General features: G+C 35.4%; 6 protein-coding genes, 1 long non-coding RNA gene and 1 other non-coding gene across 8 annotated transcripts in view; 4 read left to right on the top strand and 4 right to left on the bottom strand.

Annotated features, from left to right (window-relative positions):
• Positions 1-13,674: 13,674 nt before the first annotated feature.
• Positions 13,675-13,746, bottom strand: Trnae-cuc (transfer RNA glutamic acid (anticodon CUC)). Its single transcript has one exon. It is a non-coding gene; the product is annotated as a tRNA-Glu (tRNA).
• A 3,707-nt stretch (positions 13,747-17,453) lies between these two features.
• LOC144443417 (SID1 transmembrane family member 1-like) lies at positions 17,454-43,115 on the top strand. Its single transcript, XM_078132887.1, has 28 exons — positions 17,454-17,569; positions 18,212-18,294; positions 18,729-18,883; positions 21,198-21,323; positions 21,966-22,048; positions 22,483-22,637; positions 24,535-24,656; positions 25,032-25,181; positions 25,600-25,645; positions 26,278-26,376; positions 27,525-27,608; positions 28,055-28,151; positions 29,771-29,833; positions 31,463-31,553; positions 32,336-32,373; positions 33,221-33,273; positions 33,777-33,911; positions 34,569-34,642; positions 35,022-35,130; positions 35,663-35,780; positions 36,465-36,601; positions 37,539-37,635; positions 38,588-38,658; positions 38,980-39,026; positions 39,400-39,505; positions 40,123-40,242; positions 40,741-40,854; positions 41,754-43,115. The coding sequence occupies exons 4-28, from the start codon at positions 21,319-21,321 to the stop codon at positions 41,814-41,816; spliced, it is 2,277 nt and encodes a 758-aa protein (XP_077989013.1). The 5' UTR covers positions 17,454-17,569; positions 18,212-18,294; positions 18,729-18,883; positions 21,198-21,318; the 3' UTR covers positions 41,817-43,115.
• A 1,092-nt stretch (positions 43,116-44,207) lies between these two features.
• LOC144443113 (SID1 transmembrane family member 1-like) lies at positions 44,208-63,179 on the top strand. Its single transcript, XM_078132485.1, has 22 exons — positions 44,208-44,429; positions 45,914-46,026; positions 46,885-46,960; positions 48,039-48,137; positions 48,731-48,814; positions 49,571-49,676; positions 50,072-50,131; positions 51,143-51,236; positions 51,748-51,794; positions 52,554-52,615; positions 52,952-53,086; positions 56,458-56,531; positions 56,950-57,073; positions 57,804-57,921; positions 58,566-58,702; positions 59,321-59,417; positions 60,244-60,317; positions 60,966-61,012; positions 61,649-61,754; positions 62,246-62,359; positions 62,637-62,750; positions 63,117-63,179. The coding sequence occupies exons 1-22, from the start codon at positions 44,208-44,210 to the stop codon at positions 63,177-63,179; spliced, it is 2,166 nt and encodes a 721-aa protein (XP_077988611.1).
• Positions 63,180-64,087: 908 nt separating this feature from the next.
• LOC144443629 (uncharacterized) lies at positions 64,088-69,973 on the bottom strand. Its single transcript, XR_013481698.1, has 2 exons — positions 69,830-69,973; positions 64,088-66,654 (listed from the first exon to the last, which is right to left on the bottom strand). It is a non-coding gene; the product is annotated as an uncharacterized LOC144443629 (long non-coding RNA).
• A 14,761-nt stretch (positions 69,974-84,734) lies between these two features.
• On the bottom strand, positions 84,735-91,342 carry LOC144443791 (adenylate kinase isoenzyme 6-like). The gene is made up of 4 exons (XM_078133337.1): positions 91,291-91,342; positions 89,073-89,224; positions 86,233-86,378; positions 84,735-85,177 (listed from the first exon to the last, which is right to left on the bottom strand). The coding sequence occupies exons 1-4, from the start codon at positions 91,340-91,342 to the stop codon at positions 84,982-84,984; spliced, it is 546 nt and encodes a 181-aa protein (XP_077989463.1). The 3' UTR covers positions 84,735-84,981.
• Positions 91,343-91,591: 249 nt separating this feature from the next.
• LOC144443473 (protein mono-ADP-ribosyltransferase PARP16-like) lies at positions 91,592-100,009 on the top strand. Its single transcript, XM_078132958.1, has 6 exons — positions 91,592-91,880; positions 92,322-92,462; positions 93,362-93,565; positions 94,517-94,682; positions 96,414-96,558; positions 98,843-100,009. Exons 1-6 carry the CDS (start codon positions 91,713-91,715, stop codon positions 98,994-98,996), a joined length of 978 nt encoding a protein of 325 aa, XP_077989084.1. The 5' UTR covers positions 91,592-91,712; the 3' UTR covers positions 98,997-100,009.
• A 1,690-nt stretch (positions 100,010-101,699) lies between these two features.
• LOC144443767 (armadillo repeat-containing protein 6-like) lies at positions 101,700-106,724 on the bottom strand. Its single transcript, XM_078133313.1, has 6 exons — positions 106,616-106,724; positions 104,853-105,686; positions 104,131-104,276; positions 103,754-103,885; positions 103,253-103,390; positions 101,700-102,415 (listed from the first exon to the last, which is right to left on the bottom strand). The coding sequence occupies exons 2-6, from the start codon at positions 105,631-105,633 to the stop codon at positions 102,200-102,202; spliced, it is 1,413 nt and encodes a 470-aa protein (XP_077989439.1). The 5' UTR covers positions 105,634-105,686; positions 106,616-106,724; the 3' UTR covers positions 101,700-102,199.
• Positions 106,725-121,942: 15,218 nt separating this feature from the next.
• LOC144443765 (glycine receptor subunit alpha-3-like) overlaps positions 121,943-122,500 on the top strand; it is a 68,810-nt gene continuing 68,252 nt past the window's right edge. The window contains exon 1 of the mRNA XM_078133311.1: positions 121,943-122,041. Within this exon, the coding sequence (XP_077989437.1) occupies positions 121,950-122,041 (92 nt within the window). The 5' untranslated portion in view covers positions 121,943-121,949. The remainder of the gene's footprint in view (positions 122,042-122,500) is intronic.

Here is a 122,500-nt window from a genome sequence, read left to right on the forward strand (position 1 = left end):
TGTTATGTTATGTTATGTTATGTTGTGTTATGTTATATTATGTTATGTTATGATGATGAATTTAATCTTTTCTAACGTATCATGTACTTTGAGTCACACAACACGTAATACATAATTGAAAAAAATGACCATTAGTCATATTATTTTTGTTTTGTTTTGTTGTCATTATTGTACGTTGCAATCAACATTGAAATTCTTCTGTTGATAATTTTAATTAATGGGCACAGCCTGTAACATTTTGGTCGATGGTTGATACTTTTCAAAACTATTCAAAACCTGACACGACGTAATTTTTGTGTCCCAAGAAACTTGATTTAAAAACACCATAGTTACCGAACCTCAAGTACGTATTTGAGCAGCTCAATCTTACTGGCGACTAAGCTTTGATTCTAAGGCCTAAAAAAATAATTGTTTAGTTCCGGTTACCCGATCCACCTAGCTTTTCACTGCTGACCCTAAACTTTTCTTACGTATTCGAAAAAAAAAATAAAATCGCAAAAACTGTGGAAGTCTCATGAGAAATAGTGGATGCGGAAACTGACATCAACTTTAAAAAAAACACACTCTAAAACTGTTCTTCCAACCTGTAATGGTTGCACATCTGATAGGAAGAAATAAACAACACATAGACCTAATGGAAAACAATGGAAAACCTGAACTAGACACTCACACATGATAAAAGGTATAATAAAATAAAATAAATCTACCTACCCCACCTATTCTAAAATTGAGTGTAACCGGAACCACACAATCTTTTTTTTTAAATTAGGCCTAAACATCATTTTCTAGTATATACTAGTATTGTCTGTGTATACATTATTTTCTAGTATGTACTAGTATTGTCTGTATACATTATCCTGGCGCTTGTCAAACATAGGGTTTCGGTTATTCTAACACTTTCTGATTTTTTTTCTCCTTTACCTTCCTCAATAAAAAATTCTTCTTTTTACAAGGAAATTTGATTCATCATCATCAGCGACTAACAGGAATTTATGGACTGCACATTCGAAAATTAACTAGAATTCTTAGTCTCTTCTTAGTTTCACCTTATGTATATACAACGTGTAAATCATTAGTGATATTCATGTCTTGACCTTTGAACTCGTCGCTGCTAACGTCATTTAACGCTATGATGAAATAATAGTGAAACATTATTTTCAGACAATTTCATGGCCGAAAACCGAAAAATAAGAGAGCGTAATAAAATTCGCATCAGGTTGTCGAAGGTGTATCTCATCAAGTGAATAACAAATGTATACAACTGGTTTCTCAAGATTCTCCTAAAAGCTTCCTTCTTGGCCCTTTTGACCTCGCATCCTCCTTAAGAAGAGTTTCTGATGGATGCGAAGTAGTAATTCCTGATATTACACTGTATAATGTTCTTGGAATCTTGCTGTTCTGAAGTCGGAGTACAGCGAGCGGTCTCATTTGGAACGTTACAGCTCGTCCAAACGAAATAGTAAAACAGTAGCGGGAATCCCTACCATGTTTGACATGGATTGACCACACAACCCTATGAGCCCGGTAATAATACTCAATAAACAGTCATAATTCAGTCCTTGATGGGACTTACTTAGGCTAATTTCACAGTCCCTGTGAAGTGATCGAGAGAAAATTAGATCACCGAAGTTGTTCCGCACACAGCGATTAATATTGTTCGCAGTGGGGAGTACTAGCACTATGTCCGCTGCTTTCAGAGCTTGAGATCGATGACTGTCTCACTGACTGTGGTAACAGATTAAAAAGCCCGTATTGCTTTTTTATGCTGAAAAGGAAGGATCGGAGGTTAAAAATCGTTTAAGGCAAATGGTATTTCCTGCCTCTGTGGTAGATCATTGCCCGGAGGAGCAGAACTTGTCGATAAAGTAAGAAAACCGATTTATTTGCGTTCTTTCCTGCCGAGGAATTCGTTTGTCCTTTACGTAGTCAAAGATCACATCCCGCTGGTTCGTGTGAAAATGATTTTGCCGAAACTTCCCCTGTCGGAAATGTAAAAATGTATTTGCCACTTTTTTTCCAAATGCGCTGAAGGCAACCTAAGTGATGCACGCTTTTATTTCAGAAGGAGGAAATAAGCATGATAAGTATCCGCAATTTATGGCGAATAAAAGGGTATCATTTGGTGATAATTCTACTTTTCGTTGTCGCCTGCTGCCCGAGGTGCTTTTTATCCATCAGACGATTTTATCCAACTTGTCCAGTAAAAACTGAAATAAATTGTATATGCACAATCTTCCAAAGGTTATAATGTAAAACAAATGTGTTGTACAATTCTCCAACAATTTTATTCAATAGTTGGAAACAGTGGCCAAAACGCCAAACAAACCATTCCAAACAGTCTTTTTAGCTGGATATGATTCAAATGATAGTAATATACATCCAAGTCAGTTTATTATCAAGTACAAAATAAATGACATAATAACTGAAGACAAAGCATAGAATATTAAGGCCTAATAAAATATATAATGTGATTCCGATTATGCTCAATTTCAGAATAGGTGGGGGAGGTAGATATATATAGATTGTTTATTTTATTTTATTATATTTTTTTCTGTGTCTAGTTCAGATTTTCCATTATTTTCCAAATGGTCTCTGTGTTGTTTATTTCTTCTCATCAGATGTACATCCATTACGGATTGGAAGAACATCTTTATTTTGTCTTTTTAAGTTGATGTCAGTTTCGGCATCCACTATTGCTCGTGAGACTTCACAATTTGTTTTGCGATTTTATAATTTTTTTATCGAATACGTCAAAAAAAGTTTAGGGTCGGCAGTGAAAAACTAGGTGGGGTCGGGTAACAGGAACCAAACAATTATTGTTTTAGGCCTAAAAGGTTTTATTGAAAACAACATGCATTCCTCTGTATTTTCAATGTGAGAGAGAGACAGAGACAGAGAGAGACTGGCGGAGAGACAGATAAATAAATAGATAGACAGACAGACAGACAGACAGAGCTAGAGGGAGGGACAGACAGACAGAGCTAGAGGGGGGACAGACAGACAGACAGACAGACAGACAGACAGACAGATAGAGCTAGAGGGAGGGACAGACAGACAGACAGACAGACAGACAGACAGACACAGAGACTGCGATAGAGAGGGATGTGGAAGTCAAACAAAGACCAACAGGGAGGGCGAGAGAGTGGATGGAAAAGGGGATGGGATAGGGTGAATTGGTGGACTAGAGTCAGTTATGTGCAAAGAAACAAGAATCGTAAATTGCGTCCACAAAGTAGGAAAGAACTGTCAGGTGAAACTCAAACTACATGTATAAGCCTATTGACGGTTAAATAAAGAGACCCAGAAACAGTTCTCGAACAGAGTTGATGCCTAAAAAATGAGATAAAACCTCAACCTTATCCGGACTCCGACATGGCCAATGTTCTTTCTTCTAAAAGTTCTAAGTTCTTATTACTGTTTTTAAGTTATTGTAATTTTGAATGATAATTGAATGTTTCAACATGATATTTTTCGGACATAAAAAAACTGGCCTACTTCTACAAAACTTGATGAATTAATGTTAACACTGATCATTGATAACAAAGACAATACTCTCATAGTATATAACGTTTTAGACCACGTATCTTCTATATTAAAAGGAAGTAGATCCGTAAATGATTGCCCTGCGAAGATCACGTGACTTTTGTCGCCAATATGACTATAGACTATAAGCTAGGCATTGATATCATATGTGGCAATGAGAAATATCAAACTATTTGTAATAATGATAACATATGGTCTGAGACCGTAATAAATGACAAACAGTGCGTACGGATAGTTGAACAGTGATAATTTAATATCTGATATTAACATCACCCGTAACCATATGCATGTGGGAACAACACCATACGGCAGAGCTTCCCGTCGACTTGCAGGAGTAAAAACCCGTTGGAAGTCATCAATTTACACCAGAGTCGGTTAAGTAAATCTGACCGGGGTCTGTTAACTGTAATCCTAATAAATCCTCGGACGTGCTCGGTGTTGATTTACACTCTGTAAAAAGCCTCGAAACCAAAATAAACTGGTTTTAAAACAAATCACAGCTTTCACGTCAACAACATTACGTTAATACCCCAACAATCACTAAGGGCTATGAGTAAAGTACACGTGCACAGTGAATCAGACATCGGTATCTACCATACATACACGTACACGTGCACAGTGAATCAGACATCGGTATCTACCATACATACACGTACACGTGCACAGTGAATCAGACATCGGTATCTACCATACATACACGTACACGTGCACAGTGAATCAGACATCGGTATCTACCATACATACACGTGCACGTGCACAGTGAATCAGACATCGGTATCTACCATACATACACGTACACGTGCACAGTGAATCAGACATCGGTATCTACCATACATACACGTACACGTGCACAATGAATCAGACATCGGTATCTACCATACATACACGTACACGTGCACAGTGAATCAGACATCGGATTCTACCATACATACACGTACACGTGCACAGTGAATCAGACATCGGTAGTTACGTACACCTAAACGGTGACTATCAGGGTGTGTTGTGGTTCATGCATTACCATTGGCATTAGACTATTGTGTGCCTCCTACGTCTCTTCAAACGGATTCGATTATTATTTTTCTTCTAGTGGTCTGAGGACATATCAGTAAAATTCGGAGCTTTAACACAAAACGGCAATAGGTAACCATGGTGACATGATTATGAAGCAACAGCGACAAATCTTACGCAACATCGCGTAACGGAATAATACATGTCTCGCAAAATATATGTGAATTATAGATTAAATGGATTATTTAAGAATATAATAACTGAATTACCTAACTATTGTCTGATAGTGGTAATACCATTAATGGTTATTGATAATAGCTACAGAGAGTCTATGTCTCGTTCTCTATAGTAGCTTATAGACCGTAGACTCCAAATCATCGTAGCCGGCCAAGATCGTCTTCAGACAAGTCACTTGCTAAATGTCGACACCTTCTTATTCTTTGTAATTGAATTAAAGTGTTGTTTATTTTGTTTGCTATTTAACTGAGATTAGATTAAGAAGCAAGTAAACATCCGAATCCGGGGGTTTGTGTACATTTCATTTGTTGCCCTTATTATCGAGGTGTCTATCACCACTCCCAGTCCCTACTTGCGAACTCGTATCCGACGATTGCCTTACGACGTAAGATATTGGATTATCAGCAGAGTTCTGTTAGGCGTCGATAAACGACATCAAATTACAAACTTCACTCGTTGGGTAAATCTTTTGTTATTCTTTTGTCTTGATCACTGACGCCATTTGGGTTTACACGTAATACTAACCTTGAGAAGAGAGAAAACTAAGCAAGAAAGTGAGGTGAATTGAGGTAGGAAGACTCTGAGAAATAAAAACATGAGAAGAAGTGGAACAGAGACAATGATAGGAAAAGTAATTTACAAATTTCGTCTCCTTAGACTAAGACTTTGTCACGACATTGCCAAAACAGCTAGATTTTTGATACCCTATTGCTATGTGTTTTCAATTTCATATTGTTTGTCATATACAAACATACACACACAGACACAAAGGCACACTGGCAGACGTAGACAGACAGACAGACAGACAGACAGACAGACAGACAGACACACAAACACACACACATATATATATACATGTATGATATATATATATATATATATATATATATATATATATATATATATATATATATATATATATATATATATATATATATATATATATATATATCCCATCTGATACTAGTGATAACACCTCTGTGTAAAGTCGAAAGCCGGCTGAAGTAAGCATTTAGAAACCTCTAGAGTTGAGGAGTGTATTGTTGGCCCCTTCTAGTTTTCATTCTTTTGTCAGTTGTATATAAACTCAAAGACATCAAAGTGATATTTACACCTTGTCGTGATAATCAAGCAAGATTTGGGAAATCAACAATTATGTCATGTAAGTTACTACTCAGTGAACTAATTCTATTTGTTTTAAACGTGAAAATGGTGGTGGTTGTATAATCAAACTGATATTGACAAGTTTAGTCGCCCCCCCCCCCAAAAATATGTGTTAATGGAGCATAGAAGTAACTCGGCTGTAACTTTACGTGGATCCTTAACATCCCAGCATGCATAACCCCCAAATGCAGTCAGCTTTTACTTATACCCATCCGTGGTAACGTGTCATCAAAACATATAAAGCTAAGGAGCTTCTTATTCATGTTGCCATGCCAAAAAATCAAATTCTTATATTTTTCACGTTCCTGTTTTTTTTTATCTTAATTTGTCCACGAGTCTTTGCATATTGGAAAATAATATGGTTAAACAGTAAATTATGGGATAGTTGCTGGCTTGTACTGAGCATGGAGGTAGACGGACTTTGATTCTACCTCCATGATTGTAGTGATGATGTATTCGCACAATCGAAGTTGGACATCGCACTATTTACTAGTTTACATTTTGTCACCAAAGTCAAATTATTATGACCTTGACTTACTTCATCACCATTTTTTCAGAAATTTATTTTCAATGCATACATGAACACTGCAGGCTTGACACTTTGGTGTTTGATAATTTTACAATGCGAATGTAATAGTTGGCCAGGTCTAGGTACACACAACTAACTAAGTCTGAACTTCAAGAAATACTTGCATTGCACGTAATAGATTTTAGTGCCTGGTATACTTGTTATGGGCTTTGGCTACACGCAATTCGACAATCAAGAGGTGTCCAAACACATCTGAATTGGACGAATTCAACACCATTAGTGGAAATCCGAAATCATAACAGCAATTGGGACTTTGCTTAATGGACTTCAAGGGCTCTCACAGATACGCCATGATAGACAGTAAAATGGATAAAAAGTCAAAGTGGTTTTGGCTACTGACGTTGTCTAACTACTCTATTTCAATTAACAACAGCGTAATTGGAGTAGAGAGAAAAAAATGTCCTCAACATCCTAAAGAACAACTCTTTGGAACCACCAATAGTGAGATCAATACATCAACTGGCATAGATACTGTAATGTTAATGCATGAAAATATTCATACGCAATCTACCCTGTAAGGATTCTCAATGGCACAACTCTCTGAAGAGAAACGTTTCATTCGCTTGTCGTCTGTCTAATACGAAGAATTGAAGCTTGCCAGGAAGTTATGATGACCTTCGACCTTTGCCAGCCACTTGTGAAGGTGTTGAAAGTAGGGTATTAGAATGAAGGAGGATATCCGTCCTATTTTAGGTAAAGACTTCGGGATTAATGTCTCCGGAAAATTTCTTCTTTTTATCTGGGGCACCCAATGACGATGCTGAGTAATTCACTTCTGTACGCTCTCACATTCCAAAAATACAGTATCCAAGTTTGAGAGAATTCCGTGATACAGAAGATAATGAGGTCTGCTGACAGCTTTTACTCAAATACTGTAAACATTACACATATTATCAAATACTGTAAACATTACACATATTATCAAATACTGTAAACATTACACATATTATCAAATACTGTAAACATTACACATATTATCAAATACTGTAAACATTACACATATTATCAAATACAGTACTGTAAACATTACACATATTATCAAATACAGTACTGTAAACATTACACATATTATCAAATACTGTAAACATTACACATATTATCAAATACAGTACTGTAAACATTACACATATTATCAAATACTGTAAACATTACACATATTATCAAATACAGTACTGTAAACATTACACATATTATCAAATACTGTAAACATTACACATATCAAATACTGTAAACATTACACATATTATCAAATACTGTAAACATTACACATATTATCAAATACTGTACTGTAAACATTACACATATCAAAATTGTCTTAACATCTTTTTAACTTAGTATGGAAAAGATACAGAAAACTAATTGAAATGTAATGGCTATAATTTATACGTTTATCTCGTGGAATGAAATTACTCAGATTCATTGCAGATGTCATCATATTTTTTTAATATATATATATATATATATATATATATATATATATATATCTGTGTGTATGTATGTATGTATGTATGTATGTATGTATGTATGTATGTATGTATGTATGTATGTATGTATGTATGTATGTATGTATGTATGTATGTGTGTGTATGTGTGTATGTATGTGTGCTCTTTAGGAGTAGAGAGGGGTGGTAAGAAAGAGAGACAGACAGTGACAGAGACAGAGAGCCAGACAGAAAGGTTGAGACAGACACACATTACAGAGACAGAGACACAAACAGACAGACAGAAGGAGGGAGACAGAGCTAGGCAGAGACAAAAACCTGCAGACAGCGTAACAAAAAAATCAGACAGTCTCAAGCAGAGGTAAAGGCGTTGAAGATCGCAAAGATTGACCTTGTAAGGAGTCAGATCAATAGTTCAATGTAGGATAAAAAAAACTAAATTCTTTTAGCTAGGCCTCAGCCCCCCCCCATCCCAGTCTTACTTAATTGGCCAACATTGATTTATTTTTCAGACAGCCTAATAAATTTCAAATCAGTATTTAGAAGTATGTAATACTATGAACAGACAAAAGGCTCTTTTACTGACACTTTAATGTATTTTTAATTAGTGCTATGCATAATACTATTTTAGAGAAAATTCTGACATTTTGGAGAAATATTTGCATTGTTTAGGGGTACAAAATAGATTCCATTAAAAAGTAAAATCGTTTTGTCGTATGAGAACTAAAATTGTTCAAAACCTCCCGACCGTAAAACTAAAAGAATTATGTTTTTTCTACATTGAACTATTGATCTCGTCCCTAAGATACAGAGACAGGGAGACGAGTACTGAGGACACCAACCTTTACAACGAGACAGAAAACAGGGACTAGGCAGTGTAGAAGAGAGACGAAAAGATCGGGGGGATGAGAGCGAAAAGGGGGAATCGATTTGCATGATGAGGGAGGAAGGGTAATTTCATGTTTTTGCATTTGTGGTGTATGTAGAGAAATACTTCATTGAGAGGCTGTTGATATGTTTACGCATCACCTTCCATGTTATACGTTTACTTTGCTTATTAATATCAAGTACAGTTTGACTATAATCAACAGTTTTCATTGGGAGAACAATGCCAAGCACTGAAACAGTACTCTGAAAAACGAGAAAATAAAAAAACGCAAGAATATTAAGGGATAAAGTACGTCACGTCGGTGTGTTTGATACGTCCAGTCACTTCAAGTCATTAAAAGAAGAACTTAACAGTAAACAAACTTGCACAAAATAGTGCCAAGTTCAATACCGTGACGATATATATTTGTTATCAAATTATGAACTTATAATAGACACGATATATGTGCAAGATATATATTAGAGAGAAACCTCAATGTCTGTTTTTTATGATTGATCGAGAGTACAATTCATCTTTACCTCATAGTTTATTTGTTTAAGTTAGTATGATATTCTGGACCGACGATGAAACTATGGAATGATATAGCCTATGAACTCCCTATGAAGCACAGATCAATTGACCAAAATTTAGTCGAGATCCGATCCTGGTTCTGGATCTGGATTTACAGAAGACATGGTATTCATAATTTCTTGAGCTATTCACGATCGAGCTCCAACCATGCAGAATTAAAAATAAATGAAGAATTATGTTTTCATCTGAGAACTGCTCAGCGTCGGCGTAGCTATTCGCCTGCTCTCGATCATTTCAATCTGTGCGCCCTCTATGTTTTAATATATATTTTCCTTTAAGTTATGCACTGAGCTACATGTGACAAGCTGGTGCATAGTTTATAATAATAGTTTTTAGTGTTGACTTGTTAACGTCAGCTGTATGCGCCAATGGTCACGACAACTTTAATTTGTTCAGTGAAATGACGTCAGGCACGAGTGTGCTGTCTGTCTGAGCAGTAATAAGCATAATGGTCAAAGGTCATCAATTACATTACCCATAATGCAACATGACCAGTATGTTTTCCCAACGTAATTCAATCTTAACTTACACTCCGATAAAACTAATTTCAGACAAATATGTTAATTTGTATATTGTTTAAATCGTCCGTTGGGCCATAACCATACGTTAACCCAAACTCTACATAAGACAAGAGTTATTGGAACCAAAATACACTAGTCATTGAGATGATATATATAGACCTGTGTTATTAGAATGCCAAACATAAAAAGAATGAAATAAAGTGAGCCACTATGGGGGGTGACGTAACATATTGAAGAACGTTAAGTTTACTAACAAGTCTTACAAGTAAAATGTTACTTACTTCCTTGCGTATGTACCCTATTGCAAATGAGATGAAAAATCACTTACCAAAGAAATAGAAAACTTGAAGGAGTATACAAGCTAGAAGAGCGCTTATTTCGCCATATCTGTATTTTCAAAATTATGCTTAGAAGCCTCTGAGTGGAAAACCGGGTCATTTCACTGATTCGAAATAGACCTACGTGCACTATCCCAGAAATAAAGGCTTAGAAATCGTCGAATCTTGCTCTGAAAGACACTTTTTGAGAGGTAAGGACACTGAGTGAGACATGATCATGAGCCGCAAGTTAAAAAGTTTTAGGAGCTACAAACTGATACTAATTGCCTAAACAACGTTGAGTCCGTCTGAACTTCTGAAGCTTCTATCATTGTTTACTTTACTCATGATATGCTTCATCCAAGTCTACAGCAGGTCCCAGATTTTCCCGTTTTGTAACACTAGTGAGGCCGTATGCTGTTTGGTTAGAAAAACAGACTTTTCTGGCATGAGAAATGTTACGCCAAACCAGCCTCATTGTTTTTTCCGTTGATTAAAAGGCTTTTGACCGCCTGTTACAATATTAATCATACAGTAGGCCCGAAACCAATAAAAATACTGCTAAAAAACTGGCGTCATGTTTGAAGGGACAAAACCTCAAGCTCTTTATGAATTAACTTTAATTGGAGGTATTCTTTAATCTTAACATGCCGAAACACGTTGTACAGTGACCATTTGTGTAGTCTCATTTATTTAATTGTATCATTGTTTGCAACAATTAAAAACGATTTAAAACTTGACAAGTGTCAATTACTGTACAATGTACATGGTTCTTATCACCTAGTGTGTCCAGTTTGTATTATACCGTTCACACATAAAAGTTTCTCAGCAAACCAGTAACACTTAAATAATGTGAACTTGAACTTGAATTTTGAAGGTGATTGACAGTACTGGTCGACGAATAAGCAGACTAGAACTATCGACAATCGATGCACTTTCTTTGTTGCAAATAATTTGCAATGACATGCATTTTTGTATAGATGGTCATTTATACCACAGGTACACGTAATGTTGCCTAGATTGAGGATTTATACCAGCGACGGATACGAACTCAACGAGTCTGTCGAATAATGTTGATACGAATGAAGCGTATTATTCTCCATACACTAGGCATGTATGCTCACTTTATGCTGACAGCATATATTGGCAATGGTAATTTTTTGTATCCATCCATCCATACAAAAAAGATGGAGTAAAAGTAGTAAACATCATTCATATATTATATGCTATGTATTCACGCATACAGTAAGGTTAGGCGTCCCTATGCGATATATTACTTATAAACACACACTCAGCCTCCAAATCGTCATTTTATTTTCAACGTTTGCAATATATAGACAAGTATAATCGTTTCACACATTTGAAACTCTATAAACACACGTATATGCAAAACACAGACTTCTACTGACGACTGAAATGTTATTTAAAAAGAGTCCAATCTTGCTGACTATAGGAAGTAACATGATGTAAATCCCAAACATGGTCAAAAGTGGCCAGAAATAAATTGAATATAAATAATTTGAAAAGCCTTAGAGGGACTCGAAAGAATTTAATTGTAGAATGCATAAAGTTTTACGTTTTGATAATCAGAAGTTGAGAGATTTCATAAACTCGTGAAGTAAAAGGTTGACTGAATTTTACAAACTTTATTTGTGATGCAATTACAGAATACAGACCTATGTTATCGATATAATGTTCGACAATTTGACTTATGTATTGATGGAATTACGATATATAGTAGATGAAAATGTGCAGAAATTTACATCCGAACATATGTATATGCTCATAAATCATGTGTGTGCACTTGTATTGTGTGTGTGTGTGTGTGCGTGCGCGCGCGTGCGTACGTGTGTGTGTATGTGTGTGTGTGTGTGTGTGTGTGTGTGTGTGTGTGTGTGTGTGTGTACGTGTGACAGGCAAGAAAGACATGTATATGTAGTAGACTCTCACTCTCGGATTGGCTTTAATGAATTTCAATAAATGTCAGCTCACGATCACGAGGCTTTGAATTCGTCAACTCTAGTCACAATGAGTCATAGGCTTATGTTTATAGTGTATTATGCATGCAATCATTTCAGTTGAGAGTACAGGATAGACGTCGACGTCCATTATTAAGGGACATTTTATCAGGTTGATCATGAACTTATAGCTACATCTACTTGATCCATTAAATTTATGTACAAATATGATAACCATAAGTCAAAGCAAGTGGACCTAGAGTTGGTCTCAGAATTTAAACTATAATCGTGTAACATGTAATTGTGCGCCAACCTGAGAGCGCCCTCTACAGCAAATATTGTGATTAGGATATATAACAGCATTATGTATTATATATATATATATATATATATATATATATATATATATATATATATATATATATATATATATATATATATATATATATATATATTGTAGCCACACTTGTTAACGTTAGTTTTGCTATCATTGTCGATAGTTGTACATTACTAGATCTTTCCATAACATTTGCCCCAGGCCAACATCTCACCGTGGCATCTCCCTCCCCCAGGCAAGTCTTACCACCCTTCTATTATCTATCATGGGTTGGTAAGTAAAATCGTTATTGAACATAGATTTCAAGTAATACACGTGTCTGTATATTGAACGATGTAATGTATAATTCAAGGGGGAAACCGGTGGGGGCGCCATACTACTGCATTTACTGCAATCTAATCTAATCTACACTTCCAAGTTACAGATCATTCAGCTGTATGTAGCGCACTACATCAAATTAATTATCAAAATCTAAATGCGCTCCACAAAAATCAGAAAATAGGACAGATTTAAAGTATGAACAACACTTCAGAGATATCTTCAGATAAAAATCCTGTTGAAAAACTGAGATGGGCAGCCGACACAGGGAAGATTTGTATGAATAGAATAGCTGGCACGTACACTTGAAGGAGATATAACCGAATCCGAATCGAAAGGATCATGATGGTACGTAGGCCTAGGAGGTTCCACTGACGTGGACTCCGAGTACGCTCTGTCACCATGGCAACCAGTATTACGACGAGATTGACAAACGTAAAAAGATTTCACCCCTTGAAATCCTACGGCGAGCAGGGCTGGTAGATACTACATGCACAATTAATAAGTCTTTCAAAAAACGAGCAGCAGAATTCTGTATAATTTGAAGTTTCCAAATGTCATCAAAGGCGGACAAAAAAGCAAACTGCCCATAATCCAGACCACTGATATATGTGATAAATGCATGAATAAGTGCTCACTATGTAGGTGCAAAATAAGGTATGGCTTGTTTGGTAATTAATTCTTTTAGGATGTTATAATTAAGTGTTATAATGTTTTAACTGTCGAATTACCAAAATGTAACGGGTCAGTGAAAAAATAACACATTATAAAGTAAAAGGATTTCCCACACCGGGAATTGAACCCGGGCCTTGGCGGTGAGAGCGCCAAATCCTAACCACTAGACCATATGGGAGATCTAGTACAACGGGTATTTTTTTGTTATTAGAAATGTTTATTATTCTTATACGAATCGTTTGTCATATAGATATACGCTATTTGCTCCCATTGTGACAGTTTGGGTTTTCCACAGAAGTATTAAAGGGTCCTAAACTTGATAGAGCATATACAAATCCATAACAACGGCACCAAAATTTAACATGTACGCATGCGTTACCGGAAGTGTTTACAAAAGTAAACGGGGTAAACGTGTAAACGTGTCATTTGAGAAGATCCAGGCTCGCCGGCTCGGCTTCGGTAGCACAAGTCGATTCTGCAGTCTTGCCGGGGAATGCATGTCTACGCTTAGACCTACTTGCAACTGCAGACGGTGCATGCGTTTCGCTCAACACCGGACAACTTTAATACTCCGTTGGCAAGCAGGACTAACCTACGCTACGCCAGACATGCAAAACGTTTCGTTGGAAATTGTATGATAAATAGTCACTCTGCAGCTCTGTTCATTGCATAGACACATTGATATTGATATGTAATCACATTTACTGTTCATATAATACCTCCGGTGTGTTTTTGGTTGTACATATTCGAAAGCATGACCAATTTGATCATCAGGCCAAACAACAGCAGCACAGGTTCTGTGGTTTGATGAAGTCACTGGCGTTCGTATAACAGCGCCCTCAAACAGTCATATCAACGTAATACTGACATTTGTTTTTTCTTTGACTTGGTTCGCGATCTCGTAGAGGAAACAAGCTATACACCATCAGACATAAACCAACACCTAAAATTAATTTCACTAATCCACAGACTTATCGGAAAAATGTTGTTTACTCTTTTGAAGTTGGGAGGGGATTTCAATATCGCCAGGAATTAATTTGTAAGTTCTCACAGAGGTAATTCTGCCAGACCACAGACAAGGAAGACTGACCTGAGCTGTACAGCTTATTCCACGGCCTGCCCTATTCGGAGATATAAGTGGACCGGGAATGTATATACATATGGAACCAATCCTTATCGTTCTCTCTTTGGTGGTGCGAGATGACAAAGTCATTGGTTTTTGTTGCCAAATGAGAGGTGTGTACTCTGCAATGTGTATTATTACTATTCATGAGCTGGTACATGAATATTAAGTTGGGAGAAATAATATTATAATAATAATAATTTATTCCCACTTACAAAAAAAAATTGATACAGAACAGAACAAAATATCCTTATGTATATACATAAACGTGTTATTCGGGAAAAGGGTGTGGAAGTAGTTGTGTTACACAACTAATCGAGTCCTCACAAAACATATGACATTTTGCCCTGTTTCAATCAAGACTATTTAACATGGTCGATGATACATGGAAATACACTGAAATTACAAAATAAATTAAACATGAGCTCTAGATCCCGAAATAACCAGACTGTAGACATTTAAAAAAGAAATTTAAATGTAAGTCACGTGTGGGTGTGATAACGTCGTTGGACTCCAATAAGATTAAATACAGCCGCGCCGTGTTGGTGCCGGGTAATTTAAAAGGTTGTTCCTCTTTCACTAAGCTTTGAAAGAGATTCAGTGTCAATGGATAGTATCTAGATTATGCATTTAGGTGTTTGTAATATAACACTTCTAGAAATATCTCACCAAATTTCAGTCTCATTGACCAAGTACTTTTTGAGATATACATTTTTGACCAAAATTCACATATTTATACCTAATTTGCATATCGCCAATGAGATCATTATATGCTTAATATTTCTTCATCTATACACCCCCAGATACATTCCATTAAATCTGCTCAGTAGTTTTAGAATTAAGATTTTTGACCAAAATGACACATTTTTAGCCCTAATTTGCCTATCACTGATGGAATCATCATGTCATGATCAAATCTTAATCTACACACCCCTAAGAATGCCCCCCCCCCATATTTCAGACCAATCTACCTTGCAGTTTTTGAGTTTAAGTTTTTTTTACCAAAAATGACATTTTTTACACAAATCACACACCTATGATGCGATCATTTTGCTTTGAACAATTTTTTAACTAGACACCAAAAGTAATGTCCCCCACCAAATACCAAGGCAATCGGTCCAGCAGTTTTTGAGTTAAAGTTTTTCACACACACACACACACACACACACACACACACACACACACACACACACACACACACACACACACACACACACACACACACACTTTTCCATGCCTAAAGTACTACTGAACCTAATAGTTCAGTTGTGCTAAAAAAAATACTTCCATTGATCTGAGTTTCTATGCCAACGTGTTTATTTATTTAACCTATTTTTCGTGGTCCCCTGCCATAAATTCTGCTTGTTACGTTCCCTAGACTTGTCAGCCACAAGGCTTCATACCGTCTCCACCTTGAAGTGTAACAGCCCAAAGAAAATGAATGATTAACTTTTCAATGACTAGCTTTTCAGAATGTAATCTGACCCTTTCAGTGGAAAATGTCAACACATACAGACTCAGTAATTTGTTTTCAGCGAAACTATCACGCTGTGTTCTCGTGATACACAACACAGTGCATGTGAAAGTAAGGTATGAACAAAGGATTCGTCATGATCTTTTTTTCTTAGAAACTAGTTTTGCAGTATCCTAAGGAGTCTCATACAGGCAATTCACTCGCAGAGGTCACTCGGGTACGAATTTTGATACACGGGATTTTTTGAACTTTTACATCGTGTATTTCTTGTTTTGTGTGGTTTTGGTCGTTTCAAGGCACAATTCCATGAAAAACGGCCGATAGAAATTACTATAGTTCACACTTGCAATAATCAATATGACCGCCAACCTCGCTAGTACACTGTACCATACATTCCGGAGAAAATAGAGCTCGATTTTAGCGCACACTCTCATGTAATCAACATCTTATTGTAAATTTACTAGCAATACCAACGACCAAGAACTTTATTTAAAAACACCCAAACAAACCCTGAATGCATGTGTTTGTGAAGTTTCAAAATTAGGATTTTTTGAATTAGGGATTTGGGCAGAAAAATACGTGTCTGTCGTTTAAACTGCACGCATGTCAATCAGGGCAAAAATGACATCGAAGTTCATGTATACTGTATCATAATTATCTGATTCGAGAGATAATACAATATCGTCACTCCACACACTCTTTTGGTATAATTGTTTGCTTTTTCTCTTTTTCAGGAATGGATAGTGTTGAAGGCTGTGATCCCACTGTTGCTAAGACTTGCTCAAAACACAAAGAAAAACACGCACCCATAATACCCCCCCCCCCCAAAAAAAGTTTAAAAAAAGAAAAACACACACCCATAATAAAGACATTCTCCACAGTAAAACAAAATATAGATGAGTGTATATTGTATGAGTAGTCATATGGATAACATTACAAGTAATAAACATTAGATTGAGGAGTCTAATATTTTACGACCCCTTATGCTATCAGATACTGTACAAAGTACATTCAAGGCCATCGAACCCCAACCCGTATGCCAGGGCCCGCACTGTGTTACATGGATATCCCAATCTAAGTAATTTTCTAACTACACATCAAATTGAAAGTACAATTTATGGACCACAGAAGGGTACACACGGCAATTTTGGCACAGATAATGAATATAAACTAAACTTTTAGTCTGAAAATCTTGTATTTTTCAAGTATTTATTTATTTATTTATTTATTTATTTATTTATTTATTTATTTATTTATCTATTTATTTATCTATTGCAGCTCTTTTGTATCAGGGACTCACTATGATTGTTAGGAGCAGTACTAAGAAACAATTAAAACACATACACGACTAAAAAGACGAGTAAAAACATATACAGGAACAAACAATAAAATAACCAAAATGAGGTAAGAACATTGATAAAACGAAAATAAAAATAAAATGTATGCTTCAAATGTTAGTTGTCAGAAAATATAACGGCTAAACTATTTGTATTAGTTTTAACTTGATCTGTTGTTTTCAATTTGCTTCAATAAGGTATTGTTTGACAAGTTGATCTATTTGTTTACTTATAGACTCATTGTGGTGTTTCGTATTATCTCCTATAAATAAACAGAGTAGTTCTTTCCCTTGTTTAAAATCTTGATATAAGTTCAACTCTTTATTGTTGAGTAATAGTTCTTCTGTTCCTTTCATTAAGATCTATCGTAGTGTAGAATGACTTTCACATGTTAGAAGAAAGTGAAAGTGTTCAAGTGTCTCATCTGTTTTTCCACAACAAGGATGATGTACAATCATCGTTCTAATTTTCTCATTTTCTCTTTTCACATGCAAGACTGAGAGAATATGATCTCGCCTTAAATTTCAATTGTGACCCTTTAAAATTAGTGAAAGATTTAAGATACACTTCTGGTTCTAAAGTTGTTTTTGCCATGTTTCCTTCCCATTTGAGCTCACCATTTTTAAATATATGTTTGATTTTATAATCTCTGAAAGAGTTTGAATTTGGTTTTTGTCAATATTAAGGTCTATTAATACATTATTTACAGTTTTCGGCCAATTCCAGGACAGTTTTGTCATATTTCTTCTTTCAGATTCTTCACTAATGGAATTGAGATGGTTAAAGACACATGTAAGTATTGGAACCCACCTTGCCAGCCAAAGTACAACACAGACACAACATAGCCATAGTCATTAGCATAGACCGTAATTTGATAACTTGCAAAGTTCCTGTTATAACGTTTATTCAATGTAAATACCGACTGCATGTGCCGATTAATACATATTTAGAAAAATTTACATATTTAAAATTTAGTCAAACACGGAAACCCTTGTACCAGAACGAGGCTCTTCAGTAAGGTATTATTGAGTCAGTTACCCTATATACCACTCAGTTATAAGACTACATATGTGTTGTAAGACACTCACGGTGCACGGTGCATGCAACTCGTAAAAGAAACACACGTTCCCACGTACGTCTATGATTTGACATGGCGAGTGATTTTGGAAATTGGCGGTTTATCACCCAGTTCGTGATATGTTTACGTCTGTCTGTCTTTTTCGTAGTCATAATTACAACAGGACGTATTCGTGAATCTGTTGCGGTGGGTGCAGTAGAAGAGAATAACATCGAAGCCGATTTTGGGAGGACATATCAAGACAGTATTTTTGAGGGAAAACAAAATGTTTACCACTTCAGTGTCTCTGCTCCTATGAATACGGTAGGAATGTTTTATTTTTAGGAATGTAGTTCAGTAGAATAGATTACCAGTAATATTAATTTTTTTTACAATACTTCTCTCGACAAGTGGCTGTGGCATCCATCAATCTGCAATGTATTATGACCTTGTTCTACTTCGCAGAAAAAAGAGTGGACGACTTAATTATTGGGAGGGTGGGAAGGGGTCTACTAACGGCCGGTGGCGATGGCGTACCTAATATAAATCATTTCATTATTGGGATGGTTATCGCTCGAGGTTTGGATGTCAACATTCATCGACATTTCACCGCTTGTTGAGTCACGTCAATAACTACTCTCTGTTGGTAAAATTTTGGAGCAGTGGGGTCTTTTATTTCTTCATCTATACACCCCCAGATACATTCCATTAAATCTGCTCAGTAGTTTTAGAATTAAGATTTTTGACCAAAATGACACATTTTTAGCCCTAATTTGCCTATCACTGATGGAATCATCATGTCATGATCAAATCTTAATCTACACACCCCTAAGAATGCCCCCCCCCCCATATTTCAGACCAATCTACCTTGCAGTTTTTGAGTTTAAGTTTTTTTTACCAAAAATGACATTTTTTACACAAATCACACACCTATGATGCGATCATTTTGCTTTGAACAATTTTTTAACTAGACACCAAAAGTAATGTCCCCCACCAAATACCAAGGCAATCGGTCCAGCAGTTTTTGAGTTAAAGTTTTTCACACACACACACACACACACACACACACACACACACACACACACACACACACACACACACACACACACACTTTTCCATGCCTAAAGTACTACTGAACCTAATAGTTCAGTTGTGCTAAAAAAAATACTTCCATTGATCTGAGTTTCTATGCCAACGTGTTTATTTATTTAACCTATTTTTCGTGGTCCCCTGCCATAAATTCTGCTTGTTACGTTCCCTAGACTTGTCAGCCACAAGGCTTCATACCGTCTCCACCTTGAAGTGTAACAGCCCAAAGAAAATGAATGATTAACTTTTCAATGACTAGCTTTTCAGAATGTAATCTGACCCTTTCAGTGGAAAATGTCAACACATACAGACTCAGTAATTTGTTTTCAGCGAAACTATCACGCTGTGTTCTCGTGATACACAACACAGTGCATGTGAAAGTAAGGTATGAACAAAGGATTCGTCATGATCTTTTTTTCTTAGAAACTAGTTTTGCAGTATCCTAAGGAGTCTCATACAGGCAATTCACTCGCAGAGGTCACTCGGGTACGAATTTTGATACACGGGATTTTTTGAACTTTTACATCGTGTATTTCTTGTTTTGTGTGGTTTTGGTCGTTTCAAGGCACAATTCCATGAAAAACGGCCGATAGAAATTACTATAGTTCACACTTGCAATAATCAATATGACCGCCAACCTCGCTAGTACACTGTACCATACATTCCGGAGAAAATAGAGCTCGATTTTAGCGCACACTCTCATGTAATCAACATCTTATTGTAAATTTACTAGCAATACCAACGACCAAGAACTTTATTTAAAAACACCCAAACAAACCCTGAATGCATGTGTTTGTGAAGTTTCAAAATTAGGATTTTTTGAATTAGGGATTTGGGCAGAAAAATACGTGTCTGTCGTTTAAACTGCACGCATGTCAATCAGGGCAAAAATGACATCGAAGTTCATGTATACTGTATCATAATTATCTGATTCGAGAGATAATACAATATCGTCACTCCACACACTCTTTTGGTATAATTGTTTGCTTTTTCTCTTTTTCAGGAATGGATAGTGTTGAAGGCTGTGATCCCACTGTTGCTAAGACTTGCTCAAAACACAAAGAAAAACACGCACCCATAATACCCCCCCCAAAAAAAAAGTTTAAAAAAAGAAAAACACACACCCATAATAAAGACATTCTCCACAGTAAAACAAAATATAGATGAGTGTATATTGTATGAGTAGTCATATGGATAACATTACAAGTAATAAACATTAGATTGAGGAGTCTAATATTTTACGACCCCTTATGCTATCAGATACTGTACAAAGTACATTCAAGGCCATCGAACCCCAACCCGTATGCCAGGGCCCGCACTGTGTTACATGGATATCCCAATCTAAGTAATTTTCTAACTACACATCAAATTGAAAGTACAATTTATGGACCACAGAAGGGTACACACGGCAATTTTGGCACAGATAATGAATATAAACTAAACTTTTAGTCTGAAAATCTTGTATTTTTCAAGTATTTATTTATTTATTTATTTATTTATTTATTTATTTATTTATTTATTTATTTATCTATTTATTTATCTATTGCAGCTCTTTTGTATCAGGGACTCACTATGATTGTTAGGAGCAGTACTAAGAAACAATTAAAACACATACACGACTAAAAAGACGAGTAAAAACATATACAGGAACAAACAATAAAATAACCAAAATGAGGTAAGAACATTGATAAAACGAAAATAAAAATAAAATGTATGCTTCAAATGTTAGTTGTCAGAAAATATAACGGCTAAACTATTTGTATTAGTTTTAACTTGATCTGTTGTTTTCAATTTGCTTCAATAAGGTATTGTTTGACAAGTTGATCTATTTGTTTACTTATAGACTCATTGTGGTGTTTCGTATTATCTCCTATAAATAAACAGAGTAGTTCTTTCCCTTGTTTAAAATCTTGATATAAGTTCAACTCTTTATTGTTGAGTAATAGTTCTTCTGTTCCTTTCATTAAGATCTATCGTAGTGTAGAATGACTTTCACATGTTAGAAGAAAGTGAAAGTGTTCAAGTGTCTCATCTGTTTTTCCACAACAAGGATGATGTACAATCATCGTTCTAATTTTCTCATTTTCTCTTTTCACATGCAAGACTGAGAGAATATGATCTCGCCTTAAATTTCAATTGTGACCCTTTAAAATTAGTGAAAGATTTAAGATACACTTCTGGTTCTAAAGTTGTTTTTGCCATGTTTCCTTCCCATTTGAGCTCACCATTTTTAAATATATGTTTGATTTTATAATCTCTGAAAGAGTTTGAATTTGGTTTTTGTCAATATTAAGGTCTATTAATACATTATTTACAGTTTTCGGCCAATTCCAGGACAGTTTTGTCATATTTCTTCTTTCAGATTCTTCACTAATGGAATTGAGATGGTTAAAGACACATGTAAGTATTGGAACCCACCTTGCCAGCCAAAGTACAACACAGACACAACATAGCCATAGTCATTAGCATAGACCGTAATTTGATAACTTGCAAAGTTCCTGTTATAACGTTTATTCAATGTAAATACCGACTGCATGTGCCGATTAATACATATTTAGAAAAATTTACATATTTAAAATTTAGTCAAACACGGAAACCCTTGTACCAGAACGAGGCTCTTCAGTAAGGTATTATTGAGTCAGTTACCCTATATACCACTCAGTTATAAGACTACATATGTGTTGTAAGACACTCACGGTGCACGGTGCATGCAACTCGTAAAAGAAACACACGTTCCCACGTACGTCTATGATTTGACATGGCGAGTGATTTTGGAAATTGGCGGTTTATCACCCAGTTCGTGATATGTTTACGTCTGTCTGTCTTTTTCGTAGTCATAATTACAACAGGACGTATTCGTGAATCTGTTGCGGTGGGTGCAGTAGAAGAGAATAACATCGAAGCCGATTTTGGGAGGACATATCAAGACAGTATTTTTGAGGGAAAACAAAATGTTTACCACTTCAGTGTCTCTGCTCCTATGAATACGGTAGGAATGTTTTATTTTTAGGAATGTAGTTCAGTAGAATAGATTACCAGTAATATTAATTTTTTTTACAATACTTCTCTCGACAAGTGGCTGTGGCATCCATCAATCTGCAATGTATTATGACCTTGTTCTACTTCGCAGAAAAAAGAGTGGACGACTTAATTATTGGGAGGGTGGGAAGGGGTCTACTAACGGCCGGTGGCGATGGCGTACCTAATATAAATCATTTCATTATTGGGATGGTTATCGCTCGAGGTTTGGATGTCAACATTCATCGACATTTCACCGCTTGTTGAGTCACGTCAATAACTACTCTCTGTTGGTAAAATTTTGGAGCAGTGGGGTCTTTTCCGTATCTACCCCTAATTGACAATTTAGTGTCCCAAAATTTGCTGCTGTAGACAATATAATAGTTTGCAATCTTAGGGCAAGGGTCCGTTTTTGTCTGGCGTATTTAGCATGGTTACCACTGAACTGGTCACTATTTTCATAGAAAGCATGTGAGCTGCACCCAGAACTCTACTACCGTGACCAGAACAAAAGCACGAATTTTAATACATCAATTGACGACACATCGTTTCCAAAATGCAAGCGCAAAATCCTTTTGCCCGGAAGTATGCTAAATCATTGATTTGAAAGGTAATGGAAATCAAAAGTAAAAGTAGTTACCGAACGCAAAGGAAATTCCACGGAACTGGGTTTTGTATCAAGACGATTTGAAAGGTAATTCTCGAAAGTAAAAGTAGTTACCTACAGCGTAGGAAATTCTACGAAATTGGTTTTTGTAGCAACCTAGGGAGTCACCACGCTCAAACTGTAATTCAAGAAGCAAAATGAAAGGAAAAGAAAGCCTTGTTGGATCACCTGACTTTATGTTTCAGTTGTTTACTTTATGTAATGCTAGACTAGAGACGGGTGCGTGTAGCCTACCTGTAGACTTGAGTACGGCTATCGCTATATTATTCCGCTATCCTAAGGGAGCCTTCAGTAATTACAAGGGGAGATGGCCGGGGGTCCCTTTTTACAAATCGGTCCTTAGGGTATATTTTAGAAAATTGGCTCTGGGGAAGGTCACATTTTACTTTGTCTAACTGTACATGTATTGTCTAACTTAGCGTTAATTTGTGATCTTGGTATCTATACATAGTTATATGCGAACCCCATGCAATATAGCCTTTAGGTGCACACGTAGTGCCTCCTCAAAAATTAATATTTTTTTGATTGTTGACACTGTACTTTGCATTATAGCGGTGGGATTAATTCCTTTAAACCATTGATTCTGGGACTAGTGTCCTTTTCCATGTCTGACACCATTTAAACCACGTTTTGAAATATTTTACTTGGGGGGGGGGGAGGGACATATTTTAGAGAATGAATTGAGGGAGGGTCACTTTTACGCAACAACCCGCTGATTTCCCACGGCCCTCCTCCTTGTAATTACTGAAGGCTCCTTAACTGACATTTTTTAATTTTCGCTCCCGGACCGTCCCCAACGAACGGAGCGAAAATTCAAAATGTCTATTAGGATAGCGGGATAGTGTAGCGATGGCCGTTCTCAAGTCTCCAGGTAGGCTAGGGTGCGTGAAGCTTTCTCTACTGATAATAAAACACCATGCATCTAGGGAATGTATACGTTTACCCGTCAAGGTGTTATACAATAGTAAGCTTATGTAGTCGTCAACTAGTCATACTCATCAGCGATGGGAATGATATCTTAGTGTACGATTTGTACTATGTGTATTATGGACTGTCTGCCTCTGCAGAGCCGATTCCAAAGTGTATGTCACTGTGTGTACTACATGTTTCCATCCAGGCTTTCCATAATATGACAGGGCATTTATTTTGTGTTCAAATTAAACCCACATAATTACGTTGATTACTCACCCTCATTTTTCAGTCATCAGCTGTTCGTATCCATGTCAACAGTAGTGATACTAAGGATAATTATCCAATACTATTTGTAGTCAGACAACAAGAAGGGATTACGTCATGGGAAATACCCAGCTATTTACTGGAAACGTAAGTATATTGTCCGTAGACGTGTATTCATCAATGTTTACATGTTGCAAATACGTGTCAATCGAAACATTATATATGACATTTTTAAAATCAAATGTACCTGTCGTGTCTTATAAATGAAATGCCAAAGTAAATCTTTTTTTTACTGTATAAATGCCTGTTTGATGACTGCAACGGTATTTACTTGTGGAAAAAAGCAGGACAGTCATGGCCCTACAAGAACAGTCATGTAGTATAGTATCAGATCAAAGCCTTCTTTTAACGATGTCAAAATGATGTTTGTATTTACAAAGTATATCCGTAAAATATAATGTGTTTTTAACTTGTTATCTACAACTTTGCATCTTTGAGGTTTATATTTGAATTCTTTGCCAGGAATAAATATGATGCAGCTGCGAGAACACTTTGTCCAAAAGACTTTGGAGACGATGGTATGAGTGATTTATACATAGAAGTTTCTTGCTCGTCATCCACGAATACAGATTATACCTTGGTTGCTAACATCATTGATGACTTCGAAATGAAGTAAGTAGGCCTGCTATATTTGTATACGTTTGGTTAACTAATAATGTTTTCTTTGGTTTCTTATCTTATCAGGGGCTGGATTACAGTGATGTCGATAGTGTTGTACCAAAGACCCTTTCGTGTAGGGTCTATGGTTGTACACGTTGATGTCTGTAGTATGTGTAACAGCTATGCAATGTATTTACCCCGTTCTCTTACACACTGCTGAGATCAATGATTTCAGAGGTTGATATTGTATGCAACCAAATAATGGAGTAATATAGTTGATTTATCTGACATCTATCTCCTGAATATAGCAATTAAATGTCTTACTTTACACTTGATAATGAGCTAGCATTATGAACTATTGGGACACGAATTTATCAATCAAGAAGTTAGGATAATGCAATTTACTAATGTGTATCATTTTTCCCTTCAGACTTTCCACAGAACAGACAATTGTGCCCGCTCCAACCAAACCCGTGGTACGTAGCTTAAATTTAGGAAATAAAAGAATAACTTTAAATACATTTTGAACACGGAATAGATTCGGAAAAATGTGTGTGTGTGTGTGTGTGCGTGTATGTGTGTGTGCGTGCGTGTGTGTGTGTGTGTGTGTGCGTGCGTGTATGTGTGTGTGTGCGCGCGCGCGCGCGTGTGTGTGTGCGCGCGCGCGTGCGTGCATGCATGCATGCCTGTCTGTCTGTCTGTCTGTCTGTCTGTATGTATGTATGTATGTACGTATGCATACGTACGTACGTGCGTATGTACGTACGTGCGTATGTATGTATGTATGTATGTATGTGTGTATGTGTGTGTGTGTGTGTGTGTGTGTGTGTGTGTGTGTGTGTACGTATGCATACGTACGTGCGTATGTATGTATGTATGTATGTATCTGATATCTGATCGTCTTACTAACTATAGCTATGGTAGCCCCACTTTGTCTTTCCTAATAAAGACGAGTTTAACAAATTGCATGTGAATATCAGGGAAAATAGCCACAACTAGCTAATGGCTAATCTTTTTGGCTATTTTCAAGCGAGTAAAGGAATCAAATTTTGTACTACCAAAACAGTAATTTAGTAATTCTTACTGTGGTATATCATTTTTTTTTCAGTACTACTACTACAACTTCACAGACGACATCCACTCTGTCCAAGTAAGAGCTAACTCAGAGGATAATATATGTGCCATCCTGTCTATCCAGAACACAAGAGTAAGAAATCTACATTTTATAATTTTGTATTTGTTTACATAGGTAATTGTACTCATCTCTATACGTTTATACACAGATTAACGTCAGATAATATACAAGTTAAAATATATTCGTTATGGTAAGAATCCTTTTCTCATGCATGCATGCATGTATGCATACATACATACATACATACATACATACATACATACATACATACATACATACATACATACATACATACATACATACATACATACATACGCACGCACGCACGCACGCACGCACGCACGCACGCACGCACGCACACACACACATACATACATACATACATACATACATACATACATACATACATACATTTATGCAGGCAGGCAGGCAGACAGATAGGCAGACAGACAGACAGACATACATACATACATACATACATACATACATACATACATACATACATACATACATACATACATACATACATACATACATACATACATACATACATACATACATACATACATACATACATACATACATACATACATACATACATACATACATACATACATACATACATACATACATACATACATTCATGCAGGCAGGCAGGCAGACAGGTAGGCAGACAGACAGACAGACAGACAGACAGACAGACAGACACAGACACAGATAGATGCCTACAGCCGCTGTTCTGAAAAAGAATATATCCTTATCCCCACCTGCCAAGAACTGCGAATCATTCTATTCTTGCACGTGATTTTACTAGCTAACAATGTTGAAGATCATTGGCATATGATACTTATCATTAACGTAATTTCAACGATTTTGAACAGACGTCAACATACTATATAGGGATACATATTAAATCACTCTGCTGCTTGTCAACTCCTACAATCCCCATTCTTACAATGACATTGCATTTCTCTACGAAAGCCAGACATTACCGTGATACCGTGTCAACACATCATTGGCGATAGCTGACCAGGAAGTTAGCAAATTAGGAGAAAAGTGTCCACAGATGTGTTTTCTCGGCATTCATCTACATTTTAACCTTTGACCTAAAGAAAGTAACTAACCACTTAAGCTTGTGGTTGAGGGTGGTTAAAAATAACAGACTCGTCTGTGCTATGAGTGTATATATATGTTGTGACATCTTTCCACTCTCTTTTCAGTGTCCTGTATTTGACTCTATTCGCAATGTTGAATTTACTGGTATTTATCAAACAATGACAACACAGACTGCAATAACTATTAAGGTGAGACTGTCAATCATTTTGATCGGTATGTTGATGTTGAGGTGACAGGCACCCCCCCCCCTCTTCTCTCTCTCTCTCTCTCTCTCTCTCTCTCTCTCTCTCTCTCTCTCTCTCTCTCTCTCTCTCTCTCTCCCTCCCTCCCTCCCTCCTCTCTCTCTCTCTCTCTCTCTCTCTCTCTCTCTCTCTCTCTCTCTCTCTCTCTCTCTCTCTCTCTCTCTCTCTCTCTCTCTCTGTGGAACATTGTTTTCATTATACTTCGGATATCGTAAATAAAAATGTGAAAGTATTATTATAATTTGCATAAGTTTGTCATTTTGTTTCCTATCAGAATAAAGCCTAATATTGAGATTTCACATATTAATATAAGACAATGTATACTGACCATAACTTACCTGTCATCTTTGATAAACTAACGATATTTCTTGATTGTATATTTTATTTGCAAGGATACGGATTTTGAAAATAAAGATTTTTATGTAGTGGTTGTCATTTACCCGGATGATAGTCCATGTCGTGATAAAGATTCTAAATCGCTACCAAACGGTAAGAACTAAGGCCTAACAGAAAAAATTGTGTGGTTCAGATAACACTCAATTTTAGAATGGGTGGGGTGGGTGGATTTTTTACCTTATTTTTTTTATGTATTTTCTTTTCGTATATGAGTCTCTAGTTCAGATAGTTATTATGTTTTCCGTTGTTTTCCATATGGTCTCTGTGTTATTGGTTTCTTCTCATCAGATGTACAGCCATTACAAATTGGAGGAACAGTTTTATATTGTCTTTTTAACTTGATGTCAGTTTCCGCATCCACTATTTCTTGCGAGACTTCACAATTTTGGCCATTTTATTATTTTTTTCTCGAATACGTAGAAAAGTTTAGATTCGGAGTGAAAAACTAGGAGGGATCGGGTAACCGGAACCAAACAATTTTTTAGGCCTTACCTTACAATCATAATATTATTAAATTTGTCGTTATTGTGACTTTTATGACGGGTTTGGTAAATGGTGTGTATCAGGGCAATTTCTGTATAATATATGCTTCGAACAAAAAAAAATGGTAGAGTTATTACCATTCGTCAGTTTGCACTATTAAAAAGTTACATTGCTGTGCCCTGACTGTAATAAATGAGTTTTATCACCCGTAGTTTGGGGAGACGTCTCCCAAAGCATTTGTTGTGACATATGTATCGCAGGTTGTGGTGGGTCTCCCGTAGTACGGGTTGGTACATATGTGCCTTAGATGGGTACATCTCCCATAGTACGGGTTGGTACATATGTGCCTTAGATGGGATACATCTCTCAAAGTATGGGTTGTACATGTGTACCGTAGGTTGGACCAGGTCTCCCATAGTATGGGTTGGTAGATATGTACCGAAGATGGAGTACATCTCCCATAGTATGGGTTGGTACATATGTACCGTAGGTTAGGGGTAGATCTTCCATAGTATGGTGTGGTACATATGTACCGTAGATTGGGGGTAGGTCTTCCATAGTATGGGTTGGTACATATGTACCGTAGATGGGGTACATCTCCCATAGTATGGGTTGGTACATATGTATCGTAGTTTTGATCCCCCTGTTTATATAGACATTTGATCCTTAAATGTTTGACCTATCTCTTTGCATGTACATACGCCATTTGACCCCTACATTTAGGCCATATAGTTTTCAGGTTGTTGGTTTAAAAAATTGAGGCCATATCAGGTCCGGGGTGTCAGGTTCAGTCGTATCTTGAAGTCGTGCTTCAGAGACCCAGCAGTGAAAGGACCAAAGAGTTGCCTGGAAGTTCTTTCATTTGATTGACAGAAATTTAAATGTAGACTTTTGATCCCTAAATTTCTGCAGAAATGTAAACTGACAAGTCGTCCTTTTAGAACCTTTATGACTAGCACAGTCAAATCTTGTGTCATTATCTTGTAATGTGTTCAAAGTAAAGTCTTGTCACACAGTATAGTATAATTGAAAGACAATTAAACAATAGTGGTCACACCTGCATGATTGACACAGTGATTGTAAATCATATTTTTGTTTGGGTATTTACCTCAGTCATTCTGATCTACCACCTACCCTTACCCTAACGATTAAACTTTGCTTGAATACAATGTATGGATGTGTTAATTGTACACTTGCTATTATTAACTCAACCTGTTGTCAATGTACAGTACCGAGTTCAAGTAAGGAAAGGATGAAGACAATGGATATTAACATAAAAAGGTCATTACCTGGTAAGTGCATCTAGTAGACTCTTACTTTGAGACATTAATATTTTTAATTCAGAAACAATTAGCGAACTGAACTACTAGTACTAGAACACTCTACCTGTACGTACGTACGTACGTACGTACGTATGCATGTATTAGAAGGGCGAGGCGACATATAGGTATCATATTTAATGCTATGACAAATTGTTTTCATACAGCCGTTAGAGATTGGCTTAGATCGTGTCACGTGGTATGATTAGTGATCCATAGTGACCTCAATTTGCATATACCAGGGCACTAGTCAGATTCCATTTTCCTTAGGGCACTATTCATGAGGCAAACTAGTCCCACCAGTAATTTGTTTTGATTATTGGAAGAGTATGTGCCCGAGAATATGATGTGTTGTAAAAGACTTATTGCCTGGCCTTATTTGGGCACTAGTAGACGTCATATTACCCCCCATGCTGTTATGGAGCAGTTATTAACCTCTCTTTAACCTCGATCATAGTTGCTGTATAACAGTAAGGCCAAAAAAAAAATATGTCTGGTTCTGGTCAGCGCGCGCGTGCCCTGAATACCCCCGCGTCGATCCTTTTTTTTCCGATAATTTTTGCTTTCCCGTTCCTTATTTACAATTCCCCGTCGATCAACACTGTATGCAAGGCTAGCGGAAAAAATTTAACTCGTGTGATGGCGCACTTCTATTTGGTAACGGGTACCCTTTTCTTCTAGTACTGTTGCATACCCATAATCCCCCGTACGATATGTGTACGTAATATGTACGATGAGCGTGGTTGATGGGAATCACGGGAAATAGTGTGTTCACTGTGCTAGGTGGTAAACCGCTCACATGTTTCGAAAATGTCAGAAGTTTGAGTACGTCGTGAGCAATCGAAATGTTGATATCAATTCAGCTGACTTTCGAGGTGTTCTTAGTTCTGGTGATCGTTTCGTTCTGCCTTCTGAATACAAAGATTTTCCTGTAGCGTAAGCAGTTAGCTCTGGATGTATGCGCTACGATGTTCGACACGTCTTTCCATCTGCGATGAGTTGGAAAGACGTGTCAAACATCGTACCGTATACAGACTGCGTAGCAGACTGATGATGGACGGTGCTCGAAAGAAAACACTGCCTCCTCTACGTCCGTTGGACAGACCTATTTCTCGTTATTTAACGTTGCAAGTTGCACTATGACATTATACAGTGGTTGCAAGGCAAGACTCATTATCTTGGATGGGATTATAACTGCAAATCGGGATTATAACTGCAAATCACTGGGCGATAAGATAAATTTGTAAATGTGACTAGTGATGCCCTGATGGATGATTGATCCGCATCGTATAAAACTTGCCATACAACAGTGCCAACTTCCAGAGTTGTATGACATCTTCCGAGAGCATGTAAAGTGTCAAAAATGTGTATTTACTAATTTGCCAAAAAAAAAAAAAATTAGGAAAAAAAAAAAAAAAACGCGCGTCGTCGCACCACTTTAGAAAGTTTACCCTGACCAGAACCAGATTTTTATTTTTTTTTGGCCTAATGGACGTCCACTAGTGCCCTCATAGCCCAGCAATAAGTGTATACAATATTTAAATAAATGTGAAAATATCGTTTAATTAATTCATTTTTGATCATTACATTTGACATTAATAGTAAACGAGTACTGGAAGCCTATAGTCACAGTTGCTGCAATCTTTACCTTTATGTACGCTATTGTTCCAATTATGCTGATACATAATTGCCGGTAGGTAGATTTCTATACACATATATTTTTAAAATTAGCCAATGCAAAAACACAACCTTTTATTTCGCCTCACTACGGACATTATTGTCTAATTTATGAATCATTAACAGTTGACAGTCGCGGTCCCAAAGCATAAAGAAAAGTAGCTAAGGTAAAAAATAGTCTCGCCATTTAAAAATAAAATAAAATTGTGTTCTTGTAGAATTTGATGTCATTGAAAGCAGTGCCAAGCAGCGACGTTCATTTTTCACATTTTTATAACCAGTGTGTTGCGGTCGTATCCAGACAAAGTTTGAAGATAATCTTTTTCTAAAATGAAAGTAATTTAACCATCTACTTGACAATGTTTGGAAATATTGGTTTGGCTGGAACTTGCCTTGAACATATTGTTTGCTACTTCTTCAACTACTGCTAGTAGTAGTACTACTACTACTACTACTACTACCACTACTGCTACTACTAGTACCACCACCACTACTACTACTACTACTACTACTACTACTACTACTACTACTACTACTACTACCACTACTACTACTACTACTAATGCTGCTACAACTACTACTACTACTAGTACCACCACCACCACCACGACCACTACCACTACTACTACTACTACTACTACTACTACTACTACTACTACTACTACTAGTACTACTACTACTACTACTACTAGTACTACTACTACTACTACTACTACTACTACTACTACTACTACTACTACTACTACTACTACTACTACAATGTTAACTTTGCATGTTGCTCTTTGTTCCAACAATGAGGTTGAGGAGGAATAGAGATTATGGGGACGGTACCGATGGTAAGTTTGACATCATTATTGTATACAATGCATTCTCAAGCTATCACGTGACGATAAGTTTGACATCGTATGTATGTATGTATGTATGTATGTATGTATGTATGTATGTATGTATGTATGTATGTATACATGTATGTATGTATGTATGTATGTATGTAACTTAACACTGAGTTTCTATATATAAATAATTTCATGAACCATACAATTCTAACCCAAATATTTCGAAGAGACTGAGCTCCTCTTCATCGGTGGGTCTCCAGTTCTGTCAAACCTTGACTTGTTTGACAGAACTGGAGACCCACCGATGAAGAGGAGCTCAGTCTCTTCGAAATATTTGGGTTAGAATTGTATGGTTCATGAAATTATTTATGTATGTATGTATGTATACATGTATGTATGTATGTATGTATGTAACATGTATGTATGTATGTATGTATGTATGTATGTATATATGTATGTATGTATGTATGTATGTATGTATGTATTTATTTATGTATATATTTATGTATGTATGTATGTATTTATGTATGTATGTATGTATGTATGTATGTATGTATGTATGTATGTATGTATGTATGTATGTATGTATGTATGTATGTATGTATGTATGTATGTATTTCTGTGTGTATTTCTGTGTGAGTTCCTTTTGTTAGTGCTATCAGTGAATTTAATTTAGCCTTATAGCAAGTCAAAGTTGTTAGTAAACATTGTCGAATTTGACAGTTCTTAGGATATATTGCCTGACCATATATAGGAGGTAGGATACAAGATATTCCACTTTGATGATAATCTTCCAAATATCGTATAAAATATCATAGTTATCATATATACATTTTCTTCGTTAAAGGTGAAGTTGACAATCGGGCAGACATTGCTGATTCTAATCCTCCTGAAGTTGAGGTAAAAGACTACATTTCTTAGCATTTGTTGAATAAGCGAAGCAAATGTTTTCTTCAAGTATTTGTCATATTTACAATCCCTGAATCATGTATAGCTACCATTACTTATTCATCTTTAGCCAAAAAAGATAAGCATCTCTGCTAGATTATTACAATATTAATGATCACGAGACATACATTCGTCATGGTGCTGCATATCAATTCTTAAAGGGTGACAAGATTTGGTGTAAAACTTGCATCATTTGTACAGTACAGGCACTTAATTTGAATATCTTTTCATCTGTTATCAGAACTGACCTTTCTGTTGGTATCTTTATATTCGAACCTGACCTTTACCTTCCTCGTCAAAATCCAACAACAACAACAACAACAACAACAACAACAACAACAACATATATTTCAGCTGTCACTTATTAAAGCATGCCTTGTTACTGTTTCTTAGTCACAATTATCCTCTAAAATGTTATTGATAATTAATTATTATCGACAATTTTGTTTCTGCAGGACAATCTCACTAAATTTGCTCAAACGCCTCGTGAGACGTTGAAAAAGAAATTTAGATTATACTACTGGAATTTACTGCCCATCGCCATCTTATATGCTCTGCCTGTCATTCAGCTGGTTTTAACGCATCAGTTGGTAAGTCTACATATAATGTTAATCTACATATTGTCACCATCACAGGTGTATACCTTCAATTCACAGCTGTACAAATTGTGTTCACAAGTGTATACATAGAAGGGCATAATGGTACGGAATGTCATACATGTAACTATCCGCAAACTAAATTATCCTGTATTTGTGTATATTCAAGGAAAATTGTCTTACTATACCGAGAAATTGGGATATAAAAGACATTTCTATTCAATTACCAGTCTATGGGCACGTCGAAAAACACATAAACATGTCTATCAAATATGTCAATCAAATATCAAATCAACTGGCAAACAATTATATTCGACATTTTTTGATAATTAATATTGCTAATTGTTAAATAATGCAAAGGATATACCCTACTTAACACAAGCTTATTGACTTGGAATACTACACCAAGCGTGTGGACAATTGCAGGATTATCATACATAATATTATGTGATTGCAAAGATGACTAAACATTCAGAGTGTTTGAATATGGATTCCGAAGGAGTGTTTGAATATGGATTCCGAAGGGAACATATTATCATTATACAATGTAAAGGTTGAACAAGCCCAGACATGCACATCACGATCATTTTCACTGAAATATACATTATATTGAAATGTCCCCAGCAATATTTGTTTTGTGTTCTTTTTTAGGAATTCAACAAAAGTGGGGAACAAGACGTGTGTTATTTCAACTTTCTTTGTGCCAATCCACTTGGTCCACTCAGGTTAAGTTTATTATATGATAAAACCCAAACCCCTACCTGACTTATCTTCAATCGAATATGTGTGTGTGTGTATGTACGTATGTATGTATATATGTGTGTGTGTGTGTGTGTGTGTGTGTCTGTCTGTCTGTGTGTGTCTGTGTGTGTGTGTGTGCGTGCGTATGTGTGTTACACTATAATCTTTAGGGGGTGGGGATAATGATTGGTGGCTGGTCAATTGATACAGATATTGAGATATGATTTATATCTATGGAGTTTTGAAAGCCGAAGGCACGATTTTTTTGTGGTACTACATGAAGCTCTAGCGACTGACGAATATTTCCTGAGCCCACTTGCTATGTAGTACATACATCAATTTTGTTCATTCTGCTGTTTTCAGCTCTTTCAATAACGTCTTCAGCAACGTTGGCTATGTTATGCTTGGTATTCTGTTCCTGATTGTCGTGGGAATAGAGGATTATCATCATCGACAAGGAGGTGTAGACAAGGTAAATAGAACAGCTATTCCAAGATGTCATACTGTACAATTAAGATAGTGATTGTTTTCGAATGATACTCTAATATAGCTATGGTGGTGCGTTGAAGGGAGTCTTCCTACTCCATGGTTACGCATACCCTTTTTATTAAAACACAGCCCGTATCAAAAGTTATTAAATGCCCCTTCTCCCTAAGACCCACATTTGCTCTGTTTACTCCTTCGTTTTTGTCCGTCAGCCTGATGCAAAGAGTCTAAATCGCATGTACGGGACATGCATTATTGTCGTAGCCATGACATGTCGAGGTACTTTCAATTCGTAACTCCATTAATGTGCACGTGAACCTGTATTTCTACTTGTGATGGCTTTCGTTCAGTTTATAAATTGACAGAAATCACTGGAAACATGTATGCCAAATCTCTATTTTACACAATTTCGAATGTGTCAAAATGTATTGAGATTTCTCGGTGTTGTCAATGAATACTTGTTTATATATAGTACTGTGGTTTAAAAATTACTATAGAATGAATATTTGTTGTTTCAGAACTATGGTGTACCAAAACATTTCGGATTGTTATATGCTATTGGAATAGCTTTAATTATGGAAGGGGTTTGCAGTGGATGTTATCATGTCTGTCCATCTTACTCTAACTTTCAATTTGGTAAGTACGCCACAAGTGATACTTTCTACAATGCGAAACTTCGAAGCAACGTTTGGTCTTGAAAATACATATGATGAAACGAAATTTTTCAAGGGGTCACGAGCAAAAAAACCACCACATGTCGAAAGGTACATGAAACGAACAGTGATACCATAGGTAAGAGAACAAATATTCCGAAGAACCAATTTTATTCAGTGCTGCTTGATGCTGTATACATATTAAGCTTACTTTAACAATTTTCTAAACAATGCATGTAAAGACAGCTCATTAAAATATTAGGCAAATTTAAATATTTAATATGTGACAAATCGATGAAATTCCGATTTTCAATGATGTTTGCGAAAGTAAGCATGATATAACTAACCATAGTGATGATTCCATAATAATACCACGATCTCTTCGAAAACACTAGTTTACTTTATGTCGACCTTCAAGGTCAAAGGTCAACTATCAAACCAAGCTTCTATCGCTTCTATCGCTATCATTTAATGAACCCGATCCTGGCGTTATAGGCGTCGTGCTGAATTTCGTTCTTGTAGCAGATGTAGTGTAAGAAAGTAGCATGGGTTTACCGGATCCTACAAGATTAGTTTCACTCTTCAAAGTATACCTCAAGTACCTTCATAAAGGTACATTGAAGCAGTTTTGAACTGTGCTTTTCATGAAAACCTGTTCCCTTTGCAGATACATCATTCATGTACACTATCTGTGGTCTTCTGATATTGAAATTGTATCAAAATAGACACCCAGACGTCCTTGCACATTCCCATGTCTCCTACCTGTGCTTGACCTTTGTCATTTGCATTGCGCTGATTGGAGTGGTGAGTATATTTTTTATCAGTCTTTGAATGCGTTTCTCCGAATAAAACTTGTTCAAATTTACACAATTATGCATGGAATGGTCTTGCTCTGACGGTACTGCGGTCGGTCGAAGAGATTTCTGTTTATTCCAAATGTATTGTACCTTAGAAACTAAATACAATATTCCATAGCTTTTGACACATGATATAATATATCGTATCTGTGAAATATTTACATAAGCCTTAGAACTTGTTGAGGGCCTTGACCTTGGTCCTACAGGTTGCTGAGGGTCAAAAAGCAAGCAATTCTCTGGTAGGGAGTTTCAAGTTTTCGACACAAACAAACAGACAGACAGACAGACAGACAGACAGACAGACAGACAGACAGACACATGCATACATACATACATACATACATACATACATACATACATACATACATACATACATACATACATACATACATACATACATACATACATACATACATACATACATACATACATACATACATACATACATACATACATACATACATACATACATACAACAATTGTGTCTCTTTGCGCGGTGGCTTTCATTTTCGAACTTGGTGATAAACAACGAATGTCTTCCATGCAGATAAGACTATCATAGGGCTAAGCTTGTGTGCACCAACTGGTACGATGTTACACAAGAATGTGTTCAGTCTTCGGCCAGATACAAGCACCCTTTATCAATTACACATGGGAGGGTATATATTTTAATTTCAATTCATTCATATAAGGTGATGTCATAGTTATAAATAAATCTGGTTTTGATTCGACGGTGGGTGATCTATATGATGAGACCTGCCTCATACAGACAAATCATGAGAATAATGCAAAGTGATGTCGAAAGATATATTGATTTATTGACACTTTTGATCTGTACTATCACGATTCATGTTAGATACTGTTTTTCATATTTGTTATTCCAGGTGACTGGTAACCTAGCTATGTGGATTTGCACGGCTGTTATATATATTATTGTTTGTGTCATTTTAAGCTTCAAGATATATTTCGTGTTCGAGATGGGTAAGTAATCAAGTCACTCTAAAGTAATGTGTTCAGTTCCTGAACACATGTTAGAACACTTAATTGTAACAGATTTTGAACGCCGTATATGTGTTCAAAAAATAAAATACTATCTAGAACGTGTTCAGATTTAGAATGCATGTGTTCAGATTTAGAACAGTTTTTATTTTTGAACGCATAACATATGTTCAAAATCTTATAAACTAGAACACTGTTGACGCATCAGAACACTGTAACAGTTTTTGAACACAAAGTAAGTGTTCAGAACAAGCAACTAGAACACATGCATTCTAGATCTGTGTTTTATGTTTGGACACACACGACGCTAAACTGAACACATGGGACGCGTCCAAAGCGTCCAAATCTTTAGAGTGATAATGATGGGTTCTTTTCGTTGCAGTGCCATAGCTATATTACAAGTGCTATGTCGTAGAATGAGTACACATCTACTACTGTTGGATGATAACAAGCTTCCCAGTGCTCTAAGTTCATTCATAGATATGACGAGTCAATACTTTACAATACTTGTCGAAATACTAGAATGATAGTTTCATTGATTTCAAAAACGGCAATTAAGCTTTCTAATAATATTTATTTACCAGAAGTCGAAAAGAAAACTAAACGTATATATCAAGGCTAAAGTAAGGAAATAAACATATTGGTAATAAACAAATCAATCAATCAATCAATCAATCAATCAATCAATTAATTAATAAAGCAAATAATATTTACAACTTCAAACATTAAATTTAAATACAGTTTTAAGAACTTGCTTAGGTTGTACAGTACATGTCCTCCAAAGAAAAGGATAATACAGCGTGATAATAGCTTGGAGTGCATGATAACTTGGGAGTTCACAAACGTAATAAATGTTGCTAACTGTGGTCGCCTGCATGCCCTAGTCAAGGCCTGCTCTATTTCAGCTTAACCATGACTTCATTTTATTTTCCAGATTGGAAACTCCCAGGAAGAGTTCTCACAGTCATACGGAATGATTTTTGCCGTCGAAGGCCGAAATATACTGTAAATATAACTCTCTTTATCAATGTCTTGGATATCCTCTAGACAATACTTTCACGTATTTAGTTCTCCTATGTGTATTGTCCACAAACAATCTAAACTTTCTTCGGGTTTGTGCATGGCATGAATTTTTACCATGTTTCTTTTCTATGTATCTTAAAATGTCCAAACTTGGGACTTATTTGCTTAGACATATATTAGAGCCAAAAGAACAAGTATGAAATGTCACCTCCTGTATAATATTTCCTAATGTTTTTCCTGCACTCTTATCATCTTAAGAAGAATGTAACCTTTGCCCTAATATTTTGATTATTTTCATAAAAGCATCGTTTCGTACTGATTATTATTGGTAACCTACTGAATTGGAGCCTGTAAGTATCTTGTAATTGTTCTCTATTCAAAAGTTTTGTGATTTTTTTAAAGTCCAAGCCATCTAACGAATGGTCATGAATTTGTAGATCATACTGGCTGTAAACTAAAACGGAAGCGGATAATGTGTGCATTGAGTTGTGTGTGTGTGTGTGTGTGTGTGTGTGTGTGTGTGTGTGTGTGTGTGTGTGTGTGCGTGTGTGTGTGTGCGTGCGTGCGTGCGTGCGTGTACATGTATATATCCGTCGTTAACATTTCAAGGGCACTGTATAAGGCCATTGTCATTCTGAGTAATCGATAAAATACAATTTTCTATCCAAAATTGAGCAGTGCCTTCCCGTTAACATCCATTTCTTCATCATATTTGAATAACAGGGCATTACTTGGACTCATAACAAGACCTAAAGACTTTGCCACCCATCTGCTAACGGTTTTCATCGCCAATTTTATTTTGTATTTAATATTCTACATCATTATGAAGGTTTGTGATAATAAGACTCGACCTTTATTCAACATCATTCTCATAGATAAGGCAAATATTTTTATTGAAAAATAAATGGTTTTGAATAAATTTAATAATTATTGACCGTGCATGTTCTTATCCAGACTTAAACAATAGTTTGGGTCGATCCTATTATATATTTTCACATTTTACACTTTTGATACGAGATGATTTCTGGTAAGAGTTAGACTTCTAAGAACATTTTGTTTCTTATGGAGAGTAACTTTTGTTTCCAAACATCGATCGTGATATATTATTGTATGTGAAACCACGATACAACTATACTAATGGCTGTTAGAGCAATCTGTGCCAGTGCATTCTCGCAAACCAAAGCTGTTATTTCTTCTGCGATACTGCGAAATTCAAATGTACCTCTTGGACGGTGCCGTAAAAGAGACTGTGATTTACGACGATGTGCCAGTGTAGTCTATTTGCTAATCATACATTCTAAAAAATGTGGTCAGTCTCAGTTTAATGTATTTTGATGGAATACTGTTCTCTCATAAAAGTTAACATTAATGAGAATTTAAACTACATTTTTAATAGTGTAGATTTTGTCTTTATATCTTTAAAGTTTACTCTTACTTTCTCTACAGACTGTAAGAAAAGAGTGGAGCTGTCCGAGAGTCTTAATATATTTACTCTTGTTAGTCTTGACTATTGGATTCTGGACACCTGCGCTGTATTTCTTCACTCGGTTTCTTGCACAGTGGGGTGTAAGTTTAATATTCAATAATTTCTTCGTTACAAGCAAATATATCTTTACAACATCGAACAGGAGAAACATCGATAAATTGCCCTTTAGAGACAGTTATGTTATTGTAAGCTCGAATTTAGTTTTGTCCAAACCTAATCTGGTATCGGTTTCAGTTTTAACCACGTTCTTCCACTCTTAGGACTTAGCATTGCTGTTGTAAGAACTGAGAATTCTGGTTTAAGTTCTCAGTTTGAGAGTTAAGTGCCCTTACATACTTACATTACATGGCAAACTGTACAATAAAATATGTTACAGCCTCTTGACATAATTATAATTTTGTTTGGCATGTCAACTTGCGATATATTTATTTAATTGTGATGAATTTACAAAGCATATTGCGACTATAGCCATCGACAACAAAACTTTACATTAAGTTTATTTAGATTTATATTTTAGATTGTCTATAGCATACCTTCAATTGTCAATAAATATGTAATTAACGGTTTTGTTCCATCAGAAAACACCAGCAGAGTCTCGTGAAGGCAATCGTGACTGTATATGGTTTGATTTCTATGATCATCATGATGTATGGCACCTCCTGTCTGCATGTGGATTATTCATCTCATTTATAGTAAGGCAGACGTTTCTACCTATTTCCAACACAACCGCGCATATTATACATTTTTTTTACTATATTGTATGAATTCAGCCCGTTATTTCCCTGTATGACATAGAACAATACAGAACAGCTCAGAGAATTTGGTTTGTTTATGTTCTACTACATTAGGGGTGGCTGCTACATTAGGCCACCGAATGGTGGCTACATTTGTCATAAAGATTAACACTTTGTCCACTGACTTGATTGAAACCTCATTTGACTGTCTACACCCATATTATTCGTGATGAACTTTCTAATGAGACCCTGATCTTTTGACCTTGACCTTCATCTTCAATGTCATACCCGGCATACCGAATGGTAGCCATATTCGTCTTTAAGAAATCAAAGTGTGGTTTTGGTCACTATCTCTATAAACTTAAATACAGACCTCATTTAAGTGTCTACACCAAAGTTATCCATGATGAGCTTTCAAATAAAACATTGACCTTTGATTTGACCTCTATGTTCAAGGTCAAATAGCCCAAAATGTTCAAAATATAAATATACACCTCTGACACGACTTGGCTGATTTCCACCAAACCTGGTACAAATGTCAGATACAGTAGTCCACATGACATTGTGCATATCACTTTATGTCGTGCCCTCGATAATGACCGAATGACGGCCGTAAATTCAGAACATTTTAGTAAATTAAAATGTGGGGAATTATGTCTAGACTTGTTATGAAGGATATGGGTCTGACATAAATACCACCCATGCCTTATTATTTCAGGTACTCCAAATGATGTCTGTGTGTGTGTTCATTATAAGCTGTTTTACCACATTCTCCATGTGTACGTGTGTTTGTGTGGGTGCTCCCTTGTGTATTTAATGTTAATATGTTTAAAACGTATTAATTTGTTATTCTGCAGACCATACTCTACATGGATGATGGCCTTGACCGCACCAAACGTCGTGAGATACACGTGTTCTGATTTGATGTTCATCTGTACCTTGTAGCCTATTATATGTACAAGAGTGTGTTCGAGATTAGAACTGTATTTACTTGATAGATATGCATTCCGTGTGTTAGTCTGTGCGAGGTCCTTAGAGTTATACACTCTGGTTTTACAAATATTATATTACCAAATACTTAATAACTGTAATCAAATGTGATATGATTTGCTAATACTAGTACATGCCGTTAATCCTAGAACACTAATAAGACATTTAACATTACTGGAGATGTGATGACACTAAACAGTATTCTTCAATATATATATTCTTCAATATATATATATATATATAACTAGTTAAAAATTCATTGTATGTTTTACAGTTAGTTTAAAACTAGTCAACGATCCACTGTATGTATTATAGTTAGTTTAAAACTAATTAACGATTCACTGTATGTTTTATAGTTAGTTTAAAACTAGTCAACGATCCACTGTATGTATTATAGTTAGTTAAAACTAGTTAACGATTAAGTGTATGTTGCTTTAAAACTAGTTAAAGATTAGTTTAAAAACCTGTTATCGATTTATTGCATGTTTTACTGTTAGTCCAAAAGCTGTTAATGATTTTTATCCTATGTAGTAATGTTACTTTAAAACTAGTTAACGATTAGTTTAAAAACTAGTTATCGATTTATTGCATGTTTTAATGTTAGTCCAAAACTAGTTAACAATTCATTATATGACAGTACACTATAGTTACTTTGCTTCTATGTTACTATGTTTCTCTGTGAACTGGTTGAATATTAGATAGAAACTCATAACGCTAAGTCACTAAATAATTGTGTGATAATGGTCCGTAGTACACGAATCGAAACGTTGCATTTGTTTCCAATTTACCATTCCAAAGTAACTGTATTGTACTGTCATGTTGATCCTTGGAACCATGGACAATATATTCTCCATGATTCATTGCTAGTTAACGATTTATTGTATGTGGTAATGTTACTTAAAAACTGGTTAACGATATTTTTGCATGTTTTATTAGTTTTAAACTAGTTAACTATTCACAATCAAGGTTATAAGTAATTAATAAGATGTTGTTACATTGGTCCATACCCAGCTGCAGTAGTGTTTTAATCTAATAAATCGCTAAATAAGATGAAATTCTCTGTTTATGTTGTCATTTGCATTTCCCACATCCCTAAATTCTGCCACCCAACTCTTATCGTCCCTACATTAAATATGGGTTGTCAGTGGCCGAGCGGTTAGCTCGAACGCCTTTTACCTCTGCAGCCTGGGTTCGAACCCGTCAGTCGGCTGGGTTTGATTAAATTTACCACGCTGTAAGTAAGAAGAGTGTCGTTCAGTTTGACTCTACCGAACAACGCAGGTTTTCCCCGGGTACTCCGGTTTCCTCCTGCATTAACACTGAACTTTCCTCCTGTTATTGGGCAATGCCTGTTGGATGGTTAATAAATAAATAAATAAAATTTCACTTTAATTTCAACCAACCAACTTGTGTAAAACTCTATGTACTTTATGAAAACGCAATCAAAACCATGCCACCTGAAACATATCGTCATCTAATGCACTTGACTTAACAAAGATATGATATATATTACTATGTTTTATCGTCTTCATTTTCTTTGCATGTGATACCTTTTCGTAGCAAATAGATACATGATAAAGCAAAACTGTTATCAAGTTAGACGATGAAATATATATGACTAAGAATCCTGTCAAGCGGAACGGTAAAATTTTAGTCAGATTGTCAATTTGTGGCGCAAGATGAGGTTTTTTCCATCATATGTGACCTGTTTTTTATTGTATTAAAAATTTAAAAGATACAAATTTACTGTTTATATCTTGATCGCATGTTATATAAAAGCCACTAAACATGCTATCCATGTACGAAGCTGTTCGTACACAATTTGTGAATGGATGGGCAGTGTTTAGTCTGCAGTTGCAAGTTGTGGGAAGGGGGAATTATTTTTGTTGGCTGTGCGTTCGTCTTTTCCGAACTCAGATAATAGAAGGGAGAAACTAAATGCTAAAAAAATTGTAAGTTAAAATTTTCCGAACTTTACCGTTACTAGTTATATGATTAACAATAGTAGGCTAAGTAGCACAACTAAATCGTTATTTGAAATAGAAATTACACAAAAATATGTTGGACCGTTCTCCCTTTCACTTCAGTTGTGACTTAAGATTATTTTCGGATCACAATCACTACAGAGGCCTGAGGGTCATTCATAGTCTCTCATAGGTAACATACATATAATTTACTTAGTTGTGACGTTACGATCTTGGTTAAATTCGGGGTCAATATACAGAATGTTTTATATCAAGGGAACAAATAGTCAATAACCTAGGGGGTTATAAATTAGAGTCATTGCAGTTTGCGTCCATCACCTAAAGCCTACACCAGAAATGGGAATTAAATGGCACACGACACACTTGGCGATATTTGTGTACGTTTTTGTCATCAGTAATGTCAGAGCTACACAACAAATACATCAAGTTGTTAGAACAGATGTCAACGTCGTTATGACTGAATATATCGAGGCTGATTTCGACACTATCTATCACGGTAGTGTTACACAGGACAAAGAAGACGTGTACTACTACCAAGCTCCAAATGGTACCAACCAGGTAGGGAGTGTGGAATTCTCTGGTCATTGTACGTGTACCACAGTGAAATATCTCAATATTATAGTTAAACGCCACATAATAATCATATAGAATCTCCATACGGGACCAAACCTTTTCACCGAAAAAAGTCATTTTATTTCCACTAATTTAAAATTATGCCATCATGCATGATCATGATAAATTCTTCTATAGACCTAAGAAACAATGGAATTCAGAATGTTACACTATTACATTGAGTACTTGGATATTTACAATGAATGAGAAGTCTGTATTCAGTAACTGATATTTTTGTGATATACCGAATGAAACGTGTTTCCGTGATGACATAGCCTTGTCACAAGATAATACAGGTATGATGTATGGAGGGGCATGCCATGACCCCTGAGTTTGATGATTTAAATACGCATTGACGACACATGGGAAGATTTCTGTTACCTTGGTATTAAATTTGCATATTTGTGAGAACCAGGGGCATAAATTCCATTGTATACACCATGTTCTGAAATTGAACCATATGTGATGAGAATTTATACACATATGTATTTACGTACAGACATGATCCATGTATAACATGTATAAAGACTATGGTATTAGTACAGATAACCAGTTAGTGCACACAATCATTTATACTGAGCAAAGTTCACTCTCCTTGGCTACCAACGCCCTGCCAGATATAAGTTGTTAAGGTCGATAACTCGGACAAGATAAAAAGGTACCGGTTAATTAAGTCAAACATTATTTATTATGTCATTGTGTTTGTGAATTTCCTGTTGCCTTGATCTCACCTGAATTTTGCAAAAACTATTCACATTTATCGTAGCGACCGCATGAGAATTACGTGTTTCTTTTTTTTTACAGGCTGTAGTATATTTAAACACAGATGTCTGTCAGTGTTGAGGGAATAACCATATAGACACTCACATATATGCATTGATTGTGTTTGACTTGTTATTTTGTTTTTATTGTATTTGCTTGAGTTGCAACAGGTACCACTCGTCTATTGAACATGTTACAGGAGGAACGCAAATCACGCCCTCCCGTGGTCGTATGGGCTCGAAAAATAAATTCTTTATCAATGAGCTGCTAACATCGAAAAGTATAGACGTCTTTACGGTTATTGGTGACGCTGCTGTCTTCAACGAATATATAACAGAAGATTATACATACCAAGTAGTCATACTGTGAAATGTGTGATTACGTCAAAACGTATATCAAGTGCTCCAACCGCAGAATGCTATGATATCGTTTATGGAATTATTAAAATGTGTTTGCTATATAAATCTATGGAATTCTGTCTATACAATTTTCTTGTTCTTTGTAGCATACAGCTTAGAATTAGAAAATGTTATTATTCGCTTATATAGCTTGCCGTTGTTCAGGAATAAAGGTTCATATATGGTTATCTAATATAAAGCAATACACACATCATTAACCAAGTGCTTTCTCTATCATTAACTTTGAAAATACATCTTTTTGTCTTTCAGACAGCCGCGGTTCGAGTCCATGTCAATAGTACTAATGCTGAAGATGATTATCCTGTATTATTCGTGGTCAGACAACAAGAAGGGGTCACATCATGGCGAGTACCAATCATTGTGTTAGAAACGTAAGTGATATATGGGACATATCCTTAAAATTATGGTTATGAGAACAATATCTATATATATTCTGCCATCTAGTGACAGCTATTGAACAAGACGAGTTCCTAGTCGACAGCTACCAGTATTACTTTCACATTTCTAGTTGTGTGATGTGTTTTATTTGTTTAAACAATTTTCAGACTATCTATATTTTTAATGATTTAACATTCAATGGTCCATACAATACATTAGTAACATACCTGAAAATACCAAGATATATTAGTCTTCCACAGTTAAAAACACATGAAATAATCCATCAACTAGTACTTCAATGCATGTTTGTACACGGAGTCTGCAGCTTTGGAAATTATCCATTGACAAGAATATTGTCAAGAATTTGTATTACTGTTTACTGTGCATTCTTTGATGTTAAAAATATAGGTAATAACACGCGTATCCATCTATACTCATAGATGCAATGTACACCTTAATATATTCCTGCCATTCATGTACACACTGCTATTCTAATTTGCCATCAATATATACAGAAAGACCATGATTTTACATAATTTACGAAATTACTGCCAAAATTACCCTTGATATTGAAATAAAAATTGCCAACAGATGATGGGGAACACAATGAGATATGTTGGCAAAAATTAACATGAATTTCACAAAAATCCAAAACCCCAAAAATCTGTCATATGCCCCTGCACTATATACATCGTATCTCAAAACCAGCCAAATTCAGAGTTATTTTATTTATGGTATGCATGAAAATGATACCCTTACAGGAACGTTATGTCTACTTTCCTATAAGCCATCATTTGTGTGATAATAAAGGCATACACGATCACATTTATTTCTTTTCCCAGTGCTACTTACAAATACAATGCGGTAGCTAGGACGCTTTGTCCGTTAGACAGAGGGACCAACGATTTATATATTGAAGTATCCACAATCTCTACTACAGCGACAGCTTACACTCTCGTTGCTAGCATCGTTGATGATTTTGAATTGCAGTAAGTATAACGTATATACTACAGATGCTAACCTTTAGTGTCTAATATAAACATCTCCAAATCTTGACAACAAAAAATGTCAAAAGGTCCGTTCTGTAGATGTTAACACTGTGATGTGATGGTAATGCGTAAATTGGTGACCAATCGTTTGTAAGTTTCTACACGGATTACCAAGTGAATTTATCAATATCAAGTTCATAAAGCTGGCAATAGTGATGATAGAGGTAATAAAGAATACTTAAACTTCCAGTGAAATGTAAAATGAGACAGGTAATGCTGAAAGTAGACTGTATTTAGAAAAGAAGCCACTACAGTGAAACAAAGTTATGTAGTCTAGCAAATTTAGACGTTCTATGTAACAATACACACAGTACATATACACACGCCCACGCACGCACGCGCGAGTGCGCATACACACATAGTCATACGCACGTACGTACGCACGCACGCACGCACACACACACACACACACACACGCACGCACGCACGCACACACACACGCACACACACACACACACATACATACATACATACATACATACATACATACATACATACATACATACATACATACATACATACATACATACATACATACATACAAATGATGAAATTACACTTTTCTCCGCAGTCTTTCAGAAAACAAGAGAATAACACCTTCTCCATCAAAACCTATGGTAGGTCTGTAAGATATCCGGAATGATGCATGTGAGGATTACAAATGACGATTCTGAGCCAATTGAATGTTAGAATCGAAATTGATGTTGACTTCCAAACTTGACTTGATTGATGAACACGTATAAACTTCTGTTTAGCTGTATTTTCTTTTAATATTTTACAGTATACACTTACTCTTACAAATGAATGTTAATATGACAAAGACATGGAATTATTAAAATTATTTGTCACTGAAGGATTAAATCGAAACTATGTTGCCATTATTATTGACTTCAACTCATTTTGGAAAATGCCAAATTAAAACGAATGTTGCATCTGTTACTTTGCAGTACTACTATTTCAATTTCACTGACGAAGTGGACAGTGTTCGAGTCAGAGCTACATCAGGAGACAATATCTGTGCCATCCTGTCAATTCAAGATACAAATGTGAGCAGTGTACATTTCCCCATTACTTCTATCTCATCATTAACATTTTGTGATACACACCTAGCTGAATATATTGTTATTGTAGCGTCCATATTACACCAGTGGTTTCTATATTACATGTATTAACATACGTCATAAGCATCACAGTTCATGTAAGTTAATCAATTTTTAAAAACATTGGGAAGTGACAATCGATCAATGTCTTTCCAGTTTATCGTAATATTTCGAGTGACTATATACAATATTAAGTGAATTGCATGGATGTTGTAAACATTGCAGACACATATTAAAATTGGTGAGTTTACAGTCAATGACAAATTTTATAAATCTCCAACGTTTCTCGTAAAAAAAAATTTATCCTACACGTCATGTATGTTACATATGAAGATAAACATTTCTCTGGGTATAATGACTCAGATACAGTTCGAAATTTCCTGTAGTTGCTAAATTTCTAAAACTTAGTTATATCGCAAACGTACATTGTAATCAGCCACAAGGACAAGTATAGTGAACATATGTTTTACACAGGCGAAAGAACTAAGAATAGATAACAGCAATTCTGTATATTGACTATTATATTTTCTTAATTTTAGTGTCCCGTGTTTGACTTGATTCAAACGGTAGAATTTAAGGATATTTATCAAACAATGACAAAACAAGCTGCTATTACTGTTAAGGTGAGCGAAAGAATCTTGTAGCGATCACAATGTGATGTATGAAGTGTGTATAACATGTTCACCCTATATCGGATTTGAGTCTTATGTCTGGTAAGTTGTCGTAGTGTTCCAGTGATAACTGTTCTTCATGTTTTAACATTGAAAACTGTCAAACTGTGGCACATCTAATATGGATCTGAATTTCAGAATGGAAACCGTCATCATTACTTGTTTAATAATAAAGTATATGCATTTATATAAATAAGTTAATAAAATGGGATTAGAAATAAACAATTCATCTATTAATTGAAATTTCTTATCATTCCCATCTTCATTGATTTGTCTAGAGATACAATGCAGCCAGACGGTGTGCTTTCTAATAGTCGAATTTTCCGGTTCCAAGATGCACTGCGCTAGAGCACGTAGCTTATGTTGTTAGATTTTGTCCTGTTTTGTCTTTATTACATTTGAAATAACATTTTCATCAGGAAATGATGGTAAAACATGTTGACCTCTTTAATTATGGGTGATTTTATAGAACAAAGACTGAACGCCATCGATGACAGAGTGGGATTTTACGGGTAAACCCAGGGTATCGTCATGTGACAACCATCCCCCTAAGTATCGCATGCAAACGCTCTGCGCGTACAGAATACATTGTATGGAGAGACGCGCAATGCATCTTGGAACCGGCAACAGGTCTATCTATGTATTGCTTGTCTGATAAATGTAGACTAATTTTAACATCGCGATTTTGTTATCTTGTTATTTTGTTAGGGTGAGGACACTAGATTTGACAAAGGTCAGTTCTATGTGGTGATAGTGGTGTATCCTGATAACAGTAGGTGTACTAACGATGAGAAATCAGCGCCAATAACAAACAGTAAGGGGAAAATATGTGTGTCGTTCTCTAGATGATATTTTGTCAAATAAGGAATTTTCATACGAAGATTTATGAATTTTAATGTCAATATATCTAAAAACACATTGATTGCCATGAGTATAAGGTAAATAACGATTTATATTAGATAATACAAGCAAACAACGATTCCCGTAGCAAGAGTTTAACAGGGCAAACAAACAAACAAACAAACAAACAAACAAACAAGTCTTTATTGCAGACGTTCACAGCCTACAGGGCTGTAAATTATCGACATCTCGTAAGATAACCATTGCCATGTCAGTTCCAGAGCAGAGAGTGTCAATATATGTCATTGAGTGTGATTTATGTTCCACGTTTATTGAATACACTTTTAACTCTGTTGTCTTTATTAACAGCATCAAGTTACACGGAAAGGACAAAGACTGTGGATATTGTCGTGGAAGCAATTTTATCAAGTGAGTTTAATAATAATAATAATAATAATAATAAATTCTTATCAGCGCATTACGCAACAGCCTCAATGCGCTTTACAAAACTGACAGAAAAAAAAAAAGCAAAAAAAAAAGCGCACAAACTTGATTTGCATAGAAATCAAAACCAAAACCAAAAACTTGACGTTCACTATTGATTACTATTAAAAGTACAGTTTAAACCTCATACGAATAATGAGATGGTGTAATTGGCAAATCATTAGATTACTCAATGGATAAAATATAACTAATGGTTTGCTTCAAAAGGTGGAAAGAAAATACTAATATTTTAAAGAGAATATTGCATAACATATTTTGTCTTTTTTGCTCAGTCATTCGCTCGCCTATTTGTCCGTCCGTCCACCCGCCCTGTCTATCTGTCTTTGTATTTATTTATTTATTTATTTATTTATTTATTTATTTATCTATTTATTTATTTATTTATCTATTTATTTATTTATCTGCCTGTCTGTCTGTATGTATGTATGTATGTATGTATGTATGTATGTATGTATGTATGTATGTATGTATGTATGTATGTATGTATGTATGTATGGCTGTATGTCTGTCTATGTGTAAGTATGTATGTATGTATGTATGTATGTATGTGTGTATGTATGTATGTGTGCATGTATGTATGTATGTATGTATGTATGTATGTATGTATGTATGTATGTATGGCTGTATGTCTGTCTATGTGTAAGTATGTATGTATGTATGTATGTATGTATGTGTGTATGTATGTATGTATGTATGTATGTATGTATGTATGTATGTATGTATGTATGTATGTATGTATGTATGTATGTATGTATGTATGTATGTATGTATGTATGTATGTATGTATGTATGTCACTCCTACGATTGCGTCTATCTAAATGATGTGATTATATATATCAAAGTTTCCATTATAACTTTTCGTTACCATTACCAGTAAGTCATTACAATTTTGAGTACCATTTTCAATCTCCTATATTTGTTTCACACTCATTACAGGAAACCAATACTGGAAGGCACTTCTCCCAGTCCTGTTATTTTTCATATCATTTTATATCGTGTTTGTTATTGTCGCTGTGGTACAAAAGTTTAGGTATGTAGTATTCATTTTGACCATGAACGTTTATTTCATATTTTTTGCAGAACTGAAATCTAATACTCTCCGAAGCCATAAAAATGTAGGCCTAATATGTCAAAACTATTATAGACGAGAAAACTCTAGTGTAGACATACAAATAGAATCATTCTTGTGATACAAATTTATAATTATTTGATCGCTCGATTAATTCAAAGATAAACTGATGATTATGCAAGTGACAATGGTCACTTCCAAAAATAAATGCTCATTTATGAAACATTATGTTGAGGATAGGTAACCGTTGATTTCTCAGAAAATTGACGTTGTCAACTTTACGCAATTAAAATTGATCCATACGTGAACTTGAAGTTGAAGTCGTTGAACTTTGACACCTGTCAGGTCCAATTGATTAATTTTATGTCAGCATAATAATGTAATACTCGTAACTCAGACTTTCACACTTTTGCGATAAAATAGAAGGGAGGTGCACCTTTAATTCGTTTTCATTCTTGGCTTCATCTTTCAGAAAAAGCGAGGCTTCCGATGTGAGTGATGGTAGTCAAAGAGAAACTGGTAATGTTAGGGAGGATCATACAATGTCGCACAATCTCAACAAACAAATATCGTTCGTTTAGGTCAAAAACCCCTCCCCCTCCCCCTAAACCGTGACGTTCACAAGTGCGACATCAAACATTTGTATATGATGTAAGCTATGATGAAAACTGTAGCAGTCACACCACTACGATCAATGTAATGTAAAACATGAGTGTAAACACATTAAAATACTACCAAAAACTCCGCACCATATCTCGCGTGCATTAGATGTAAATTTTTTATCAACTTATCAACATCTCAGTTGTAAATACAAAAGCTGTTATCATTGATGGAGTGAAAGTTTTCCGTCGAAATTTGGTTAGAAGTGCGAAAATGAAGTTAATTAATCGCATTTACGCCAGACTCCCCCCCCCCTCCTAAACGAACGAAGTTCACTTATTGAGCTTGTGTGACATTGTGCAATCGTCCCTTATAACGTCAATGACATAAAGCCTTCTCCCAATACAAACTATAAGTAAAAACACCCGTGAAAATATGAGTTGATCAGAGAACATTCGAGGAGTATTTTCTACGCACCGAGTTATCATTTGTACATATATACCACGTAGAAAGGTTGGTGCACAGTCACATTTAAACTCAGTCACATTTATTTAGGTATCTTCATGTGTTTCCGTTCAAACACACGGAATAGAGTTATGGAATTTCTTCAGATGTTAGATGATATATTCTATCACCTTTTAAAGCATTAGTATAATGTATATCACATTGTTATTTCAGATACTAATGAGAACGAGGTCACCATTGTGGAAGGTGGGTCGTCTCCGACTCTACAACATAAGGTATGAAATTAGTAACTATCCTTATATAGTACATGGTGTTGTCAATCATTTATGAATTGGATTGGTGATAATTTTATGGCACACGTGTGAACTCACTGTATATTTCATGTCATTATATATTAGGAAGGTCGGGCACTATCCTTTGTAACATAATCATAAAGGGATACCATCTCCTAGTACGCAGTCGCAGGATTTTGTTTACTCAAGTTACCTTAACACCTCAAGATGAGCAGAGTTTATCTATGTGAAGTGAAACTCTCCGTTCACTGAAATACATTAATATGTACATACTTATCTGTTTGAAGTTAACCTTTCAAGTGTATTTCGTTTTCACAGACATTCCTGGTTGACCTTACGACAAAAGATCGGGCAACGTTAACAAAGAAGTATAGATTATATTCGTGGAATTTGCTACCGATTGCCATCTTGTATTCGTTGCCTGTTATCCAATTAGTGCTAACACACCAAAATGTAAGTCTCCAGTCAACTAGACTATTTCAGTTAGGCTTATTTACATACTGCACACATCACAAATACCATTCGGAATAGGTTTATTTATCGACTAACCTTAAGTTCCTGGATAAATTGTCCGGACATGTTTAAGGAAAGTGGTGATCAGTGTAGACTTGGATCCATACTTTTGACGATACAACCATTCTGCAAAATAACTGCAGCTGTTCTTCAACTCACGTGAATCCAACTGCCTTCAGTAATGTTGGCACACACATCTGTCTTTGGATCCTTGAAGGTCGTACTGTGATTTACAGTTAATGTTTGTATCCAAAGTATCGACATCTCTCTTGTTCACTGGAACAAGGAAAAGCTTTCTTTGGTCACTATCTGTTCATACACAACCAAAGACGCCGTGTCCGGTCTACCCTTTTCCCATGGTTATATTTCCGGGGTTTTTTATTGTCTATTTCGACGATCTTCCTTTTCCACCAAGATGGTCACCGTATTGATCGTGCACAATTCCCTGCCGAAACTATACCAGTCAACAGCTGAATGTTCGCTGGTACCTCTAGTTGCATAGTCTTAAATTGAAGCAACGCCAGTAGGCCTAAGTTATTGATAAAATGTCCTACCAACTTTGAATCTTCGAACCAAACTCCTACTCGCAGTCCATTCCTACTAGTACTACGGCAAGGCCGTGCACATCTAAATACTAACCCGTCATTTGTCACTGCGGAACCATCTTTACACCATGGTCTTCTTTACCACGTACTTACTATATGTACGTTCAGAGTAAAGTAAATTCCGCCACACACACTCACCAGTGAGACACATCTCTGTTTCGAACCAGCCATTCGTGCGTGGTAATTTTTGGGGTCCTTCAAGTCCTTACTGTTTGTCAGTGATAATGTGTGGGCACACTTCACCATCCTCATAGCAATGCCCAAATGTATTCATCAGTCACTCACCTGTAAATTTCTTAATTACGCAATGCCTTCTTTTCATATTGAAATACACTTATCTTAGTCATTGTTTCATGTAGTACAGTTAGCAACAAAATAAATCTTACAATATGTCTGGCTGTTGCCATCATATCATGACTTATGGTCTAGTGGTGAAGACTATGGTGTAGGGACTGAATAGACCAGGGTTCGCATCCAGAGTAGGTTTAATTTTAAGGCCAAAAATAGTGTGATTCCGATTACTCTCAATTTTAGAATAAAGGTAGGTAGGTAGATTTTTTATTTTATTTTTGTTTCATGTGAGAGAGTCTAGTTCAGCTAGTTATGTTTTCCTTTGTTTTCCATATGGTCTTTGTGTTATTGGTTTCTTCCCATCAGATGTACATCCATTACAGATTAGAAGACTTAGAACAGTTTTATATTGTCTTATTAATTTGATGTCAGTTTCCGCGTCCACTATCTCGCCAGCCTTCACATTTTTATTATATTTTTTCTAGAATACGTAAAAAAGCTTAGGGTCGGCAGTGAAAACTAGGTGGGTCGGGTAATCGTAACCAAACAATTTTTGTATGCCTAACGTATTTCTCTCTTACAGAGGCGAGGTACAGACAGCAGTGTGTGTGTGTGTGTGTGTGTGTGTGTGTGTGTGTGTGTGTGTGTGTGTGTGTGTGTGTGTGTGTGATGAGAGAGAACAGGGAGAGAGGGTAGCTGAGCTAGAGACGTTGCATGAGTGAGCGAGCGAGTGAGTGGGTGGATAGGTTGTTTTACCTAAAACAATACCAATCCCCTTATAAATAAAATAGGAACATTAAAAACAATTGTTATCGTTTGGAAGACTGGATCCAGCGTCCTTCTGATGCACCGATGTGTGTACAAGTTCTTTTATTTAACAGGGCCCATAGGGTATATGACTCAATGAGTTGAGTTTGAGTTTAGATATAGTACAGGTGAGACGTGTTATTTCTGACTGTATACATTGCTGTGATCTACATAGAGATGTGTGTTCAAGTTCTGTTACAGGGCCTGTACATTCGGTGAGATTTCAGGATTGAATTTATGGATATAACGTGTAACTGATGATCTGTTGGTTGGTTGGTTGGTTGGTTGGTTGGTTGGTTGGTTGGTTGGTATGCATACGGGTGCGTAATTTCTGAGAATATCTCACAAACGGGTTATTATATTAGTGTGTTACGTGTTTATGCCATTATGTTAAAATCAAACATGTGGATATACTTGTGCACACATCTATGCATACAGTCTTGTACACACGAGTAATGTCATACATGTATATAAAAAAGACAGACTGTGACATGGCTGCATATACTGTACATCTATGTATCAGCAAGGTACCCAAAGCAATGTAGACAGAAATGTAGTCACACCACTGTTGCCAGGCCCGTGGCTACCTGGCAGTTTTGATACAACCCTGTGCCATCTCTGCTAACACAGATCTGTATCACAGGAATGTTACAGGGTCTGCACAAGACCTGTTACAGGGGCGAAATTGTATTGTGTTACAGTACTGTACTAGACTGTCTGAGAATCGCGACTCAGAAAACTATCGCTCTTAGATTGTTAATGCAACCGTCTTCCAGCTCCTTCCCTCCCTCCCAAACCATATATTTCACAAGGCAAATTATATTCTCACGACTTACAATTCTGAATTCAGTATATGATATGCATTTCAAAAGAGGCAGTTAATAAATATTGGTACTTTACCAATTTTGGAAACTCTGAGACTTACCAGGTTTCAGTTGATTTGACTTGAAGAAGTCTGGTATATACTGCCTTGTTGTTCCCGTAATTCTTTCTGTAGTTGACGATCAGTTCACTAGTCTCATTTCGTCTACACCTACGGACTGAGCGGAAGCGTTACTAACGATGAGGGGGGGGGGGGGCTTTGCACGGCACCCTTGCTGTGACATCGCTGGATTGGGTATACCGTCCCGTATTTGGCGACACGAAAAGTCCCCGTCACTCTGCTGATCAGGCTGTTCTCTAAGGGCTTGGAATTCCCTCCTGAGTCCTTGAAATTCTCGTAGGAATTCGTTGGCTGGTTCTTCAGAATCTGACTGCGGGGCGGTTGATCGTTGAGTCTTCTGCCAGTCTTCCCGCTAAATGGGCGCCGGTCTTTCCTCTGGTCTTAGAAGCCATGACGGACAGCATCGGCTCCAAAATATGGTGTGGTCGACTTAGGTAGATATACTAACTCTGTACTGGTTAAAGTTTCGCAAGAAAACCAACCCTAGTGGGTTAAAATTTCACGAATTAATAAGAGTTCAATTCACCCACTGTTACGCGTACTATAGGTTGAAAGTTTGAGAGTGGACCCCTTTAATAGCTTACGTAATTAATTCCTTAGAGGGCGCCCTCTTATAATGAATGCTCCTCTCAAAGGCACACATTAAACTTGATTTATCTTTGAAGGAATTCAACAAAACTGGTAATCAAGATATCTGCTACTTCAACTTTCTCTGCGCTAATCCTCTAGGTGGTCTCAGGTAGGTGTCACTATAAAACATCATAAACTCTAATAGAACAACTAAAAATAACCTAAATGAAGAGATTTCAATCATTTGATGGATTTTGTATGAAGCGATAACACAACTAGTCATATGCATGTTAATGTATTTTTACCGTGGTTCGTTACAAATACCCGTAAAGTACATGGTATTGTTCTCTACAATGCATACATAATCAACGGTAAAAGTAACAATTGATTCTTTTGCATTATGTCAATATGATTTAAAAGTCATTAAATATTTCTTTTTAACATTAACAATAAACAATAAATGAGATATCCAGCCATCTTATTGTATCTTATAATCCAAAGACCCTTTAACTTGTTACTGCAGACAGATTAGATATAGATATGAATTCCACTGTATAATATCTGGGTTCATTTTACTCTACTTGCAGTGCTTTTAATAACGTCATCAGTAATATGGGGTATGTTCTACTTGGTATTCTATTTCTGATTATTGTATGGAGAGAAGATTATCTACTTAGTCGAAAACTGAACAATAAATACTTCTACGAAGAGGTAACTACAAATGACAGTATGTATATAGATGTGTAGTTTGAGTCAGAGTATGGTATATTGGTTTAAGAACTTGTTCAGTTGATGTGCAAGCAGTGGCATGATGTTATTAGACTGCTTCAGAGACAATATTTCTTAGCTTAGTTAATACTGATAACGTAAGACGTTAAATACATACTGAGATATATGTATATCTCCATTTTGGATGACTAAATGGCAACATTATAGTATTTATGTTTGAAGTGACATTATCACCAGTCCACTGGGCTGGATGGTTACCCATCCTATTTATTTTTCACAGAATATAACTTTTTTAGGTGTACCTCATGTCACTTTACTAGATAAATTACTTATTTACGCCATATTTAGAAAATAGCTTAATGTTCTCTTCGTGTGCAAAAGTAGAGACTATATTGAGTGGACTGTCATCTAACCAGCATTTAGGTGTCAGAAGACTAATCAAATAAAGGCCTTTGTATTATATTACCACCTTAATGTTATATATACTTAGTTTGTAGACCGCTCATTGCATAGGACTCCCTATATTTGATTACATGTACCTCCCAAAATACACTGCTATGTTTAGAACTGTTGATATTAGTGATAACTTCCATGTACCTATCACAGAAGTGCTTGTTCACCATCGTTATACAATAAAATGTTTATTTTCATTATGAGAGAATACTTTTCAGATTTTACTCTAGATTAGTTCCTTTCATTATCTCTGTTTTAGGGGTTTGGTGTACCAAAACATTTTGGACTTTTTTATGCTATTGGTATAGCATTGTTAATGGAGGGCATTTTCAGTGGATGCTATCATGTCTGTCCCACCTATCCTAATTACCAATTCGGTAGGTCTACATTCTTGGCATTATGAAACTTTAGAAAAGCCACATGTCTTACCAAAATAACACAACGCATTGGAGTCAATAGACTGTAAGATACGTCGTGTCGTTCCGCCCTCACCGGCCTCCTCTCGCCTCTGGGAGGAGTTGACCGATGTGTGAGGGTGCCCCGTCAGGGCGTACCTTACAGACTATGGCGTCAATAGCAGCAATTATGAACTATACATGGTGCCTTAGATTCTCTAGCTGATGTCCTCTTCCAACGCTTGTCAAATAAAAATGGCTATTAGAAGCAGAGTAGAACACTTACTGCCCATAGGCTATGAAAGTGTAATTTGTCAGGTTGAAGTGTAATAGCATATCAAATTTCTAGTGATTTGTACCGCTACTGGCAGTATACTGTTATGGTTTGTGTACACCCGGATGAATCGTTAACTTATATGCGGAACACGTGACATTCCGTAACGCCCAAGTTATTTTTTTTATAATTTGAGAATTTGAATATGGTTAGAATGTGTAGATACCCTCAAAGTAAGTATTCTCCTGCCATTCATATGAATGCGGGAGATATATATGTCCAGCACAACTCACAATAAAATGAGGTCGGGTAGTTTCTATCACATGTTCATTTTGTTTTCTTTTTCCTCCAGATACTTCGTTTATGTACACAATATGTGGTCTTCTGTTGTTGAAAATGTATCAAACCAGACACCCGGACATCCTTGCAAATGCGCACGTTTCTTACCTTTGTTTAGCTGTCGTCATTTGCATAGCGTTGCTAGGAATGGTGAGTATGTATCTACACTTGGTTACTATGTTCCTGTCAATACTGCACTGGAACATCAAAATACTTAGTGACGTTTAACTAAATATGGCGCTGATTTTACAATGTCTTATGTAAATTTAATGTACATGGTGATTTTGTATTGACAGATTATTTTCAATTATAATAAAAATGATGTTATAATGAATTATATTTGATTAAATGTTGTTATGCTGCCTTGCGTATTTCAAGAAAGTATTGTCAATTAACCTGAGCTCTGACGGCTACATCACTATATGATGTTGATAGATTCACAGAAGCTACGATTTTGTCAGCAAGTGCTTGTACTTTCAACATTTGACCGACACCAACACACGTATGCTGCGAGGAGAAATAACTCATCTTGGCTTCAAATAATCTTAGTTACGTACGTACAACATAACATGACATTTGTGTGACTTAACAATTTTCTTTAAAATTTCATCTTTGTGTAAAACATCAAACGGTCTGCGGTAAAACCATAGACCCTCCACCCACGAGGGTCTATAGTAAAACGTACGAAGCAGTTACAGAATTTTGTACTTGAAATCGCAAATGTGTCTTTAGTATGTAAACTATAAAAGTCGGTGTTTTTATTCTCAGGTGACTGGTACTCTGTTATTCTGGATTTTGTTTGGAGTGTTATATATCTTTATTTGCTGTTTTCTAAGTTTTCAAATATACTTCATGTGGAGGATAGGTAAGCCAAACACCTTAAAAGGCTATTAAGCTTAAGGTTGGAATAGAGGAAGTATAGATTCAAATTGTCTTACTATATCTGTTGAAGTATAGGCACCACAATAAGTATACACCCTTTCTTACTATACGTTTTGTAAACTGTAATCCTGTTAATTACCTATTATATTCCTCTAAGAATTCCTTCGAACTTTTCAAGTGTAAAGATAATGGAAGGCATAAGCTTTACAATCTGTAAAGTGTTTACATAGGACAAATTAAGAATGCAACAGGGTTTAACTCTAGATTAAGCCAACGGACACTTTCGAATAGGGAACTTGCAAACCCGCCATGTTGAATGTTGCATCATGGGAAATGTGATAATAAATACTAATCAATTAGCATTGCAAACAATATTGTTACATTGTTTATAACCAGGAATGATCAATTCATGGTCACCCTGATCTTTGTGGGAGGTTAATTTTATCAGTAGCTCCAGATTTGGTATTACGATAACCACAGATAATCCCATAGTCCTTTGCGTCTGAGCATGCTCAGTTTAGATTGCAAGTTCCCTATTCAATCAGAACAACTTTGAGGAACTGTGTGGAGTTGGAGGATGTCGTGATGAACATGAATTGTAATGAGGCGTTTTTAATGACATGTTCTTCCTATAATTAATTTATGAATTTCTTTTCTTTTCGACCTCTGGCAAAATAAATAAATATTATGACAGTCTTTACTCTAAACTGACAAACACACTTCGATTCCTGTTAACGTGTTATCTCTTGTCAAATTCCCAAGAATACTCCATAACCCCGTGTTTCCCCTTTTACCTCTTTTTGTCGCAGATAGTAAGTATCACAAGAGAGTATGGTCAGTCATGAAACGTGAATGGTGGCAACATACAAAACCAAAATATACTGTAAGTCAAATAGATCAATGTTTGTTCTCTGTACTTATAGATTGAAGAAAGTGACAAATCGTTTGACCTTTCCTATGTTTACCCAATAATGTAGAGATAAAATCTTGTTTCACGCCAACCTTCATCATAGCTCTTAAGACTGATTGTGATATCTTGCCTCGAAGAAAGATTTCCGTCACATAATTACTCATATATCACAATTCCTCCCCCCCCCCCCGAAAGTTCTCAAATCCTATTTTGTATGAGGAGAAACCAACAATGGAAGCGAATTTCAAGATTAATTGCACGAAAACATTAAATCATTCATTCTTAAATATCGAAATTGGATTTAGAAAAGAGAGTTTTTTAGTGAGGAGTTCAAATTTATCTTATTTTCAAGTGATTTGCTCAAAATATATGTCTAATTCTCAATCATATTAATACGGCCTGCTATGTCAATTACACTCATACTATATGACAGCAGTGTTGATTTCTTTCACAACACAGACATATATACACACAACTGAAGCATATACTAGTATACTAATCTGATAAAAGGGCCTAAATATTTACAGATATTTACGGATACCGAGAACACTCATAACTTGAAATGAATTAAAAGTTTGTAAATTATGTGAATGATTCTGCAATATCATTAACTTCCTACAGGACCGATTTGTACTCATTATAATTGGAAATTCTATTAATTGGCTGATGTAAGTGTCTTTTATTATATTTGTTTTCTCGAAATGACTAATAACACTTTGTTCATTTTTTTACATGGTTGATCCATAACGGCAAGTAAACTTAATTAGCAACCCAACTCTAAACTACCTTCCAAGAGGTCTATATGTACGCTTTGTATACTTAGTATATGACATTTGTTTGTATTTTTGACGGGAAACCGGTGTAGTATTCGATATGAAAATGTGTCTGATATGCAAATATGCAAACGTTATCATATCATAAGACACGTATATCATTTCATAACTCGGTGTTATACATGTGGAGGCATTTTATTTCATCTTCAACAATAATGCATTGTCCAAGTATTCTCGTCTTTTTTCCCTTTCATTAAAAGGACTTCTAAACTAATGTTAACGCTACCTGTTCTTCACTAAAATGGCCTCCTGTTATACAGACTTTGAAATTGTAACTCGCAAATGTAAGAAGACGCTAAGATCAGCAATACTTGGAAAGTTTCACAGATAAACTTCATCAAGATATCGCTATTAGTTAAACACAAATGAATGTGTCTTGACATGTCATGTTAGACTAACATTGTCCACTAGATTTCTTTCATTAAAAGTTTAAATTTCCAAACTAAACCTACCTTTAAACCTTTCTGTTAGGGCAATACTTGGAATGATATTCAGACCTGAAGACTTCCCATCCTGTTTACTCGCTATTTTTATTATAAACGTTCTCCTCTACTTAACATTCTACATTGTCATGAAGGTTAGTGACACTAACGTTTAATAGTGAATTATTGATTGTATTTGCTTTTCATAAGAAACGATGGAGGTCATGTTTTAGAGATATATCTCACGTGGAAACTTTTACACTATATATTATGTCTGAATTACGTTCAATGTTTTATTACTATTATTTTCAAAATTTTATTACTGAATGCTATGAATTAATTCCCTTGTACAAAGGACCAACGCACAGGAACTAATAAAGGAATATGGTCTGAAATTTGTGCGTTTACGTGATTTAAAATAATAGTCACTTTTGCTGTACTGCTTATGGAAACACACCTAAGCACATGTAGGCACTGACAGAATTCTATTACCAAGGCCTATAGGCTGGTATAATACTGGGGGGAGGGGGTTATGGATCAAATCTCTTCTCTGGTACGTGTTTTGGTATATTACTTTCCTACTGTACTGTTTAAATAAACCTTTGAGTGCCTACTACGTTATTTGTTGTATGTTTATTTCAAATAGGTCGTTAGTGAAAGGAGAAAGCCCCGAGCAATTGTTATCATCTATGCAACACTGACTCTGTGTTTCTGGGGTCCTGCGTTGTACTTCTTTACTCGGTTTCTGGCACAATTTGGCGTAAGTTGGAATAAATGCATCCTTTGGGAATGTAATGACAAAGTAGTCTAGAGGTTATCTGTGACTTCAAATCTCAAGATATCTCAAATTTCTGTGATAATTTCAAAAGTACTAGGAACACTCTTTCAAATGGCAATGTCTTGAGTAATCTAAGCTACTTTGATTTGTATTCATGGTCCTAGAAACAAATTCTTCCCTACGTGTATCGTGACAAGTCTTGGTCATTATGACTAGATTATAGCTAGGTGATGTCATATTTATCGTTTGATTCCAACAGAAAACACCATCGGAATCTCGTGAAGGTAATCGTGATTGTATATTTCTGAATTTCTTCGATCACCATGACATCTGGCACTTCCTATCAGCATGTGGATTATTTTTTTCATTCATGGTAAGTTATTGATATTGTTGATAATATTAAGAATCGTGGTTTGTAGTATATTCGTACAGTTACTTTTGTTGACACCTTGTAACCTTTGAAGATGATAATTTGTTGAAATACAATAATGAAGAAATATTGGATTATTTTTATTGTAACTTTATAGCCCCTCCACCATACATTATACAGATTATTTATGGTGAAAACTTTCATATGTCAACACAACTTCAGGATCATTTTAAATCAAATTAATTTGAAATTAAATTCCAATCTTTAAGTAATGTTCATCATTACCTGTTTGTTTTACACAGTTTCCTTGATTATATCAGAATTTAAATTGCAAGTATCTACACTTTCTTTATCCAATTTTGTCTGTAGACCTTACTGACCTTGGATGAAGACCTTGACCGTACCAAAAGAACTGAGATACAAGTTTTCTAGAACATCGAACTGTTTACCAAGTGTACGAGTGTCTACTCGGTTGTTTATTAGTTCCTGAACTATATTACTCAAGACTGTAACTGGCGGACTATCATTAAGACTCCCGCATTGTAGTGAGTCCAGTCCCGTCGGTATCGATATCGCTCCGCTCTCAGGCTAGTTTGTTCATGTTTCAAAACATAGTTGTTGCAAATATTAGTTTACAATTTTTATTGTTTACTTTTACATTTGTTTTTGCTTTTTAAAAATGTCTTTTCCCTACAATGTGTCATGTAATAAAGTAATGATTTGAAAAGCTGTTGTTGTTGGGTTTTTAAAACAACTTTAACTGTGCATTTGACAAGCTTTACTATCATTACCTTATTAATTATTAATGAGTTAGTTCTACCGTTGGTTTAAATTACTGTTAGTGTTTCACCGTGACCGTAGTGATACTACTGACTGAAATTCTACCCACGTCAGTAAACTTATCAATACTGATGGTCCGAAGGAGGGAGGAGGGGGGGGGGGTGTTTTGCTACCGCATGAGTTGTCGTCTACAAAGTGCATATGCAAAATTTCTTGCGGATTCAGCTAAATAAGGAGGACGTCTGTCATCTCTCTCTCTCTCTCTCTCTCTCTCTCTCTCTCTCTCTCTCTCTCTCTCTCGCTCACTCTCTCTCTCTCTCGCTCTCACTCTCTCTCACACTCTCTCTCTCGCTCACTCTCTCTCGCTCTCACTCTCACTCTCACTCTCACTCTCGCTCTCTCTCTCTCTCTCTCTCTCTCTCTCTCTCTCTCTCTCTCTCTCTCTCTCTCTCTCTCTCTCTCTCTCTCTCTCTCTCTCTCTCTCTCTCTCTCTCTCTCTCTCATATCATTAAAACTGTAGCCATACAACCAATGAAAGAGATTAGGTTATTTATTCTTTACACTTGTAACAGGAATTATCGCGACTACCACAAACGTGAAATTAAAACAATTACGAATTGTGATATATGGCAAGCGTATCTGGGTGCAAATGTATTTTGTTGTTTGCGGTTTTACATCACTAAAAACTATAGGCGTGCACTTATCGCTATTGTAATAGAAGTTATCATTGCCACTCACTTCTTAGAAATAGCACCTTGTATCATTAAAATGAAGACTGTGCCAAGAAACTTCGAAAATTCATTGCAAATAAATTTTATGAACAGCCAACAAAATCTTTTAACCTTAACGTTAGTTTTGTATTCGGAACGTTGAGAATGATCTATTGTATTTTTATGTAGCAAAGTTTAATTTGATTGACAACCAGTTGTTACCACGTCAACTTTACCAAACAAAGTAAAGTTACAGTAGCAGTTACTGTTGCCACACTCAAAATATTTCGACTGTGTATTATGATCCCATTGTATTTTTATGTAGCAAAGTTTAATTTGATTGGCGACCAGTTGTTACCATGACAACTTTACCAAACAAAGTAAAGCTACAGTAGCAGTGTTGCCACACTCAAAATATTTCGACTATGTATGATGATATATTTGTCTTGTTTCTACCCAAAACATACATCATGGCCAAATAGTCAAACCTACATGTATACACTAACAAGCTTATCACATAGGCCTATATAAGCTTCTTGTGATAATGCAGTGTTCGTACCCAAAAATATGAGTATACACAAAATGTATGAAACCAGTGTTGGGACTTTTTCATTACTGATCTAACGTAAAGCCGAGGTTAAGAATTAAAGGAAATTATGTACAGTCCTTGTTTGAGAAAATAACGTTAAAGGCGCAGCCAAGTTACTATAGGGTCACAGGGCGACATGAACAAGGTAATTGGGGAAAAAAACCTACAGATGATAACTTACACCAAACATTCACAATCACATTATTACATGTCATTGAAACCTAATATCACATAACAACGACAAACTTCAAAATTCAGACCTGCATTACCGAACTTGTGGTAATAAAAATGTATATTTGAATGTGACAACTTAAACATCATGGAATACTTCACTTCAACGTGGACTTGGACATTAAACTGTGACTTGATGAATAATGCTATCACGTTGGTCGATCAATGTGAATGGCATGGCTGTACATGTCTTTATAGGTCACCTCTAATGCATATAACATTACAATATTTTGAAGATCTACAACCCAGCTACATCATGGCTGTATACAATATTTCTCAGTACATTGTTACAACTCGTGGAAAGTCTGTCATACAAACGACTTATAATACATGCTTGTAACAGCTATGTGAAAAATATTGCATGCCGTGGTTCATTCGCTGAGTTATTTCAATGAGAATGGTTATATTCTACATGTACGACTCAATTCTTTTCCCTGAATTAACTTAAAATTTAAGATAATGTTGATAAGAATGGCATTTTTTACATGTAAATTGTAGGAAAGATGAATACCTTGTTCTCTTGTGTTGAAACCATCTTAACCCTCAAGAGATACACATAGGGACACGTTTACATCAGATTCTAAATAATTGAAGCTATTTCGTGTGGATTGGATTTATTGAGTGATGGCATAAAATCTAAAATATTCAGGTACAGTGTAAGCGAGTTGATTCAGCAATTGCATTGTTTTATCTGTGAGATTAGCACTTCCGTCATCAAGTACACGAATCATTTAAACAGAAATACACTTAATACATGAAATAGTGCCATTTTCATCTACATTACTTTAACTTTTAACTTGACTAGTCTTGATCTGCGGTGGTGTAATAATCCTTACAAAATTAAGCGATTACAATACGTGATTCACTGTTGTTTACTTAAAGCACACTTACTACATTAAATGAAACGCATCTCGTATTTGAGTGTGAATTTTCTTGATTTTATAATCAATGAAAACAGAATAAAAATACTGACCGATCGAGTGACATCAAACAATATGACAAAATACAAAACACTCCCTACAATTCACGAAAAAAAAATCAAAATGATTTCAGTGAGTTAGTGTCTTGAACACACACACAAAACTTGTATAATGCTTTGGCAAAGACAAGTTCGATGAAATGGTTGAGTACTGTGAAAATCAGACACGCGTGTATTTTAGTGCCTTGTTTAGAATGCAACGACACGCTGTGTAACATATCGCCAAAATATTTCTTCGTCACCAGATTTTCTCTTGATATATCGCCCTTTTGCTGTAAATAGTCTCAGAATATGATGTTGTGATGCATCATCAGTTGTAACCTTTCCACGCAAACGAGTTCACAATACCCATATCCTTGAGCGGGCCTTCGGCGACACGTCGAGCATCCGGGGCCTTTTCTCCTGCATTTTTCGTTAATCGGTCGATCATGTCAGTGATTTCGTCATCGTTCATCTTCGGATTTGGTCGTTTGAAATCTCTTTCTCTTGGTTTCGGGACGCAATATAATCTGTCAACGGTTTGGTCAATCTCATAGTTTGTCATTTTCTGATGGCCTAAATCCATTTCTGAAGGTTTTTCAATGGTTCCCCATGGTCTCTTGGCCATTTTGTGTGAATCTGGAGCGAAAAAGACATTTTCAGTTAACAAATCGTGTTACACATATATGTTAAAAATTCGTATTACATGTGTGTGTTCATCTAAATGAAGTCTACCGCCCTCTTGCATCTCGAATACCTCACCTGACAGATGTCCAGCCATATTTTGTCATATGAAGTTTACGAGAAAATATTGCAAATCATAGTCTATAAACTGTGTATCGAGTACAGTTCTTGTTGACTTGGATGGATTCGACCATTGTACGTCGCGATGACGCTGTGTTCTGTCACTGTTCATGTTACGTCACGGAACAGAAACGCGACAATAGAGTTCCAACTACTGTTGCTATGACTACCATGCCATTACGGGAATTCTGTCGGATGTAGCTGAGGTAAAGTAAATAGAGCCAAACGCTCGTTTGACCAAACTTAAACTTATTAAAATATTCGAGGTCCGTTTTCTCACGGCATAATGTACTATGTGTGAATAACGCTAGACTGCGGAAGAAATATGAAATATTAATGACGTTATCTTTTTAAAAATTCACTGCAACCTGTCTGAGACGGTATTAAAAGCTTCGCAAAACCAGCGAACTGTCAAAATTTGTTTTACGTATCGCTGAATGGGGTGAAAAATAATACATGATTATTGATCGTAAAGCAATTACAGTGTACTCAGCTTTGTAAGTTTGTAACGTATAGCCTACGGAGAGTTCGTCACGCCATAATGTCAACAACACTTAGTGTTACAAAGAAGACGAGTTGGCGCTACAAATAAGCCTTGTTTATCACGAGGAGAATTTCTTTGTCTAGTCATACCTCAGGTTAAATAGTTATGTAAAGAAGTAAATAAAAAAAAGTATCACTTTCCGAAATGGAGACATTTTAAACGCATAAAGAGAATATGAGAATCAGATAACTACTAACTACGATGAATAAAAAGTGGGACAAACATATCAAATCGAATGACCTCGGCAGTTAACGATAGAAAGAAGGGCCTCGTGCGTTCCGTTATCCATGGTGGATTCACTCAATCGATACAAAGAAGGGCCTCGTGCGTTCCGTTATCCATGGTGGATTCACTCAATCGATACAATGATTAACGATAACAGTTTCTTTCTATTAACTCATAAAAACCTTGAAGTGGTACGTCTAATTATTAATGTATAAGAATTAATCTTTCAGAATTATCTTCTTTACTCTTGAGACTATATATATATATATATATATATATATATATATATATATATATATATATATATATATATATATATATATATGCGTGTGTATGTGTGTGAGGCAATAATATATATATCTATCTATCTATCTAACTATATATCTATATATCTATCTATCTATCTATCTATCTATCTATCTATCTATCTATCTATCTATCTATATATATATATATATATATATATATATATATATATATATATATATATATATATATATATATATATATATACATATATTATTCCACATACGTTTGATGTGTTTCATTATTACTGTGTACTATACGCCAGTTGAATACAGTGACTTCAATATTGTGGGGGCAGTATCCTAGCAACATCCTGAAAAGATTACTAATAACACACAATCTAGAATGAGTTCGGCTAATTCACGCCTAGTGAGTGATCAATTCATTCTATTACTCTAGAAGCAATTATGTGATGAATTGCTTTGGAAACACTAGTTGACGTTTAACCTCAATAATCGCATTACAGTAGAGAGAACAATTTACTACTAAATGTGTATTCAGTTCTGTTGGTATCTATGATCGGCAAATAAGAGGGGTTTTTTTTATACGGCCACATGTCTTGTGTCATTGATACATTTCATCGGATTGACTGTCGCTCAATTACACCGTGCTGATGATAAATTCAAATGGGCTCCGTCACTCCAAAATTGTGAGTAATACATACGATATATATATATATATATATATATATATATATATATATATATATATATATATATATATATATATATATATATATATATATATATATATATATATATATATATATATATCCTCGTCTGAATATCGCATTCAAGCGTGAAACTCTGAGTATCGGCTCCGTACCATAACTTGTGTATTTTGTGTAAATACAGCTCTACTTCTCAGTATTGAGCGCTTTTCCTTCAGTTTATGACTTACCACTTACACTGAATTAGTGTATATATATATATCTTATTTGATCTAGGCAGATTCTACAGACTGAGAAAGAAGAAATATTTTCAAAATTTGATGAAATTTGAAAGTAAGTATCGTAAAACGGAATTTTCATTTGCCTATGACTTTCTAGAAACCTTAGTCTGTAAGAGAGGGCGTGTCATGCCTCCTATCAATCAGTCAAGAGACGACAGGTTGAATGAAGAGACTGGTTAGGTTCTTCTCTGGTGACCTTCTCCCCATAGTCTAGTTCCTGACGACCGTATTCCGATTTTCCGATTACATATGTATGAAGATAACGTAGTGTAACATCGGAATACGGTCGTCAGGAACAAAACTATTCTCTCCATGGGTTGAACAACACGATATATTTTACAGTCTATATAATCTGCATCTCGGATATTTAAACCATTTTATCAAACTACTGCTACACGTACACCAATTTCCCTTGGGTATTGTAAAACGGATAGCGGTACTCTCGTTAATTGGTTTTTTACAGTTCATCGAATAGCAATAACTCAATAAGTCGACGTAAAACTATTGTATTTAGTTGTTCTCTTTTAAGCGAGTGATGACGGAATATTTACGTAGGTATGTCCGATCAATGGAACGTACGGATGGTGTCAGGTGTGCGATATTTCAGATTGTTTTACAGGTAGCGCTTGTCTAGCCACCGGCACCATCAAAGTTTATTTAGATCGGCAAAGTAAACATGTTTACCCATTGTCAGAGTATGTAACGTGGGTTCGATAAACACGTTAGCTCGCGTAGCCGCCATATTCCCTGTCTGATCGCGTATGATCGCCTCGAAGTCAGTGTAATCGTTTAAAAACCCACATGATAAATAATATATATTTTGTCTCCTATTCTACTGCCTTCTGTGGTATAGAATACCACCACGCATACAAAATATGTGTTAGCATGACACTGTTTCATTCTACCGTGAACAGTACTGTACAGTCGTTCACGACGCGTTGCTATGCACGTACCTATGCCATGAACAGGTAGAATTTACATTACCTTAAGATTTTCGCTGTATAGCTGTAACTACTATATTGCAAAGTCTTCCACGGGTTGATTATAGATTTGGGATACTTGGCTTCGGTGGGTTTTACCTCTCCAGTGTGCACGATTGCTGTGGTCACTTCACAGTACCTGCCTGTCACTTTGTTAGCAATGGTGTTATGGTAATAGCTATAAAAAGCGCTATGGCGTGTAATGATTATCATGCAAATTCCTCTCATTGGTGGCAGACTAATGAGCTGTAACAACTGCGCTTGCGCACTGAGGCAGCTATCACATATGTATATCAAACCTTGGTTGCTAAGGAGATGACCGACATTCACTTTTCAATGATGACGAAAATATTTAAAAGAAGATGTGAATTTATATTCCTTGCGAATAGAATATTCAGGAGAGTTGTGAAGTATTCGATTCTCAGTGAAGAAAAACTGAGCATGTGATGGACCGGGGGGGGGGGGGGGAGTGACACTATAACGTGGAGTATACCATAGGAGGGTCTATGAGTAGACCTAATTACGATCAAATTGAATTGATCCATAACAATTGCCCATAATAATCGTCAATAATAAGACAGTTAAATAGCGTTCGCACATAACCATCGAAGTTGAGTTTATACGATCTATGAAACTAGTATGACGTTGAAGTTGACAATCATTCTGATGTGAAAGTGACCAAGAACCTGTTTGAAGAGTTCAAAGTTGGGTGACAGAACACTATTAAAACACAAGCGATAAACGTTTCAGGTTGTTTTGAATTTCACTCACAGCCATTTCAAAGACTTATGTTCCTTGACAATAAAAGGCGTGTAACTCCCACTATCGAAAACCCATACTGGGCATATCCCTTTTTGTGGCGCAACACCAGAGAACATTTCCCACAAGATCGGAAAAATTAATTACTGTTACAGTGTTTCACCGTGACCGTGACATGGATATTAATAGTGACTGAAATGTTACCCACGTCACTTATTCATTCATACAGCCGATAGCCGGGTACAGACAGAAAAGTGGGTGTAAATACAAACTTATAATAAACTGAAGGTGTAAATACACACTCAGTTTATTATAAGTTTATATAAAACGTGTATCTGGATTGCCGGGAAATTGGAAAAACCAGACACATTCTTCCGGTGAATGTTAGTTCGGACCGGGGGTGTTACGGAACAAGCAAACTTTATGGTAGGGAAAGTGGGGAGGGAAGGGGGGGGGGCACGAAAAACATGGGGTGCATTGAAAATTCTGATGGCCAGAAAGGGGGAGACGAAACATTTTGGTAATGATTTGAACCAAATTAAATCTCTAGCTCTTGAGCGGTCGTTTACCGAGTACATTTTGCAAAATTTCTTGCGGTTTCGCCACATTATTATGTCGCGTATGCCTTAATCTCCACGATCCACGAAATTTCCCTCGTGTCATATACAACTTCTAAAATGTTTGTAAGTGAAAACTCGTTTTATTATGCCTTACACGCCATTGTCCAGAATCACATATATGTATCGACAAAAGAACGATGACACCAACCATATATTTACAGTGCAAAAAGAGAGAGAAACAAACTAAAGTGTATATAATATTGATTTTTTATTGACAACTGACACATTACAGAGGAGATACAAAAGCTACATAAACAGTAGTTGGACAAAGTGGTGTCAATATAAGCAGTACTGGTAACATTGCAATTAATTATCAGTGTTTGTACTCTAACATGTTACATTGTATCAGTTAGTTCTACCAATTATACACCTGTCAAGTCTATCAACGATCTACAATACATATCAGTTTAGATCTATTCTGTATTCAGATTGAATACCACTTTCTATAGATAGACATAATTTGTGAGGGTTTTTCGTTTTTGCAATGTCAATGTTAATATAGCTAGGTCTTTCAAGTATTAGACATCTACAGTAAGACATGTCATGTGTAAAAGAACTGCTTCTCCATATATACCTAAATCTCCCCCACAGGATAAAAGGGTGGTCTGGGTGTCTATGGCAGACATCTGAACTGCCGACAGATTTCAAGTAAATATACATAAAACAAAAGTAAGACTGATTTTGGCTTTAGCAGCATTTCCAATGTTTATAAGGCCCAAAGTCATTGTCATAAGCCCTGCAGCACATATCTCTCTAAAGTAAAGCAAATTTTGGACAGAAGTGACCAGCTCAAGGCTGGACTGCAGCATGCTGGGTATTAAGTAAACAATGCCAGGTATTCCATAGTTGTTTGTTAGAAGCTCCTAATATTGTTTACTTACCCATGATGCTTCATTCCAGCTTAGAGCTGGTAACTTCTGTGCAAGATTTGACAATATTTATAATTCTATCTCAGAGAGTTGCACATAACAGGGTCAGTAAAAATGTGTTTTCATTGCTTTTTCAGCTTGAGAAATGTAGCAAAGTTGTAATGAACCTCATGTTTGTTCATCTTTAAGAGTAGAGATACCCTGACAACTTTACTTGGGAGAATAACACAATTCCAGATTATTACTCCCTTATTTCCATAACAATGCAAACAGTAAAAAATGTCAAAACAAATCCTTCTACCTATAGTGGACAGTACAATGTATGCATATATATCCATATCCCATACTGAGTTATTCCATGTGGTTAGATGGATTACTTCAAATGGTTTAGAAAAACATATGAGTTCAAAGGTTACACATTTACAGTTCACTGCTACATGTCTTTGTTATGCAAATCACATAGTATCAATAATCGGTCAATCAATCAATCAATCACATTTCTGTGTGATTACATATTGAAGCACAGTGATGAGGTATTCTTCTAAGTTCAAATTGCCATAAGACTTGGTGAACCATGGGTTCCACAACAGTATAATATAATTTGACACATTTCAAGTGATCAGATCTATTAATACACAGCATAGCCAGTATAATAATTCAGTCAATATATTCCCCTTGCTGTTTTTGAAAGCTCTTATCAATACAGATGTATGGCAGATATATTATGCTGTAGCTCAGATCTGCAAGTTTTGGAACTGCTAATACATAAATATAAGGCAAACCTATACATAATAACCATGATCCATTCTTCCTAAGATCTACTGATCATGCTGTTACAGATATACAAGACACACACGATGATAGAGCTATGAACTTGAAGTCACTTCAACTTGTTTGCAGTAAGTACTTCTATCTACAATACAACAATTATCTGCAGCTACAAAATGAAGTCTTTAAAATGTGAGTATTCTTAGAAATCTATACAAACTCTATCCTAGAGAAAGTAATGTACATATAACAAGTGAATCTAATCCAGTGTAGTATTGCCACTGTTGAGACACCACATGTACTTACTTATCTATAAAGAATAAATAAAACTTAGAAAAAACCCTGCCAGTAAATACAAGGCACAAATTGTATATCAGTATCACGTAACATTTAATACAGAATTTACTTTTTATCAAATCAAGCAGCAAGTTTCTGCCTTTCCTTCTTGATTTCTATTTGATCTTTCATGCAGTGTCATTGCTTTTAGAGTTTTACTTTGAAGAAATGTGTTTTTCACATTTTTAAATTTCATGAGTTAATTGTGAATGAATGAATAGATTGAAATATCAACATTGACTCCATCACATAAAACAAGGATAAGCCTCCGTTTGTTTATTTTGTTAAATACAGATTTTACACAGCACACACAGTGTTTTACAATGTTCAGCCAGTTAAAAATGATATTTTCGACACCACATGGCCAAAATAAACCAACATGATGGTGGTGGTGGTGGTGGTGGTGGTGAAGAGAAAGGGCAAAGAGGTAAAACAGATTAGTGTTGATAAAAGTTTCTTTACTTTCCATGTCACAGTGATAGTTTGCTGTATTCTCCTTCCTTAGGTAGGATAAATCATTAAGTTAGAGAATCGGAATCACAATCCATATAATATTTGAAAAAAATAGTTGTAGGTAAACATTTCTGATAATGAAAAATTATGCTTTTTTCTTAAATGTACAACAGCAAATACAAACACACCATTTTAAACAAAGCAAGAGAAAAATTATTTTGAAAAAAAATTACATTCTTAACTGCACTAGCTTCAACTGGAGTACTATCTTTCTTCAATCAACCAACAATATATTCACTGAAAATTGTCAAAATATCAATAAATAAATATTATATATGTTACCTAGAAGTCAATTTTATCTGTAAGTACAGTAACAGGTTGAAATCTTCTTCATTTTGGAGGTGCTGATTTTAAGGTGTGGATCCAAAAAACAATATATTGTACCATAGTATGTGTACAACTACACAAATATGTTTACTCATAATTGATTCAATACTGCTCAGAGTGTATGATATTACAAGTACACCTATATTTAACGAAATAGTTTCAAAAATTATTCCAGTTGGACCTAGTGCAGCTGTAAATGTAAATTTAAATATGTATGGTTACTGGTATTACATGGAATTCTGAGATGCGATGGAATAAATTAATTTCTGAAACTTATATTCAGCAAAACACACAGTATTTCTAAACAATGTTTTGACATAATACATTCTTTCCTAGGCTTAGTATGACCACAAACTAGGAAGAAATCTGTGGTATAACTTTTTTACTGCAAACTGTTTGTTGATATTAACAATGTTGACAATCCATGCAATAAAAGGTGACACAACAAATCACATTATTTGCTTATTTATTCAGAATTTCTATTTGATATACAACAAGTAACACTGAAGTAAAGCACTTTCTCTACAAATATGTGCTATACTAGTTTATTGCATTTATATGAAGTATAAAAATATACTGTTTCAATTGGTTTATTTACAAGCCTAGCATGTGGCCTTTCTAATGTGGTCAAGTAGCAAATGAAACTGTATACTTTTACACTTTGATATAAATGATATAAACGATCGTGGTACATACCAGTACAGAAAACGCCTTACTTAGTGTTATGGGTTGTATTTCCAAGACTTCCTATATGTTTACAGATTTACTCACAGAAACGTACCATTATGTTTCAGGGAAATAACAACTTCTTGTTTTGATAAATATGCTGCATTGCGTTTCATTTTAATTTTCAAAATTTGTTGTGATCTATGTCCTAAAATATAGAGATTTGTAGAGTAACGACTTCAATTGCAAGTTGTATCTGAGACACATAAGCTCAATAAATGTGATTATAAATTTGTTGTAGAAGAGTAAATTTCCATCACTTCTATAGCCTTATGATGAAAGCTCATCTGTGCAAAGTTCAGTCTAAGTTAATGGATTTAACTTCGTATTGCACCGAAATTTAATTAGTTTACCAAAGCTTTCGCCAGATATCCACCATGGCTTCGTCAGTGTTTTCTGAAGTCAAGACACATGTGTGACTTCAGACAATTGTCCCAAATTCTCAGACGTTAGTAACGTCCCCCATCATGGTTCATGGATGGTGACTTCAGAAAACACTGATGAAGCCATTGGTGGATACCTGGCAAAAGCTTTGGTGAGCTAATTAGAATTCAGTGCAATACAAAGTTAAATCCATTCTATAGCCTTGTAGTAAATTTCCGTAATCACCACCTTAACACCTCTACAACCTTGTTCATCAATTGTAGATTGTCCTCTTTGACATAATAAATGCCTATGTTTACGTGACTAGCACATTAAACACAATGTTATCTACATTGACCCCATGACACTACAAAATCTTATTGCATTTTATGTAGTACTGCATACAGTAGAGAATACAAGGTGGCATCATTTTATTTTACAACTATAACAACATTAACCTGAGACAATGGTTTTATGGAGTAATACTTTACAACTTTCAACAGTTTTTTTTCTACCCTCAGACATTATAACACTTTACAACCAATTACAGGTATTCATAACTAAATTCTAATGAGTAAAGACCTTTTCATTAATTATGCTATAAACTCTGATACAATTCAAAGGTACACCATAGGGTATCACAGCAATCAGTAGTTTTATCCAGCTGACATTGATAGTAGAGAACCTTACACAATACATTCAATACTTCCTGAATGTGAGATTTGACTAGACATTCAATTACATGGTATGTTTATCTCACAACATGATCACTTGTAAAAGCTGAAGCAACCTGCTACTCAGCATAGTCCCTTACAAACACTGAAGCAACCTGCTACTCAGCACGATCCCTTACAAACACTGAAGCAACCTGCTACTCAGCATAGTCCCTTACAAACGCTGAAGCAACCTGCTACTCAGCATAGTCCCTTACAAACACTGAAGCAACCTGCTACTCAGCATAGTCCCTTACAAACACTGAAGCAACCTGCTACTCAGCATGGTCCCTTACAAACACTGAAGCAACCTGCTACTCAGCGTAGTCCCTTACCAACACTGAAGCAACCTGCTACTCAGCATGGTCCCTTACAAACACTGAAGCAACCTGCTACTCAGCATGGTCCCTTACAAACACTGAAGCAACATGCTACTCAGCATGGTCCCTTACAAACACTGAAGCAACCTGCTACTCAGCATGATCCCTTACAAACACTAAAGCAACCTGCTACTCAGCATAGTCCCTTACAAACACTGAAGCAACCTGCTACTCAGCATGGTCCCTTACAAACACTGAAGCAACCTGCTACTCAGCATGGTCCCTTACAAACACTGAAGCAACCTGCTACTCAGCATAGTCCCTTACCAACACTGAAGCAACCTGCTACTCAGCATGGTCCCTTACAAACACTGAAGCAACCTGCTACTCAGCATAGTCCCTTACCAACACTGAAGCAACCTGCTACTCAGCATGGTCCCTTACAAACACTGAAGCAACCTGCTACTCAGCATAGTCCCTTACAAACACTGAAGCAACCTGCTACTCAGCATGGTCCCTTACAAACACTGAAGCAACCTGCTACTCAGCATGGTCCCTTACAAACACTGAAGCAACCTGCTACTCAGCATGGTCCCTGGTATAATACAATACACACTGCACTTACTGAGCCAACCTACTGTGCTGTACTGCCTAACCTAATCCCATCCTACAGTAATCGTAATCCAATTTTATATTAAGTTTTACCAAATGAAATGTTTTAATATTCATAATTACGTATCCCAATCTAATATTTCTATGTATAATCAGGTCATAATTCGGTGGAGTTGTATTAAATATTGCTACATTCATCATGTATTGTCAATCAATTTTCATGCTACTGCACTTGTATTCATTTTTCTTCAAATTCAATGTTAAGCTGTCTTGTTTCATAATTGACAGTCACCCCTTAATAATGATGTACTATGCACAATAAGAGTATTAATTCATATTTTGAGAGTTGTGGTAAAAATACTTTTCACATAGTCACTTTCAGAGTCGACTACAGTTGTTTGTTGTAATAATTTCTGACAATAGAGTATTATATTACTATATGTTGAAGTATCTCGAATCAAGGATCAATATTATGTATAGTTGCCTACTTACAAATTCACATCACTGGACTATTTAACTAACTGACAGAGCTATTCTCAAACCCGGTCTGTACAGCAAATTTAAGACTACCACCTTATACATTTGGTAGTCTAGATACAATGTGTAGTAGTCTATTTGCTCTCAAATACAGCAAATTTAAGACTACCACCTTATACATTTGGTAGTCTACATACAATGGGTAGTGGTCTACTTCCTCTCAAATACAGCTCGAGTCTTGTCTGTACAGCAAATTTAAGAGATTATGTTATTATATGTGTATTATAGGAGATTTAGTTTATCATTGGAAAGCCTCGGAGTCCATTAGATAAATGGATGGGTTACAGATCCTTTTTAGAAAGATGCTGAACAGTTGAAACACTGTGAAATACTCATTTAATCAGTAAATTGTCTTATTACTCTGGTAATTGAGACTTCGTTTTACTAAGATAGACACAAACTAAATCTATTGTCCTTCAATGTAGTAGATTACACAAGTGGATGATACTGGTTTCTCTGTTGTACAATTCTGATCACAGACCCCACATGAAAGGTCTATGTTCAAATCAACCTGTGATCAAGATAGTGTAGACATTGGAAGTACTAAAACAGTACACTGCATGTTCTCTGTGGATGTCTCCCTACTGAGACTATAATTAAACCAATGTCAATTCAATATCTTATCACTGTAGTATCATCATGTTGTGACAATAATTTAAGTTTGTGTCTATCTCAGTATACTGAGGGCTCAGAGTCGAAATGGTAGTCTCACATACCAAAACAAATGGTTTCTCCTAACAAAAACAGAGATAATATTTGTTTACACCACAAAATAGCAGACTTGTATAAGTTTGCATAACTGATGGGACAATATACCCATTCCATTACAAGATTCCATGAATGGTCTAACCTCAGACTTTCTTGTCCAGGCATTATAATTTGTTACATCAAGACAATTTGTCACATGACCATTGCAACAGACATCAATCCTCTGAAGACCTTGTTGAGATGATATTACAATATATTACAAATTCTATTATCATTAAATATTTCGTACAATTTATAACAAAGTTTTCATATCGAAAGATCTGTTACAGTTGACTGTTCAACCTGAGAGAAATTCTGAAATTAGACTAAAGTAAGTAATGAGTCATTGAATGGAATGATTATATTTATGGAGATGATTAATTTTGCTTGTGCAATGGTCTTGCATACAACTAACAACCACATTATGATATAACACAAACTCAACTTAGCAAACAAAACTTTAGCCAAAAAATTAGATCTAAAAATCTTACAGAAAAAATAGTAGTTCATTCCAAAAATACCTCTTGAAAATAGTATTTGTGAAATCCGTTTTAAAGTATATTCCTGTAATTTCTGACAATCTTGTACAAAAATCAAAGAATACTGAGATGAGTTAATTAGACCAAATAAGGCACATTTAGCAGTAAATCACAGGAATCTCTGAGAATTAAGCCCATTAGCATTCATCATAAGGGCAAAGGTCAAAATCTGCATGTCAATGTTGATTGACAGGTGTCAAGGTATCCTTTAGTATTGATTGACAGCTGCAAATGAGCACCTAATTTAGTAACATCTCCACATGTGTAATGAAGAAAAATGGTTAAATACGTACTTTGTAAGCTGCAAAGGTTAATTTATAGTGACCTACACTGCTTGCGTCATTGATTATGATTGCTTCTTATGACCATTGGGATGAAAGTTAGGAACAAGTTTTATGTTTGAATATGTCATCTCCTAATCTTCATCAAATTTAATACCTAGGTACAGGTCACCTGTTTCTGTGCAACTTGTGTATTAAACTGACTGGATTGTACAAGTTAAAATGTAACACATATCTCATGAGACAAATCAAACTAACATGTCTAGAACTTCATTCCCCTTGTGTTTATATACAATCACAGTTACTCCCCTTTGACTGACACTAGAGTGGTACCTCCTATACATTCATACATCAGTACACTATGACAGTAAATGAATCTAGGAACAAAGCGAATGTAAACAGACTTATCCAATAAACACTGCCCTCTAGAGGCACAATGTAGCAGAGGCATATAATTATTCCATTAATCTTTAAAATCATGAATACCTACACAAGTTTTTGGACTATGATTGTTATATATATCCTCATCTGAAGTCAGAATTTATAAACAAGCTTTATGCCTACTAATACATCCTGCATTTAATTTGATTTCTTTTGGTCTTGGACGTACAGGCACTAGCTTTAACAAGTACATTAGATCTAATCTCCTATACTGAAATAGGAGTTTTCAATATTGAGTTCCATATTTCTTTACCCTGTCTTATCTAGTAAGCAATAACCTTCCAATATCTAATATTTACATGATAAGGAAAAGTCTCACTAAGGAAGGTCTGTGGTCTACATATATTAGGCAATGAGGGCAGACTGTAAGATACGTTGTGTTGTTCAGCCCTATCAGACGACTTCTAAACCACTGTAAGATACATCATGCTATTCAGCCCTATCAGACTTCTAAACATGCAGTGCTGGCTGATAACGTGGCACAAATGTCGTATCTTACAGACTGGCGATTAAGGATTACTATATAAACAGGAATGATCTGCAGGTTACTATTCAGATTTTACATGTAGATGCTGCTATCCCTTATTCTTCATTAACTATGGTATGAACTTATTGTATTCTATAGAAAGTTGGAATACACGACTTATGTAAGCGGTATGAAAGAGTAAAGTCAAACCATAAGTACCAAAGGCAGTTAGTTGTGTGTACAGTTATTCAGTATCATGTTATACTGCCCTCACTGTTGTCAACTACCAAAAGCAGTTGTGTCTTATACACTATACTTTCTCTCTTTCATATACTGCCCTCTATGTTGTCAATATAGATAAATGATTAAAGTGGCCACATGGATGAAGATTAGGTATTTATTTTGGATTTTTAATTTATAAAACAATTTCATCATTGCTTCCTAACTGAAAAATCAATTTGAAACAACATATGACGAGTCCTTCTTTGTAACTCAAAAATTGCAAAAGCATAATAACTGTGTAAAATCTTTGTTATTGTACGTACAATAACAAACTTTTTACACTTTTTTTTAGCTTTTTGCAATGGATTGAGTTACAAACATAGACTTGGTCTGTCTTGTTTCACATTGTATGTTCAGGTAGGACGCCATGATAAAATTGTTTTATAATTAAAAATCCAAAATAAATACCCAATCCTCATCCATAAGGCCACTTTAACATGAAGAAGAAAATATGGATGGACATGACAGTTGTCCACAAACAAATATACTAGTCTGTATAAAACTATGGCGTTCACACTAAAGTGACAGCATTATCAAAATAAAACACTTCATCAACTTGTAAAACGATAACAAAATCAGCACCGTAATAGTATCATTAAAATGAACACAATTCTATTGGCTTATCAAGATACAAGAAATGTGTATTGGTGGGTCTTAAATCATCACACACAACTCTGGATAAAAGGTTATATATACATGTACACTCATTACTTCTCAACTTGAATAAAAAAAAAGTAAAATCATTTGAATGAGAAAAGGTCACCTTTTTTGGAGTAAAAACAAAATCCAACCAAGTGAGGATATAGATAGATACAAGTAACTTAGAATGGAGGCAATCCCTGAAGAGATAAAATTATGCAAATAGAAAATCATCATACCAAACAAGGATAATTTCAGGTAAGTATAACACCAAATAAGAACAAAATTATTCCAAATATGGATGGACACAGTAGTTATGAATAAGAATAAAGTTAAAAACAATCATTGGATGAAGTATAGAATGTTACAACTTCATACGTCTGTTACTAGATTTTATGCCATTGTATGATAACAATTATGATATCAACACATGCATCAACCCTAGGGTAGAGAACATGAAAACAAACTCAGCAATAGTCTCTAAGAAATGTTCATAAAAATAAATTTGACATCAATCAATATGGACTAACATGAGACAGTAGAAATATAACAGTAGGTTATGAAAATGAAGTGATGATATATTTGTTTGTCAAAGGTGAAAGTTTGTGACACGTCAAAAGTGTTATTGAGTCTTGTAATATACATAATAAGAATACCCTACAGCAGTACCTTATCATGTAAAATAACACAGTAGATGTGTCAATAAATAAATAAATATGCATAAATGTGTTCAAGGAATGGTGTAGCTGAGGCATGGGTTGATATCAGAAGACAAAACTGAGACAGTTCAGTTTCAGTTGTATCTAAATATCACTCTAACTTCTAAGATCTTAAAACAATACAATTCTACAGACAAGTATGTCACACATTTACAGTTTAGATGCCAGAATATCATTTCCAATTACATCTGAAAAAATTCAGATATTTTCTTACATCCTCAAAGCTACATCTAGAGAATGTGGGTAGACAGTTGTAGTTCAGGGCTACCGAGAATTGCAATCCTGAATACTATAAGGAATATGAACCAAAATTCTACTATGTGTCTTTCGAGAATTGAAACTACAGTATCTTACAGGAAAAATCACTTTGTTTCTGCACATACACCAATATGCTTCAGTGATTTCCCTCCTAGTTTTCATGATCATTTGAGTAATCTGGAGCAAATTCAACTGTGTAGTATTATGATGGATGCCTAATACATGACAACTGTTCATGACTTCCAAAGAATAAGAAGCAAAATAGAACATTCAATGCCTCCTTGTAACATGTACATCCACTTTTTTCTTCAAGTGTGACTTTCATGAAGAATAACTCTTTTCTCTGTCAAGATGGCCAACACATTAGCTTTATGTTGTCATGGCAATGAGTACTGCATTTTAAGGTAGGACCTTGGGTCCAAAATTTATATGTATATTACCATTATGGCAGGTGTCATTATTTTCTTAGCAGCTTTTTAGAATGAATTGAACATCTCAATGACTGGTGAACAAGTCCACAAGTCTAGGTGAAAGCTTAGTTTTTTTTGCTTTCACTTAGTACTACAGTGTTTCAAAACTTCAAATATCTATGTATGACATGGGGCATGTGTAAATGTGGTCAACTTTGGTATGTCTGGCTAATGTCATATCGAATGAATTTGTAGTACATGTTTATTATTGACATGGCTAGTATTGTGTGGCTGGACATTCAAGGGAGGTCTGTATGAAAAGTTGCATAATGTAAGAATAGATAGATTTTGTTACTCTCAATAATACTGCAAATCAAATCTGGCTATGTAAATTGCTAAATGCTGTGACATTTACAAGAGATGTAAAAACTACTACTGTTTTACAGTTGATATGTTTAAAGACAGACATTCCATACAGCACTCTGTTTTCTTTGAATGAATGGATGGATGAAGCTTCATGTTGAGGATCACAGCCTTGGTATGCTATTTTACTTTGTGCTAACTTATATCACGTTTTCCATTTTTTCTGTTTGTTTGTTTTGACCGTAAGTTTGTAGCAAAGCAGTACAAATAATATAAGAATGTATAAAAACATAAGAGGGATGTAATAAACCCTTGACAAAGAAATGCAAGAGAGTTTATGTACAGGAGGATGTATATAAAAAATATATCCACATGGTCAATACACATACATTGAATGTAATGGCCTTGGACTGAAACTTTCATTTTACAATATTATTTCAAAAACAATACTTAATAGAACAAACTGTTTTATGTTTATCATTATGATACCAATCATAAAGGCATTTCTCATTAGCAATGTACTTAATGTACTTTCAATCAGCCATGGTCAACAATTTAATTACCTTTAGAATAACTGATAAGTCGTAAACTTAAAGCTAACTATTTTGTGGTGACGAGATAAAGCCAACTTTACTTATTCAATGGTATAATACCCCAAATCTCAGTTGATGCTTAGCATCTTAGTGGTTAGCTATAACTAAATAAACATTTTGTAAAGGATATCTGATCATCATGATAGTTTCATGGTACTTGGTATTAAAGTAGAATAACCCTCATAATTTGTTTGATTTACACAGCTAATAAAACCCACAAAAAACACTGGTGCACTTGCTTGCTTGTGGTAAGCAGGAATGAGACAAGGTTCATGCAAAGACATACAATGTAATTAGTACCGGTAACTTATCAAAGCATAAACACCATTGGAGCCCTAGATCCCATGACTCTGTTTACTGATAGAACACGTTATAACAATGAGTCTGACTGTTAGTATTACGTTATAACTTCCACAGATAAAAAACAAACTGATAAAAACATTGCGTGAACTTACAACAAAGGCACCGCTGTTGTATAATTTGCTTTGTCTGAAAGGAGATTAGGGTAGTTTGACATTACAAAGAGTAACGCTGTCTGACTAGATATTTAAATCTAACAGTTACCTTTTTGTGAATATAGTACAAATTCAATACTATCACTATTAACTTTCTAGTGGAAATTATATTAGACAAGATGAATACATTCCTGATATGACACAGACTGAGACCTTTAATTTCTAACAAGCCACTTGTTATCTTCCAATAATATGTTATGTTCATGTTAATCAATACCCTTAATACCATTCTATTGAGGCTAAACATAATAGTGCTCTAACCAAGGTTACTCAAACTTCAAGTTTTGTTAATTACATTTAATGGATCTGACATTCAAATACAATTATAATACTATATACTTTTATTTTATAGTTATATCAATACAGAATTCAAAGGCCTGGCATCACATGTAGTGCATAAACCAAGGCTTCTTTTAATTCATGTTTTGTTGATTACATTTATGGATGTATAGTTATACTTGTATTTAAATTCAATAATATTAGTTATCAAGGAAGAATTTAAAAGACCATAGTACACAAACCAATTAGTAATAATTTATGTTGATTACATTTCTATGATATTATGATATTCACATCCATATTTTATATTTTGTCACCATGCTTCATTGATATTAACTTATCAAGAATAGCAAATATTCATTACTTGTGGATCATATACAGTGTTGAGAATATTCATAAAGTCACACCCTGTATAACAGACTAATTGCAGAAAAAACAAATTATCTTCTTTCTTTCTTTTTTAACAATGAACAAACCTGGCAATCCTAGAAATATACATCTATGTTGTATGAATGTTGATATAAAAATGATGGGGAATTGTCAAATCTCTTTCAAAGGAAATCAAATATTGCTTTTGAAATGCATATTATGTGGTTTACTTAATAAACTAGCATGTACCTTTTCTTGTTTAGATAGACTTTAAAATGAATCATGAAACCACACTGGTCTAGAATCCCTGAGTAAAATAATCACTTTTGACCTTTGACCTTTGGCAAACTGAATGAAAAATTGCACTTGCATCACATAGTTACAAATCAATATACTTTTATTTTTTATTGCTGAATATACAGAACTCAGAGATTCTTTCTTTGAGTATGTGCCATTCAGTTGCCTCTTCTAAAAATGTTACAATATATGGGTTGGGTGGGGGTGGGGGGGGGGGGTAAAAGTCCATAGACTAGTTACTTTCACTGAATCTATGTTTCCATATGACGCAAGAAATTTCAAACAGAAGTTACTGAGTTGTCACATGATATTCAGATCTAAGAAAGCTGCCTTTCTGTAAATTTCAGCACACCAGGATGTGTGACATTTGGGGTCATTGAGTCTGCTCATAGCCTACACACAGTAATCAAATCCTATCCCAGAGTGCTGACAGGAATGTCTGTATATATATTGGCAATATTTGTTGCTAAGATACACAATATGCTAATTAAGTTGTTATCTGTAACTACTACTCATCTTCCATTTCTGGATACATGACTGTATCTTTTCAATATTAGAATCTATGTCTTCTGGCATGTTGCTAGGCAGCTCATACACAATGCTGGGTAAATAAGAGTTGCGAGCTTCCTCAAGGATAGTTTGGAAAATCTCACACTGGATGTTGTCTTGTAGTTTCCTACCACTGTATCCCCTATAACAAAACACATACAAGTGGAAGTTATAGGATTTGTCATTCTGTTGGCAAAGTTTATATTCAATCAATTTCTTTCAATTTATTAGACGTGCATATAAATTTTGCTCGATACAATATGTGTGAAACACATCTGCTTTTGCAATTTACAGCAATTTTTCCTTAATATACACAGGCAGGATAATAATCAAAATATTACCGTTGTTTCCACTTAGTTTCATTCAATCCATACATTATCTAACAAATCCATTACTGGAATTAGTGATATATGAATACTCTAGTGTACATACAAATATTACGCTACGGTAGTATTTTCCAAAATCCCCTAAAATATACTTTTTACAATTCTTCATAAAATCAGAAACTTGAATCAATTCATATACAACATGATGGCTACACAGGACCATGTATTTTATTTCTAGGGATGGTGATGTTTTTCCAAATGTCACTATTCAAAATACTCAAAAAAGATGAATATTAATTATATAATTTAAGTTAATGATAAGCTCAAAGATGTCATGGTCTTACTATCTCTATAGCTAGCCAAAGCATGCTAAGTCTTTTGTCATTGTTAGCACAGAAATCAGTTCTGAATTTGAAGTTACCACCGAGAGCTGTGCTAAATATAATATGACATCACATATCAATATGTTAACAACAGGAAATGATATGATTATACATCACATATTGACATGTACTTCAAACTGGCTATTTCGTTCAGACTGCACTCTGTTAATATCCAAAACTTGTTGACATCTCTCCAGCACATATGTAATATGCACATATGTAATATGTACATGTAAATTATATTTATTCAACAACACAGCACTCTTCCTATATCATTTTGGGATATCATTGCTTACGTCATAGGTTTACCATGGTGGTCAAAAAAAGCCCCGGCATAGTTTGGACAGAAAGAGATGCTAAGATCATGTCAAGTCTCTGTGTTAAGTGATAACGATAGCTAGAGATACTAAGACCATAACACTGTTCTAAATGCTAACACAGACAGCACAAGACTCAGACTTAGCCAGATTATAAGGAATAAAACACACCTTGCTTCAAGTCTGTTGTACAAAAGAGTGTTGTCTGTTCTCAAAACAAAGATGATATCAAACCAGCGTTCAGGAAAGAATTCACAACTATGGTAGTCTACAACACAATTGCCTTCCCTCATCACATCCTCTAACTCATCAATAATCTGAAAGAGACAGAAATTCAAAAAAATATTCAAATTCTGTTAAACTTAACGGATCAGATTCAGACAGAAATATTTCAAATAGCATATTAATTCTCTTCCCTTTTACATCCTCTAACTCATTAATGACCTGAAAGAGACAGAAATTTAGAAAAATATTCAAATATTAAAGGATGAAATCTTCATTATCCAATCATGCATTCCAAATATAAGTATAGTTTTTTATTTACATGTGGTATGACTTCCTGCCCCTATCAACTCTAATCAATAAAGGACTGAAGTGAAGAGAAAATTTTACAATATCATGATAAAGAAAAGCAATTCTCGTATCACATACACAGAATTGACAGGTTTGGATAATCAATAACAATTACTAATTTGCTGTTGATCATTTTTAATAACAGTTATTGAAATCTATGCATTCTGAAAAGAATTTCTACAAATTAATTTCTACATAATCCCAATAAAATTGGAATAAGTATTCTGCATGTGTACATCCTTTTGATCACACATGATGAAGTAATTACTAGATTACAATAGACACTGTCTGAAATACCAATCATCTCATCAACACCAACACTGAGCTGCTACTGCAGGGTCAAAAGATCAAATACAAATATCCCATATAAACACACGACAATACGTACATGGAAATGTAGGCTTAGGGATTTAAAATGAAAATAACGCAATGTCAACTTTAAATTTACTCATGAAATACTCCGCTTTGAAGTGTTTGATTTTAGTAATACAGAAGTAATAATTTGTAACAGATATCATTAAAGTGTTTGTTTACTACTTGACAGCTTACGTATGAAAACAGACAGTGAAATGGTAAAAAAAAATTCAAAATAGAATTAGAGCAAAGGATAGATAAAATAGCAAATGGTTTGAAATTGTAAATTATTGTGGGAATAAAGTACAGGAATTTAAGATTGTACATATATATATTAACTGAGTAGTTATCACTATAAACTAATAAATTTACACACTAAATACAAGTTCTAGATACAATTCTACTGTATCTACTCTAACTACTGCTCTGTCATACCAGTATCTTTATACCTTACAAAGACTCATTTTAAGCTTTGAGTAATTCCAACTCACAGTTCATTCATAATATAATTAGTAATAGAGATATTTTCATGGCTGACTATGATGTCATATTATGATTGACAGGCTAGAATTCTATAACAGAACACTAAGATGAATTAATTCCATTGCAGCATACATCAGGGTATTCACATTCTATTCTATTCTATTCTATTCTATTCTATTCTATTCTATTCTATTCTATTCTATTCTATTCTATTCTATTCTACACAGACCCTATTCTATTCTATTCTATTCTATCCTACCCAGACCTATTCTCTTCTATATGCTACCCAGACCCCATTCTATTCTATTCTATTATAGTCAAATCTATTCTATTCTATCCTATTCCATTTCATTCTATTCTATTATATCTTTCCCCATTCTATTCTATTCTATTCTATTCTATTCTATTCTATGATACCCAGACCCTATTCTATTCTATTCTATTCTATTCTATTCTATTATATTCTATTCTATTCTATCCTATTCCATTTCATTCTATTCTATTATATCTTTCCCCATTCTATTCTATTCTATTCTATCCTACCCAGACCTATTCTATTTTATGCTACCCAGACCCCATTCTATTCTATTCTAGTCAAATCTATTCTATTCTATTCTATTCTATTCTATTCTACTCTCTTCTATCCTACCCAGATCTATTCTATTCTATTCTACACAGACCCCATTCTATTCTATTCTATTATGGTCAAATCTATTCTACCCCATTCTATTCTATAAATATATAACTATCAAAATAAACATATCACTAAATTAACAATATACCCAATATAGCCAATTTGGTCATTGAAACTAATATAAGCAACAAATATTGGAATCTTGAAAGGAATCACCCTGTAGAGTTAACAGTGAAAGTAGGTCACATTCTGATGTCTTCCTCAGAATTTACTTTCAGCATCATTTACAAGTACGTGTAACTAGTACATGGGAGTAGGAAAATGTGTTTGGACATAAAACTTATAAGGCAATGTTCATTGGAAATGAGTCAGCAGTCTTGGATCAGAGAAAAGAGAGGTAGAGATAGGAGAGAGAAAGAGATTGACAAACATACATACATAGATAGATACATAGATACATACATACATACATACATACATACATACATATATACATACATACATACATACATGTACATACATACATAGACAGTGACAGAAACACATAGATGTAGATAGATGTATGAAATGACACACAGAGAAAATATGTATCTAAGTGACTGATCAAAAAAAAAATGGCCAGTGCATAATGTGAGAATAAGTAGTATCCACATATGCTAATTACATTAATTAATTTTTGGTGTTCAAGTCAACCATTAATGAACTTTCATGAATGCAGAATATTTACTGGCCTAAAATTGTGCATTGTAGGCAACACAATAGAGGTATTTTCCAGGCTTCATACAAACACATACATGACACACATCATAGTGTACGGAGAAGCATTGCTTGAGTAATGTGTGCAGAGCCACACACAACTTTTTTGAACAGTACAAGAAATATTGAAAAGGCATGAAACCAAATTACTGACAATGGGAAAGATACAGGCAAAGAATCAATATAAATAAATAAATAAATAAATATTTACCCTATCTTCATCAAGTATGGGACATTGGTATTCTTCATCCCAGCCCTCATAGAGCTCTTTCTCTTTGGCAACATCACCAACACTTATGTATTGCATTTGAAGACGTTGGCCTGTTTCCTGGGCAAGGGTCGTCTTGCCTGTACCAGGGGTACCTGTCAATATCAAACCACATACATAGTTTAAATGAAGTAGGCAAATCAAGCTACATCACCCTCTTATATGTAAACAGATAACCAATGTTTTGTTAACACTATAATAGCAGTGCATAAATGATACCCCTATCCACTCCATTCTACCCCCGGGCCCCATCCCCACCCTCACCCCAAACTGATGCTAAGCTAAACTATACTTCTATCTACATAGAGCCTTGTAAATTCAAAGGTTCCCCTCTTGAAATAGTCTAGAGACTAGTCATTGGGTTTGCATCTGAAAATCTCTTTACCCCAAGTCTCGCTGTATGGATCCTAGATGAAATTTCAATTTCAAACAAAGCCCCCTAACTCAGTCATTAACATGTCTTATTAATCAACCACAGAATTCTGGTCTATGATAAGTTAGTGCTTATTTTGGGCCATTACATAATGTCCAAATATGGTAATTTACAAGCTTTAAGGATGCTACTTACATGAATACACGGTTTACATCATTCTAACAGTTGGTGTTTACTCATTTGCATGAATACTTTTCATTTATAATTTCTCATTGAGCTACATGGTAATAATTATCTTTCAACAAGTGGTATATTTGTGTGTGCACAAAAAACTAAAAGTTGAGAAAAACGGGATGAAGAGATCTTCAGATTCAAACTGAACAGATAGTTCATGTTCTAGATCACTCTTGTAAGTGGGGCTATTACTAGGATCTAACACTTAGAAAAAATACTTCCAAATTTGACACAATTGACAATTCAGTAATCTATTCTGTTAACACCAAAATTACATGAAATACCACAAATTAGCAACTGAAAGCTGACGAACAAACAGATATCTTTGTTACTAGTGCATAAATAAGCTGTAACTAGTTTTCCTGAAGCTGTGTCTTGACTATTCAGCTAAAATCTTTAAAAACATTTTTATTAGCTGGTTTGTGGTTTAATATTGGCAATAACCACAATAAACTTTGACTTTGTTGACAACTTAGTTTTAAGAGAGATACGAAACAAGCCAAAGGAAAATAACCAATTTTGTTATTGTGCTAATCCAAGAACAATACAAACAATGGCAAGGTAAACTAAAATCTGGACTATTTACTAGTAGTACTATAGTACCATTATATTCAGATCTGTTCATAGTCTGACTGATTGATATCAACACACATAATTAATTTCTGTAATGGAGTAATTAGTCATGAAAATTCAATATCATAAATTTCATTATAACGAATACAATTCCTTTGATTAACAATACAAGCAAAATGTTGTCGTTTCTTGTATTAAAATTTTTAAAAAAATCTGTACAAAAATCATTTTTGTTGAAAAAAAAGTATCACGATCAGTTATATTTAACCTTGACAAAATCGCCTGACCATGGTATGAGGTCTTATAATTAGGTTTTTACCTTATATGTACACATCAATTCACAACAATTGAATACAACTGTACATATGCAAATAACACATCTCAATAACATACATAGGAATAAAGGTTTACTATTAAACTGATCGATTCACAGTAAACAAGATTGAATGAAGAGAAAAATGTGTGAGTGTATGTAGGCCCACATAGTTCAATTATTGACTAGGATATAATATACACGGAGACAATATACATTGATAAACAGATACCCTGATTAATCTTTCAATCACGAATGTAGCACTACTTGTAATGTTATTATCAATAATAATAATAAGAGGCAGTCTGCTTGATTGAATACATATACAGCATAGTTATGTTGAGCAGGGAAGATCATGTCACAGGTTGCGACAGAATTTGCGAACAAACAGTCAGTATAACTAAAAATGGACAGACAATTTCTCAGGTAGTCATTAGCTCTATATTACTCCAAGGTATTCGCTACGATATGTAAAAATATCATTAAATGTCGCAATGTTGACATCTGTTCTGTGGGCCCCATACTTAAACACCACAACTACACATTGAAATGGCTTCAAAATCTTGTTCTCACAGCTTAATACGTTCTAATTTTCCATCATTATGAAGTTGGCATCGTAATTTCTCTGCTGCCTTAGTTGGAAAGAAAATTATCATGTTAAAACATACCTGTCACCAGTATATTTGGAGAGTACCGAGCCTCCGCTGTAAAGGTGGCCATCTTGCATACGAAATGAGATGTGACCTTGAAGCAAAGTTCATTCAATGTTTGAGGTCAAATGAATATATTATTCAATATTGATCTTTCATCCAAGTAAATATTTATCTCCTCAAAAATACCAAACTCATCAGCATTTCCTAATTTAGATGATATTTGATCAGTTAAAATTCTGAAAAGTAACAAAAAAAAGTACACATTTCACGCAATGTCTTATGGGAATATGGAATCAATCAACCCGGAAGTGCACCTTGGGCAACGTCAACGTTCGTGTTTATCATGCGATGATGGGCAGTGCAGTGTACAGGTAGAACAGCTGTCAGTTATGAAAGCCAAACATAATATGTAAATAACTTTAAGAAGTTAAAGCAATATGTCAAAAGATAATGTCTTACGGAAAATTGACGAGGATCCGGTTGCTGTTGATGTACAGTTGAGTTTATTCATGTCAGCTGTTCAAAGTTACAGACACGACACAGTCCTCAGACCATTTCCTCCAATGTTTATCAACTCATCTGGTGAAAAAGATATCAATAGCTTGGTGAGTAGGAGAAAGTTCCAACAATTGGTTCATATATGTGTTTCATATACTTTGCCATCATCAGGTTTACACATTCAAATGGAAAGTTTGTCAACTTTGTCAACTTGAGTCAGGCTTTAAAAGTGACTTTATTTTATGTACAACGTTATATGCAAATTACTAGTGTAGGTTACTTTTTTATTTTTTATTTTGTTTTTGTTTTTGTTTTTTAGCTTATTTTATCGTCTCGGGGATCTGCATGCAAATCCCGAAATGGTAAAAAGCACAAAAATAAAAAACAATTATTGCAGCTATAATCATGTCTTGAGGTATTATTCTGAGCGTACATTTTATGCCACAGACCAGGCTTGGTATCCCCTGGCCCTCGCCTTCCCCTTGTATTTACTGAAGGCTCCCTAATTTAAAAATGATTGGTTGAAATTTGTACAAATGTCTTTTCAGCAAAGTGTATGCAACTCGTTACCAACGATCAACGTGATTGGGAGAGACCTGGGGGTCGATATTGATGAAGAAACCTGGGAATTGTTAGATTGGGTTTTGTCTACCAGGTCATTTACTTTGAAATCCCACAACAAAACAAAGGTATGATAACTTCCATTGTGTTAAATATTTTATTTTGATTTGTTGAACTGGCTCTGTATAAGTTAAACTGTGGCTATATATACCAATAGTATTCATAAACCTCATATTTTTGACATCAGTGTCATTATCATTTTTGACATCAATATCATCATTTTTGACATCAATGTCATTAGTAGTTTCAATATGTTGAAGCATGAATGTACATTTATTAAGAAATAATACATTCATTGTACGTTGAAGCAATTGTGTAAATCCTGCAATGACCGTGCTGCTTGCAAAAATGATTTTTGGGGTTGCAAATCAATTGTCTATGGTTGTTTACATTTGCAAAGTACTTGTTGCAGCTTGCAAATAACTTATTTATTTATGCAAATCAGTTGTCCATATATGGTCACAATGCCTTGCAAATACACCTTGTGATGGTGCCATGTGTTACAAAAATAGCTGTATAGCTTTAGTGAAACAAAACCATGTATTGCAAATCATTATTATTATTTTTTGTCTGTTTAAACTATAAGATGAATTGAGTATTGTTGCGTTGATTTGACGTTCTTTCTTTTCTCCCCGAAATAATGTTGAAAAAATACATTAAATTACGTATTGGTTTAAACTATAAATACACCATTGTGAGGCCTCCTTTTTAAAAATCACTTTAGCTATCACAGGTACTTTATTTGTTTCACAAGATCAAAAAAGCTGATTCTACTGCAGTTGCAACATAGGGATTACCGCGTGTGAGCAACTTGTTGTACAGTTTTTGTGAAAATGGCACTTAAAGCATGCATTTGTACATTAAATATATCTGAATCATTACTGATTAAAATTCAAAACACAGCTCCCCATTTTTCATTTTATGGATCACAGTTGTCTTTACTGTACATGTTTTGTTTTTATATCAGTTTGAGGAAATAAAAATTTTAACTGGAGCACCAAGTTATGAAGTTGAACCAACACACATATTTGAAGTCGTACCAAGTGAGATGTATGATGCCAAGTTCCAAGAAATCCGTGAATCACGAGATCTTCTTTATGCATACCATGGTAGTAGGGTTGAAAACTTTTATTCAATTCTCCATCATGGTCTCCATGCACATATGAATAAAGTAAGTCATACCCTGCCATCAGATTGATTGTTTTTGACTCCGTAAGGTATGAATATTTATGTCAAGTGGCCATATGGATTATTTTGGATTTTATATTCATAAAACAACTTTATTATGTTTTGCTACTTGAAAAAGGAATATGAAACAACATATACCAAGTCCATGTGTAACTCAATAAATTGCAAAAAACTAGAAAATGTCTGAAAAGTTTCATTGTACATACAATTACAAACACTTTACACATTTTTTTTTTAATTTTTGGCAATTTATTGAGTTAGAAACAAGGACTTGGTATATGTTTGTTTCACATTCCCTTTTCAAGTTGGAAAATATAGTAGAGTTGTTAAATAAATATAAAATCCAAAATTACTATCACTTTGCCATCCAAATGGTTACTTTAAGGCTGTACCATACCTTTACCTGTATAATATACTACTATGATGGAACTACTCTAAATATCACAACATACACATTTAACTGGGAAACAAGGAAAATGGAAAACCATTGTTTCATAACTAGTAAAGTCCGTTCCCACTGATTTACAAGTGTCTGACAAACTTATCGGTAAAACTGTTCATATTCTCTGGAAATAATTGTAAAATAGATGTTTTACTGGAATTCACTGTTGTAAGTCTTCAAGTTCAGGAAGGCAAGGCCGAATTTTAGCCAGTATGTGGCAATAACCCATTTATTGATGTCATATGTATATAGTTCTAATCTAAGACAGTTGTTGACGTGTCTGTCATTATGCCCTCTGATATAAGTGAAATTGATGCACATAGCAATGTCATGTGACCCACCAAATTTGGTTTTGTCATTTTAAGCCACAGCCAAATAGTTTTTTGTTAGAGGGCGCACTGATACAATTCTTGATTGCGGCACTATAATGAGAAACAGATATTGATTGCTTAGATTATTTCATAATTGTCTTCTTCTTTTTCACCTCTGTAGAATTCATTGTTTGGTGAAGGCACGTATCTATCCAGTGATCTCTCCATTACTATGCCATATGCACAAGCTGGTGGTGGCTGGTCAAGGAGTATGATTGGTGGAAGGCTAAGTTGTATTGCAATGTGTGAAATGATTGACCATCCCCATGTAAAGTGTACCCTCAAAGGTGAAGTAGTGATATCTATTTGTTTTCCAACCTGGTTCTGTTTTAGAAGTTAGTACAAGAGATACATATAATAATAATGAAACAGAGAGAAGATTTGACTGGAAAATATACACTTGTAAACAACAGTACAATTCAAATGTCACAGTGTCAGAACAATTTATTACAAGAATTGAAAAAGAAGAATCACATGCAAAGAAATGAGATTGACTACAGACACAGTAGTATATAATAGTAGAAGGAAAGCAAATATAATACTTTGGCATTCTTGCAAACCAGAGGTTTTTCTTCAGGACAAATTGACAAATTGAAAAAGCAACTGTCTTGCATGGTGCCATAAAAGAGGCTGTGGTTTGGGATGATGCATGTGGGCAACTGGTAGAAAGGCTCTGATGACAGTTTTAATCAACTTGGTAAAGGGTTGAACCACACACCATATCAATCACCCAGCACTCACTAGAGAAGCCTGGTAAAGGGTTGAACCACACACCATATCATATCACCCAGCACTCACTAGAGAAGCCTGGTAAAGGGTTGAACCACACACCGTATCATATCACCCAGCACTCACTAGAGTAGCCTGGTAAAGGGTTGAACCACACACCATATCAATCACCCAGCACTCACTAGAGAAGCCTGGTAAAGGGTTGAACCACACACCATATCATATCACCCAGCACTCACTAGAGAAGCCTGGTAAAGGGTTGAACCACACACCATATCAATCACCCAGCACTCACTAGAGAAGCCTGGTAAAGGGTTGAACCACACACCATATCATATCACCCAGCACTCACTAGAGAAGCCTGGTAAAGGGTTGAACCACACACTGTATCATATCACCCAGCACTCACTAGAGAAGCCTGGTAAAGGGTTGAACCACACACCGTATCATATCACCCAGCACTCACTAGAGAAGCCTGGTAAAGGGTTGAACCACACACCATATCAATCACCCAGCACTCACTAGAGAAGCCTGGTAAAGGGTTGAACCACACACCATATCATATCACCCAGCACTCACTAGAGAAGCCTGGTAAAGGGTTGAACCACACACCGTATCATATCACCCAGCACTCACTAGAGTAGCCTGGTAAAGGGTTGAACCACACACCATATCAATCACCCAGCACTCACTAGAGAAGCCTGGTAAAGGGTTGAACCACACACCATATCATATCACCCAGCACTCACTAGAGAAGCCTGGTAAAGGGTTGAACCACACACCATATCAATCACCCAGCACTCACTAGAGAAGCCTGGTAAAGGGTTGAACCACACACCATATCAATCACCCAGCACTCACTAGAGAAGCCTGGTAAAGGGTTGAACCACACACCATTTCAATCACCCAGCACTCACTAGAGAAGCCTGGTAAAGGGTTGAACCACACACCATATCTTATCATCCAGCAAGAACTCTGGATAGATGGTTGCAAATATGGATTTATACCAAAGATATAATGAACAATACAAGACATGGCTTGTCACAGTCTTAACAATATTAACATGCCATCTGCTTTCCTTCAGACAGAACATTAGGTAGTGTACTTTACAGTAAAATGGCAAGCTGTATATAACAGCCATGAAATTGACATACCGGTACACAAGAACAGTATCCCCCTGTAGTGGAAATTGAAAATTTTTCAATAAATCATCAAAACTTAAATAGCAAAGATTATTAGAGTAAGATCATAAAATAACAGTCTTTTCATTATTGTATACTTGTCTACAGATAAGGGAAATAATTCTACAAGATCAAGAGCACAGGCTCCGTCCAGTTTGGGTGGAGATGTTCCTGATAAGTATTACGTAGTCACAAACAATCAGGTTATCAGGGTCAAATATCTCTTGGTGTTTGCAAGTAAAACTGTCCAAAGGTAAGATGTCTGTTGTGTAAAGAATATCATGTCAAGTTTTTAATTCTTAGAATTAGTATTTTTTGTTGATAACTTTGATGGGGTTGGTTCATAGTATGTCAGCTACAGGTTATTATGTCGTTAAAATTAATTTCTAAAGCGACATATGCTCATTGGGTCATGTACTCTCCAGCAGCCAAAAAATTACTTACTCAGAGGCTAAGTCTGAAAAATCTGCTAAATAAAATAGATAATATCTGTTGGCATTGATCATACTGTTTGCATTTAGACTTTGAGCTAGGGACTCTGTATGTGTCTGTGTAATGTAAACATATATACAAGACCCCTTAGCTTGCTGGCACAACAGAAATTGATGTGAAATCTGTGGGTTTCGGCCATATTGGTGTTTTGGAAATATCACTTTTCATTGTATTTCAGCGAGTGTATCAAATTGATGACAGCATTGTATATTGTTTTCAGACATAATATGGATAGAAAACTCATATAAAAAACTTGTACTCCTTCGACAATGATGAGGCACCATAATTTTAAGACCATTGGAATACGCCGTATTCCGGTTATCGAAGAAGCCCCGAAAAGATAAAAGATATGATTGTTTGGCCACTAGGGGCGCTGTTTTAGAACCGGAAGTGAGGGCCAGAATTGTAGCGCATTGTTGCAAAGCATAGTTATTGCAGCTTGTATAAAACCAATCTGATTAAAATCCGATGTAGATGTCGGCTAATCGTTCATTGCTATTTTACTTTCGTTATTGTGCCTGAATTGACCTTCGTGGTACATGTTTGATCGCCTCCTCTACCGATCAGGACAAAAACGTACACATGTACCACGAAGGTCAATTCAGGCAAAATAACGAAGGTAAAATAGCAATGAACGATCAGCCGACATCTACATCGGATTTTAATCAGATCGGTATATGACATGGTATGATGAGTGAACCACGTAAACGTTACATGGAAGGCCGATTCATTGAAGGGGTGGGCGGTGTGGTACATCAATCACAATAACAATATTTATGATTCGTTGCCGACTTCAATGGTTTTTTTTATACACTGATGGTCCTGAATGAAGAATAGCAAGCTAACCAAAGTGTGATAGTAAAGATGAGTATCAATACAAATATGTTTATGCCAACTTATAACCAGTACATGAAATGTTTTTTTCCGGACAAAGTTTTATGATTTCACCCGTGGTGCTACACCACTGTTCTAATAAACAAGAAAGGCCTAAGTATGCGTCGACATCAGTTACAATATAAACATGTGGCTTGGTAATTGTCGACCGAACTCTCAATATTGCAATGACTGTAGCTGGAAGCTGTTCAATCTGATTAAAACCCGATGTAGATGTCGGCTAATCGTTCATTGCTATTTTACCTTCGTTATTTTGCCTGATATTATTTTTCTTGGTACATGTTTACATTTTTTAGCCTGATCGTAGAGGAGGCGATCAGGCAAGCTAAAAAATGTAAACATGTACCAAGAAGGTCAATTCAGGCAAAATAACGAAGGTAAAATAGCAATGAACGATCAGCCAACATCTACATCGGATTTTAATCAGATTGGAAGCTGTTGTCAGATTTGTAATTTTCTAATCGTTCTTTTGTCAAGCAACAGACACCAGTAAGGTAAAGAAATATGTTTATCATGTCTACATCGGGTATATTTCGAAGGTCCTCCGTCCAACTTCCAATGTTTCCGCTGTCGATTAGTTCTATCTTTTGATGCTTGACATCCACTATTCGTCTCCTCTTCCGTTTTCTCAGAAAATTATCATTTTCTAGTGTTTCAAGACCAAGGTTGACAGCATTTCTGGCGATATCTAGTAGATTTAGAAGTAGTAATTTTCCACTCTTTTATGAATGCACGGAGTTCTTTTACGCCCATTTTGTTGACAGCTTCATACATCGCCATACTATTAGATGCCATGACGAAAATTCTGGCCCTCACTTTGTCAGATATGGTGCGCCCTCTCGCGATACTTTCCTGCGAAACAACCGGAAGTTCGATAACCGGAATACGCCGTATTGTTTTATACATGTATTTACTGCCCGGTTGAAAAGAGAGTCATCTCAGCCATTCTGTTTGTGCAGCATTACACATGTTGTTTTGGTTTGAATTATAGAAAGACACAATGGCCTGCAGTGCTACATAAGAGCAACTGTGTATATTAACTTGTCAAACCTACACAGAGAAAGTAAGAACTTACGAATTTGACATGTGTATCATGATTCTTCTCATTTGTCAAAGAAATAAAAGTAATACATTTCTCTTTCTGTTTACAGGGTGCCAAGTCAGTCTTCTAGAATACTATCATGGGTTCGACACCACCCACTAGCAACTATTATGATAGTTTATGCACTGCTATTACTTTGTATTGGATTTATGAACTCACCTTCCTACAAAGCATTTATCAAAAAATATCTTGGAATGAGGTGATACTAATCTATTGATGGTGCTATTACGGTTTAATGATAGATACTACCAAACCAGAGTGACCATAGAGTTTCAATTGGGTGGCATGGTTTTTTGAACATCTCATGCAACATTTTTTGGTACGAATTACACTGATAGTGTGCATGCACATAAAATGTCACTGAGCACAAATAAACAGGTTTGCGTCTGAACCTGGCTTCTTTTCATCAGACAGTGATGTTGATTTGTGTTCAAAGTGAGATAATTGTATCATTTTATTATATCAGTGTCTTCAGTTTGTTTTAAGTAATCCATAACAATAAACGTTGTGTGAGACATAAAAAACATTGTGTCATCCAACTTGCAATCCAAACTGAGCATGCTCAGACACAAAGGACTATTGGATTATCTGTGGTTATCGTAATACCTAATCTGGAGCTACCGATAAAATAAACCTCCCACAATGGTCAGGGTGACTGAATTGATCATTCATGGTTGCAAACAATGTAACTGTTACATTACAGTATTGTTTACAATGCTAATTGATCAGTATTTATTATCACATTTCCCATGATGCAACATTCAACATGGCTGGTTTGCAAGTTCCCTATTGAAACTCTATAGTATCTCTGGTTTGGTAGTAGTGAGGACTAGATCAATGACCACTACACTACATTGTGCCACCTAATTGAAACTCTATAGTCCCTCTGGTTTGGTAGTAATATAGGAATATACAGTACTGTTGTCAATAACCTGGCTGGTCCTCATTTATTGTATGTAAGAATTAGGGTGCTAAACTTTGAAATTTGAAGTTTTATTAGAATATAATGATGGATTATTTTGCTAAAATTCTACAGATAGTCATTCTCATTGTAGTTTGGAATATTTGTGATCATGAGTTTGAGTAATTGACAGCTGTCAGTTACATTGTGGGTCATAGGTAGTGTATAATTCTTATCAGAATACATTATATGAATCATGTTGATTTGTGGTCAAATAAAATTCACATCTTTCCATCATGTTATTTGTGAAGTTATCGTGGCTATAAGAAATAAAAATAATGATATTAGACTTATCACTGGCTACCTGTGGTGAATCAGTTAAAGCTCATGATTAGAAGTTGAGAGGTTATGAAACTGGGAGGTCATGGGTTGAAATCTACTGGTGGTAAAGGGACAACCCAAACCCATTGTTAGTGTTCCACAGTCTCGATGAGTAAAGTGTATCACTCAGACATGTGTCACTTACAAGATGAGTGCAACTTTGGGAGGTATTCCTGGAGTAATGACTACTCACATGGAGTTTACAGATGCTACATGTTGCCAAGCCAGATGACAAAAGGACAAAAACGGGGGGATTGACCATTCCACTGTGAACATGTAACATAGGCCTGCCATATAGTCCTAATCCTAAATAGAAATTTGTAGCACCATGTGTATGTATGTATGTATGTATGTATGTATGTATGTATGTATGTATGTATGTATGCATGCATGCATGCATGCATGCATGCATGTATGTATGTATGTATGTATCATGTATGTTTATTTATCAACATTACAAAGTCACTGGAAGCACTTCTTAACACAAAAAATACTCATCACAAGCTCAAGAAGTGGTTTTGTTCATCAAGTATATATCAATGTCACCATATGTTGTATCAATGAATAGACAACGGGGATATACTAGTATATACATATATCCTGGACATATAAATTATTTTAGTTTATAAAGTATTATATGCATCACATATGAGTAGAGAGATGCTACAGTCCCATAGCTAGACAGAGTGCAGATCAAAATCATGGCTGATAGTTGTTAACCTGTGAGGGCGCCATAACTAGTCCTCAAAATTTATGTTGGTGTCCGAGCCTGTGGCTAACATGCAGTCCTTCATTTATTAACATCAGATGAAATAGAACATCATAGTTGCAGCCTTGTGTATCTGACAAGGTTTTATGTTAGTGTGCTAACAAAATTGATAGGATCCAGCTGTATAACTCAACAATCTAAAAGGTAAAGGGTCAATAAATGATTATGCACAACTTCAACTTTTAACATTTATTTGCAATGATAACATAAATAGAAAAATACAAAAAAATGTACAAAAAATGTTTTGGTGCAGAAATTTATATAAAATCATTCAAGCCACACATTTAATACAGATTAATAAATGTCATATTTGATGCATCACAGTGACTGTTCAAAAAATCATGAAAGGCCAGGGTCTATGAATATTATTTTATATGAAGTGTGGAAAACACTATACATGGTATAATGAAAATTCCATTGCAATTCTTAACTTTTCCTTAGAATTAGGAGGTTCTCTGACAAAGACACGGACTGACAGAGAACAAGAATATGAACACAGTAGTATACCAAGTATAAAGATAGAACTGATATAGAAAGAATCTATCATAAATATAATGAACTTACTAATCTCACTTCAAATTAAAATCTCAATATGGCTCTGTTGCTTGCTTGTGATCACTTTCCTACATCAGAAGACGACAATCGCACTCACAATAACAAAATTGAAAAACAAAGGACAATTAATACAAAGGGAACAGTGGAAAACACACATTATGCTGTATTCCTACATCAGACTTTAATCAGATTGTCAAGTTAAACAATGTGTATTTCAGAACTAAACTAAACGTTCTTATTTTGTATGTATAACAAATATGTACACATAATGTTAATTTACTTGCATTTAGTTTGATTAGAGTATTTCAGGAGAAACTACATGTACATGTATATTCAAACAGTATGAGTACTGCTGTCAGTCAATAATGGAATGGTTGCAAGCCTACACATACAAGTAAGTCTAAATGAGACACACAGTAAATCTCAACTTATAATTCACATACGTACATGCAGCTATTCTACGTCAGTTAAGAAATTCACTTACAAATTAAGTTCTGCAGTCTACAGTTTCTTTACTAATTACCAAGACATCAATCAAATCGAAATACTTAATTAACAAGATAAATTGATCCCTTCACCCAACTCCGTAAGTAAATTTACATAGTACATTGTATTCTCACTGATGTGATCCTGTGTTGTATTCCTTATAAAGTTAGGGGAGCTTTCTCTCACTAATTTGTTCCTGTGTTGTATTCCTTATAAAGTTAGGGGAGCTTTCTCCCACTGATGTGTTCCTGTGTTGTATTCCTTATAAAGTTAGGGGAGCTTTCTCTCACTGATGTGTTCCTGTGTTGTATTCCTTATAAAGTTAAGGGAGCTTTCTCTCCCTTCCATAGTTCTTTCAGTTCTACCTTACACCCTAAGTCTCTTAGTGCAGCCTTTGCTTCATCTTCTACCACATCTTGGTATTTACTCCTGGCTGTATTTATCAAAGCTTCAGCACCAAGTTCCAGAAACGCATCGTTGTACTCCCTGGTACGGGCCACTAAGTTACGTATGGCCATACAGGCTTGTTTCTGTAATAAGATAAGATAAGGCTATTAATTCAACTTTTAAATTGTACAGAGCTCTTCCATAATACTTCTAACAATCATTTTATGATAACAAATCTAAACAAACCCGTTGATTCAAATGTCTCTGTAACAAACGCACCAGGTGATAATTATTTCATCCTAAATTTTGTTCTTTTTTCAAGGGTTTCTTTTTACTCTAACCACGTCGTGTATAGGATTATTTAGAGGAATGATAAATACTATGCTGGTAGAGATCTTAAAGTAACACACTTCAAATAATCATTTTTTCATCCAAGGAAAATATGAGTGACTTAAGGGGCCATATTACTACAAGTCCAAAGACAAGGAGGGACAAGGCCCCTTAGGTCACATGCACTGAATGAAGACAGCATATGTACCTCTGCAAGAATAGTTTATGAACAAATTGGGGGAAAATTATGACATGTATGTGGTGCTCTCACTATAAAGAAGTATGGTGTTAATACAGTCCTTGTCATTCTGGTCGCCATGCTTGATACGTTCTCCTCACTATAGAGATGTATGGTGTTAATACAGTCCTTGTCACTCAGGCCACCATGCTTGACAGGTTCAAAAGTGATCTACCATCCTTGAACTTTTGTATTCTTTGATGAATGTCTATATTATAATAATACTTTCACAAGAAGAGAAGTGGTTGATAGCCTTCCACATGATATTAATGATTGTGGGTGGCTTTGTTTGAATTTGAAATTTCATCTCAGGACCTCAATGAGCAAATGTAAAGAGAGATCTTGAGAGTTGATGCCACGGATAGGACTAGACTAGCTATTATTTTATCAATGTATGTATATAATTTCTTACCTGCACCCTTACTTCATCTTGATGTACTTTCATAGCCTGGATAATGACTACTGCACCACCACATCCAACTATAGCATTACAGTTTTTAGGATTCCTTAGTGATACAGCAGCCAGTGCTGCACAACCATTTTCACACACCTATGGGGAGAGGTCAATAGTTTATAGATTATATTCCATAATATCTGATAAATGCACGGTAGATTTGTATTTTAATTATCCTATTCAAATATTCTTCTATAACATTACAATTGTCTTCTGGCATTGTTAGAACAGTTAACTGCATAGTAGGGATTTGCTGAACATGTCATGTTTTGATGCATATAATAAATTATGTCATTGGATCGTTTATGAGTTATAAACTACCAGGTTTGAGCAAATTGCAAGTGATGGCTAAGTGTGCTCCAATAGGCACAATAATGCGAGTACCTTCTAAATATGCAGCATAAACTACATCTATACACATATAAACTCAGCTTGAGTCCCTTTAATGTATTAGCATACCTGTGGTTGTGACTGCTGTCTAGTCATTGCATTTAACATAGCAGGAATACCACCAGAATCAACAATGGCTACCTTCACATCATCATTACCAGCAATGGCTTTGAGTACAGCAAAGACTTGTTTTACAATAGCCTGTCAAAGATTAAATATAACACAATGTTAGTATTCATCTAATGTTAAATATTTCCTAATTCTCTGCAAAGTGAAATCCTCTTTTTACTGAAACCACCACAAGCAAAGAAAAGGTACTTATGGTATATTTGGTTATCGCTATCAAGAGATACCTGTGTTTTTAAACACAAATGTGAAAAAAAAAAAAAGTTCATTAAGGCTTTCCCTTATCAAATCTTAAATTTGTTGGTACATTGCTTCTATACCTTGTGGTCCATATTTTCTACCAATGCTTTGAGAACCATCTTTAGACCTCCACGATCTACTATCTCCTGACAAAATTCATTCCTGACAGCAAGACGACTTAGAGTAGCACAGAGTTCACTCATTGTTGCCACATCACCTGTATGCTCTGAAAGATAAAATATAACATTGACAATAAATCTGATAATTTCTCATTCATTTCCATAAAACATATAAATATTATAACAGTATTGTAATCAGCTTTAAAAACTAGGCTTGATGCCATAGTTACAAGTACATCATTGTAAAAGCATGTCGTATTCAATGTATCTACTGTATGTGGATAACATATGAATCACGATGCAATACAAGTAGTTCAGAAAAATTCACTCACTCCAATTACATTAATGATTTGTTTCATTACTTATTCGTTAAATGTTACCAAAGTCCAGAGCACCGGTTGACATGGTACCCTGAATGAATTATACTTTTTATGGTGGCCACTATTATTCAAGAGTTTGTTGAAACACAAAGTATTTTTTTGAAGCTGTATACTCTTGAATCCAGACATGATGTACATGTATTGTCTGTTGATGTACTTGAGATAACAGTACTGAATGATATCAACTGTGAGCATCACCATTGGAAGTCAATCAATATTTCTCACTAGTCTTGTGGTTTTTCAATAACCAGGGTATCCCTCAAAACAAGCGACCGTACAGTAATAAAGTGTGTTTTGACATACCTTGCATGATTCCCAATAGTACTTTCAGTGCTCCTTCTTCTACCATTGTTTTAGCATGGTCATGGGCCTTGCCAAATGGAACCCTTATGTCATCATCAACAGTAAGAATTCTAAGAGCCTGACAACTCTCCCTGGTAACTGCAGCAGCATCTTTATGTTTCTGTAGTGCTTGTAGAAGTAGTGTTATCAAGTCATTATCAGTGACGTAAGCCTGTCGGTTGGTTTCATGCATGATGCAAGTCATTCTGATAGTTTTTATCACTGCTGGTGAAAGTTCAGCAGACTCTATATTTTCTTTAAGACAAGAACTTAAAACTTCTATACCCTTTGGGTCTATAATATCTGGTTGACCGTTGAAGAAGGCTGAAAGAGCTACAGTGATATGCAAGAGAACAGTTTGATTGTTTTTGTATTTTTCATACAATTTATACATGAGAGGATAAGCCTGTTTGGTTGCAGCCAAACTACGATGAGCAAAGTCAACATCGCATTCGGCTCTAAACTTTTCAAGATTTGTGATCACTTCAGCATCTTCACAACCTGAATCGAGCAACCCATTCAGCTTCTCCATGACAACAACAACAGTATGTTTTGATTCTCCATCACCTTCCCCATCTCCTTGGAGACTGAGACTTTTGATGATGTTACTAAGGTCAATGCCCTGAGATTCAAATTGTTTGATGGCATCTTCAAGAGCTTCATCAGGTTCCATGCAGAACTCTTCAATGTTCTCCTTGACTGCACTGTCAAACGTTTCTTGACTGATGCGTTTTGCAGCCATGGTTGAGATACTTTTACCTGTTGTATATATGAGTGTGACAAAGACACAAATATCTGTGAAAAGGTAAGGAGTGTTGAATTATTAGTTTTATGACAGAAGTTTGTTACAATCAGCAGTGTCCTCTGATACTAGCAGTACCAGAATCATAAAAAATGCTCTTACATGTAGTTTACATATAACAGTCCTCCAATGTGGATTGTGGGGGCAGTACATTATCACTTGACAGCCATATATCATGAACATACATAACACTGTAACAGGAAAATGTGCAAAAGACATGCACATATATTAGCGTGACTATATATCTTGTGTAGATCACAGTCCCCAGTATCACTGAAACTGTACATAGCGTGATGTGCAAATGTCCATTTGTAAATGTATTACACTGAACAAAAGTGTCAGTGAGTAAATGTACATCAATAGCCAAGAAACTTGTCTTGGTGTTACCATCCTACGTGTAAGAAGTTCTCAACAAAATTGAAGCATGACTGAAGGAAACAGAGTTTTGCAGTTTCGGTGCAGAGAGGTTCTTGAGATGGTAACACCAAGACAAGTCTCTGGGTTAATACATAGGATATATGCTAGGAGGTTTAAGAAGATACCTCCATGTTATATGTATGCAGTAAGAATCCCCTGTGTAGAATCACACCTCCCATGGTACTCCAACGTAACTTACACAACAGTTAGCCCTGTTTCCATGGCGTGTGACTCGATTCTGACGACTGTTGTCACTTGTCACTAGACCGGAGAGTGCAACGAACGCTACACACTGATCATGGAAGTACTTGTATGCACTGCCTGCAGCCACTGATACAGCCATCCAACTTCAAGTACAGGGCTACACTATTAGAAGATACGTCCATGACTACTACGAGTACTACTACTACAGACAGTACTGATTATTCAACGCCACAATCTACAATTGCACGTTTCCGTTCTACCTCTATCTCCAAATACTATATATTTGACAGACAGCACTCACCTGATCTTTAAAAAATAAACCTAGTTTGAATGAGAAGGCTAAATCACACTGCTGATGCTTTTGTGTTGTAGATCTGTCATGACTTGCAGTACAGCGGAGTACACGGCATTCAAACTTTGACATGGAATGCACGCCGATGTTGTACGCCCTCTCTGTCCTTTGACGAAACACAGAGCCATGAGTGAGCGCCCCCAACGACAAGAGTTGCCATTGATATTCGATGCAAACTGCACTCGCTGGAACTGGGAGATTTTTTCCGTCAAAAACCCAAGATTTATTCACTGAAAATTGGTCAGTTACTCATAAGACATCGCATCCGTCAATTAGGGGTCAATCTTATCTGTAGGTAGTGTAGTGACAAGTTTAAATGATAGCTTTTCGGTTTTGATTCTGTCACCACGTACAAACTGTACTCGTTTTTAAACTGTACTTCGGAGTATCATTTTTTCTATCAGACAACTAATTTTTATATATTTACTGAAAACTATTAAAATACCAATAAGAAGACATTGTACATATTAATCAGCCACATGGTTAATATTATCCATAAGCAGTACAGAACAGACACAGGTTGAAATCGTGATCACTGTTGAGGGTACTGTCGTGATCACCGTTGAGGGGGCTGATCATTGGGTTTTCGTTTTTTGTTTTCATTATAAAGGGCATACTGAGATACCCGTGGTCAATTTTGTCAAACTCAAATACAATATTTCAAGATTTTCAGACTTCAGACAGTGCTCTTAACTGACTATTGGAAGACATCGTACTCTTCATACACTTTTGACTGAACGGATTGCCACCTTTGCACTGACAAATTCACTGTGGGATGAAATGAGCAGTTATTAACCCGGGGTTACTCCGTCCGGCGAGAAACAAGGGCACTAATATATAATGCCTTCTATCGATAGCTCTTACCTTTTTCCAGGTGACATGCAAGCGGGATTGACACATAGATGCAATAACGTTAACTATTATGTAAGTGTAGCGTTATCTTTGATTTTGAGTAATGTTGTTCTTTTTTGTATTTGACCTTTTTTATTCTGGGGTGTAGACGCAAAACTCACTTTTTTTATTTAGTTTTGAGAATAAAAATAAAAATTTCAAAAACCTTCGATAACAGTTATTGTTTTGCAGTATTTTCATTTATAAAAGTTTTGAAGATTATGATGTAAAATTTATCACATTTATTTAAAAAAAATAAAAATCCAAAGTAGACCAGAAGATGTTAAAGGTAGCAGTATGCTACGGACTCTTTGGTATCTCGTCACGTGACATTCACGTGATAACAAGACACCATGCCACAGCTTTTCAACAGCCGACATTTTAAAGAGAAGTGCAAACTCTAATACCACACGGTTTTGTGCTACTGTGAAAAGCACATGCCGGCCTTCTCTTTATTTTAAAGGTACAAATAAGAAGATATTTTTATCATTTGTCACGGTGATGGTGTGCATATGTGTCTATAAATAAAACCCTAAATATAACTGGTAAGCAAATCAGTAACGGTATGTACTGGTAATATATTTCAAGTTTTTTCCCTTCCAATTTTGCTGTTTACTGAGATATTAAATCACAGGGAAAAGGGCGAATAATTAATTTTATTCTCGCGATTTTCTGGACTTCTAATATTATTCTATGTTATTATTTAACTATTGTCCCTCTCAGTTTTTTCCCCTATTTCCCACCGTTATCACTGCCTTGTCAGAGGTTACCAATTTTGTATTAATTAGTAGATTGCTAATCCTAGAACAAAAAAACAACTCACGGGCTATTTCCCAAATTAACACATTGCACAGTGAGTGTAAACATCTACTGATCCGACTAATATCCGTGTACGGATCAGTAGATGTTTACCGACAACGCTAGTGTATTGTGGTGAGGTCATGGTATTTAATAACGGAAGCATATCGCACTTACAATGCAACCATTTCGTTCATATAGTCATAGATCCTACCCTGATTATAATTCGCAAACTCGAAGCAAAGACATCAATCTTCGACTTGCTGAATTTGTTACTTTCGTCTTTTAATAGTTAACACACACAAAGTAGACAATCTCTTTATCATTTCTATGAATAATATATTATAACCATTCCTGTAATTCTCTGTATCGGAAATGGAATATTACTGCATAGATGCATCATTAAAATAACGAATTCCATTTCCTAGTCCGGCGATGTACACCATAAAAGGAACGTGTAAACAGTTTATACGTCCTTGACTCCTTGACCATAATCTCCGCCCAGGGTTCCACACATTTCACATTAATATAACCCCCTACTATAGGCGCTCGTGTCAATAAGTTAAAATGCATAAGTTAAAATGTTATCGCAGGTACTGAGAATTGCGTTCAGTCTGGATTGCACTCAAGACCAAATATCATAACAAGTCTACGAAGACACAGTCTAACACATTAATAGAAATATAAATTTATGCTGACATTTTTATAATTAAACATTATTCTTAGACGATTCAAATTGTTCAATTCTATAAATTATGTTTTTTTTAATAAGAAATCGTATTGAATATGTCGTGTTCAATTAGTATATCCTTATGTCCTTGTCTGGGGCATTTGGAGCTAAGTACTATACAGTTAGCAGATGGAAATGTTGTCAGCTATATCAAACATGTTATTATGTTTATGAATATACAATTGTGTCAACCATATGTCGTAAATTAAAATAAAAGCATCATGCATATATTGAAACCTAAGTGAAAAGAACAATAATTTACTGACATAATGCAGCTGTTTCATGGGTTGACATATTTGCATGTGTTCAACAACGTAGTGTCTTTTACAATTTGCAAAAAAGTGTAATCAGATGTCATGTTTATTGCAAAGAGATTTACATGACAATATTCATTAGAATACACAATTGATTTAAATATTGCAGAATACGTAATGATTATTCTTGTCCGCAATAGTTCCCATCAATCGCCATTTTCAACATTGTAGATACAGTGAGGACATATTGTCGAATATCCAAATGTTCAATCATACTCGTCTATGTAGTAACATTGTCAGAACTTGTACTAATCGGATATCTCTTCAAGGTATTATTATTGTTTTTCATTTGTTTAAGCTAGCTTACGAAGAAAAGTTTATGATTTGATGCCATCTGTCTGTCTGTCTGTCTGTCTGCCTGTCTGTCTGTCTGTCTGTCTGTCTGTCTGTCTGTCTGTCTGTCTGTCTGTCTGTCTGTGTGTCTGTCTGTGTGTCTGTCTGTGCGTCTGTGTGTCTGTGTGTATGTATGTATGTATGTATGTATGTATGTATGTATGTATGTATGTATGTATGTATGTATGTATGTATGTATGTGTGTGTGTGTGTATGTATGTATGTATGTATGTATGTATGTATGTATGTATGTATGTATGTATGTATGTATGTCTGTCTGTCAGTGTGTCTGTGTGTCTGTGTATGTATGTATGTATGGATGTATGTATGTATGTATGTATGTATGTATGTATGTATGTATGTATGTATGTATGTATGTATGTATGTGTATGTATGTATGTATGTATGTATGTATGTATGTATGTATGTGTGTGTGTATGAATGTATGTATGTATGTATGTATGTATGTATGTATGTATGTATGTATGTATGTATGTATGTATGTATGTATGTATACCTTTTTTGTCTGGATGAACATAAAATCTTGAATGCTGCTATAGCCCTTTTAATGAAGAAAAATGTGAGGGTTGCAAATTTATAACATTGGAGACTTTTATGGGAACAATTCTATTATGGGGGTATTGCTATGAAGTTGTGATCAACGTTAACTGCTTTGTAGCACAAAATCATTGTGAAAAAAATAATTTGTGACTCAAATGACAGGCTTATTAAGAAACAATACGTAAACAGGAAATAGAGAATCATGGTATGCAGGCATTGACAGAGAGATGGTCATTCAATGTGTGCGTTCTATAGTTTTATTTCAACTCTATCAACCGTTCTAAAGCGTCAATATATTATGTTTGGATCAAGTCAGCTTTGCAATTGTTGAAAACATAAATCGACTATGTCTAGAAATTGCTGTCACGAAACTCGAGATACGATGCTTAACTTACAAACAAAATACAATGTCCTGAAACAACAAAATTGAAACCATGCTTCATACAGCTGTCTGTATTAGCGGTATTTGTCCATCCTACACTTAACGGAATATATCCTAATAGGAAACAAGAATGGTACATGCAATAACATCATTCACCAGCACAACTACTGAGAGAGTCATATACATATGATACAAACATCCACATGTCATTTCATGCGCAGTCTCTTATTCCACATCCTAGCCATACGACAAGAACTCACATAAAACGTTCATCTAAAATGAAGCCATAAACATACTATGACCCGGCACCATAGTGTAAAGGAAAAGAATTGTACCTGAATATACATATGTCGACGGATGGAAAATTTTAATAAAACTTTTATTTTTTTTAAAACTTTTTATATAATATTAGACTTGGTTTGGCACGAAATGAATATAAACAAACACTGTGCTAATGTGTGCTTGACTGTTTGAAAAAAAAATGACGGGTTGTGACTCCACCCTTCCACCCTCCTCCAAGTCGGTGCTCATTTATGCATGCAACCTGAAACGCCGATTTAGATCACGTGACGACAAGTTGCTATTACAGCGAGACCACCATTACCTTTTATGATTCACCTTTCATGTTAATGCTGCACTATATTTTGTTATTATACCGGGAATAAAAACAAATGGTTGCTTGTTTTAAGTTATAAAAGCAAAAAATCTTTCAACAGGTCAGTCTCCATCTCTTCCCATAAGGCCCAAGGTACGAATCAAAATAATTAATAATGTAGTAGAGTTATGGTATAGTATACATTAATCATAATAGCATATCTCTATGTCTATCGATAGCATCTATATCTTCTCCTGATATACATCGTTATATGCATTAGTAATGTGTTCCTCTATACGAACCAATTAGTAAGTTCCCTCAATACATACGCCAACGCCGACATTAAATATTTACATGTTACCTTACAGTACTTCAGCAATTTAAGAAATACAGCTTGGACAAAAGTAGATGTAGCATAGTAAATTGGTGCTCCTTATATATGAGTAAGAGTTTTCAAGCTTTGAAACATTGTGTGTTGGAGCATAACATCTTGTACCTAATCAGCTGGAAATACTCCCTATGTATTACACAATTTATACACCATTTCCCTGATAATAAGCGGACACTATGAACAAAAATATATCGGATGTGACTCTATCAATACCAGGAGCTTTGCCCAATTTAATCTTATTCCTCACTGATGGCAATCAGAACATCCAAAACATTTTGGCCAGTAGCTAAGTTATCTCCCTCGTTCTATACACTATCTACAAAACGTTTTATTTCATCATATAATTCACCATAATCGTCACTGCACATACCTGGTGTAGTCAACAAGTAATTGAACCAATCATCGTCAGAAATATTACTAGAAATGGGGAGGGGTGATTTTCCCTTGACCAAAGAACAAAAAACGTTTTGAATTTGTTTGCTCCACTGCTGCAACCAACATTTCTAAATTACATGAACTTTAAATTTAGGCTTTTTTTTTCCTTTCTATTAATCAGCTCCTTATGGTCTCATTTACATTTCTGCAGTTCGTCTAAATTATACAATGATTCATTATTTTTAAATGTTACGATTATTTTTAAAGATTACACTTCAATACAATGCGCTTAATACACTTACTATTTTACCATGGTGAGTTTTGCAGACACTCTCTCTGAATCTCCACAGTCACTTGGCTTACATTCAACTGTTCATGTCATACCATATTTTGTCCATTTCTCTGTCTGGGTCACAATCTAGGTTACGTAATTCTCTCTCAACATCACCAATTTCAAAAAGTTCATCTCCTACTAAAGTTCGATGCGAATAGTTTAGTTTGCAGTGTTCGCCTTATCTATCGAGAAGCACACACATCAATTAAGCACGAACTTAACGCCCACAATAGCTTTTACCTGTCCCACTTGGTGAATAGTTGTATGTACCTCCATAATTCGATTGCATACAAACTCGAATTTAATTTCCAATGTTGTATTTCCAGTGGTTAAAGTTTCGCTTTAGAAATGTAATTCTACGATAAAGTTATTTCAAACTCACGTGGAATTTGAAAAGAAACTCAACTTGATATACAGGTTATTCTTCTCTATAAACTCCCTTTAGCGATTAATTATATATATATATATATATATATATATATATATATATATATATATAACTCGGTGAGTATCAATCTCTCTCTCTCTCTCTCTCTCTCTCTCTCTCTCTCTCTCTCTCTATATATATATATATATATATATATATATATATATATATATATATATATATATATATATCAAAATGGCATATGTTAATTTCTCTTAATATCAAACAGATATCTTACATGACACAAAGTAGGTAAGATATCTAAAGAATCTGTCAACGAAGCCCACCTATCAGATATGTAGATCGATTGATTGATGCCTGCAATCACACACATCTATCTAGGCTGTCACAAAGACTGACTATCTATCCAAATGACAAAATGTAATTAAACCGTCAGTTTTAGCCGTCATATGCATGTCATTACACTGTGTTTAATATTCTAGCAAAATATCAAAAAGATAACGTGGTGTTCACCGCAGCAACTCACCTTTCAGATTGTCAATATCTATTTACATCCAGTGAGATTCCTGACAACAGACGATACATACAAGCTGCAATAACTCACAATGGTTATATGATAGAGTGTACTGCATGCAGACTGTGTTTCTTCTCATTCTTTGAAATTGAAATGTACTGGTGATATATTTTCCACACACACCCATTAAAGAATCCAAACTTAAAAACGCCGACATTGCCATTTTGTTGACACATCTTCATATTTTATGTTGAAAGATATAATCAAATACATTTTCCCTCTGTAATGCAACTATTTTTAATCTTCATCTCATACATGTAGTGTACTTTGATAAAACAATCCCCCTGTGGAACACACAAATGTGCGCTGCATGTGAACTCGCAGAGAGTAGACAAGAAATGTACTTGTCGATAGAAGATGTTTAGACTCTAACTTGGTTTCTTAATACTTTGAACAATTTGTAGCCCTGGTAGACTTTGTTCATTGACTAGTGGAAGATATTTGACAGATTTGTTGGTATAAATATCACGTTGATTACAAGTTTTTTCCTTACGCAATTTGCATGTCGAGCTGAATAGAATGAGTTCTGCTTCCCCTAGATGGAGAGACAGCTTATTGTTAAATCTATCAACCGTTTGTTGCATGAATCAATGTCGTTGCTTATAACACTGAGGTTTTTTATGATTTACATCCTTATCTGACACTAGTAAATCACTGTCATAGAGTTTGCATTTGATTGAAATTTCCATAGAATTGATATAGCACATACAGAAATAGCAGTGGCTCCAGAATACTGCCTTTGGGAACACCACTGCACCGACAGTGAATACCCGTCGAATCTGAATTCGTACGAAACCACTGAAAAACATCTCTGTATGTTATAATATATAGCTTGAACGTTATGTTCTCATATAAAATATGTATTTGATGCAGAATTACTATTTCAAAATCATATGCATCCAACAGCTGGTAACGAGAAACTGTCATTTCTTCTTTAACTTTCATTATCATGTGATTTATTCTAAGCCTCCAACTGGCACAGCCTGGGAGAAGGCTTTAGGAATGGCCCATGTCCATCCATCCGTACGTGTGTTTGTGGCTCACTCAGCTTGCAAGTCGGACCTTTGTCCCAAAACCCATATCCGGGCCATAAAGTTTTTATCATATATACCCTATGTAGTATCACTAGCATAGAGCACTATCGAGTTAATGCACGGTCCCTGACTGCCAATAATCATCTTAATTTAAAAGGTAATTTTATCAAATTACCGGCAATGTTATCGTCAATACAACAGCATAGATATATGAGACAGGATTGTAATTCAACTTATATCATGGTATACAACGTTTTAGGGTATGCATGAATAGCATGTGATCGTAAAAGCGCTGAAACGAAATATAACATCACAAGTAAAAACGTGTGCCTACTTCAATTCAACGTGCTGCCTTGATGTACTCGTACGTGTAACAATAGTATCGGTAGCGCTAGCTTTGAAAATCCATTTTACGAGTTTGCTATAATTTCGACTTTGCTTGTGATTTATGCATGCTTTGTTTATTGGACGAAACTGGGAGATAAATAACGTAATTACTATACATTACATTAATATGGCTATCCTTTCTTCAAATTTTATTATACATTGTATGTCGTAAATAACAGTCACAGATAGACCATTAGTTGAATATCTATTATTTCGTCTCTCTTTTTTTTTATAAATATATGTCTAATTCACATTTTAATTGAGCTACTAGAAAAATCGTTTTAATCCTGTCTATTATCGATTGGCTGACGAGTAAACTAGTCATTGTCATATTGTGATCTGTTGAGTGAAATATTAAATTCATTGTTCTACGACAGAATAGATCGATGAGAGTATATGGTCTTAGTGTTCAATAAGTCAGAATTTCGCTGACGATATCATTTTCATTATTACTAGTATAACTGATGAGTTCATCGTTTACTTATATCCAATCGCATTAGCAGATATATGACGTCATGGTTTAAAAATAGAAATGTAAACACTTTCTTAAAGCAAGGGTTGGGATAGTAAAGGCCAGGGATACCATCTCGTTCGGAGAGGTACCTGGCGAACCATAAATCTATGTCTGGTGAGCTATTATATTCCTGTATGCTCGTTTTATTCGGTACGACTGTAACTTGATGTAGTGTGTAGTTAACTGAACATGCGCTACAATGTGTTTCGTAGTTCAAAAAGGGGACATAAACTATAGGCTTACTGTGTCTAACACGTGACCAGTCATACATCTGTTATCTGTTGTGTTGTATTATATATATATATATATATATTGTCCAAAGTTTGTTAAGGCCGTACCAAGTTGACCTTTGAAGTATGGAAAGTCCAGACATGAAATATCTCCCCGGGTACTATAGTCAAGAAGTTTATTATATCATATCTCCATGTGACGAGTGTAGTTTACAAATATCATATGCGCCGTCGACTGTACAATAATGTACATGGGGTCCCCACCTAATAATGCGTATAATTACAACCGTTATCGTTGTTTCAAGCATAACCACACACCAACCGTATTTCAGTATTCGCGCGCAGTAGTTGCCATACAAAAGATTACAGCACATGTCATATCAAACGGTGACTTTTTAATAGAAACTAATGGGTCTTTTTTAATGTGTTTTGGTCTGTATTGTTAATGTATTTATATTTCTTTTAATTTCTACACATATTGTTTTAGATTATGTTATTCATAACAACACTGTATGTACATTTTATCGTTTTTAATAATCTTTTGTAGCAGATAACTCAATTACCCTCAAAGGGACTCAATAATGTTTTATCTTATCTTATCTTATCTCATCTTATCTATCATTTATTATTTCATTATTGAAGACATGGTCCCAACCATGTACCATGGCTGTGTAAAAATGTCCCTGTAACGGGGCTGTGAGGCACACAGCTGGTACATACATTTGTACCTGTGCTCTTCTTCCTAGTGCTAGGATGTACAAAGTTCCCTGTGTACACACACACACACACACACACACACACACACACACACACACACACACACACACACACACACACACACACACACACATACATACATACATACATACATACATACATACATACATACATACATACATACATACATACACACACATACATACATACATACATACATACATACATACATACATACACACACACACACACACACACACACACACAAACACACACACATATATAATTCTTTCATTTTGTATCATAATGCCTGATATAAACAAACAATAAATCAGGACAGTACATTAGATTACAGGAAAGGAGACTCAATTAAGAAAATTATCCAACCATAATTAGTTATACTAATCATTAGATTCATTTAGACTAAAATTACTAAGAAGATTATATCCATACAACTGTCAAATATTCAGTCATTACTATAAACATGAAAATGTTACATTGTGGAGACATTAGCTGTGTTTAGGTGTCTTTGACAGCACTACTTGAATAATATGCTGAATTGACATAGAGATTGAAGATATCATTTGGAAATGAAAACTGAAACCCTTGATAAATGCAACATTTGACCCATTTCAAACCTGTCCCTTTTTATCCCTTTTACCATTATGCCGTCTAATGGTATATAAATGTAAGCTTGTTTGGATGTCTCCTGTTGTCGGGATGTTTGTACTAGATATCGAAAGTTTCAGTTTTCTGTAAATATTTACCATTCGATCGAGATACTGTAGCAACAAATAACTTGGTACTGTTCCATTGATCCATTGATTTGTACAAGTTAGGGTTAAAGAAAGGTCAATACCATCACTATTTCTATTGGTATTTTGTATTTATAATATGTTCTTCCATTTCTTTGTAACACGAAACTGATATTTTCCATAACTGTCATAGTTAGCCTGGAGATTGTTATGGATATGTAGAAACAGAGGCAAGGGTTAGTGTACTCATTAAGTAACGATATCACTTGAGTACGTCCTTACTTTGATACATAGATGCACACATGCATGCATCCACCCATCAATCCATCCATCCATCCATCCATCCATCCATCCATCCATCCATCCATCCAGACAGACAGACAGACAGACAGACAGACAGACAGACAGACAGACAGACAGACAGACAGACAGACAGACAGGCATGCATGCCTGTATTGATTTTACTTTCAATTTTCTCTTTTAACCACATCGTCATGGTTACACAACTTGAAGCAGATGACGTGTGATCGCATTTGGCAGGCAGAGATTTGTATCATTCATACGATAATACACTAGGTACCTGAATATACATATATATATATATATATATATATATATATATATATATATATATATATATATATATATATATATATATATATATATATATATATATATATATATACAACTTTACACTGAGGTTCTATTGATCCATTGATTTGTACAAGTTGGGGTTAAAGAAAGGTCAATACCATCACTATTTCTATTGGTATTTTGTATTTATAATATGTTCTTCCATTTCTTTGTAACACGATATATATATATATATATATATATATATATATATCAACTTTATTGCTACATGTCGGATAGTTATATGATATAGTTATTTCATATAGTCGCACTGTTTTAAGGTTTGAGCCATACTTGACACTCATTCAAAGATATATACATGAAATAGAATTTTAATACGTAAAATAACAGTTAGCTATTCCGGGATTGATGGGCTTGATCATTGCTAGATTCATGTAATTCAAGTTATATTTGACATTAATTCTATTCATGAAATGACACTAATTATAGTAAGTCTAGCAAGTATTGTAGATCACCTGCACACATGTACTATTGCACATTTTATATATACCATTAGGTACCTGACGTTATCAAAACCGCAATATACGTGATATTCATATTGTAAGTTGTATTCATTCTACACTCTCACGAGACACAATCCACACATTTTCCACTCTCAACACGTGTTCTGATGTCACCACAATGAAGCCAATTATAACTACATTTTTTTCCGATGTGAGTATTTTATCTTTGAGTGAAGGGTTACAGTCAGCTTTTGAATTATGCTCCTCTATAGGACCGTGGATATGTTATTTCACGACAGGTGGTATTTACAACGATTTCCATTGCCAGAAAGACGTGGTGACGATCATAATGCCATGGCATACGTTATATAATTCAAACTACTATGATTTTCAAACAAATTAGTCCCGAGGTGCATTCTTCCTTGTAGCTATGGTTACGCAGCTATTTGCCTTTCGGTAGGAAAAAAATGACGCTTTGCTTGTGCAAATGATTCCAAACCGTTTGTACAGTGTTAACATTTGATGAATATACCCAAGTGACTAATATACTTTCGAGATTCGAGATTCATTTAGGGGTGGGGTTCTAGTATAGTAAGATGTTAACATGTGTACGTGTTCAAATGTACCATGCCATTGTCCTGACTAACAAAAACATGGAAATGAGGACAAATCAAATGAAATGAGCCGGTATGATGTGTATAAAGTAATTCTAGAACAAAAATATAAGAAATAAACAGCCGCATGCTTACATATGCACTGGTGCATTAAATGCATTGGTGGTGGTGATTGTGGTGGTGATTATGGTGTTGGTGGTGGAGATAGTGGTGGTGGTGGTGATGATGATGGTGGTGGTGGTGGTGATGGTGGTGATGATGATGATGCGGGTGGTGGTGGTGGTGGTGGTGGTGATGATGATGGTGGTGGTGGTGGTGGTGGTGGTGGTGGTGGTGGTGGTGGTGATGATGCTGCTGGTGATGGTGGTGGTGGTGGTGGCGATGGTGGTAGTGGTGATGATGCTGGTGGTGGTGCTGGTGGTGGAGGTGGTGAGGGTGCTGGTGGTGATGGTGGTGATGCTGGCGGTGGTGATGGTGGTGGTGATGGTGGTGTTGATGGTGATGGTGGTGATACTGGTGGTGGTGGTGGTGATGCTGCTGGTGGTGGTAGTGGTGGCGGTGGTGGTGGTGGTGGTGGTGGTAGTGGTTGCGAACAAATATACTTTTGTAAACAAGACATTCATGTGGAAAAGATGGATGGCATCTCAGACCTGTATAGAAAATATTGATCTGAGATGAAATGTAGCCTGTCTAAAATAGTTCTTCACTTATCTCTGTTACACAAAGTATTAGCCAGCTTGAAGACTAATAACTTCGACTAAAGGGATACAAATTAGACAGAATATGAGAATCAGTGTCCGACAATTTATATGAGTCAAATGCTTTCAAAACATACCGTTTTTTCGTGTTTCTCCTTAAATCGGGGAGGGGGGGGGTAATGTTGTTATTTCAAACGTTGAGGTAAAAGAGAGTTTCGACAAAATTCGTTTCCATTGTGTTGCAAAGATGTGTTTATGAATCACCCCACCCCCCCCCCCCCATGCAAAAATGCGATGACATTGCTGTTTTCATTAAAAGAAGTCGGGAATATGATTTAAAGTGGCCATATGGATGAGGATTGGGTATTTATAGTGGAATTTTAATTTATAAAACAATTTTATCATGGCTTCCTACTTGGAAAATCAATGTGAAACAACATATGCCAAGTCTTTGTATGTAACTCAATACTTTGCAAAAAGCTAAAACATACATAAAACGTTTGTTATTGTACGTACAGTAACAAAGATTTTACACGTTTATTAAGCTTTTGCAATTTATTGAGTTACAAACAAGGATTTGGCATATGTTCTTTCACATTGATTTTCCAAGTAGGAAGCCATGATAAAATTGTTTTATGAATTAAAATTCCAAAATAAATATCAAATCCTCATCGATATGGCCACTTTAATAGTATGCTTCTTGAGAAACGGCTTTAAAAGAGAGTATTAAAACGGATTTGTGGATCGCTTTGTGGAACAGTTATTTACCACATGTTATGTTTTTATTGAGCGTCGACTGCTGTCCTTTGTCGCACCGAGTCTTGCCAACTGAACAATTCAAGTCTGAGACAGGGCCGCCTCTTTACGTTATTTGTCGTTATGATCGAGCATTTATTGCAATTGAATGATGGTTAGTGTCGTTAGGAATCGGGGTTCATACATCTAGGGAGCACATCTATTTTACTACCGTCATATTTACGTCAACTAGCCGTATCATTCTAAAACGGTAACACTGCAATACACAGTGTCATCACTCATACTGGCGATACGGTACCGTACTTCATCTAAACAATATGTGATATGCATTCAAATAACAGTTATTGTGTCTCGATATTATATAAACAAAAAGATAGAATACCAAAGACAAATTGATCGTTAGAAAGTGGAGTTGTTTACACAAATATATCGATGTCAATATTTGTTCATTTCTCTTGTTGCATGGCAACATAACCCCTTATATAAACAACATATACTTGCTTGGGAATTTATGAGTATTCGCAAATGTATTGGAACGTTTTACAGTAAATGGATTGGGAGCTGAGACAGGCTGTGTTTAAGTAGCACTGTGTTTGGTTCAACATGATTGCACCGATGGAAACCATGCCCTAACCGTTCTGTGCAATCAACCTGGCTAATTTTGACGAGATGTAATTAAGCTTGGCCTTCATTAACTTTGTTCAATCCAATTAAAATGATGATCAGATAATTAATGAAATGTTTTTTACTCTGGATAAGTCAAGTAATACACGTGGTGACGAAATCATCTGCATAAAAAGACTCATTTTAAGCGATATAACATAGTTATAAAATTGTCAAGACTCTCGTCTCCGAAAAGTACCACAAATGAGTGCTATATCAGGTTGACACAGGTATATTTGTTGGTAATATAATTATTAAGTTGAGGTGTAATAACACAGGAGAGGCTTTTATATAGATGATATTGAAAAATACGATTATCAGTGTGTGAATACATGACATGCTGTAATGGTGATTTGGAAAATAGAATGACTTCTGATGATAACGGCAAAATTGCAACGCTGTTTGTTTGTTTGTTTGTTTGTTTGTTTGTTTGCCATTCCATGTTAAGCGAAATAAACTAAAAGTTAGCACTATGTATCGATATATAAATTGCAAAAGATTGATATAATAAATGTGTAAAATATTTCTTGTACGTGCAATAACAAACATTTTACACATTTCTTTTAACTTTTTGGAATCTAATGAGCTACAAACACAGACTTGGTCTCTGTTGTTTCACACTGATTTTTCAAGTAGGAAGCCAGGATAGCATTGCTGTATGAATTAAAAATCAAAAATCAATACCTAATCCTCATCCATGTGGCCACTTTAAGGTGTTTCATAATTGACGATTCAAATGAATAACTGTACCGTTACAGTGCAGCTGACTATTTCGACTTGCTCCTGATACACCTCCATTTACACGAGTGATTGTATAGGGTTTATGATGTATATTTCTGGATCTTATACAACAAGCTTCAACAATATTTTCGGTCTGTCAACCCTTAGAAAAATGGATTTGCCCGTATACCCGTTTCGATTATGCTAATTTTGATATGCATCTGGTATTAGATAGTTGTCAGACACGGAAACATAGGTGAGACAGTACGTTTTAGACATTTAGAGTCACGTGTACGCTTAATCAGCATTATTCACCAGATTTGTGATTTAAGCAATATACATCCAGACTGTATCGACTGGTTTGCAGGTTAACTACTAGTCAAACACTATTTGAGTATTGGAGGTCCATCAAGTGCACATATATTCATCGCAATGTTTTATAAGCAAACGTCGACCGTTTCTCATCTGTATATCCAGCTGTTGCTCGGTGTGTCTCTTCTGGCGTTTGTCAATGCTATACAAAGGTGAGCTGGCTATAGTTGAAATTATGGTGGCACACAAACTCTTAAACATACGTACACACATATACATACACACATACACACATACATACATACATACATACATACATACATACATACACACATACACACATACACACATACACACATACACACACACATACATACATACATACATACATACATACATACATACATACATACATACATACATACATACATACATACATACATACATACATACATACATACATACATACAGACATACACACATACATATACACACACGCACGCACGCGCACACACACACACACACACACACACACACACACACACACATTGGGGCACTTTTACAAATCGGCTTTCGGGGGAGGGCCATATTTTAGAAAATGAGATTGGGGGATGGTCACATTTGACTTCAAGTACCTCTTTGATCAAACATTAATCAGTCTGGAAGGGTGA

The sequence above is a fragment of the Glandiceps talaboti genome, chromosome 12 (genome assembly GCF_964340395.1).
Source record: "Glandiceps talaboti chromosome 12, keGlaTala1.1, whole genome shotgun sequence".
Taxonomy (NCBI): Eukaryota; Metazoa; Hemichordata; class Enteropneusta; family Spengelidae; genus Glandiceps; species Glandiceps talaboti.

What these genes read in the sequence shown, in the direction of transcription:
- LOC144443417 (XM_078132887.1), top strand. An exon ending in ATTGATGACTTCGAAATGAA is followed by an intron (nt 25,182 to 25,599) that starts GTAAGTAGGCCT and finishes TTTTCCCTTCAG; the next exon opens with ACTTTCCACAGAACAGACAA. An exon ending in AACCTACTGAATTGGAGCCT is followed by an intron (nt 39,027 to 39,399) that starts GTAAGTATCTTG and finishes TTTGAATAACAG; the next exon opens with GGCATTACTTGGACTCATAA.
- LOC144443113 (XM_078132485.1), top strand. Translation starts at nt 44,208, where the DNA reads ATGGGAATTAAATGGCACACGACACACTTGGCGATATTTGTGTACGTT. An exon ending in AAGCTGCTATTACTGTTAAG is followed by an intron (nt 48,815 to 49,570) that starts GTGAGCGAAAGA and finishes TTATTTTGTTAG; the next exon opens with GGTGAGGACACTAGATTTGA. An exon ending in ATACAAAACCAAAATATACT is followed by an intron (nt 60,318 to 60,965) that starts GTAAGTCAAATA and finishes AACTTCCTACAG; the next exon opens with GACCGATTTGTACTCATTAT.
- LOC144443791 (XM_078133337.1), bottom strand. Translation starts at nt 91,342, where the DNA reads ATGGCCACCTTTACAGCGGAGGCTCGGTACTCTCCAAATATACTGGTG. An exon ending in TCCAAATATACTGGTGACAG is followed by an intron (nt 89,225 to 91,290) that starts GTATGTTTTAAC and finishes TGATATTGACAG; the next exon opens with GTACCCCTGGTACAGGCAAG. An exon ending in TACAACAGACTTGAAGCAAG is followed by an intron (nt 85,178 to 86,232) that starts GTGTGTTTTATT and finishes GTTTTGTTATAG; the next exon opens with GGGATACAGTGGTAGGAAAC.
- LOC144443473 (XM_078132958.1), top strand. Translation starts at nt 91,713, where the DNA reads ATGTCAAAAGATAATGTCTTACGGAAAATTGACGAGGATCCGGTTGCT. An exon ending in AAAAAGATATCAATAGCTTG is followed by an intron (nt 91,881 to 92,321) that starts GTGAGTAGGAGA and finishes ATGTCTTTTCAG; the next exon opens with CAAAGTGTATGCAACTCGTT. An exon ending in TGTAAAGTGTACCCTCAAAG is followed by an intron (nt 94,683 to 96,413) that starts GTGAAGTAGTGA and finishes ACTTGTCTACAG; the next exon opens with ATAAGGGAAATAATTCTACA.
- LOC144443767 (XM_078133313.1), bottom strand. Translation starts at nt 105,633, where the DNA reads ATGGCTGCAAAACGCATCAGTCAAGAAACGTTTGACAGTGCAGTCAAG. An exon ending in TAGAAAATATGGACCACAAG is followed by an intron (nt 103,886 to 104,130) that starts GTATAGAAGCAA and finishes AATCTTTGACAG; the next exon opens with GCTATTGTAAAACAAGTCTT. An exon ending in AAGATGAAGTAAGGGTGCAG is followed by an intron (nt 102,416 to 103,252) that starts GTAAGAAATTAT and finishes ATCTTATTACAG; the next exon opens with AAACAAGCCTGTATGGCCAT.